Below are 144,179 nucleotides of genomic sequence, written 5' to 3' on the forward strand. Positions count from 1 at the left end.
AGCATCTGTATGCTGGTTGATGCATTGGGATTCATCCTACACAAACGCCTTCAAGGATAAATTTCTGCTTCCATTTTTTGGTTGAACCATGTGTTTTTAGTAATAGGATGAACTTTGAATTAAATGAAAAAAATGGAAGGGGGGATGGAATATGGAACTTTGAGGCAATTAGTGGGGCACATAGGTCCCGAGGTATCTCTGTTAAATGGGCATTAATTGGATACAACCTGTTTCTTCAGATTCATGCAGTTATGCAGGACCCCACCAGATGGCAGCACTCACTAAAAGTGGTATAGCTGCTTTCCATCAAACCCCAGAAGGGGAACATGTATGTGGGCATTATATGTCCTTGGGTTATGAAAGGGCTAAGATTTCATCTACATTCCAACTTTTATTTATTTACTGTTTATTTGTTTTCCATCTTTGAGCAGTTCACCCAAAGTTTAATATGCTGAGATTCCAGAACTCTGCTCCATCATGTCCCCAAAGCTTACATGTAATACCTTCGAATTTAATAAAATGGCCCTCTTGGCTGCAGCGTTAGCACACAGAGGGATTAAGGTGACCAGGCGCACCACTCCAGGTGCTCTGAGCGCCAGTCCCAGCTCCATCAATAGTCCAGCCTTAGACAAGCCCCATCATTTGGTGTCTTGTGAAATAGAATGACCAAAATCTCTAAAGGTTGATTGACATAGAACATTCAGTGGTTCTTTAATTCTGTGCACTTGCAGAAAGGAGAGGAACCTGGCAATGCTTTATATCAAAATATAAATAGCTTTAGACATGTCTAGGTGGTCAGCCAAGGTAGATGAAGCAGATCTCACACTGACACTTGCATGTGCCTGGTGGCCAGCCTCCGCTGCTTTACTGCAAGCTGTTACATTGCCTCCATCCTTAACCCCACATGGGCCTCGGCAACAAATGCTTTCATGTGGGTTCCCCTTCTAAGAATATCTTCGTCGTGTAAACCTGGTAGTTCCATGAACAAGGAATCATCCCCATCCAAATCAAAATAGCAGAACTATTTGCTTTGCCTAAAAGATTCTCACATTTTGACAGGATCATTGCAAAATCTGTAAACAGTACAGATTCTCAGGTTCCATCCCGAGCCCACTGAATCAGCATCTACAAGGCCAGGCCCAGGCATCTGAATTTTTCACAAGCTCTCCCACCTGACAGCCATGAATGGGCAGTGGCGAGGAAACTCAGAAGCACTGGCCTAGTGCTAACAACTTGATAGTCTCAGAAAGTGCAAGACCAGAGGTGGACCCAAGTCGAAAACGTAAAGCTCAGTCATTGATTTTTCATTTTCTTTTGAAAACTGAGCAACTGCAAACAATTAAATAAAATAGCACAGATTGTACACTTCCACAAATTTACCTATATTGCTTCTGGTTTTCAAATCTCACACTTTTTCTCCCACTTTGATCAGAAGGTCTGCTTTCCACGTGGAAAAGAGGACTTGGCTGTGATTAACTGTGTGTCACTGGCCTAGGCTACCAGCATATACCAGGCCAGTAACAGAATGTGAGGGCTACCATTGAACCTTCTGAAGCAAGCAGTGGTGGGAGGGAGCTGGGGTGAGTCGGAAAACCTGCTTGCCCACCTCAGTTCTGCCAAATGTTGACTCAGGATGGAGCGGCTTCTGAGGCCAGCTCTTCCATGGTTTCAAGAGAAGGTGGAGAAGGGGTTTGTATTAACAACTTCAGCAATTTTTAAATGTTGAAAGATAATTAAAATATTTTTAATACACCATGAAAAGCAAACAACAAAAAACAAAATTTATTACCCTAGAGCAGGGGTCGGCAAGTTGTTGGGGTTTTTTCTTTGTTACTCGAAAATTTTCTTCAGATTTTTTATTCAGTGAAAATAGAGACTAATATGTTGTTGCCATTGAGTCAGTTCCATTCCATAGTAACCCTACCTGGGGGACTTCCAGGAACATGGCGACTGAGTAACACATGCCAGAGAGACTTGGCAGAAATCAACCCAGGAGAGTTACTCAGAGGTTAATTCAGCACTGCTGGATCGGAGGAGCATCATAAAGATAAGCAGGCATAGACCCACAAGGTTATGAGGGGCTGGGGGCTGTTGGCATACCACAGTGGAGGACCGCTAGGGTTTGACCTTAGCCTGGTAACTGTCTCAGCTGGAGTTGGCACAATTTGGAGCCAGCTCAGGGCTCTATCTAAACACAGCCACTGCTTGTGCTGCCTGCCTGAGGGCAGGGATTAAACCCTTGCAGCTCCATGGGTAAGCATCAGGACTCAGCTACATTGTTACATTTGTTTCCCTCTTCTCTCTATCCGCCCCCCCCCCACACACACACACAGTCATCTTGGCAGGCTACACAGGGGCTTTTTCTCACTCAACAGTGACAGATTGGTGCTGCCTGCCTCCAGGCAGGGATTAAACCCTTGCAGCTCCACGGATAAGCATCAGGAGTCAGCTACATTGTTACTACTGTTTCCCTCTATTCTCTCTATCCCTCACAGTAGAGGTCCTCAAACTTTTTGAACAATGGGCCAGTTCACTGTCCCTCAGACAAATTGGAGGGTTGGAATAGAGTTTTCAAAAAACTGGGGGTGGTCGATGACCCCAATTAAAGCAACCAGTCCACAGAGAGGACCACATGGCCAGCCCCACTATGAGAAATGACGTCCCTCACTGACCCATGGCCCTGCAGGGGACAGCATTGGAGACAAGGTGTGGGAATTGTGCCCGACCTGATCCCACCACACAGAAGCAGAGCACAGGGGGAGTGCAGCGGAACAGCAAGGGAATGGAGTGGCAAGGTCCCCAAGGAATGCTGAAAGTGGACTTTGGGGCAAGGGTGTGGTGCCCTAACTGACTGGACTTGAAAACACTTAAGGCCAACAAAGAATCCTGGAACTAACTAAAAGCTTTTCTTTCTTGTTGTGTTTTGTTCTTTATCAGTGGTTTTTTGTTGTTTTGTTGTACATTGTTGCTTTGTTTTGCTCTGTCTTGTTTTTGTGCATGTTATCTCCGCAGGTCTATCTAAATAGGATAGGCTGGATGAACTATCTGGAGGAAAAACACGGGAATGACAGTTCCGGGGGGACATGGGATAGCGGGAGGTGGGGGGAAAGGAAGTGGTGTTAACAAACCCAGGGACAAGGAAACAACAAGTGATCCAAATCGGTGGTGAGGTGGGTGTGCCAGGCCTGGTAGGGCATGATCAAGGGTAATGTAACTAAGGTATAGCTGAAATCTAGGTGGGAACTGAGCATGATAGTGGGACAGGAGGAAAGTCAAGGGAAATAGAAGGAGCTAGGAGGCAAAGGGCATTCATAAAGGTCTAAGTAAAGGCAAATATAACTTTTTTTGAGATGGGGAAATAGATCTATGTGCATATATTTATAGGTTTAGTATCAAGGTAGCAAAAGGACATTGGACCTCCACTCAAGTACTCCCTCAATGCAAGAATACTTTCTTCTATTGAATTGGCATTCTATGATGTTCACCATCCCGACACAACCGCTGAGGACAAAGCGGGTAAATAAGCAAATATGGTGAAGAAAGCTGATGGTACCCAGCTATCAAAAGATATAGCATCTGGGGTATTAAAGGTTTGAAGGTAAACAAGTGGTCATCTAGCTCAAAAGCAACAAAGCCCACATGGGAGAATCACACCAGCCTGTGTGATCACGCGGTTCCGAAGGGATCAGTTATCAGGTATCAAAGAACAAAAAATCATATCATTGGGTGCACACCTCCATGATACGATTGCTGAAGACAAATGGGTGCATAAGCAAATGTGGTGAGGAAAGCTGATGGTGCCTGGCTATCAAAATAGACAGTGTCTGGGGTCTTAAAGGCTTGAAGGTAAATAAGTGGTCATCTAGCTCAGAAGCAACAAAGCCCACAGGGAAGAAGCACACCAGCCTGTGCAATCACGAGGTGTTGAAGGAATCAGGTATAAGGCATCATCAGAAAAATAAAATCTTACCATAGTGAATGAAGGGGGAAGTGCAGAGTGGAGACCCAAAGCCCATTTGTGGGCCACTGGAAATCCCCTTGCAGAGGGATCTAGGGGAGATGAGTCAGTCAGGGTGCGGTGTAGCACCGATGAAGAATACAGCTTTTCTCCAGCTCCTAATTGCTTCCTCTTCCCTCTGCCCCCGACTATCATGATCTGAATTCTACCTTGCAAGTCTGCATAGAGCATAGGATGTACACTGATGCAGACAAGAGCTGTAGGCACAAGGAATCCAGGGTGGATGGAGGCACAAAGAATCCAGGGGTATGAGTGGCAATACTGGGAGGGTAGAGGGAGAGTGGGTTGGAAAGAAGGAATCAATTAAAAGGATCTATATGTGACCTCCTCCCTGGGGGACGGACAACAGAAAAGGGGGTGAGGGGAGATGTCAGACAGGGCAAGATATGACAAAATAATTTATAAATTATCAAGGGCTCATGGAGGAGGGGGAAGCAGAGAGGGGGGGGTGAAGAGGACCTGATGCAAAGGGCTTAAGTGGAGAGCAAGTGCTTTGAAAATGATGAGGGCAAAGAATGTACAAATGTGCCTTACAAAATTGATGTATGTATGGATTGTGATGGGAGTTGTATGAGCCCCTAATAAAATGTTAAAAAAAACTATGAAAAATTCCAATGCACACTGCACATATCTTACTTGGAAGTAAAAATATAAACATTGCAAAAACACCTGGCTGGTTGGATAAATGTCCTCATGTGGCCCTTGGGCTGTAGTTTGACGACCCCTACCCCACAGTCTAGGCAGGCTTACTATTTAATTTTTTTCTCCTCTTTGTCTCTTTCCTGTTCTCTGATACTCCACTGCCTACCTCCAGACCACTCTCCTTAGCCTGGGGCATTTATGCTTGCCCCACACCCAGTTATGGAAACTCCACCCTGTGCAGCTAGCTTGAGGCTTGGGAAAGCTTTACTGACCTCCACCGGGGACTACTCAAAACCAACTTCTTACCAGGGAATTCCTGCTTGTGTGACTGGGGGGAACTCCAAATTTTCCTCTGTTGTCCCACATGACTGAGGGAACTTCCTCCTGCCTGTCTTAGTGCCTCACAAGGCCCAAGGTAACTCAGTCAACACTTGTCAACATTCCAAGCTTCTGCAGAAACCTCTGCCCAACCTCCACAACATCAGCGCAGGCAACCCACCAGCCTTCTGGGACACTCCCCTAAGGGGGAAGCCATAGGTGGATAAAGTGGTAGGTTAATTCCATAGTGAAATTAGCTATAGGCAATTGTAAGAAGCATTCCTTGTTAAGGATAAATCACACAGTCAATGATGCTGGGATAAAGGTAAAAAAAATTCTAAGTGAGCATACCAATCTATAAGCATTATGGAAATATCTTACCTAACAGTATTGTTTTATGTCAGGTATTACTTAATACTGTTTCATTAATATTTTAAAACTCCTATAGTCTAGTTTTGTATACCTTTTATTATTCATATTTAAGTATTAATTATATGAATTCATAAGCTCCCTTTTGGTATATCTTTTTTAATACATAACATGGTCATTAGGGCAAAAAAGAAAAAAAGAAGAAGAAGAAGAAGCATTCCTACAGGTCTCCCAGAGAGAGCCAGTGTTCTTCGACTCCCTGGAAAATGGCACCTGGATTCTCTAAAACAATGCAATGCAAACAGCCATCAGCCCAACGACCTCAACAACAACAACAAAAACAGGAGAAACAAAAGGCAATGGCAGAAGATGTCCTGAACATAACGACATGCATAGAAGAAGCAGACATTGAGCTGCCACAGAAAGAGATTTTCAGAATGCTGCTTGGAGTCATACAGGATATGAGGGAAATAATACATTAAAAGGATGAAATAATAGAAAAGATAAAGTTCATACACCACAAGGAAATACAAGAGCTTAGGGAGGAGATAACAAAAACCAGTAGCAGACACAGTAACCTCGAGAATTGATTGGAGAACCGCACCAGTGACTTGGAGGACAGAAAAGGAAACTTTAACAAACACGAACAAAAAACTAATAAGATCATCAGAGAAGCTGAAGAAAACTTAAGAGCTATGTCTGATGCTATGAAGCGGAACAACATTAGAATTGTTGGCTTACCCGAGGAAGACACAACAAAGAAATCATCTGCAACAATTGTGAGAGCATTCTTAGTGGAAATCTTCCCCAGCTTAATCAATAACAATCAGGCAACCATTCAGAAGGCTGAAAGAACACCACCTAGACTGAATCCCAAGAAGAAGTCACCAAGGCACATAATAGTTAAATTATCCAACTTTGAGGAAAAGGAGAAAATCATGAGAACAGCTAGGGAAAAACAAGCAATCACATATAAAGGTTCCCAAATAAGAATATGCTCAGACCTATCAGCAGAAACTATGAAGAAGAGGAGAGAGTGGAGTAACATATTTCAAAATCTGAAGGAAAATAACACAAACCCAAGAATACCCTACCCAGCCAAAGTATTGATCAAGATAGATGAAAAAGTAAGAGTCTTCCCAGACAAGGAAAACCTCAAAGAATATGTTAGAAGAAACCCAGCCCTACAAAAGATCCTTGCCAACCCAGTATGGGCAGAAGAACAACACTCACCAAGCATAAATAAGAAACCACCACATAGAACAACCTTACCCAGAGGGCAACAAAGAGAAAACAGACCCCAAGATAGAATTGGCTTAAGGATAGAAAGAAGTCAAGAACGATACACACACATTTGCACAACACACTAATAGGGAAGGAAGGTAGGAAAACACACCCAACACAAAAGGTATAAGATGACAGTTTGGAGATAATAACCCTGAATATCATTGACCTGAACTCAGGCATTAAAGGACTGAGGCTAGCAGACTGGCTTAGAAAACAATCCATCTTCTGCCTATAGGAGACACATCTCAATGCTACGGACAAAAATAGGCTGAGAATCAAAGGCTGGAGAAAGGCATATGAAGCAAACAGCAATTCAAAAAAAGCAGGGGTTGCAATCCTAATCTCAGATAAAATTGACCTCAAAGTGCAAACCATAAAAAGAGATAAGGAAGGCCACTATATCATGCTGAAGGGAATGGCAGAAAAAGAACCACTAAGCATTGTAAACATATATTCCCCGAATGAGAGACCCACTGACTACATCAATCAAACCCTCCAAAAGATGAAAAAAGAAATCACAGCCATAACAATTATAGTGGGTGACTTCAATACACTACTCTATGAGAAAGATAGATCACAGGGAAAGAAACTCAACATGGAGGCTAGAGATCTAAACACTACAATTTAGACAATTTGGCCTGAGAGATATTTACAGAACTTTTCACCTAAATACCAAAAGAAATCACATTCTTTTCAAGCCCACATAGCACATATTCAAAGACAGACCACATGCTGGTGCATAAGGCAAGTCTACAGAAATTTAAGCACATTGATATCATACAGACCTCTCTCTTTGACCATTGTACCATAAAGCTGGAAATCAAAAAAAGGAAGATGAAGAAAAGAGCAAACAATTGGAGGATGAATAACTCTCTATTGCAAAAGGAGTGCATACTGGCACAGATCAGAGATGAAATTGGGAAATTTCTAGAAACCAATGAGAATGAGCACACGATGTACCAAAACTTATGGGACACAGCAAAGGTAGTTATCAGAGGAAGTTTCATAGCAATACATGCACACCTGAGAAAGGAAGAGAGACTCATGATTGATATGCTGGCACAAAATTTACCAACAATAAGAGCAGAGTCAGCAGGACAATCCTACTAATAGCAAAGGAAAAGAAATAATAAAAATCAAGGCTGAGAGTCAGGAGAGGGAAAACAAGAAAACCATGGGAAAAAATTAATCCTGCTAAAAGTCGGTTGTTTGAAAGGATAAATAGAATCGACAGACCACTGGTAAACCTAACCAAAGAAAGGAGGGAACAAATTTCAATAGCAAGAATGAAGGATGAAAGAGGGAAAAATTACAACAGACCCTAAAGAAATCAAAAGGATAATTACACAGTACTATGAAGGATTGTACGCCAATGAATTCAACAACTTGGAAGACATGCAAAAATTCTTGGGAAAACAATCCCTCTCTAGACTATCCTCGATGAACGCCAAGAATCTCAACACACCCATAGGAAAAGAAGAAATAGACAAGGTTATCAAGGAATTACCAACAAAAAATCCCCTGGACCAGATGGCTTCACAGGAGAATTCTACCAAGCATTTGGGTAGAACTAACACTAATCCTATAGAAACTCTTAAACATAGAAAGAGATGGAAAATTCCCGAACTCCTTCTATGAGGCTAGTGTAACTCTGATACCAAAACCGGCAAGAATCCCACGAGAATAGAGAACTACAGACCAATATCCCTAATGAACATCTATGCAAAAATCCTGAACAAAATATTGGCCAATAGAATACAAAAGTATATAAAATAAATAATTCACCATGACCAAGTGAGATTCATAGTAGGGATGCAGGGATGGTCCAACATACGAAAGACCATTAGGATCATTCACCACACTGACATGAAAAACTATAAGAACCACATGATAATATTAATAGATGCAGAAAAAGCATTTGACAACATCCCACACCAATTCCAGTTTAAGACACTTGAGAAGATGGGAATGGAAGGAAAATTCCTCAAGACAAAAGAAGCTACATATGAAAAACCAACAGCCAACATGGTAGTCAATGGAGAAAAGATAAAAACAATACCACTGAAAAAGAGGACCAGACAAGGATACCCCTTGTCACCACTCTTATTTAATATTGTGCTGGAGGTTTTAGCTAACAGCATAAGGCAAAGAAAAGACATCAAAGGTATTCATCTGGGGAAGGAAGAGGTGAAACTATCGTTATTTGCAGGTGATATGATTGTATATATGGAAAATCCCAAAAGCTCCACAAGGGAAGTACTGGAAGCAATAGAGGAGTTTGGCAGAGTGTCAGGATACAAGATCAACAAAAAAGCCATAGGACTTATATACATTGGATAAGACCATAGAAGAGAAGATTAAAAACGTGGTACCCTTCACAATAGCCAAACACAAATTGAAATATCTAGGGATATACCTGACTAAAAGAACAAAAGATTTATATGGGGAAAACTACAGAACACTATTACAAGAAAGCAAGGGTAATCTAAACAAATGGAAGAATATCCCTTGCTCGTGAATTGGAAAACTCAATATAATAAAGATGTCAGTTCTCCCTAAGGCACTATATAAGTTTAACGCAATCCCAATACAATGACCCTCATCTTTCTTCAAAGAAATGGAAAAACTGATTACCAACTTCATATGGAGAAAGAAGAAGCCCAGAATTAGCAGAGAACTCCTCAAGAAGAAGGACACAGTGGGAGGGCTTGCTTTACCTGACTTTAGCACATAACATACAGTCACAGTTGTCAAAACCACATGGTATTGGTACAATGAGAGATACTAAGACCAATGGAAAAGAACTGAAAACCCAGAAATAAAATCATCAACATACAGACAACTGATCTTTCATAAGGTTCCAAAAAATATCCAATGGGAAGCAGATGCCCTCTTTAACAAGTGGTGCTGGCTGGAAAAAATGGATATCTACCTGTAGAAAAATTAAGCAAGACCCTTATCTCACTCCATGCACAAGAATAAACTCAAGGTGGATCACAGACCTTGAAGTTAAACCCCGAACTATTAGGGCAATCAATGTGGGAATTGGGACCAACTTGAGAACTTTGGCACAGGGAATACACCGGCTATCAGAAATATCAAACACAGAGGAGGCACAAATTGACAAATGGGATATACTGAAGATAAAATTCTTTCATTGAAAGAATTCACCAAGAGAGTAATAAGAGAGTCCACGGACTTGGAAAACATCTTTAACAATGACACTTCAAAAGCCTTATTACTAAAATCTACAATACTCTGGTAGCTTCCAAAAAGAAAAAAGCTAATTGCCCACTGAGGAGGTGGGCAAAGGACCTGAACAGAAGTTTCACAGGGGCAGAAATCTGAATAGCCAACAAACATATGAGAAAATGTTCCTGAATTTTAGCCATAAGAGAAATGCACATTTTAAAAAAAATGAGGTACCATCTAACACCCTCAAAGATAGCCCAATTCAAAAAATCAGAAAGCAACAAGTGTTGGAGGGGCTGTGGGGAGACAGGAACTCTCATCCACTGCCGGTGGACCTGTAAGTATGTACAGCCACTATGGAAATCAATCTGACTATATCTAAAACAGATGGAAATCAAGTTACCATACAACCCAGCCATCCCCCTACTGGGCATATACCCAGAAGAGGCAAGAAACAAACCAAGGCCAGACATCTGTGCTCCAATGTTCATTGAGGCACAGTTCACAACTGCAAGGAGTTGGAAAAACCCAAATTTCCATCAACTGACAAGTGGATTAAAACGCTGTGGTATATACATACAAAGGAGTACTAGGCATTGCTAAAGAGCACTGATGAACGTATGAAGCCCATCGCTGCATGGGAAGAACTGGAGGAAATCATGCTAAGCGAAGTAAGCCAAGCACAAAAGGACAAGTACATGAGTCTGCCGAGGTAAGCTTAAAAAAAATGCAAAAGGGGTATAGGGGGAAAGCTACTGTATACAAGCATTCCTAGGGTGAGGACCAGGTAGTATGGCAGGGACCAGACCAAATCCAGGGATACATATGGTAGTCAACTAAAACGGAGGTTGGGAAAGGAAAAATGAAATAAAAAGAAATGGGTAGCGGGGGCACAGGGCGACCCTACCCAAAGCAGGACAAAACACTTCCCGGTCCTGCACCATCCACACAACAGTTCCTATGTCTGAGCCCATTGCTGCAGCCACCGTGTCCATCCAGCAACTAGAGAACCTTCCTCTCTTTTGCTGTTCCTCTACTTTACAAATATAATGTCCTTCTCCAGGGACCGGTCTCTCCTGACAACATGTCCAAAGTATGTAAGACAATGTCTCACCATCCTTGTCTCTAAGCAGCACTCTGGCCAAACGTCTTCCAAGACAGATCTGTTTGTCTGTCTGGATTCATGGTACTTTAAATATTCTTCAGCACAGATTCTTCTTCAGTTCTCCATGCATGAGGTGACTGAAAAGACCATGGCTTGGATCAGGCATTCCTTAGTTCTCAAAGTAACCTCCCTGCTTTTCAACACGCTAAAGAGGTCTTGTGCAGCAGATTGACCAAATGCAACACATCTTTTGATCTCTTCACTGTTGCTTCCATGAGCGTTGATTGTGGATTCAAAAAGACTAAATCCTTGACAACTTCAACCTTCTCTCCATTTGTCATGAAGTCCAGTTGTGATGATTTTGGTCTTCTTAACCTTTCATTCTGAAGGCTCCAAGCCTTTTTATTTTCTTTTGAAAACTGAATGGCAAATTACTACATGCAAGTGCTTCAATCCCTCCTCACTTCCAGCAAAACAAGGTTGTGTCATCTGCATAATGCAAGTTGTTAATAAGCCTTCCATATAGTCCAGTTTCTTTGATGAGTTATTCAGCAGACAGCTTGAATATGAATGGTGAGAGGACACAACCCTTTCACACACCTCTCCTGATTTTGAGTCATGCAGTTTTCTTGTCCTGTTTGCACAACTGCTTATTGATCAATGAACAAGTTCCACATGAGCACAACGAAGTATCCTAGAATTTCCATTCTTAAGGTTATCCATAGCTTGTTATGATCCACACAGTCGAATGCCTTGCCATAGTCAGTAAAATACAAGTAAACATCTTTAAGGTATTCTCTGCTTTGAGACAGGATCCACCTGATGTCAGCAATGATCTCTCTTTTCCGAATCTGGCCTCAACCTGTAGCAGCTTACTGCTGCAACCTTTGTTGGAATGATCTTCAGCAAAATTTTATTTGCGTGTGATATCAATGATATTTTCTACATGTTGAGCATCCTGTGGGTCACCTTTCTTTGGAAATGGTATACATATGTATCTCTTCTAGTCAAGTGGCCAAGTAGCTGTCTTCCAAATTCCCAGGCATAGAGAAGTAAGTGTGCTCAGTGTTTCATCAGCTTGTTGAAACATTTCCATTCATATTCCATCAAGTCCTGGAGCCTTATTTTTGACTAGGAGCTGTGGTGGTATAGTGGTTATGAGTTGGGCTGCTAACTACAAGTTCAGCAGTTCAAAACCATGAGCCACTCCTCCTGAGAAAGATGAGGATTTTTTTCTTATCCTGTAAAGAGCTACCATCTCAGAAATACACAGGGCAGTTCTACCCTTTCCTGTAGTGTTGCTATGAATCAGAATCGACTTGACGGAGTTTGGTTTTTATTGTTTGGGGCTATTGCTTTCAGTGTAGCTTGGACTTCTTCCTTCAGTACTATTGGTTCTCATATGCTACTACTTGAAATAGTTGACGTTTCTTTTTGGTACAGTGCTCTTTTTGTACAGTTGACTGTATTCTTTCCATTTCACTTTTTCTTTTTTTTTAGGATCATTTTATTGGGAGCTCTTATAGCTTTTATAACAATCCATACATCAATTGTATCAAGCATATTTGTACATATGTTGCCATTGTTATTTTCTAAACATTTACTTTCTATTTGAGCTTTTGCTATCAGCTTTTTCCCTACCTCTCCCCGTTTACCCCTTGAAAAAATTTATAAATTATTATTTTCATATTGTACACCGACTGCTTTCTCCCTCCCCCCTACGCCTCCTCACCTTCCCCCTATGTAACTGGTATTGCTACTCCCATTTCTGTTCCTTAGGGGTTTATCTTACCTGGATTCCATGTGTCGTGAGCTCTTACCTATACCTATGTACATGCTCCAGTCTAGCCCTTCGTGAAAGGCAGGCTTGGGGTCATCATAGTGGGAGGCGAGGAAGCCTCAAGGCACCAGGGGAATATTGTGTGTTTCATTGGTGCCATACTGCACACTTGTTGACTCATCCCTTCCTTGTGACCCTTCTGTGAGGGAATGTCACATTGTCAACAGATGGGTTTGGGGTATCTGCTCTGACCCCCCTTGTTTTCAACAATGTCTTGTTTGTTTGTTTGCTTGTTTTGGGTCTTCTGATGCCTGTTACCTGATCCAGTCGACCCCTCATGATTGCATAGGCTGGTGTGCTTCTTCCATGTGGGCTTGTTGTTTCTCAGTTAATATGGCTGCTTGTTTAACTTCAAGCCTTTAAGACCTCAAACGCTAGATCTTTTGATAGCTGAGCGCCAACAGCTTTCTTCACATGTGTTTCTGCACCCATTTGGTCAATTGTGCCGGGAGTGTGAGCATCACAGAATACCAGGTTGCTAGAACAAAGTGTTCTTGCATTGAAGGAGGACTTGAGCAGAGGCCCAAAGTCCATGCATTACCTCAATGTATTGCCATATAAATATATGTACATAAGCCAATACCTCTATTTTTATGAATATATTTACATATGTACACACCTATGTTTATACCTCTATCCATATCTTTGCTTCCTAGATCTTTCCTGTTTCCTTTTACCTCCCTCCTTTCCCACCATCATGCTCACCCTTCTGCTTAGTAATTCTTCTCAGCTAGATTCCTGTTGCTCCAACACCCACAGGATCTCTATGACCTCCTCATTGGTGATTTTCATTCCCTACTTATTCCCGTCCGTGGCAGTTTGCTTACCACTCCCTTCCTCTACCTCCTCCTCTCCCTACGTCCCTCCAAAACCTTTGGTTCAGTTGCGTTCTCCTCAGGCTTGCTGCCCATGCCTATTTTATATAGGTAGGCAAACCAACAATAGCACAAGCAATACAAAAGAAAACAAAAGGTTGGATAAAAAGAGAAGGAAAAAAAAGTATATAAAAATAATAACAACCAAAAACCCCCCAAAAAAGCATAGATAGTTCCAAGTCTGTCTGCTGACCTTTATGATCATCTCCCCACTGGTCCTGAGGGGGTCCGGAAACTGCGCCTCCTAGCTTGAAGTCTATTTTTGAGGCTCCTCAGGAACTGTGTGGCTTGGCTTTGATCCCATGCAGATCTGTTATGCTCCCTTCTTGGTTTGCCCCACTACTGAGTGTTCAGACAGAAATCACTCCCCAGTGTGTGTCCCTGTTATTGTCCTCTGTCAAGGTATGCTCCAGTGAGGGACATCATGTCAGCCCCACAGTCCTCTCTGCGCCTTAGCAGCTCTGTGCAGGGACATTCTCCTTAGGGCTTGGTGTGCCCATATGGGGTCTAGACCCTCACTCTCTGTTTCCTTCTTGGTTTGCTTCCATGAGGGTGTGGCATGCTGGCCCCTCTTCCCAACCTGTGGGTTTAGTGTTGTCCTTTATACCACATATTTCTAGGGAGGGGTCAGTTTGGCTCTGATTGGGGTCAGCCCTGTAGTCCACTCTGCTCATGTGTTGCTTCATGTGGTTCATTGCCCTCAAGGTTTGGTGCACCATGGTGGGGTCTGCAGGCACACTCCTAATTCTGTGGAGACATAACCAATATTATGCCCCTGGGTGGGTTAGTGCCCTGCTCCCCCAGTGTCATTATCTTCCCCCATCCCATTCCCATTTTCTCCCTCTCCCTTTCCCCTTCTTTGCACTGGAATGACACGTACATCCTTGGGTTTGGCCTGTCCCCCACCATAGTGTGAGATAAGTGGCTTTTCTTCTATATCTACTGTGCTTACTATAATTACCTCAGTGGATTCATGTTGTACTTATCCTTTTGTGAATGGCTAACTTCACTTTAGCATAATTTCCTCCAAACTCTTCCCATGAGATGATGTGCTTCATCAGTGCTTTTTAGTGATGTGTAGTACTCCATTGTGTGTATCTGCCAGAATTTTCTAATCCACTCTTCGTCTATCGATGGAAAGTTATGTTGTCTCCAATTCTTTGCGATTGCAAATTGGACCACAATAAACATTGGAGTGCAGAGACTGGTTGTTGTCTATTTCTTACTTATTCTGGGTATACTCCCAGTAGAGAGATAACTCATAAAGTAGCTCAATTTCCATTTGCTTTAAATATCACCATATCATTTTCCACAGAGGCTGTCCATATCTATAAGACTACCAGCAGTGGAGGACCGTTCCCATCTTGCCACATCCCCTCCAGTTTGTTGCTCTCTGATTTTCTGATTTGGGCTATCCTCAAGGGTGTTCGGTAGTATTTCATGGGTATCTCATGGTTGTTTTAATTTGCATTTCTCTGATGACTAATGATCAGGAGCATTTTCTCATATATTTATTGGCAATTTCGGTCTCCTCCTTCTGTTCAGATCGTTTGCCCACTTCCTCAGAGGGTTATTGATGTCCAACTTTATTGTGTGGTGATCTGAGAAGGACATCTGCATAATCTCTATGTGTTTGAATTTACTCAGGCTCGACTTATGTCCCAGCATGTGGTCTGTCTTCAAAACTGAGCCATGTGGGTCAGCAATTTCTTGAGCTAGAGGAGCCAATCCTGTTCCTCACAATTTAAAAATTATTTGAGAGCCATAAATATATTTTTACAAACAAAGGACATCACCATTATTTGACTAAAAGCCTTTAATTTTTTTTCCAATTTTTACTTCAGAGCCTTGTGTATGTACCAAAAAAGCTGTCTATGGCTCAAGAGCCCCAATTTGCCGCCCACTGGCCTAGACAGACTAGGAAGAAAGACCTGATAAACCTACTTCTAAAAATTAATCAGTATAAACCCTATGGATTGCAACCTCAGTTGTCAGATATAACGCTGGAAGATGAACCCCCTAGACTGGAACATCCTCAAATGGGCAGTGGCCACAACAATGGATTTGTGCATACCGATGATTGTGAAAACGGCATTTTAAAAAATGAAAACCATGAACTCACTGCCATTGAGTCAATTCTGACTCAGCGCAACCCTATCATACTGCCTCTCTGGGTTCCCAAGGCTGTTAACTTTATGGCAGCAACCAGCCTCATTTTTCTCCGGTGAAACAGCTGGTAGTTTCAAACCTCTTACCTTGAGGTTAGCAGCTCAGCAAATAACCCACTACACATCACCAGGGCTCCATGAAGGTAGCATAGGACCAGGCAATGTTTTGTCCCAGCTGCTGTGCATTGGGGTTTACTCAACAGCAATGAATCATGACAGATTTCAACTAAACATGACAAGTTTCTAGTCTGTCCCAGAAGCTCTGGGCTTTGTATCTGAATTCAAGAGGACAGTCAAAATCAGCTCACAGAAATGACATCATCTAGTTGGCCTGCAGTAGTATGCTATCTCCCCCCACAACTAACTCTCCCACTTTAAATCCAAGGGAATTTATACAAGGAGTCCTCTGCTCCATTTGTTGGTGTTCGGTTTTCCATTCTGTAGCTACTTAGAGGGCTTGTGCCCCACTTCCAGGCTCTGAGAATACAGCAGTGAGCCAAACCCACAAAACTCAGTTACCAAGTTGATTCTGGCTTAGTACATTTAAAATATGTAAGAAGCTCATAACTGTAGTGGCAAAAATTAAAAGTACATATGGACAGTGATAGCTCAGAGATTATTTTATCAGATGAAGCTAAAGCCCAGAAAAACAAAGGTTGGTCAAGGACAGCACAGCTAATGAGGGAGCCAAGGCTGGGTGCGTGGGGGCGGTGGGGACCCAAGCCCAGCGTCCCTCCTTGAGTCCAGGCTTTCCTCACTTCCAGGGGGCCAAGGGCTGTGGAGAAAAGCTTGCCAAAGAAAAACTTACATCTAGAATTGGCTTCAAATGGGTTTATGACTTCTAGCTTGTCAAAAGCCAGTCTCTTAACTTACTGTTATTGGTCTTTGCTGCCAAGTCAATCTGGCTCATGGTGACCCCAGGTGTTACCAAGCAGAACTGGCCCAAGGGTTTTCTTGGCTGCAGGTTTAGTAGATCAGCATCTTCCACAGTACTCTGGAGTGGGTTCCAACCTGCCATCTTTAGGTTAGCAGTCCAATGCAGGCACACTGGCCCAGCCAGGGTCCTTTCCCTTAAATATATAAAACAATAGAAAGGCAAGGAGTTGTTTGTACTATTAATAGTAGTAGAAGAAAAATAGATAAGGACCCAAGAGTCAAATTGAGATACAGTTCGGGAAGAGACCATCAGCCTCAGTGAAGCTGACAGCATGCTTAGCAGCAGGATTTACTAACTTCACTAGAAATCTTTTACCTTTACTCGGAGAAAGACGGGGCTTTCTACTCCCACTAAGAGCCAGTCTCAGAAACCCACAGTGACAGTTCTAGCCTGTCCCCTGGGTAGCTACAAGCAGGAACGGATTTGATGGCAGCGAGTTGGGTTTGGCTTTACTCAGACTATGTCCTCATACAAAAACTGAATGTAGAGTCCACAGAAGGAGAGAAAGAACCAGGATCCCTGGTTCTACCCGCGACTTCCAGTATTTCTGTTATCACTAATCAAGTAGTGCCCACAGAATGCAACCCTGTTTTAAAAAGCCACACCATTCATCTTCAAAGGTGGGAGAAAGAGGTGTGCTTTCCCTGAAGAATCACAAAACTGTTTAGAACCTCTGAAGTTGTGAGCAAGTGATCACGCAGTAGACTTTAAATAGTTGATATGATCCCTACGGGTGGGGGTGGGTGTCTGTAAGGTCAGGTTTGCTACCATTGAATGGTAAAAGCAACTTAAAAGGCTAATTCCAAACATGAGATGATGGTGATTTCTATTCTTTTTAAATGATTTTGTTCACAAGTAATAAGCAATGTTGAAAAAAGGAGAAAACATAAATGTTTAAAGTCCTGTGGAGGGGATCACCAGATCTTTCTTCTGAGGTGCCGCTGGCTGGACTTAAACTCCTGGTGCACTGACCAGTACCAAACACTCTCCAGAACCCCCCGGTACTTTTACTGGACTCTCCCCAAGTCCTTAGGAGACTTACTACAACATGTTTTAAAAGCACAACCTATTCCAAAAACTAATAATCAAACTTCAAATTTCCTACCTTTACTTTGAACTAGAGAAACAACTCTATTTTTTAAAAATCATTTTATTGGGAGCTCTTACAGCTATCATAACAATCCAGTTCTATCACATCAAGCAGTATTGTACAATTGTTATCACAAGTTTCAAGACATTTTCTTTCTTCTTGGACTCCTTGATATCAGCGCTCCCTTTTATCCCCTCCCTCCTCCACACCACCCCCCAGGCCCCAGAAAACTTTTTTTTTTTTTTGCCAAATCTTACATGATCCATTCATATACAATTCTGTTGCTCAACCCCATTGAGTGGGGTTACACAGTCATCAATACTATCAGCTCCCTTTTGCCCCCACCCCACCCTTCCCATACCCCCAGGGAACCATTACTCCTGTTACTATTTCTGAAAGGTTATCTATCTTGGATTTCATACACCGAGCAATCTTAAATATATAAACATAACATGATTAATGAGGTAAAACAAATAAAAACCCCAAGAGTAAGGGGAGGAAATATTAAGAACTAGAGGATAGTTATGTGCTATACCTTACCCTGGATTTATCATCCCTTCTGTGTGGCCCTTCTGAGGGACTGTCCAATTATCTTACAGGTGAAGTTTGGGTCTCCAATCCAACCACACCCCTTCAAATTAATTTGGTTTCTTGTTTTTCAACTTGATACTTCTTCCCTTCAATACCTCATGATCACACAGGCTGGTGTGCTTCTTCCATGTGAGTTTTGTTGTTTCCCTGCTAAGCGGCTGCTTGTTTAACTACAAGCCTTTTAAGATCCCAGATGCTGTATCTTTTAATAGTTGGGCACCATCAGCTTTCTTCATATTTGTTTATGCACCCATTTTGTTTTCAGTGATCTTGTTAGGAAGGTGAAACAACTCTATTTTTAAGGACAGAATGGAAGCAAGATATATATAAACTCATATATGTATGTATGTGTGTGTGTGTGTATATATATATATATATATATATATACATACTAACTGCTATCAATTCTGATGCACAGTGACTCACAGCACAATAATGCCCCTGTGGTTTTCAGACTCTTTTAGGGAGTAAAAAGCCTTTTTCTCTAGAGAAGCAGCTGGTGGTTTCAAACTCCTGACCTTGCATATGCCACCAGGGCTCGTGTACTTCAAAATGTAGTTTTATTATGAGCCCTGTTGATATAGGTTAGATGTTGGATGGCAACCACAGGGTTGATGGTTCAAACCCACCAGCTACTCTAGACAAAGAGGAGTCTCTCTGCTCCCATAAAGATCCACAGTCCTGGAAACCTATATAGCACAGCTGTGAGCTGGGACTGACTTCATGGCAGTGGGGTTTTGTGTGTTCTTCTTGACAGATCTTTAGAGTTCTTGTTTCATTACCACAGTCGTAGGGGGAGGGGACAGGGGTGTCCTCCCTGTAAACCTGAAAAGTTGATTTTCTTTCCCCTATTCATAAAACCGGTTTGGTATGCCACAAAGCTCTTGATATAAAATGCCACAAAAATAAGGCGTTTTCTTAAGAGAAAGTCCCCGGCTCCTAATGGGGGACTGCAGGGACCCTTACATTCAACTCTGTTTGAAAATCAGACCTCTAGAAACGCGCTAGGAAAACAGCACGCTTGAGATTGCTAGAACTCACTGCAGACTTGCGAACTGAATGACAAAATCGGCGTGTATGTTGCAAAATAATCTCAGGATTTAAACAGTAATTTTGATGTCAAAGCTCTTATGGTAATAAACTCTTTATTATATCAGCAGAGCCCTAAAGGGGGTTGGCATTTTGCCACTTGATTTGATCAAGCATACTAAAAGGGGAATTGAATCATAATTTTTGTCTCCTCCTGACCCCCCTTCCCATCCCTTGTGCTATCAACTAGGTATTTAAACTTTGATATCCCCCTTCCTAAATCAGAAAATCTTAGAAATTGAGTTAGAAACTGCAAGGGAGAAGGACTGAGAATAGAAATCCAAGTAAGATTAGTATTATACAGTTTTCATCTTGCACTTTGTAAGCAAGGAGTTAGTTTCTTGGGTGGTATGTGATGAACTATTCACCAGTGTGCCTTACGTGCAGAATGAACTATTGCTCCACCAAGAGAGTGTGAGTCATCAGCGTCACCCACTGGCCTGTTATGCTGATGATCCTCCACAGCCCCTTGTGCTTTGATAGGCCAGAGACCAAAGTTCTGGCCAGGGTATGCATGTGGTGTTAACCAGAAATCTTTGTTTTAAAATCACTGAGATTTTTAAGGATTTTGTTACAACAGACCAGAGCTCTCTGGAAGGAGGCAAAGATACAGTGATACTTGTCCAACAAGCTGAAGAGCCAAGAGGTTCTTCTAAGTTGATGGACCTGGGGTCTACTTGCCATCAGGAAGTGTACTATACATAACGTGCTCCAGATGCCAAAGAAAGCCTCTCCTTTTACAGAGCAAATGTTTTCAGAAAGATGAGGGCAGCGACCATACAAATGTGCTTTATACAACTGACGTATGTATGAATTGTGAAAGGAGTTATGTGAGCCCCCAATCTAAAAAAAAAGTGGGGCGTGGGCCCCAATCCCAACTACGTGGACAGTTGCCCCTCCCCCCGGAATTTATTTCAGAGGACAGCACTGAAGCTGCAGCTCAGGGAGAGGGGCATGTTTGAGCAGAGCACACGGGAACAAATGAAAGGGGAGCAAGACAGGGTGGAGCACATCCTGGCCCACCAACAACAGACCTTGAACTAACTACAAGCTTTCCTTTTTTGTTGTAGTTGTGGGGAATTTTTGTTTTCTATTTTTTGTCATTGGCTTTGTTTTGTTTTCTTTTGTTGCTTTGTTTTGCTGTTTTGTTTTTGTGCATGTTATTATCTCTGCAGGTCTGCCTAAATAAGATAGGCTGCATGAACAATCTGGAGGAGAAAACAACGGGATCTACAGTTCTGGGGGGACATGGGAGAGGGGAAGGTGGGGGGAAAGGAAATGGTATTAACAAATCCAGGGACAAGGGAACAAATGATCCAAATGGGTGGTGGAGGGTGTAGGAGGCCTGGTAGAGCGTGATCAAGGGTAATGTAACCAAGAGGAATTACTGAAACCCAAATGAAGACTGAGCATGATAGTGGGACAAGAGGAAAGTCAAAAGAAATATAGAAAAGAGCTAGAAGGCAAAGGGCAATTATAGAAGTCTACAAAAAGGCATGTACATATGTAAATGTATATATGATGGGGAAATAGATCTATGTGTATGTATTTATAGGCTTAGCATTAAGGTAGCAGATTAGACATTAGGCCTCCACTCAAATAGTCCCTCGATGCAAGAATACTTTGTTCTATTAAACTGGCATTCCATAATGCTCACCTTCCCAACACACTTGCTAAAGACAAAGCAGGTGCATAAGAAATGTGAAGAAAGCTGATGGTGCCCAGCTATCAAAAGATATATCATCTAGGGTCTTAAAGACTTGAAGGTAAACAAGAAGCTATCTAGCTCAGAAGCAACAAAGCCCACATGGAAGAAGCACATCAGTCTGTGTGATAGCGAGGTGTCAATAGGATCAAGTATCAGGCATCAAAAATCAAAACAGTCATATCATTCTGAATGAGGAGGAATGGGGAGTAGAGACCCAGACCCCATCTGTAGGCAATTGGACATCCCCTTACAGAAGGTCCCAGGAGATGATGATCCTGTCAGAATGCACTGTAGCAACAATGAAACATACAACTTTCCTCTAGTTACTAAATGCTTCCCCTCTTCCCCAACAACATGATCCCAATTATACCTTACAAATCTGGCTAGACCAGAGGATGTACACTGGTACAGATAGGAACTAGAAACACAGGGAATCAGGACCAGTGGTAAGAGTGGTGATAATGGGAGGGTGGAGGGGGTGTGGGGCATAAAGGGAGAACCGATTACAGGAATCAACATATAACCTCCTCCCTGGGGGACAGACAACAGAAAAGTGGGTGAAGGAGACATTGGACGGTGTAAGATATGACAAAATGATAATTCATAAATTATCAAGGGTTCATGAGTGAGTGGAGAGTAGGGAGGGAAGGGGGAAACGAGCTGATATTTTTTAAGAGTTTTTTTAAAAGAACATTTTATTAGGGGCTCATAAAACTCTTATCACAATCCATACATATACATACATCAATTATATAAAGCACATCCGCGCATTCCCTGCCCCAATCATTCTCAAAGCATTTGCTCTCCACTTAAGCCCTTTGTATCAGGTCCTTTTTTCCCCCCTCCCTCTCCCAAGAGCCCTTGATAATTTATAGATTGTTATTTTGTCATATCTTGCCCTATCCAGAGTCTCCCTTCACCCGCTTCTCTGCCGTCCATCTCCCAGGGAGGAGGTCACATGTGGATCCTTGTAATCAGTTCCCTTTCCAACCCACTCACCCTCCACTCTCCCAGCATCGCCCCTCGCACCCCTGGTCCTGAAGGTATCGTCCATCCTGGATCCCCTGTGCCTCCAGCTCCCATATGCACCAGTGTACAACCTCTGCCCTATCCAGTCCTGCAAGGTAGAATTCGGATCATGGTAGTTGGGGGGAGGAAGCATCCAGGATCTGGGGGAAAGCTGTGTTCTTCATCGGTACTACATCGCACCCTGACTGACCCATCTCCTCTCCTAAACCCCTCTATGAGGGGATCTCCAGTGGTCGACACTTGGGCCTCGGGTCTCCACTCTGCACTTCCCCCTTCATTCACTATGGTGTATGTGTGTGTATGTATATATACATGTATATGTATATATACATGTATATATACATACACACATTTTTTTTGCATGATGCCTTATACCTGGTCCCTTTGGCACCTCGTGATCGCACCGGCTGGTGTGCTTCTTCCATGTGGGCTTTATTGCTTCTGAGCTAGATGGCCGTTTGTTCACAGAGGAGCTGATATTAAGGGCTCAAGTAGAAAGCAAATGTTTTGAGAATGATGATGGCTACAAGTGTGCTTGACACAATGGATGGATGGTGAAGAATTGTTCAAGTCCCCAATAAAATGATCTTAGAAAAACAGAAAGCCTCTCATTACACTAAGCATCTGAGGGTCCTTCCTTTTAAATAAGCTCTCAGAGTTGGAAGGGCAAACAAGCTCTCTAATGTACCGAATGCTAAAATGCTAAAGGACAGCCAAGTCCTGCCTTTCATAAATAATTACGACTTCAGTTCCTCAGACAGCCAAGGAGTTTAATTTGCAAGTGTACCTTTTACACAAAGGGGAAAATCACTACATCAAAGTACCCAACTAGTTGAGTGGAGGCCTGGTGGTGCCTGGCTTACGGGTTGGCTGCTAACTGCACAAGATGAGGTTTTCTACTCCCAGAGGCACAGTCTTCCTTAAGTCTTGAGGCAGTAACTACATCATTGGCTCCTTGGAGGTCTGGCAGGGGAGGCTGGGGGAAACGGGAGCTAATAACAATGAGTACAACAAAGAAGAAAATGTTCTAAAATTGACCGTGGTCATGACTGCACAACGCTTCCTGACTGAATTATTAAACTATATGATGTGAATTATAATCCACTAAAACTGTTGGGGAGGGGGAAGAGCCACAATCTTGGAGACCCATAGGGGCATTTCTCTTCTTCCAGGGTCATTGAGAACAGCCTCAGTATGGTGAGCACTAGTCTTTGGACAATCGATTTATTACCACTAGAGGAAGCCAGTTGCTCTTTTGTCCCTGTTTTTCTGACTGGCAATGATCACTGGAGAGAAGAAATTAATTCTAGTTAAGCCACTTCATTTCTGAACATAAAACTGTGCTGGTGCCAGGCAAGCTGGAACAAATCAGTTGGTAAATTCTGAAATGCACATTCCCAGGAGTCACACAGACTGTGTAGCGGGGTGGGCAGTAGGCTTCAGAAATGTGTGCTAAGCTTTCAAAGTTCTTCTCATCGGGTACCTGGTCAGCGCTTAGGGAGAAACACTAGACTGCCAACTGAGTCCTACTCTGCCCTACAGAGTCGCTAAGAGCCAGGCTCTACCGATGGCAGGGCAGTGTGTTGGGTTGGTTCGCTTTGGCCCGAGGTTGGCTTGATGCGGGGCGAGGTGTGGTGGCACTGGTCCTTATCTGCAGGGCACTTCTGGTCGGGATCCCCAGCTGAGCACAACAGACCGTCCCCACAACTGCACTTCACCAAAACCCTTCACAGTAATCCACACAGGACAAGTCAGTTATCTTCAAATTTAAATTTATTAAGACATTCAACTATGTCTGTCAGTCTACATCCAAATTTACTACTAAAAATAAAATAAAGTCACATCCCACATTAGGAATACCAAGTCTGAAAAACACTTTTTGAGTCAAGCCTATTGTATAAATAAATGACTAGTTTCTTTTCATATCAAAATCCCCATAAAAAATTACGTTCCCCCCTCCCCGATTCTACCTGTAGCCATGATGAATGTAAAAATTTAAATAGGACATATCCTTGTCAAAGAAAAGGTGCAAAGTCTATTAACAGCTTCAAAAGTGGCATTTGCAGAGTGCGATCATACAGGTATGTACTCATTCCCAAAGTGCAAATATCGCCAGAGTTTAACACTGTTTTGATCCAGTTGCAAGAATTAAGCATCACACAGGATTGAAAAGTACACTGGGGCCTCTATCAGTGCCCTAAAGCCCTTCCCACTTCAGTCTGCCTGAGTTTGTGCAGGCTCCAAAGTGTTCACCAGAGCTTTAGTTTACTTCACACAGCCAACACAGTGTAGTCTATTAACAAAAGTCTCATATACATCAGAATATTGAAGGCTCCATCATAGAGTTCAAGAGCCTCAGATTACATGAAGGTACCCGCAAGGCCCAAGCCACCCCACCCCTAAAGCACGTTGGGACTATGAGCGTGCTCCAACCTTTGAATACAATCACCGCCTTTACATCTTTGATTTCATTTCAAGTGCTGTACGAATCTCAAAATCACCTGACCGAGTCCCCAATTCAAGCGAGGGGTGGGGTGGAGAAATGGGCTCCTGTCCCGCCCAGAGTGGAAGGTCTGCTCCACTTCTGCCTGCTGCCTTCTCCCACGCCGTCCTGCTGCTCGCGGCCTGCCTGTCCTGGCCCCCTCTCACACACTCCAATCTCATGGATTCCTTGCACACCGGGGCAGTATCTGAAGTTGTTGAGGATGAATTTCCTTGGCAAACCTCTACAAAACACCAGCATAGAAGAGGAAAATACATTTTGATTAGCACACATCGCAACATTTCTTGCAGGGTCCAGGGGGATGAAGCAGGTGGCCTCCACCGAGCGAGCGTGTTCTGGATCAGATCCTTGGAATGTCAGTCTCCCGCCTGATGGCCTCATGTGTTCCTTACAGCTGAGCACAAATCCCATCTCAAGTTAGCTTCTCCTCCACAACAGGTCAGCATCATTCCTGATTCTTTTCTTCTGGGCTGGCTGCAACAGGAAGGGTTCCGTCTTTTGCCCTGAGCGGACATTCCTCGGGATTCAAAGTCTCTTCCTGGCTATCTGATCTTCTGGCAATGCACTTGTTACTGTCACTAGGCCCCTCGTGGACACCAGCCTCTGTAGGCTGCTCCTGCCCTGGGGGTTCAGTACCTTCACCTTCCTGATGTCCATTTTGCTCGGCGCCGGCGGCAGCAGCACCAGCAACAATGGGTTCGGAGCCTAGGCCTGGGAGCTGGGAGGAGTTCTTCAGGTGGCAGTGGCACAGGGGACAGGTCTCCTGGACATACAGCCATTTCTTGAGACAACCTGCATGGAAGAAATGACTGCAGGGTGTGATCACAGCAGATTTCATGTCCTAGAAAAGAAAAGGAAGAAAGGTAGGTCCTAAATGTCTCTTATGCAGCATTTCTGGTGCTACCCTCCAATGTTCTAGGGCTAGTATTTCTTTCCCACAAAAGGAGACGTGTTAGCACAGCTCTTGAAGTAAAACTCATTTTTGTATTTGCAGTACAATCCTCTTGCCATCAGAGACCCCTTTATCTTATAAGTAATACAGGAACCACTGGCTAAGCCGTTTTTAAAACGTAAAATTCTACGGAGGGGAAGAAACTGTCTTCTTCAATTGGTTCTGTCTTGGTCCAAGGGACACAAGCTACCTGCTTGGAGCAGTTTGATCACTGGATCTTCCCTGGAATGACTGGTGGCAGCATAATGACAGTCCAAGGTTATCTGATGGAGACAGGACGTTCCTACGTAAGCTTCTATACAGCTCAGCAGATGCCTCCATGAGGAGAGTATCTGCCACGAGATCGGCCATGGCAGCCATGCAACACCAGGGCCTTGGCAAGGAAGTGCAATGACAGCAGGAACTGCATACACCTGCTTTTTAGAACAGGTCTGTTTACGGTGCTGTTTCTCAACCTGCACCACAATTACCTGGAGTCCTTGTTAGCAATGCATAATCGGGGCCACTCCAGACCTACCGACGGGACAGACACGTGGGGAAGGGAGTGCCAAAGCTGCAGTTAAAGCAAGCCACGCGTGCAGTTGCTGCACACTCAGCGTGGATCATCACTGCAATCGAGGGCACGCCTTACATTCCTCCCTGCTGGAAAGTTAGTGGTACACACATACACAGTGGTGAATCACCATGAGCTTTGTTTGAAGCTCCCACATAAGAAGTTGTAGCTCTTCCAGAAGTTCCTTGCCAAGAACTGGTGCCACCTGGAAATCACCATTAAGCAGAAAGCCGTGCAAGGACAGCAGCAGCCAGGAAGCCAAGTCATCTGAGCCCGGTGTTCTAAGTGACACCAGCAGGAAGTTGCAGCACCTCAAAAAGTGATGTGACAAAAGCCAGTGCAAACAGAGGGTCCTGGCACCCAGAGACGGACCCTGATATGAAGTCCCACTGGGATGGCACAGGCACGCTTAAGGCCTCAGCCTGCCTCCAGCATCGGAAGCTGGTTGGCTGTAATCTGGTTTTGGAATGGTTTGTTCTGAGTACAACAAGGCTACCTCACCAACATTAAGGAGCTGGAGTTCATGTTAATAACGAAAACAATCAAGAGAATGACTACTTAATTGGCGGGAACTATAAATACAAAATAGAAAAACAGACCCTGGAACACTTGGGGGATGATGGGGGAGTTAGTACCCCCCAAAATGTGTGTTTACTTTTTAAAATGGTAATTCCATGCCGCTACTAGAAGCTTCTACAAGGGGCCAGGCGGCATCGTGGTTACATGTTGGGCTGTTGACTGCAAGGTCAGCAGTTTGCAACCACCAGCTGCTCTGCTTTCTACTCCCATAAAGCGTTAAAGCAGTCTCAGCAACTCACAGGAGCAGTTCTACTCTGTCCTATGTGTGGCCACAAGCTGGCATTGACTCAATGGAAAGGATTATGGTTTGGTTTAGGTATCAGAAGGTTCCGATTAGTCCAATCACACACATATGCATGCACACCCCATGTAAACCGTAAAGGCAGCCTTGGAGGATGAGCGTGTCCTGTGCACTCCCAGCACCGCCTGCAGTTTCAGTCCACCCACCGGCCGGCCTGCACTCTACAGAGTGAGACGGATGGACGCCGCTTGTCACTGTTCATGTCTGTCTACGCTCTCTACACAGACAAAGTGTACATGTTGCTGGTCAACCACCCTCACCAGACCCCCAGGTGAGGGAGTCCAAACTACAGGACTCTTGTTCTGTCTCCAATATGTTTTTTCTGTGCTACCTTTACTACTTAAACTCAAGACAGCCATCGTCAATTTAAGACCGACTCCATGGGCACCACACGGGTTGCCTCTGCCACAGCCCTCCCTTCCAGGACGGAAAGGCTCCTTCCTGCCACAGAAACCCAGCCGCTGTTTCTCTGCCTACCAAGAGTAAATGAGCTCTTCTTCCCCAGCCCAGGACTAGAAGCCACAAGAATCAAAACCTTGGCACACCACTTTTCAGAAGTTGCCGACTCCTGACGGACAGTATGCATTTGGATAGTACACAGGTATGTGAGTACAGTCAGCACTAAGTATGAAATACACCTGACCTGTTTTTCCTTTATTTATGGGTGAGCAGTAATGTTGAAAATAACAATACATTAGAACTTGAAAGACCAAATTAAAAGATTACTTCAGAAACAAAATGGTGATATTGTCTCTGTTCTATAAAACTCAGACCCATTTTTTTTTAAATGTGAAGTTGAGTTTGGTGACCTTAGTGGAAGCAGCCAAGGCCACGCCCACAGCCCACCCACGTGCTTCCTCTGGAGGCCCTACCTGGTAGCAGATGGCACAGATATCGTTGTGTTTCTCAAGCTGCTCCTTTGTAGCAACAGGTAATGATTTGATCTTATTCACAGCATCTCTGCGGAGAAGAAAGCTCTTCCAGCCCAGTTGGGCCCGAAGCCACACATTATAGTAGGAATGGATGAAGATGATCATAGAGCCCATCACTGTCCACTCTCCAAAGATGGTCTCCGAGACGCCATAGGCCACCACACACAGGGCCACCAGGAACTCCAGCAGGCGGTAAGTGCCATTCACATAGTAGATGACATCATCCATGTTCTCCACAGGCTCTTTTCTGAACTCCTCAACCATAAATAAGACATAAATAAAAAGTGTTCCCAGAACCTGGAGAAAGGAGACCATGTATATTATGACTGCAAACCAAGTACGTTTTCTCATAGACTGCCAACAGCCTTGCTAATGCTAAGGCATTACCTTTAATATCTGAATAGAGAACACTGAGCATTAAAATGTGGGTGTTTTAACAATCCAGGTATTAGATGCGAAAAAGCCATGCCTTAGGTCTTAACTTTCCCCAAAGGTGCGCAATTCTCAATAGTCAACAGTTTTCCGTTTCACCTTTTCCCCTATTCATCCGCCAGGTCAGTAAAGCCCATCAACTCTTCCATTTTCCTAATCCCGTGGTCATCATTCTGCCAAACTCCAAAATGTCTTTCCCTCAACAAGAAACACGGAATAGTACGATCTTATTGCCAGTGCTTTTTAAAAAACAAAAACCTTTTCCTAATCTGGTGACAAAGATCCACTTTGACAATAAGTTTCTCATTTTCAGGGAAGTATATTGTCATGTCCACCAGTCTTAGATGCAGGCAGACGCAGATTCTAATTACATATATCTTAAACTATAAGTAACTTGTGAATGGGCATTAATAAAAGCAATGCACGGGAGAACTGGCTCAAACATCTTTTAATGTTTTTCAATGCCAGTTTCATATTTGTATACAGCTCTGCATGTCATTTTGAAAAAAGAGAAACAGAAATGCTTAACTTGGTGGGAAAACAGTGCTGCAGATACATACAGTTTAATAACCTGCCTTCCAACTTAAATGCTCAAATACAGCAACTCTTAGTTCAAATCTTTGGGAAGGAACCCTGAGTCGGCCACCAGCAATCATTGAATTTTAAAACTATCCGTTCCTTTTTCAAGAGGAAAATGAAGAAGAGCAGCACACAGTGGCTCTCTTTCTCCTGGGCTCACCTACCTGAAGAGAGGTAAGGATGCTGCTGGAGATAATGATAAGAAGCCAAAAGTCCATGTGGAAAAACTGGCAAATCATATAAGCCATGTAAGCAGGGAAAACCAGCAAAAATAAACACAGGCTCACAGCACGGAAGTGTTTCCACAAACTCCTGGGGAGGGGGGAGGAGAGAGAGAGAGAGAGAGAGATAATTCCTTTCAAGTGTCTGTCCCCTAGTAGCGCCACAGCGCCGCGCCACGAGCAGCAAACAGTGCTGGGGCCCTGGTGAAATCTCAGCTATCTCCTGAGCACCATCCCCTGGCCACGCACTCACTGCACAGGCTTGGGAGCAGGCCCAAGGCTCTGCATTTCAAAGGGGCTGGCTACCTCTACCCTGTGCTCCACACCCACTCAGTTGCCAAGTAGCACCAATCCTTTCTTTCTTAATAGTTTGTTTGCAAGTCCACTGCCATTCTGGTTGATTCCAAACTACAGCCTGAAAGGTCACAATTTTAACAGCAATGTTCCCAATTTGCCCAGGGAGAGTGTAGCGGAGTAACCCGGGGGCTTTGTCAAGTTATCTGACACTCTCCCTGCACCAGCTCCACACGCAGCTGAGACTCTGCTACGGGGACGCAAGCACATTCATCCTCATATCTGCTGAGATGGGGGGCAGGGGATGGATAAGACCCACTGCACAGTCACATCTACTGAGCACCTGGGTCTATCCTGAATACTGCCAGCCAGATTCATCTGATTCCATAACACTATCAACACCTTCTCTAAATGTCCTAGCCTGGCAGCCAAGGTCCTCCAGATTGGGGCTCCAATCTATCATCCTAAACTTGCAACACCTGTTCCTCACTGGAAGCCAAGCTTATGAATTAACTGTCAGAGCAAAATACACATATGCATGCATCCCACCAGAAATGCCTCTGCCCCACACTCCATTTCTGTAAACCAGCCTAGACAAACGTATTTATATATTTCTCCAAGAACTATCTGCTCTCTTTAGCACCTGTACCAATCAGTCACACATTGAATTAGAGTATTTAATAAATGTCTTACAACCCCCCCTCCCATTTAAGTTCCATGAAAGGAGGGGGGTCTAATTTCATCACGTACCTCACAGTTCCTATTAAGTGCAAAGGATCGTCTGAGATAGGTGCCAAATAAAACCATAACATTTCTACTTGGATTTTTTCTAATCACTTTTATTAGTCCATTAATATGATCCTTCTAGTCACAATTCCGTCAGATGTTATTCTACACTGGGTACACCTGTGGCTACAGTCCCATTATGGAAGGTATCCTCTCCTAATGGGCAGGGACAGGCTGAGATTAAGACCTGACGGTAGTAGAGTACAAACAAGGCTATACCCTTTGTTTCCCTGTCATCTTTTACTCTCCTGTACTAGGAGGGTGTGCCTTATGACATCACCCCATTTTCCTTGGATATATATATATATACTGGTAGCACCGTACACTTCTAACACACATGGCCTCAGCTGGAAAGCCAGACTTCTACTTCCTGACAGAGTCTTGATAGAAGCAAGAGCTGCTTCTACATGACTTTAGGATGTTTCTATCTCTAGACCCTGCATTTGCCTTGCCTTGGTCTAACCTCCAGATTCTGGACAGAATAGCATCCCATCACGACTTGAGACTTTTCCTCAAAGTTCTGTGAGTTTCTGAGGGACGTTGCAGTGAATCACAAGATTCTGGGGGATTAGGGGGATGAAGTAAAGTAGCATCATGGCTACAAAAAAATGAAACTGCTTTAATTAAATATCCTTGATATGTTTCCAAACCATCTCATGGAGACACAGTAGTAGCGTCAAGTCCTCTTTTAGACCTTTCTTATATACAGGTGGAGAACAAAAATCAGTGACACACAAAGCAAAATGCCACACCTTCACCTATAGTTAGTAGCTGAGAGAACAAAGTGAAGCATCACGGGAGATACTAAAACAAGGTGCTGTGGAAACCGTTTCAAACCTTAGCTAGACAAGCATTTCTAGTATTGAGGGTTACAGGACAAGGAGCTGCTCTTCTCTGACATGCACATGACTGACAGGAATCTTTTTTAAGGGGGGCATTATGTAACAGTAGTTGGTGAATTACAGGTCATCATCTGTAAATGAAGTGATTTGCCTTAAAAGTTTAAATATATTTTTCATTAGTTAGTTATGATCCTTTTATCTGAAACATGCATTCATTTACTATCTACACACACCCACCCTGTAACTTCACTATCATGTAGTTGCTTCTGACTCAGTGACCCTATAAGACAAAGCAGAACTGCCCCTGTGGGTTTTCAGACTGTAGCTATTTACGGGAATAGAAAGCCTCCTTTGGTAGTTTTGAACTACTGACTTTGAGGCTGCCAACCCAACGCGTAACCAACTATGCCATTAGGTTGCCTACATACACAGGGATTAGGCATATCAAGCAAGCCAATCTCAGAGCCATGGGGGTGAGGGGCAGGACAGAGAGGATGCGGGCACAGGGGACAGACACCTGACTACCAAGACTGATCGAGCCACAGAACACATCATTTGGGTTCCTACCGAGAGCCTCCTAGATTCAAGAGACAGAGAGAGAGCAAGAGAGCGCGGTAACATCAGAGAATGTGTGAGACCGTGAGAAGTGGCACCAGCAGAACCAAGAGAGCAGTGCAAGGCTGCGCGGTGGGCTTTCCTAGCCCAGAGAACGTGGCAGCTACTGTGGGCATGCCAGTCCACAGCGCTGGAAGGCCAACTCCAGGCCTAAAGCTTAATGATGGGAGAGAGCGCCTGTGTCAGAGGTGCTGGTCGTCCTGACTCAGGGAGTGAGCAAAAGGAGGGTATGGGCAAGTGACTTGCGGGCAGAGTGGGGTGGCCATGGGCACTTATAGGCAGAGGCCAGGCTAAGAGAGGCCTATACGCTTAGGGGAACCAAGAGGAGATGTAAAGAGCCGTACTCTCTGCCTACATGTTTCTTTCCTGATGCGGATTCTGGGTTGCAACCTGCTACGCCCTTAATACACCCCTCCCTTTGGGTATGGTCTGTGAGTTGCGTGGCCAAATCAGATGCAGCAGAGAAGCAGAGTGTGTGGAAGAGGATGGCTGGTGTCAAAACTAGTATGTGCTAGTAAATAACAGCCATCCAGCTCAGAAGCAACAAAGTCCACATGGAAGAAGCACATTAGCCTGTGTGATCATGAGGTGTCGAAGGGATCAGGTATGAGGCATCATCAGAACAAAAAAATCAAATCAATCTGAATGAGGGAGTGTGTGTGGATTGGGGACCCAAGATCCATCTGTATGCAACTGGACATCCCCTTACAGAAAGGTCATAGATAGGAGATGAGCCAGTCAGGGTGCAGTGTAACAACAATGAAACGTATATACAACTTTCCTCTAGTTCTTAAATGCTTCCACCACTACCCCCACTATCATGATCCCAATTCTACCTTACAAATCAGACTAGACCAGAGGAAGTAAACTGATACAGATAGGAACTGGAAACACAGGGAATTTAGGGCAGGTGATCCCTTCAGGACCAGTGCTGAGAGTAGCGATACCGGGAGGGTGAAGTGGAAAGGGGGACCTACATATAATCTTCTCTGGGGGATGGACAACAAAAAAGTGGGTAAAGGGAAATGTCAGATAGTGTAAGATATGATAAAATAATAACTAATCAATTATCAAGGGTTCATAAGGGAGGGGGAGTGGGAAGGGAGGGGGGAAAAGGAGGAGCTGATACCAGGGGCTTGAGTAGAAAGCAAATGTTTTGAAAATGATGATGGCAACAAATGTACAAATGTGCTTGACACAATGGATGGATGTATGGATTGTGATAAGAGTTGTACGAGCCCCCAATAAAATGATGTTTTTTAAAAACTGGTATGCGGCTGGAGAGCAGAGGTATGCTTAATTCCCACCTCAAAAAGGACAGCTCTTACATGCATGTCTGTCCAGAGCACACGGGAGCAAATAAATGGGGAGGAAGAGAAAGTGGAGCACCTCCTGGCCCACCAGACCTGGAGGACGATATCCCTGCTCTGAACAGCCATCGCACAGCAGAGGACCATATGGCTGATCCCACTATGAGACATGATGTCCCTGGAGACTCAGTGTCGGGACTGGCCCAGACTGACCCCACACACCGAGGCAAAACACTAAAGGCATGCAGCAGAGCAGGGAGCTCCTGAGCAAGTACAAAGGACAGACTCTGGAGCCAGAGTAGGGCACCCCATCAGCCCTGACTGAAGGACACGCCTAGAGATAAAAAAAATCAGACCTTGATCTATTTACAGGTTTTTCTTTCTTTTTAAAATTTTTCTTTTTCTTTCAATTAATTTACTCATTTATGGGTCATTGGTTTTCTTTTTTGTTGTCATCGCTGTGTTCTCATTCGTCACCTGTCTTGCTATGCCTTGTTTTTTGGTGCATATTATAATCTTTACAGATCTATCTAGATAAGATAGGCTGGATGAACAGTCTGGAGGAGAAAACAATGGGACCAATGGTTTCAGGGGACGTGTGAAAGGGAGAGACGGGGTAAGGAGGTGGTGTTGACCAACCCAGGGACAGGGGAGCAAAAAGTGATCCAAAATTAGTGGCAAGGAGGGTGTGAGAGGCCTGGTAGGAACTCAGCAAGGGAAATATAACCGAGAGAAATTACTGAAACCGAAATGAAGGCTGAGCATGATAGTGGGACAAGAAAAAAGTAAAAGGAAATAGAGGAAAGAACAAGGCGACAAAATTTCTAAATACAGGCATGTACATATGTAAACATATTTATATAGGATGGTGGGGAAATAGATCTACGTGCATATTTATAGTTTAGTATTAAGGCAGCAGATGGACATTAGACCTCCACTCAAGTACTTACTCAATGCAAGAACAAGTGATTCTATAAAATTTGCATTCTATGATTCACACCTTCCGGACACAATCACTGAAGACCACGAGGTGTAGAAGATGACCAGGTATCAGACAGACACCAAAGAACAAAAAAATCATATCAGTGGGTGCCAACTTTAAAGATACAATCACTGAAAGACAAACATGTGCATAAGCAAATGTGGTGAAGAAAGCTGATGGTGCCCGGCTATCAAAAGATACAGCGTCTGGGGTCTTAAAGGCTTGAAGATAAGCAAGCAGACATCTAGTTCAGAAGCTACAAAGCCCACATGGAAGAAGCTCACCAGCCTGTATGACCACGAGGTGTCAAAGGGATCAGGTATCAGGCATCAAAGAACAAAAAATCTTATCACTGTAAATGAGGGTGAGTGCAGGGTAGAGAGAGACTCAAGGCCCATCAGTAGGCAACTGGACACCCCCTTACTGAAGGGCTGTGGAAAGGAGATGAGCCAGTGAGTGTGGAGGGTAGCAACGATGAAACATGTAACTTTCCTCTAGTTCTTAAATGCTTCCCCCCACCCCCACCCCACTGTCATGATCCCAATACTATCTTACAAATTTGGCTAGACCAGAGGATGTACACTGGTACAGATAGTAACTGGAAACACAGGGAATCCAGGACAGATGATCCCTTCAGGACCAGTGGTAAGAATGGCGATACCAGGAGGGTGAGGGAGGATGGGGTGAAAAGGGAAAACCGATTACAGGGATCAACATATAACCTTCTCCCTGGGGGATGGACAACAGAAAAGTGGGTGGAGGGAGATGTCAGTATAAGATATGACAATAATAATTTATGAAATATGAAGGGTTCATGGGGAGGGGGATTGGGGAGGGAGGGGGAAAATGTGGAGCTGACTTTAAGGGCTCAAGTAGAAGGCAAATGCTTTGAGAATGATGATGGCAACAAATGTACAAATGTGCTTGACACAATGGATGTATGTATGGATTGTGATAGGAATTGTACGAGCCCCCAATAAAATGATTTTTAAAAAAAGGATAGCCCTTAAATAAAATGATCAATTACAAGAAAAAACATTAATTATAGGGAGATAATGAAACTAAGTTTTTGTTCAATTAATAGGTTAAACAGAGTAAAACTTTTAAAATTCTTCATTGTTCACAATCACCCCGAATCATTTAACAGCTGCCTATAGGAAAACTTGCTAGATACAACTAAAGTAAACTAAAATTTCAAAATTCCTTGCTGAAAATGGCAATAAAATCGCAGGTTGGTGTAGAGATTATCTGTGGCTAAAATGATACCAGATTATCTAAAAGACAGGAAAGAAGTACTTGGAGGGGTTAATATGGTGTTCATTTACACACATCACAGATGTTAAGTGACATATACCTGTATTTGCAATCTTAACTTTTTTCCCTTCATTTTATTGGGAGCTCTTACAGCTACAACAATGATTGTATAAAATGCTACCGTTATTTTCAAAACATTTTCTCTCTTCTTGCCCTCCTTGATATCAGCCCCCCTTTATCCCCACCCCCACCCTACCCTCCAGGAACCCCTACTTTTTCTTTGCCCTATCTTACACCACCCAATGTATCCATTCACCTACCATTCTGTCACTCATTCCCCTCAAGTGGGGTTATATAGTCATCGCTGCTATCAGTCGCCCCCCACCTCCCTCCTTAGCAACTATTTCTAGCTAGTGTTTCATGAGCTCTTAATGGTTCCAATTAGAAAAATAATTTTAAGTTCCTATTTTAATCACAATCCTTTGTACATAATGCACTATTACCATTGGTCTTTGCATGGCCCTCTCTTTATGTAGTTATTAACTTAATTAACTATTTAAATTAGTTAATTAACTATTTTAAATAAAGCAGTAAACATTCACGAACCCACTTCACCATTAACAAAGGCTAATGCTAGAAAACCGCCAGCATCAAACCTATGCCAGACCTGTCTATTCCACATCCCTGCCACCTCCACCTGGCCAAACCGCCATCTTAAATTCTGTGTTCTTCTTCTGGTGCTTGCTTCACTTTTGATAGTTTTGTTGAATCTTTCCATATTACAGAGAGTAAACTGTTCACCATATTTGTGAGCTATCCAACTAAGGGTTCAATCATTTATTGGGAGGTGAGGGAAAAGCAATTTAGCAGTCTAAGCAATCACTCAAAGGATAAGATGAGCAAAGTGCTATTTGCATACAGTATATTAGGGCTTATAAGTAATTTAAAGATTATTCATTGTGTATATATATGTATATACATATATATATGGATGGGGGGGGCCTTATGAAAATACATTATTTTGTATAAGGGACTTGAGCATCCGAGGATTTTTGCCTCCATGAGGGAGCTGGAACCAATCCTTTGTGGACACTGAAAGACAACTGTATTTAACCATCTTGTTTTTAACAGGAAAAGATTACTAACATCCTACTTTATAACTTTTCTGAAGTTATTTTTTCTTTACATTACTATGAATCTCCCAGACTGTTGTCTCTGTTACAGTCCACTGTGATGGTTATATTCTATTCACCAATTCTCCTGATGGACTGACACCTGGATTGTTCTCAGGTGTGTGCCAGGGTCGCATCCTCACACCACACTTATTCCATCTGTATGCTGAGCAAATCATCAGAGAAGCTACACTACGTGAACATAATAGATAGCATCAGGATTGGGGGAAGACATTAGCAACCTGCAGTATGCAAATGACACAACCTTACTTGCTGAAAATGAACTTGAAGCACTTGCTGATGAAGATCAAGGATTTCAAAAAAAAAAAATTTCAGTATTTCAAAAAAGATTACAATTCAATGTAAAGAAGACCAAACTCTTCACAACTGGACCAACAGGTAACATGATGGTAAATGGAAGAAAGAGGTAACATGATGGTAAATGGAGGAAGAAAGAAGGGAGTTTGTCAAGGATTTTGTCTTGCTTGGAACTAAAATCAATGCTCACAGAAGTAACAGTTAGGAGATGAGAAGAGGTGTTGCACAGGGTAAACGAGCTGCATAGGACCTCTTTTAAAGTGTTGAAAAGGATGTTACTTTGAGGACTAGGCGAAGCCTGACCCAAGCTGTGGCATTTTCAATCACCTCATTACAGAATCATGAAGACTAAACAAAAATCAACCTGTTTGAATAACAGGGCTGAAAAAGAATACTGAAAATGCCATGGACTAACAAAAGAGCAAATAAATCTTTTTTGGAAGGATAGCCAAAATGCACCTTTGAATTGAGGGTGGCGAGACTTCTTCCCACATACTTGGATGTGATCAGGCCAGATCGGGCCCTGGAAAAGGACATTGTTCTTGGCAGAGGCAATGAAAAACGGAAAGACCCTCGACAAGATGGACTCACTGACACAGTGATTAAAACAATGAACTCAACAGAACAATTGTGAGGATGGCACAAGACGAGACAGTATTTCAGCCTGTTCTAATAGGGTCGCTATCAGTGGGAACCAACTTGATGGCACAAGAGGTTTTGCTGTTGTGGATCGTGCTATGAATTTCTTCTACAAGGCTCTTGGCAATACCTGAGTAAGAATGTCCAAGGAGGAGATAACAGGACACGGTTTCCTATGTGGTGCCACCACCACTGCAATAGTGAGATCCTTTATGGATCCGTACCTCACACTCCTGGGTCTTCCTACTTACTCACTGCCAATCAGGTAGGCATAAAGTAATACCTCACTGTGGTCTTGACTTACTTGTTCCTGATTAGAAGCTGAACTTTCTCTATCCTAATGTTCATTTCTTCTCTTGTTAAATTCTTAATCATGTGTTGTGTCCATTTCTGATTTGAAGTTGCTTATATGTTCTGGATAATGGTTCTTGATTAAAGTGTATGCCATAAATATCTTATTATAAATGCCATTTTCATTTTTACCTGATTTTTAAAATATATTTATTTTAATGGATAAATTTATGAATATTTGTTTCATAGTTTAAGAAGTCTTTTCCTATATTTAAATAACATGTAATTTTAGTACTTAATTTTTGACACCTAAGTCTACAACCTTACAAAGCTAATTCTTTTCGGTTTTTTTTCAGATGGACATTTTTCTCAAGTTTTTTTTAGAATAATTCACACATCTGCCATGCCGCTTCTTACATATACAAAGGTCCATATGTATATGTAGATCTATTGTGGGGCTCTCTAGTAAACTTGTCAACTGTCTATTCATGAGCCAATATTACATGGGCTTCAATAAAAACTCCAGCTGTCGGTGAAATGAAAGCATTATCAATCCTACTCAGTACTGTCCAATTTTGATATAGGGGTTATACTGGCCGCACAGAATGAGCAAATGAGTATTCCTTCTACTTTCTAAAAGTGTTTGTTGAAAATTCAAATAATCTGTGACTTCAAATGCCATCTGAAGTCATGCTCTATTTGGATGAAGTTGTGACCAACTGCTTTAATTTCTTTGATGCTATACAATGATATGAACTTTTAAATTCCTCAAGTTACTTCCACTAACAACGAATGGATGTGGCTGTTAGCAGTTTCTATTACGATGGCAATGGGGACAGGGAAGTAAGAAGAAAATCCTGACAGTTCCTTCCTCGTTTTCCTCAAAATTTCCTGAGGACTGACCCTGAGGGAGGAACCCAGTAGTCACACAAGTTCAGCATCTTGGAAAGAACCAGAATTGCATTTGTACATTCTTAAGGTAGACTGGCATTTCGAAGCAACCGGCTGCTCTGCAGTACAAAGAGGAGGCTTTGGGCTCCCCCAGAGCTTTAGTCTCAGAAACCCACAAAAGGGCTGCTAGGAGTCCACATCGACTTGATGGCTGTGAGTGAATGATGACAGTGGAATTAGCCATTTCTTCTCTCTTTTCCATATTTTCTATAGTGTCACATTACTCTTATAATAAAACTAATACCAAAAAGTATTGCCAGAAACAACAAAATAATAATTGTACTCGGGTCAAAACAGTCCAATTTAAAGGTCTATAAAATAACTATTTAACTGAGTTAATCAATGATTTCAACATTTAAAAATCTTCTATTAAGAAGCCTTAATAAGAGTTGTATGAACCCCTAATAAAATGTTTTTTTTAAAAAAGAAGCCTTAAGAACTTCAAAGACAAATCTCAAGTATAATTACCTATGGTTAGCTGAAGGATCTCCCAGAGCTTTGAGCATATTTAAATAGATTCTTCTAGCCATCCTATCATTTGAGAAAGTTTTATAGAATGCTTGACAATGTAGGAGATAAGAGTACAAAGATGAATCTGATGAACTATAATTAAAATGCTAATTTAGGCTGCTTAAAAAAACAAAACCGCTGCCACAGTTCAGCCCCCTGAACGACTGTGTGCTCTGTGGTGCAGAAACAGGCAATGTATTTAGATGCGTTTCTACAATCAATTATCAGAATGTGGGTGAAACACTGGAAGAAAAAATGATATAGAATTTTAAGTGCTTCCTTGTGCAAACCATGAAAACAGCCCAAAGGATAATTATTTCACTTTTACTCTTTAGTAAGTTTTCCATCACATCAGATGCACATGAACCCAACTATTAATTTCACTGTGGCCCATTGAGTATCAAAATCCCCATTAAGTTGCAACTGCCTAAAAGGTCACTGGATGAAGGTTTGTTTTGTTCCCTTTTTTCCCAGAAACGCTCATCTTGCTAATGGCCTGTCGTTATTTTCCACTCCTTCACTTACATTTGTCTAACCGTTCTCTCCTTGACCTAGTAGGTACTGAATAAAATGAAAACTACACAGAAAGGTCCTGGGAAAACGTCCATTATTTTTTTCTCCCCAATTTCCCAACAACTATCGCTTCTCGGCCTTTTGGCTAAGATCAAGTGTAATTTCCCAACAACTTTTTGAAGTTCCTTTGTATTACTTGCTATGCTTCCTAGATAGATTTTTTTTTCTTCCCCTGGACAGAATTTTATACTCTATGTTCTACATTTTTACTTAAATTTCTCTGGGACCAAAATAAGCTGATTTGTAATTACATGGCCTTTATTGGGATTTTCAGCTGTAGGAATCGAAAGAAACACCGGATTAGAAAAGTCAAGTCAATCATCTCATACAAAGGTAAAAAAAGGGTGGGGGCCTTCTTAAATTAAGCTTATCCCAGTTTTGTCCATCTGTTCTAATTTTAAACATATCCTAAAGCTTTATTTAGATCAGTGGTTCTCAACCTTCCTAATGCAGCGACCCTTAAAATACAGTTCGTTTGTGGTGACTCCCCAAACATAAAATCATTTTCGCTGCTACTTCACAACTGTAATTTTGCTACTGTTATGAATCAGGCGACCCTGTGAATGGGTCGTTTGACCCACCCTGCCCTTCCAAAGGGTCACGACCCACAGGTTGAGAACCAGTTCCTGTAAGCAGTAGTACAAAAGTTTGTTCTCGGGAAGGTCTTACTTGTCTCTAGACGCTCCCAGTGCCAGGACAATAGGGTCAGCAATCTCCAGCATGGACTGCAGGACGGACGCTACCACAATGAAGAGGATAATACTGAGGAGGAAGGCCCGATGAACCACCTGGAGCTCTATCAGCCCCGTCTGCACGGCCAGGATTAAGAGGGTGACCCCTTCCGTCATGCCCCTGAAAAGCAGGATATTGTCAGAGACAGAAAGAGAAGCACATAATCAGAATCGCATTTAATTCTTAAAGAAATAATCCCCAAGTTCACACTGTTACATATTTGTAAATGTACTCAGACTAAAAATTTCAAAAATAGATCAGTGTATTATCATTATTATATACGTTGATTAGATAGTGACTACATGGACAAAACCATAATAGGTATTATTTTAACAAATATTGAGGGAGGAAAAAAGCAACTTGTAAGATAAATAAATGCTTTCCCTGAAGATTTTCTAAATGAGCCGGGCACCTCAGCTACACTTCCCAAAAACCACAACTACTGCCATCGAGTCAAATCTGACTGCTAGCAAACCCGTAGATGGATAGCAGGGACCAGAATGCATTAGAGAAATATCAATTAATTGCAAGGTATGAGGTTCTTTATTTTGATTTTGAGGTGAGCAAAATAAATGTGAAAAAAATGATTATCAAGGAAATTTGAACACCAACTGAACCTTTGTTGTCAAGAAATTATTTTTTCACCGGAAGTGATTATTTTAGTATATGTGCTCCCGAAGTAAGCACTCCCGGAAGTGATTATTATACTATAGTTGTTTCTTAAAGACTTATAAATGAAAATATCTATGGATAAGATCAAATTACATCTAGGATTTATGCCCAATAATACCGTTGCTGTAAAGATAGGAAATGGATACAAGGGTACACAGTATTCATTGTACTATTCTCTCACCATTTCTGGATTAACTTTCCTAATAAAAAAGGCGAGGAAGCGGGGTAGAGGAGGGAGGACAGACTTGAGGCAGAGGAGAGTTAAGCTGAGCATGGGATGGGATGGGATGGAGGGAGAGAGACAAAAGTGAAATCCAGCAGCATTATTCATACCACACACACACACACACACACACACACACAGAAGCAGCATACTATGAATATGTCTTCATTAAAAAAACTGAGACTTATCTTTATGTGTAATCTTAAGTATCACCACCACATAACAAAGAATGCTTTAAAACAAAGGTGGAAAACAAAGATATAACAAGGATATATAATACGTGGAAGTGAAAAAGCAGCATATACATACACGTTTTTCCCTGTAAGAAATTCTAAATAATCAACCATTAGTAACTGTTACCTTTGATAAGTAAAGGGAGGAAGTAGTCACTTTTCTACCTTTTGAGTGGTATGAATTTATATACAGGTATCAGCTGGAAAGGGCAGGGAATCGTGGGTCATAATTATTTACAGTTTTTCTTCTCTGGTATTTAAAAAATAAGTTTTGACAATTTACTAGGTAATCACCATCTATGAAAACTACTCCATAAAAAAGGTATGTACTTTAAGGTTACTTATATAAATGAAGACCTTGAATATCTATGTTAAAATAACAGAAATCATGAGATGGTCTTGAAATAAGGGTTTACCAGTACATGATTTACCAGGTTTCAGCAACAACTAGATTAACCATTTCTTTTCTTTTTTTTTAACCATTTTCATTTCTCACCAAAGCTGCTATTGAAACTTTACTCAGTACTCAAGATATGTCCGAACTCTGGGGTGGTGTGGGAGGGAGAGGAAAGGTCTCTAAATGTGAAATAAGAGCCAAACTCCAGACTGAGGGGTTACGAAAGGAGGAAAAGTACAACTGAAACTCACTTCCATACCTCTGTGGCACATGGACTAGGTTCCAACAAAATGTGTAAGGACTAGAAAAACCTATCAAAGACGCTGGTGGTGCAACAGTTGAACATTTGGTTGCCATCTCAAAGGATGGTGGCTGGAATCCACTATTCGTTTGGAGGGTGAAAAACTCCCATAAACATGATCACCCAAGAATGCCCCTCTACTGTATCTGGGAGCTCCTCAACAGCATCTAACAACAAACTTCCCATGGGAACAGGCAGGAAGCGACAGGTCTCTTAAATCTAGGGAAAGGAAGTGTCGAACAGGTAGATCACAGTCATACAATTAAAATACTTTGTACACGGGAATTTATATATTTCTTCATTTGTTACTCATGTGAAAAACCCTCAAATTCTCATTTCCGCTAAAATCGATCAACCAAAACAGTTCATCACCACTTCTTCACGAACTATAAAATTTCATTCAGATGCAAAAACGTACCTGTTCATGGCAGGATCGTTCATGAACGCCCGATAACCCTGCAAGTAAAACTTGCACAGCGTCAGCACGCCCAGCGCAACAAAAGAAACGGTGAACACCAAGCCGAGGAGAGAGTAAGGGGTGCTGCAGCACTCAGCAATACTGGAAAAGAGGGGCAAGGTGACAGGTGTAAGCCCTCGTCTAAAATAAAGCACTCTGCAACTGCAAGTAGCCTGCATAGTTCAAAGATGACAGTGCATCCGAGAAGACTAGATTTACACAGAAGCCAGGCTCCAAGAGCGTTCCACTTTAAGTGTTTCAAGTAAGAATTCGATTTGCATACATGAGAATTCATCCAGGCAACTCAATGGCTGTAGCTCCATTTGTCTACTGGTTAGTAACTCACTAATAAATTACTTTCTTATTTGTTAAGTGTCTAATTTTACATAGATCAATATCTAAGAAAAAAATATCACTGTCTTGTTGGGTGCCACCAATCATGGTAACTGATAACTACACTCACAAGTCTAACTTCTGAACTGTTTGAAAGTTTTCTCCAAGGAATGTTTTCACAAATTGTCTAGTAACAGAAATATATGACAAACATGGCTAAGACCAGCAGCAGCCCTGATGGCATAGTGCTTTTATAGTGTTCAGCAAGACGCTCGAAACCACCAGCTGCTCCTTGGAAGACAAATGACTGTTTCAGTCTTGGAAATCCACGGGAGCAGTTTTCCACTGTCCTATGGAGTTGCTATACAAATTGGAATGGATTCACGGAGTGAGTTTGGTTTGCAATTTTTAGCTAAAACCACTACTCAAATTTTATTTGTTAGGCAATGTCTGAAATTATTAATAAAGGTCTCTATTCTTGTCTACCTTAGAAAAAACTGTTTACACCAGAGTGTATCATGTTATTGCATTTTCAAGATCACTGTTTATAAAATTTAAATTTCAAAGAAGAATATGGTGCCAGTTTTCAAATGTATATCCTCAAGAAAAGGAAAGGTTTACAAAGTTTTAGCTCTGGTGAACTGAAAAGAGTTTGGGGATTTATAAACCATTTCTCGCTCTTCAGTAAGGTTTTCCTTATTATACTATTTTCTGGCTATAAAATAAACTCATCTTTCTCTTTCAGTTTGGGTACACTTTTTTGGATTACATCCCACATTCTGATTATAACTAAGATGGGCAGCCATTGATTCTCCATTTGAGTGATGCCGCACCAGCCAACCAGGGTCCTCAAAGCTCTCCGCATTCCAGAGTTCAGGCCAGCCCCCTTCTGCAGAGGCAGCTCTTCCCCGTCTTCTGTTGAGTGCCTTCTGACCTCAGAGGCTCATCTTCTGGCACCGTATCAGACAATGCTCTGCTACTACTCACACAAGGTTCTCGGGGGCAATATTTAAAATAAAAAATAAACCGATTCTTCTTCCTAGTCTATCTTCATCTGCAAACTTCCCTGAAATTGTTCGCCGTGGGTGGCCGTGCTAGTATTTCAAATATGCAGGATTTCCAACTTCACCAACTCACAGGAGTGATGGTTTCATCAAGGGGATAAACTAACTTAACCTGGACCACAAAGGCATCAAAGACAGAGAATAGCACCTACGTTCATAACAAAAGAACCAAAAAGGGAGCTTCTCAATTCATTTTAAACATTTCAACGTTTTCAATTTTGGAAAAAAGCCAAGTGTTGGCTATTTATAAACAGGGAATGAGAAAACTTATTTTGGTAAGGCACCTAAACCTAATTTAAAAATTCTACCTTACTTCCTTACTTTGTATATCTGGAAGTCCAAATTCAATCACAGGTTACTTATTTGTGAAATCTATTACACACTGCTATCCCTCACATGACTAAGAGTAAGGAGTTGTGTTTTGCAATGTTAATTAAATCTGATTAAAAATACCAATGTTCTAGTCCCACACTATGGCTATTAGCCTAACCAATCACAGGAGTCTGTATTATTCTTTTGTCTAGTTATTTTTGATCAGTTAAAAGTCTCACACACCCCCATGTTATTTACATAAAAATACACATAGAAAAACGTAGTCAGTGAAGAATTGGCTGTGAAAATGTGTTTAGCTTTGTGATACCATGTCACTGAATGTTTACGAAAGCTATATATGAATTAAAATGGTAACCTCAAAAAATACAGAATCTGGCTCAGTGCACCAAATGCAGTCTACTTATTTGTCAAAATAGGTAGCACCCATGCCATTTTCCTGTATGTACACAGTGCTCCTTCAGTGTGTATAAAACACTTGTGTTGACATTTAACTTTTGCAATAGCCTAAATTTTAATAAATAATATCCTTCTTACGGACAGTATTTTTTTTTCCTTAAACTTCATGTTCGCTACACCACCTGGTGTATAGCCTCCATTAACTGTATGTGATAGCTGAGAGACAATGTTCTAAAACTAGAACCCATGGTCTTCCACAGTAACCACTCTCGTTCACCCACAGGAAGACGTATTTTTACCACTGCCTTTTAAGGTGACAATAAAGGAACCAAAGCACACACTAAGCATGAAAACAATGTTAGTCTAGGAGTCTTACAAAATGCCACCAAGGGAAAGAGTCAAAATAAATCAATAAATAAAATTTAACAAGGAAAGGAGTCAAATGACTTCAGATTTAAAGAAACAGAAACAACCCAAACTTTGAAAAGTAAATCTTGGAAATCTCTCAAATGAAATCGTAAAGTACTATGATATACCCGCCTCACAACTATAAAAGTCCAAATCTGAGAAAATCAGAAATAGTTCAAGTAAGAGATTATATAAAAATCACAGGGTTTGAATCTGCCTCTCTTAGCAATATACCTGGGCAAGATACCTGGTCTGGTACATAAAATTTCCTCAACTGTAAAATGCGAATGATAACAATGGTACTTATATCTTTCATGTTTGCACAAAGATTACATGTGAGGTAAAGTACTTAATAACACGTCTGGTTCATATTAAACACTCAATAAATGATAGTTATTTTTAACGATGTCTTTTTATCAAAGTTAAAATGAAAACTGAAGCACTCTTTTTTAAAATTTGCTATTATCTTTCACCAAGTCATTTATTGGTGCTCACTGGTCCACAGTGCAACCACCATTAATGACATTTTCACCCATAATAACCTGCCACATGCTCAAAGCCCATTCGTTGGCCACTGCAGATCCCCTTGCAGAGGAGTCTAGGGGAGGAGATGAGTCAGTCAGGGTGCCATGTAGCACTGATGAAAAATACAGCTTTCCTCTAGTTCCTAAATGCTTCCTCCGCCCCGCCCCTGCCCCCGCCCACTATCATGATCCGAATTCTACACTGCAAGTCTGGCTAGACCAGAGGATGTACACTGGTACAGATAGGAACTGGAAACAGGGAATCCAGGCGGATGATCCCTTCAGGACCAGGGGTGTGAGTGGCAATACTGGGGGTAGAGGGAGAGTGGGTTGGAAAGGGGGAACTGATTACAAGAATGTACATGTGACCTCCTCCCTGGGGGACAGGCAACAGAAAAGTGGGTGAAGGGAGACGTCGGACAGGGCAAGATATGACAAAGTAATAATTTATAAATTATCAAGGGCTCATGAGGGAGAGGGAAGCCGGGAGGGAGGGGGAAAAAAGAGGACCTGATGCCAGGGGCTTAAGTGGGGAGCAAATGCTTTGAAAATGAGAGCAATGAATGTACAAGGGTGCTTTACACAATTGTTGTTTGTATGGAGTTTTATAAGAGTTGTATGAGCCCCTAATAAAACGTTTAAAAAACAAAAACCTACCACACGCACAGCACACATCGGGCTTAGATACCATGTGAAGGGGTTTCACGGTTTGAAAAAATCCCCTAATATTTGTGTAAAAACTCGGTGTGTTAACACCTCCCTTCCTTGCTAGACCTGAATCAGCTCCTGCTTTAATTCAATAGGAAGTAATGCATTGTGACTACTGGGACGATTTCCTGGATCAAAGTGTGGTCTCCCTAGTTACTTCCCGCGCGTTTTGTCCTTACCTTGTGAGGAAAAGGAAAAGGAGCCTCTCGCGTGACGCCGGTTGGTCTCGAGTACTGAAGTAGGAGTAAATCTGCAGAGCAAATAGGACCAGCCAGAACACCATAAACAGAACAGGAACTACCAGTTGATTCCACAGGGACATTCCTAAGGCTAGCAGGCCATACACCTCCACTACCTGAATCAAAAAAACAGATTAGATGGGTGTGCACAGGTAAACACATCTCATCACTTCAATAAACACATTTACACAGATGAGCTGAATCTAAAGAACGAAAGAGAAAACTTTAGTTGTACTTTTTTCATATTCTTGCAGCCAAATTCTTTTTAAAGACTTACTAGTAAAGAGGACACATTTTATCAACACCTGACACATACTTTTCTGGAAGGAGAAGTATAATGCCTGTTAGGCATTGGAAGGACACAGTTAGAGTCCAACCAACGAGGTTAGCAGAGCCCCCGGCGGGGCAACTGTCGCTCTGTGAACTGAAATGGTGGGAGGGGTCCAGGAGAATAGGGATCGATCTCCCACAGCCAGGCTCTGAAAACCCGGTGAGGCACAGTTCTACTCTGACAGGCAGGTAGGAAAGTTGTCCAGCGCCAATAGACTCGGTGTAGCACAGGCATCGTCATCTGAATGAATGAACACGCTGTTGTCTGGTACCGTGGAGCGGGACTGAGCGCACAGCAGCTGCTCCAGACTTTACGGGGCTAGGACGCTATGGGAGCAGATCCCAGCGGTCTTTCTCCCTTACAGTAGCTGAATGGGCTCACACCACCGAACTTCTCCGCTTCGTGTGAAGCTCTTAGAACCAATGGGAACCAGGGCTCCTCGGAATGAGAGTAATCACCAGAAAAACCAGGCCAATCTCAAAGGCTGTCTCGGGAGATTTAGTAACCACAAGTCTATTCAGAGTGATCGGGCTGACTTGAAGGATGCAAGGCTTCTTTGAGTAAGAAAAAGTAAATACAAAATGAAAAACTTTTCAATGTTTATGCAGGGATGTCATAGGACAGTCAGTGGAAGAGTTAAAGACTTAAGCACTATAGAAGTAGCACTGGTGGTGCAGGTGGGCTAGGCTGCTAACCTAAAGGTCAGCAGTTCAAACTGACCAGCCGCTTCCAAGAAAAAAGATGAGGCTTTCTGTTCCCATATGTACAGCCTTAGAAAGCCACAGATGCCATTCTACCGTGTCCTCCGGGCAGCTATGAGTCAGAATCAACTGGGTAACCACGGGCTGTTGCTTGCAATCAGGTTTTTGCTCAAGTCCCTTCAAGATTTCCAGTCTCGGTGGGGGAAACCCCTGTACAACCATATTACTGTATTAGTGCTTCCCCGACAGCACCAGAACAGGATGAGATCCTGTCTTTATTAAATACAATAGCAAACCCCCCCCCCAAAAAAAAACCACAAAAATAAATACAATAGCAGTACTCGACATAATCAGATTTCAGTGAGAAATGTCGAGACAGTTTCGAGCATCGGAGCTCAAAACAAAACATTGGAACCTAACCAATGCATTGTGAACAAAAGCAGTTTGTGTTTCGGTCACTCAATGCTAGTTGGCAATGCTAGTACGCATTGTTTAAACCTTTTGTGGCTGTACTCCAAGTGTTTTGCTATAATTTTCTTCGTTTTTGTGGCTTTTTGTACTGTTTTTAAATAAAAAACATGGGTCCGAGGAAAGTGCTTTTTGAAAACAATTATTATAAGGAACTGGTTAACCGTGTTACCAATATTGCTGATGATAATTTAGTAAACCCTTTTAGAAAACAGTTAAGGAAATGCCAACAGCAGACCACATTAGAAAGAATTGTTTTGCCCCCCAGAGAAAGCCAGCCAGGTCCTCGTGAGAAAAGGCATGACTCTCCATCCCTCCTCTCCACATCGTGTCCAAAGATCTAGATCCTCATCAATCTCAAGGTATGGGCCATACTATAGTTATTAAAAACTTTTTAAATATTGTGTTTCTTATTTATATTATTTAACTCTGAACTTAAGTACTTTGAAATTTCTGTGTAATGTTTTGTATCAAAAGGCAAGGTTAGGGTAAAAACTTGGTGGTGGAGAACGGATTAATCCATTTTCAGTTATTTCTTATGGGAAAAATTGATTCGGAACTTGACTGCATCACATCTCAAAGCTCCTTCTCGAATGGATTAGCGTCAAGATCTGGGGCTCTACTGTATGAGGGGCTACCAAGAACTGGTAAGAATAATTTGCAAATGTACAACTCCTAAACCGGATTTAGTTAAGTCAGTACCAAATAATAGAGATCTTTTTAAGTACTATGCGCCAACAGACAGACTTGCAGATATTCTAGGTTTAAAATGTTTTCATCTATAAAGTAAAACGTTGTCCTACAAACATCTTAGTCATAATTAACTTGTTCCCTCCAACAGGGCCATCTGAGTTTCTTAAACTTTAATACCAGACACAAGGTCAAGAAGTAGAAGAGAATCCCCATTTCAATATTAAGATATGTTTTATATACTCAGACTTAGTCATGGGATGAATCAAAGAGACATAACTGTCTCTCAAATGTTTACTGTGTGTATCCGAGAGTAACCTACAACAATTGTTGAATAAAATTTTCTCAAGTAATGAATGAACCGCTAGCTGCAAAGTCAGCAGTTCAAAACCACCAGCTGCTCTGAGGGATAAACATGAGGCTTTCACCTTCCGCAATGAGTTACAATCCTGGAAACAGAGGTAGTTCTGCTGGTCCTATTGGGTGGCTGTGACTCAGACTTTACCTGATGGCAATGCGATGAGTCCACACTGAAACACGTGTGGTGCTAGCATGAAATTCATCACATGACAGCCCAGAGCTATCTGACTTTCCAGTGTTTTCAAATCAGGCAAACACGGGAAACTGGATTTAGAGGTCTGAAAGATCGGGATTTGACATCTAGGTATTTAATTCTGTATTACAGTGAAACCTCTGAGATCCAGAACTCCATGGGACTGCTCAGCTTTTCCAGGATTTTGTCTTTGTCAGGGTATAGTCCCCTCATGTACCACACACCTATCACCTGCCTGGTACTGGCCTCCATATGCTATTTGTGCTACTTATACGTCCCAGCAAGCCTGTGATGAAGGTGAACTTTTCTAGTGACGTACAGTGGTCACCCCAAGGACACACAGCTAGCGAGTGGCAGTATAAGATGCACCCAGATAGTCTACCTCCAACCCCTTCGAATTACTGCCTCTCAAAAGGATTTCACTAGAGAATCACAGATGAAAATCTCATTTAAAAGTAACTGCTACTTTCCAATTATACAGGATGCTACGACTATGGTTGTGAAAGGAAAATGAACTAACCCTTTATTGTACAAGAGATTTATGTGGTTGCCAATCTTACCTGAACCAATTCTCTATATGCAGACTTTGCCAGGTTATAAGGTACTAAAAGATTTGACCCAAGAAAATATAGAACTTCCAATCCAGTAAAGATCATGGCAAATTTGTTGATGATGACAATGGTCTCCAGAGGAACGAGGCAGAGCCGAGCCAGCAGAGGGAGCATGTGAGCAGAAAAGAGCCAGATCTGCTTCGTCTTCATGACACAGGAGCACAGAGTACACACCACCAGCTGACCTAGGGAGAGGAGAACACTTGAGTTTGGTGTCACATTTAGTTTCACAAAACAACAAACAAAGGCCACTGTCTACAGGGAGGCTGGCTGCACTATCAGTGTAGGAGCTGCTTATGAAGAAACCTAACTTCAAGGAGCACTTGAAAAATAGTTTAAAATCAAGCTATCTAACCAGAATAATGCACGTTCATTGGGTTTAATCGCAATTCTCTGGGGTTAATTTAAAAGCATGATCTCCATTGGTCTTCCTTGCACATATAAAATGGAGATATTTGTAAACAACATTAAATACAGTATTATAGTAATTCCATTACTACTGCTTATACACTGCATACCCAAGGTATTCTATAGTTAATAGTTCTGTAAAAGCAAGAGTAGTTACTGATCAAAAATCCTACTACAAGATTTGTTCTTGAATTCTTCCATCTTAGTTGTTTTTTATGACACCATGAAGAAGCGACCCTGCCCCCGCCCCACGTGAATGACTGAACCAAGAAAGTTAAAATATGGAAAGTATAAATAACAAATTTTTCTCACAGAAGCTTAAACATAGTTATCATTTAAGAAGTTATGGGGGAAAAAGCCTATCTCCTCACTCAAAAGCCCCGATGTCAGTAGCTCTGTCTATGAAATGAATGAAGTACCACATGTAAAGGGCCGGCCCTGTCGCTGAACCTACAAGCTCAGAACATTCGCTATGCATAGTCATTCGCTATGACTCCCATCCATGTAATACACACAAATAGGTCTCACACCCCAAGAATCTTCATGTGTACTTTTTAAAAATCATTTTATTAGGGGTTCAGACAACTCTTTTATCACAATCCATACATACATCAATTGTGTAAAGCAATTTGTACATTCATTGCCCTCATCATTCTCAAAACATTTGCTCTCCACTTTTCATGTGTACTTTCTTGCAATCAGCTTTATTTACTGGTATACGGTATATATTTCCATTTCATTATACAGATATATAAAGGGAGGGGTTCAAAATGTTCATGGAAAAAATTCCATTATCTTTTAAGTTCACTTTTCGATGAATTTTTGAAGCACCCTTATATCTACATATATATACACTTATTTTAAACAGTTGTATGCCATTTTACACCGAGTATATGTTGTAACGTAATGCTAACCTATGGCTGCTCCCAAGTGCCTCATAATCAGTCCGTGCTTTGTATGACCGAGCTGATACATTGAGGCCTGTTCTTAAACAGACTACCTATGATTTTCTTAGGTTATTCCTAAACATGGAGTTGCTGAGTCAGTTGACACATACAGTCACATGACAAACAGGCCCTGGTAGTGTTGCTGGGCAAGCACTGAGCTGCAAACCACACAGTGCAGGGTTCTGAATCAATGCCTACAACCACAGCAAACCCTGCCAGGGTCTTGGCTTCAACCTAAGCCTTGCAATACTTTCTGACCCCCTAAGTCGCAAAGGTGACTTTGCAAGGCCAGGAAGGGAAGTAGCCCCAAGAAATGTCCCTGGTAATCCTGGAAGGCAGGGAGGAGATTCTGTAGGGAAGGACAGACAGCAGGAAGATACAGACAGTAAGGATAGGCAAGATATGTAGTAAAATAGGAATAAAAAGACATGTAAATAGAAGAAGGCAATCTCCTCTGTCCTCCCCAATTCTGGCCTGGTGGATCAACAAATGACACCACCTGACTACCTTGTTACATAGCTTTTAATAAAAATCTCTATAGAAGTTACTGTTTATAGAAAAGCGGGTGAAAGGAGACATCGGACACTGTAAGATATAAAAAAATAATAATTTATGAATTATCAAGGGTTCATGCGCGGGAGGGAACGTGAGGGAGGAAGGGGAAAAAAACGAGGAGCTGATACCAAGGGCTCAAGTAGAAAGAAAATGTTTTGAGAGTGCTGATGGCAACAAATGGATAAATGTGTTTGACACAATGCATATATGTATGGATCATGATGAGTTGGACGAGCCCCCAATAAAATGATTATTAAAAAAAGAATTTACTCTTTATGTTTATCTCATTTATTAAAATATCCAAACCATTACCAACTGTCTATATAAAGTGCTGTACTGCTCTTTGGATTCAATCAGATATAGCTTTGATGGCCTGTCAATTGTTTCCCTCCTCTTTTCTTTCTCTTCCTCACATATGCTGGGGAAAAAAAAATCTTGCTTGTCCTCACTATTCTAACTTTGTGATGATTACTAGAGCAGTTCAAATTCACCTGCCACTCCCTTGGAGAAAGATGAGGCTGTCTGTTCCCATAAAGATGAATAACCTTAGAAACATTACATAGTGTTGCTAAGTGCCGGAATCAACTTTGTGGCAGTGGGTCGGTCATGACAAAATTAAGAATTTGATTAAGAATTATCGAGGCAAATTTTTGAACATCTTACCAATCAGATGCAAAGCAAAACAAAAATGTGGGGTATTTTATGGGGTAGTATCATTATTACTGCTAGAACTGGAAAAAAAACAACTCACAGCAACCCTGAATATGTTAATATACCAACTTAAAAATATTTATTGCATCTTCCCGAAACATTCCCATTAGCCTTTACATAACTGACATTCAAATAATGTGAAATACATTTATAAAGATGTAAAAGAGCTAAATCCACAGTGGTAAGTAAGAGGACAGGCCACCAGGTGAGGTAGGCCACTCTGTCCCCCACACTGGGGCTGGCAGAAGGGAAACACAGGCAACTCCTAACTGCACCTGAAGGGACTTTCTCCGCTCAGGGAACACAATTGCCCAGCTTACGGCCACAGTTCTACACACTGTCACCTACTGCCTCTACAAGGGAAACTAATCAATACAAAATACGAAAAGACCTTCCAATACTCGTGACAAGTGCCAACCCCACACTCCAAACCAGACAGATCTACTCGACTGCACCCTGTGGAACACCCCCGCTGGCAAGCCCTAGCGAGCATCCAGTCAACAACTTAGTAACTCACTTGCAGATAAAGGATTGGCCAAGGAAACCTCATCTGATCTAACTTGTGGCTTAGTCAGTCAGATGGGCTGAGCCACCAATTATTACATATTTTCAATACGCCAAGGTGATTTTCATGTACAGCACACAAAGCTTGAAAACCACTGCTAGGGGTCAAGGGTTAAACCTCTCTGACCACCTCCCAGGGATGTGAATGGCTTTGCTCTCATGCAAAGGATAGTGATTTTGTTGTATTCTGGTTTTGATGTTTTTCTGTGCATGAAATTCGGGATTGGTAGAGCTACAGAGATGTCAAGGAAGTCTGGAGGCAGTGTGGAACTGGTGGCGATGGGGCCAAGAGGAAAGTAAACGTTCTAAAGGTGATTGTGCAGCTCTTATCAATGTGGCTGAATGACTGAAGTTCAGTAGTTCAGTCACTACTGAATTGCATAATATGCGACGGAAAAAGAAAAACAAACACTGCTGGACTGACTGCTCCATCAAGAAAAACAGACCAAAGAACACAGCAACTCAGAAAAAAAAAAAAAGATAGGGAAAGAAAGAGCCTCAAAACTTTTAATATCATCAAAGATAAATGTGTATATATGAAATACAAAAGGAGACCAATAAAAGCAGTATTCGGAGAAAAATAAGCTCTTAAAAATTCCAAATATGTAGCAGAAATTTTAAAATACAAGAAGAAAAAGAGAGACAAGTAGAGTTGGGGGTGGAACTCCCCAGAAGGAGCGAAAGACACAGGCGAGCTACAAGGGGCTGGCCTTGAGGGAATGGTAACTGAGGGCAGCAAGAGGCTGGGCAGCATTTTCTTCAAAAAACTGTAATGTCACACAGGGAAGCCACAGCGGATGATCCCTTCAGGACCAGTGGTGAGAATGGCAATACCGGGAGGGTGAAGGGAGAGTGGGTTGGAAAGGGGAAACCAATTACAAGGATCTACATATAACCTCCTCCCTGGGGGACAGACAACAGAAAAGTGGGTGAAGGGAGAGGTTAGACAGCGCAAGATAAGACAAAATAATAATTTATAAATTATCAAGGGTTCCTAAGAGAGGGGGTAGCGGGGAGGGAGGGGAAAATGAGGAGCTGATGCCAGGGGCTTAAGTGGAGAGCAAATGTTTTGAGAATGATGAGGGCAATGAATGTACAAATGTATTTGACACGATTGATGTCTGTATGGATTGTGATAAGAGTTGTATGAGCCCCTAATAAAATGATTTTTTTAATTGCAGTATCACTTTACTTTCTAAAGTACACGCACATCTTTGATAAAAATTCAATCAGAATGTGTAAACAGTTTAGTGCAGCAGTTCTCAACCTGTGGGTCATGACCCCTTTGGGGGGGGAGGGTCAAATGACCCTTTCACAGGGTTGCCCAATTCATAACAGTAGCCAAATTAGTCATGAAGTAGCAATGAAAATAACTTGATGATTTGGGGGGGAGAGGTCACCCCAACATGAGGAACTGTATGAAAGGGTCCCGGCATTAGGAAGTTTGAGAACCACTGCTTTGGAGAAATTACTTGAAGGAAATGCTCAAACTGAGGCATGATTAGGTATTTTCTTTCTGGTACAACTGAGATGCACTATTCTTACAGCTGTGCTATGTAAGTGTCCTTGTTCTGCATGATGTACACTGCCTCCAAGCACTGAAAATCCCCTTCGTCTTCTTCCACAGGAGAGCATTATTCATGGAACACATTCCCTTTAAGAGACCACTCCACTCATCCTGTTCTGTGAAAGAAGGAGCCGTAAGGTTATGTGGGAACCTCCCCCGGGGCTCCAAGAGAATAAAACGTTGCTTATTTTTTTATGATCTTATTCCACTGGACAATTTTGAACAAATGGAAATTACAATATACTCTTGATTTCAGAATTCTACTGATAGAGCCAACAACAAAGTTCGAAGTCCTGAGAAATTAAGGCATAGTCAAATTCCTTCGTTTTCACTGAGTTCATTAGTGACATAAAAAAGGAAGTTATTTTGTTATAGAAAGTTATTTTGAAATCAAAGCTAAGGGGAAAAATAAAACATGTTATGAAGAGTGTTCATTTTCAACTAAATGACCTTCGGTTGAGTAAGTACTAGGCCCATGCTACTATGGTCACCAAGAAACAAAATTTATACATCAGATTTATCTTAAATTACATCTGTCACACAAGCAAAAGCTATTACTTTGCAAGCTGTGAAACCTAGTAAATATTTTCATAAATGAATATACCGTATATACTCGAGTATAAACCGACTTGAATATCAGCCGAGGTACTTAATTTTACAAAAACTGCATGAAAAATGTGCTGAAAAACCTCGCTTATACACAGATATACATGGTAATCATTATTCAATATATCAATTCATAGGATATATTCAAAAGGCTACTTTATTTTACGGTAATCATTACTCAATATACCAACTCATAGAATATATTCAAAAAGCTACTTTATTTTTGCTGTATCCCAAATCCCATCATATCTTTTGAAAACCATTCTGCAGAGATTAGTTCTCTTGCCTCAGGTATGAAATCCAAGGCAATTTCTCAAACCAAAACCAAACTCACTGTCATTGAGTCAGTTCCGACACCTCTTGGTTTTAATCTAGTAATAATCAAAACTCTTCAACCAATTTAAATTAAGGCTTTTCCCTTGAGTAACGGGAGAAGAGGCCAATTCTGACCTCCTGTGGCTACAGGGGGGAGGAGAATCATCTGTCTCCACACCAGTCCAAGGCCTAATGCCACAAGATCAGGCATGCCTGCCTGCACCTCCAGCGTTCTTTACCCTATTCTGACATCAAACATTCACAGACATTCCACTTTTCTGCTGGGTTCATTGCAATTTGTTGCAATGGCCACACAGAAGTCAGACAAAATACACAATGGGAAATTACTAAGCAAGTTAGCAAACCACCACAAGTCAGAATCAGTAAAAGTTACTGGTCCATTATTGTGCCTCTTGTCAGCCAACAGCCAAGTCTCTCGCTGGATTATCCCTTGGTCTCCGCCTTGTCCCATGGGCCAGGAAGCCCACCCACTACTGTCTCTCAGTCTCCGTGCTGCCCCTCTCCAGTCTCAGTCTTCTTGCCTGATCTCTGGTGGCGTGGTCACTGCAACCTCTGCCACTTCAGGTAGGACATAGCACAGGCCCCACTGGAGGCCCTCTGGCCTTGATTGGCGTGGGAAATCTCTCTGCATCTGAGTGGCTCATTCTTAAACACAGAGGAATGGCAACCGAACCAACCCATTCCTTCTCATAGTGTCTCCCATTCTATTTGCAGAATCCCACCCAATCATATGGCGGGAGTTAAAAGAACCGTATCATGAAATTCCACTTTGTTATTCAGAGGCAGTTAGGTTAAAATTTGCATCCTATCATTTGATCACGCTTACGATCCATTTGAACTTGTTCTAGCTTTTAATATTTCTTTTTGACTGAGGTTTTTATCTGTTTTGTTACCGTTGCTAGTTTTTGCCTTTTTAAAATGTTTTTCTGTATAATAAAATGAAGGACAGGTAAATATCTGGAGAGAATAACTGGATTAACGGTTCTTTGGGGGCATGGCAGGGGAAGTTGAGGGAGATGGAGAGCTAATAATGAGTACAAGAATGAGGAAAATGTTCTAAAACTGACTGTGGGGATGATTATACAATTCTTCTTGATGTGACTAAACTACTGAAATTGTTTGATGTGTGAATTATATGCCAATGAAACTATTAAGAAGCAAAAAAAATAAATTCCACTTCAGCACACCCTTTCTCTGCCTCAGACCTGCTATGGGTGCTAGGTGGGAAGCCTGCAGTTGGGAAAGGAGGGAAAGATGTGGAGGTAGGCTTCTCCGCACAACTCTACCTCTGCTGCCCTGACTCATCAAGGATGGAGACACAAGGGAAGAAAAGTGAGGAAGGAGCTACGTAGCTGAGTTCTTACTTAACCTGCACAGGTGATGATCCTGCATGGCTCTTTGCTGGACCTGGAGTGCCTTTCACCTCAGAAGCCCTCTAGAGGGTCGAAATGAGTTGGAAGACATTTAGTAGCAGTGAGATTTGTGGTGTGGGTCCTCGCTCCCTTTTATGGGTTCTCCTGAGATTGTTCCCATCAGCTAGATGGCTCACCTAATGGTTGTCATTTATCTTTCTCTGATTATTTTCTGGTTCTTTTCTTAGCTCCTAGGAATGGGGAAATTCAATCTCTGTTTGGGTTTTCTCATCCCTCTAAGGGGCCCCATTGGACAGGATCTAAAAAAACAGAGATTCTAGTGCCCTTCACCTAGACGAGAGGGCTGTCACATCCTTTGCTTCCGCAGACCAGAAGACATCGGAAGATCCTATACGTCATTCTTTTGACATTCAAAATGGCAGCCAGCACATGGCTCTTTACTTGGATCAGATGAGAATTATACCATGAGTCTCTTAACTGTGATTGCGATCCTATACTCAAATGAGTTTTCCTACTTCTCAGAAGTAGGAAAGAAGTAATCCTGCTACCAACAAGAGAGAAGAGCCAAGGATAGAGTACATCTTTTGGACCCCGAGATCCCAGCATGAGCTTCCTTGATTCAGGACACGAGGAGTGGGAGAGGTACAAGAGGCGTGAAATCAGGAGCCAGAACTGAGCTAGGGTACTTCCCAGCCCAAAGAGCAATTCAAGCTGACTACTTGGGACAGGAGGCTGGCTTGTGGAGTGGGGTGCTCCAGGTAATTAAGTGGGGAAGATGGGCTTTGCTGACCTATGGCTCTGTAGCTGAGTGCCTATGAGCTGAGGTTTATGCCGTGCAGTGCATGCTCTTTGGGCACTGAGTGGCAGCCCTAAGAGAACGTTGAAACATTGCCTAAGTAAGGCAGAGGTTAGGTCAAAAGGCTGAGGGCCAGAGAGCGGTCTACCTGTAGACATGGCAGAGAAGAAACTATCCTGGCTAAACAACTATATCCTGAGATCAGTAGCTTGTCAACTTCCATAATAAACCCTATAACCGTGAACCTATGCAGCCTTTGCAATGCATTATCAAACCCGGCAGAAAAGCCAGGTGTAGGGAAAGTTAAGTCCCATGAAAGAAGCGGGTGGTGTCAGAATTGGTAGAATGTGGTGTCCATTACCATTTCTTTTTTTAAAAAGAGCATATCCCAAATACTATCATGTAGACGTTTATTCTATATAAAACATTATTAATAAAACACTTCACCTTTTAGGTGCTAAGTTTTCAAATTCAGGAGTGTGTTTTACATTTAGCCCACATCTAAATTTGGACTAGCCCTACTTCAAGTGCCCAACAGCCACACAGACATCCTCCCTCCAGTGAGAAAACAACAGACATCAAGGGGGAAGGGAGACAGCAGTTGGTGTAAGATAAGAAAATAATAATTTATAATTTATCAAGGGGTCATGAGGGTGGGGAAGGGAGGAACTGATACAAAGGGCTCATTAGAAAGTAAATGTCTAGAAAAGAATGATGGCAACATACGTACAAATATATTTGACACAACTGACGTTTGGATTGTTATGAGTTGTAAGAGCCCCCAATAAAATGATCTTTTAATTTTAAAAAAATGAATGAAAGGGGAAGAAGGAAGTGGTCACTAAGGGACTATGTATCTGGGTTGATGCTAGTTTTTGCCCCCTGGGTTGTAACTCATTGAGTAAGCTAATGTGTGCAGATGAGAACTGCCCCACAGGGTCAGGATCCATTACAGCAGCAGTTCTCAACCTGTGGGTCAAGACCCCTTGGCGGGTCGACTGAACCTTTCACAGGGTGGCTTAAGACCATCGGAAAACACTTATTTCCCGTGGTCTTAAGAACACAGACGTCGTTCCCCTATCAGTCTCCAGGCGGGTCTGCCCACATGCAGATACGCCCACATACGAGTACCCGGCGTGAAGACTGTTGTTACCCATGCGACACCATGTTTCAAGACAAAATTTCATTTATCTGTCATTAGGAATAAATATTTCACAAGATATAATTACATATTGTTTTTGCGATTAATCACTATGCTTTAATTATGTTCAATTTGTGACAATGAAAACATATCCTGCATATAAGATATTTACATTATGATTCACAACAGTAGCAAAATTAGTTATGAAGGAGCAACAAAAATATTTTTATGGTTGGGGGTCACTCACCCCAACATGAGGAACTGTATGAAAGGGTCGCAGCCTGAGGAAGGTGGAGAACCGCTGGACTAGAGGGTATTGAGTTTGGTGTTTTATAGCCTAAAGTGACCCTTTATAAGGAGATCACTAGGCTTGCTTTCCTATACAGCAATACAAGCAAACCAGAACACAAATTCACTGAGTTTAAACTGTCAGCCTTTTGGTCAAGTGCTTTATTTGTATCACTCAGTGGCTCCTACGGGGTATATATAATATAATTATAAATACATAAAATAAGATACAATGCACGGGGTGGGGAGACTAAGAAAATATAACATTTAACAATGGCTGTATTTGGAAAGACTCACCACAAATAACTAATTTTTAGTTTTTTTGTTAGGTAAACACCACTTCCTATACTTACAACTAATTTATAACACTTACCTATTAAGGCTGTTGTAAATCGATTCATGGAGAGAGGTTCTAAATACATTGGTCCTTCATAGGCAGACTCCAATTCACTTCTAACATAGTCCCTAAATAAAGGATAAGAACATATTTGGTACCTTCCAAGTAATATGACAGATGGAAGCAACTAAAGCACCGTATTCTTATAGAAGAGTGTTGTTAACACTCATTTTCTTTGATTGACACCCAGAAAGAATGCAGGCATAAGGAATTACACCCGGATAGCATTTTCCTTCCTCTGTAAACTGGAAAGAGACACAGTGTGGTACAAGTGAGTTTACAATATGCAGAGAAGACAGCCAAAATTCCATCTCGTGGGATTTTCTTATCACCACGAGTTCATTAAGTATTTTATGCCCAATAAAAACCAGTTAAGACACCAACTTCAACACTTCTCATTAACTTACGGAAATAACGGCTAATATCACATTAAATTTACTCTTGTTTCTTCTTCATCCTGACTTCTGCCCTATGTTCCTCAGCTTTGTTACCAATTAAACTTCATTAGTTACTAGTAAAACCAGAAATTAATTTTAAAAATATCTCATAGATGGGAAATCTTTAAAAAAAAATTGCCATTTTCAGTCTTTTAGTGACCTTGCAGGTCTGGAACTGACCTCCGCTTTGTTAGAATAATCAACCCTTTAAAATCAAAAGGGTAGCAGTTACCCTTGTGAACAAAGCACAGAGTGTTAAGCAAGGAGGAGGAATAAAAACAGGAAACAAGGAGGAAGTGGGATAGGGAGTGTTCAAGGAGGGGGCAGAAGGAACAACCATGGATGAAATGAAACATAAGGTCTATAAACTGTTGCATGTAAAAAAAAACTGTTGCATGTAAAACTGATGATCTGCTCTGTAACGTTCGCCAAGTTCAAAACACACTGTTAGGAACCCTACAGAGGGTGTGCTAAGGAGACTGCAAATTTACTTTGAAACATGTTTTAGCTCAAGTATTCCTTTTTAAATGTAATTAATTTTAGATGTGATTTCTCAGACATAATGTTAAGTAGATATATTCAATGAGATTTGAAGTCTAAGTAATCAGAAAGCCTTTGCATTCTGATAAAATATAACTTTTTGGGCACTGATAAAGAGCATAAAAATGGACTATTATTGAGCTTGGCATTGGAAGGTTGTTCTCTTAAACTTTTTGACATTAGAGGAAAATTTGCATAAAAATATTCTTCCCTTTTCTTTAAATGTTAAAAGCCTAATTCATTTAAGACAGTCTAACACCATATTCAGGCATTTCTGAATAAATTCACATGGCACTATCTACTTCACCCATGAAATTATTCCCTATTAGGCCATCAAATATCACTTCTTGGGCATAGCCTAACCAAACAAGAAATGTCCTGTACATAACCATCCTGCTAAGGCACTGCCAAAGTAGAAATTAAAAGCTAACGGATTTTTAGAAAGAAACACCACTTTAAGGATACCTATAAAAGAGCACACAGGGTTGCTATGGGCCAAAGTGAATCCGATGACTGTGTTTTCATGAAAGTCCATTATCTAGAACAAGTGCATGATACCACACCTAACGGGGGCCCTGGCACCATCAGGGGGCTGCAAAAACAGTTACCTATACTTTATCCTGGATTATGGGCTACAGTACAAATGTTTTTAATTACTGGGGGGTGGGGGAGTCTGAGTGTTTTGTTTCTGTTTCTTTTTCCTGAAGTTTGTGAACACATGTGCCACAAAGGATATAGCATCAAACACAATGAAAATAAAATTCAACAAATGGGAGAGAAAATTTTGAAGACATATATACTTATAACTAGAACGCATTACACATTTCCACAATAAAAAGAAAAACAACTCTAAAAACAGGCAAAGGATCTAAAAAGACATTCCTCCAAAAGATTAAAAATGGTCAATGAGCACACAATTAGAAGTAGGAATCCATTAGGCACCAGAGAAATGTCAATCAATACCACACAAAAATACCACTACACAACCACTAAGATGGCCATAATCCTAAAGGCAGGTGAGGTGTACTGGTGCCCATACATAGAAATTGGAAGTCCCACACACTTGTGATGAAATGTGAAACAGTAGCAATGCTGACGAATGTAAAATAAAGTAGTACAGGCAGGTGAGAAAACAAAATGGCAGTTCCTCAGAAGGTTACACAAATTTACCATCTGAGCTAAAAAAAGTCTCTTCCCAAGTAGATACCCATGAAAAATAAAAGCATATGTCTACACACAAACACCTTGCAATAAAGATTCACAGCAGGATAATTCATCATAGTTAAAGAAAGAAAGAATCCAAATTCCATCAGCGGAAGAATGGATAAACAAAATGTGATCTAAACACACAATGAAATATTCAGTCATAAAAATACATGCTACCATATGGATGAACCTTGAAAACATGCTGAATGAACAAGGTCAGGAACAAAAGACCATACCTGTATAATTCCATTTATATGAAATGTCCAATATAGACAAATTGATAGAGATAGAAAATAGACTGGGGCTGCTTAGGAATGGGGGGGGGGAGAGCTAGTGAAAAATGGTACTGATTGCTGTATAGGATTTTGGGGGGAAGGGTGGGGTGTAAACATCCTAAAATCAAATACAGTTATGACAGCACAATTCCAAGTATACTAAAGCCAACTCATTATTGAACATTATGTGAATTATAGCTTAATGACACTGTTATTTTTAAGGTACTTGCTTATAAAGCTGCCATAAGTATGAACCACTGTGGTTTGATTTTTTTAAAAAGGGGGAAAGTTTCAACCATATTTTATCAATATGACATGTTAGCAACTCAGTATTTATCAAATGTGACATGTTATAAATAAGTGCAGGATAGTAATATTTTTGCTAACCTTTTGCAAATTATACTAAGGAAAGAAATACTGACATATATCATAATCTTGAAATCCGCTGATTTGAATTCAAAACCAACTCCCTAATATGACCACTGCTTTTATAATCTCAAAGAAGTTACCTGCCAAGGACGCTTGAAGACTACCTTGCCAGGAAAATGCTCACATCACTGTTGCATAGACAACAAAAATAAGAGCTAAGAATGTGAGTTAACACTAATTCACCAAACACTTCCTATGTATTAGAAGCTGTCCTTCAAATTTTGCAAATACCTCAAATTAATGAAGATTCAAAATAGCCCTACTGGAGGTCACCATCATTTTATATATTATGAAATTGTTAACATATGAAGTTACAGAGCAAGTAATTGAAAAGAAAACTTTAAGTCTGCCAAACACAGGGTGACATTCTTACCTGGAGATTTGATGTCCAGCATAGAGGAGCAGGGCAGTCAAAAAATATAGGTAAAGCTGAACCAGGTGCTGCCTGGGCAAGGTTAGTAGCACCACACTTAAGATATAACCTGTAGCAGAAATTGAGAGAGACAGGAAATTAAAAACTGATTCTAATTTAGTTCCCCAATTAATTACACTCCAACGAAGAGTCTGTAGTACATTAAATCAATTTATGGCACGGTGTTCTGGGTCCAAAAGCAAATTTTAGCATGTTAATATCACTATCAATTTGTTTAAAGAGTTCTTCTGCTTCACAGTTGAATATCCTGCATGAGAGTGTGCTTAACTTCTTTCATCGTGTACCTCCCTTGATCTCAATTGATTTGGTTGTTAAAACAAGTCCTGCCTTCTCTGATTCTAGACTGAGCCCACTTGTCCCTAAGGCTGCCCTTCCATTTGACTTAAAATTTTATTTTTCCAAGTACTAAAGCTTCTCATCTCCTGTTATCTTCAATCATTCTGCATCTATTGTCTGTCCTCAGGTCTTCCAAAGGATGTGCAGGGCACTGCCCCACTAAAATAAGCATCACTATCCCGATTCCTCTCTTAACTAGTAAACTACTTCTTTCACTTAACTACCAAATGTGTCAAACTTTCTACACCCAATGAATGACTCTATTTTCTAACCATGTACTTCCCCCCTTTACCCTCCATGACCTAGTTTTATCCCTTACACTTGGAAAGTAAAAAATGTACCACATGAGCCAATTATCTTCAAAATGTTCTTATTCTTTGGCTTCTGTAACACGGATTTCCTTCTCCCCTTCCACGTTCTTTTACTTGTCCCAGTGAATAGAGCGTTTAATTCAACCCATTTTGCTGCTTCAAATAGATCCTTTGGAATGTATGTTGCCACTAAATATACATAGCCAAAACATATGCTTTTCTTATTCTGTTGTTGGCACCTGTCTCATGAAGCCCAAGATATATTCCACGTAAACACTCATATTCAACAAGCATAAACTGAACAAACTGAATTCCTTTCCTCTGTCCTAAGTAAGCTAGTTCACACTCCTTTCACTTTCCATTCATTCTGACTCAAAACTGAAGTCTCTTTATCTTTAAACTTTACCACCAAGTCCTGCTGAGTCTTATTCAGTATGTCTTTCAAGCTACCCTTTCCGGTCCCTCTACCCCATCCTAATCTGCTCTGTAGGTCATAGGAAACCAAATACTAGCCTTCTTTACTTCATTACCAAGGCTAATATTTCCAACCTAATTACTTTCATCTTCAACACTCTTTCTCTAAGGTCTTCAAAGGTTTCAAACTTCTCAGTCTGATATTCTATGCTTTGCACAACTGGCCCTAACCTACCTACTTCGTATGTAATTAAGTGGTCTTTCTGGACACCGATACATTAAATACCCTTCCGATACAGAATCAATCATCATGAAAACTAAGGACTGGTATAAATAGGTAGAATTCAGAATTTCCTACACATTCTAACTTCAAAAGAAAACAGACACCAGAAACAAGTATTTGTATTTGCTTTTCATGGTTAAAAATAATTCCCCCAATGTATTTATTTATTTTAAAAAATCATTGTATTAGGGGTTCATACAACTGTTATAACAATCCATAAATATATCAATTGTGTAAAGACATTTGTATATATGTTGCACTCATCATTCTCAAAACACCTGGCTTTCTACTTGAGCCCTTGGTATCAGCTCATTTTCCCTTCCTCCCCGCTCCCTCCTCCCCCATGAACCCTTCATCATTTATAAATTACTCTTATTTTGTCATATCTTACACCATCCAACATCTCCCCTTACCCACTTCTCTGCTGGCCCATTCCCCGGGGAGGAGGCTATATGTAGATCTTATAATCTGTTCCCCCTTTCTCCCTCACCCTCCCGGTATCGCCACTCTCACTAGTCCTGACGGGGTTCATCTGTCCTGGATTCCTTGTATTTCCAGTTCCTATCTGTGCCAGTGTACATGCTCCGGTCCAGCCGATTATGTAAGGTAGAATTGGGATGATAGTGGCGGGGAGGAAGCATTCAAGAACCAGAGGAAAATTTTATATTTATCATTGCTACGATGCACCCTTGCTGTCTCGTCTACTCCCTGCAGCCCTACTGCAAGGGTATATCCAATTTCCCACAGATGGGCCCTGGGTCCCCACTCCCCACCATTCACAATACTGTGATTTTTTTTTTTTGTCTTTGATGCCTCTTCAACGCCTTGTCATCTCACAGGCTGGTGTGCTTCTTCCATATGGGCTTTGTTCTTTCTTAGTTAGATGGTCTCATTTATGTTCCAGCCTATAGGGCCCCAGATTCTGTATCTTTTGACAACTGGGCACCGTCAGCTTTCTTCACCGCATTTGCTTATGCTTATGCACCGCTTTGTCTTCAGTAGTGTCGGGATAGGCTAGTGTGCTTCTTCCATGTGGGCTTTTGTCGTTTCTTAGCTAGATGGCCGCCAGTTTATCTTCAAGACTTTAAGACCCTAGATGCTATATTTTTTGATAGCCGGGCACCATCAGCTTTCTTCACCACTTTTGCTTATGCACCCACTTTGTCTCAGCAACTGAGTCGGGACAGGCTGGTGTGCTTCTTTCATGTGGGTTTTGATGTTTCTCAGCTAGATGGCTGCTTGTTTATCTTCAGGCCTTTAAGACTTCAAATGCTGTATCTTTTGGTAGCCAGACATCATCGGCTTTCTTCACCACATTTGCTTGTGCACCCACTGTCTTCAGCGATCATCCCTGGAAGGTGAGCATCTCAGACTGCTGAATTGTTAGAATAAACTGTTCTTGTGTTGAGGGAGTATAGTTTAATACTTGAGTACTAAACCTATAAATAGGTGTATATAGATCTATTTCCTCCTCCTCGTATACAAATATATTTACACCTATATATGCCTGTATTTAAATCTCTATGACTACCATTTGCCTCCTAGTTCTTTCCTCTAATTCTTTGTACTATCCTCTTGTCCCACTATCATGTTCAGCCTTCATTTGGGTTTTAGGAATACCTCTCGGTTACACTGCCCTTGATCCAGCCATGCCAGACCTCTTACACCCTCGTTGCCACTGATTTGGGATCACTTGTTGTTCCCTTGTCCCTAGGTTTGTTAACACCCACTTCCTTTCCCCCCCTTCCCCTATTCCCATGTCCCCCAGAACTGTCATCCCATTGTTCTCTCTTCTGGCTTGTTTATCCTGCCTATCCTTTCCTAGTAGACATAGTATGTACCAACACAAGACTGACTACAACAAAGCAATATCAGAAAGTAAAACAATAGGTACAACAACACACACACACAAAAAACGTATAAATAGTTCAGGGTCTATTTGTTGTCCTTCACCAGGTGCTTTCCATTCCCTGGCCCATCTATCCCTGGGAACTTCATTGTCCTGCTTCCCCCGCTGCTCTGCTGCTTGCCCCCAGAGGCAGGCTTCAGTTCAGTACAGTGAGCTCATGGCAGGCACAATGCCCACCGTGTATCTCTAGTGTTGCCCCCAATGGCGACAATGCCCACCATGTGTCTCCAGCGTTGCCCCCAATGGTGCTATGGGTCAATGAGGAACACTGTGTCCCGTGGTGAGGGCGGCCCTGTGGTTGTCTCTATGCATTGCTGTTCTGGGCAGGAACATTGTCCTCAGGGCTTGGTGAGCCAGGGTGTGTTTCACTCTTCCCCCCCACCCCCACCCCTTTTCCTCCTCATTGGCTCCTGTGTGCTCTGATCAGACCAGTCCCTCTTCTTGAGCTGCAGCTTCAGTGCTGTCCTCTGAAGTAAATTCTTTGAGGTGGGGGGGGGGGCTGTCCACTTAGTTGGTAATGAGGCTGTCCCCAATTTATTTTATTAACCTTAATCTCACAGCAACTTTAAGCAAAAAAACTCAAACTTACTGCTGTTTTGTCAACTTCAATAGGGACCCTTTATGACAAAGTAGAATTTCTCCACAGGGTTTCCAAATTATAGTCTTTATGGTACCAGACTTGCCACCAATGTTCTCATTATCAGCCAAGTATTTTAACCTCTGTACCACAAGTGATCCTCCAATTATCTTTTCAAAGTCAGAACTATGCCAAACCCACTGATATCAAGTTGATTTTGACTCATCGCCAATGTATACAGGGTTTCAAGACTGGATCTTTACAAGAGCAGCCTCAGCTTTACTCTCAGAGCACCTGGTGGGCTAAAACCTCCAACGTTGTCGTGAGCAGCACACCACTTAACCTACAATGCCATCACAGCTCCTTCAAGAGACTTTAGAGGTCTTCAAAAAGATTTCTAAGTGCTTGCAGTTGAAGGGTTTTCTTCTAATCATCCTATTGAACAAAAGTTCTTAAATTCTGTCTTTTAATGAAACTCATGTGAATCATAATAAATTAAAGATAATAGAGAAGAGTGGGGATTTCAGAACATTTCACTGTGGTCACATAGAACCTATTCTTAGAACAAGAAAACAAATGAATAATACATGATTTAAAATCTGGAAAGCGGTGTGTTAGATTATATCCATTCACTATACTTATTTAAGCTGGACACAAACAAATAATCCAAGAAGTTGAGCTCTATGAAAAAGAATGTGGCATCAGACGAATGTGCTTACGAGATGACACAAACTTGCTGCGATGATGAAAGACTATACCCACCCTTCAAGTATGGGTTATAACTCAACATAAAGGAAACAAATATCCTAATAAGGAGACCAATAAACAACAAAAAGATTAATGCAGAAAAATTTAAGTTATCAAAAGATTTTATTTGCATCCACAATTAATACCTGTTGGAAACAGCAATCAATAAGTCAAGCAGTGTATTACATTGGGCAATGCAATTAGTGCAAAAGACCTTTTAAAAAATGTTTATAAACAAAGATGTCATCTGGAGGACCAAGGTGTGTCTGCATTTTCAATCACCTATCTATATAATGAGCTTGCTGGGCAATAAAAAATGATGACCAATGAAGAATTCATGTTTGATGTTGGTGAAGAATATTAAATATACCAGAGGCTGCCAGAAGTACAAACAAAGCTATCTTAAAATAAGTACCGCCAGAAATGCTCCTTAAAAGTAAGGACGACAAGAATGTGTCTCACATCCTTTGGACATGTTTTCAGGAGGGACTAATCCCTGGAGCGGCTTCACACTCATTAAAGCAGAAAGGATCAATGGGAAAAAAGACAGACACTCAATGGAATGAACACTGGCACTGTGGGAACAACAATGGGCCAGGAACAATTGTGTAGACGGCTCAGAACCAGACAGTATTTCATTCTATTTTATAGAGTCAATTGGCACCAGCCTGATGGCATCAATCACCACCAACATTTCTTTGGGCTCTATATTAACTTTGCACAAAGAACTGGGTCTTTGTCCTTGGCTCCACCCATTATATGAATTGTTACCTGCCCCCTAAAAAAATAAGTGTCAATTTCAATGGGCCATGATTCTCAATGTTTGGCTATTACATAATTAAATAATTTGATTATGCAACAATGTTTAATTATTTAATCAAATAAACGCTCCATATTGATGCAATCATTCCCATGCTGTGATCTGATGTGTGATCAGACAATCACTTGTGAAGGGGATAAGGGTGGGATGCATCACCCTATTCAGCCTGATCTAATGGGAAACACACATAGAGAACTCCAAGGAATGCTGAGTCATACTTAGAGGAGGGAGAGAGAGAAAGAGAGAGAGAGAGACCTACCTTCCTTACAGCTTGAACTCTGAATTTGGACTTCGAACCTCCTGAATTGTGAAAATAGAATTGTGTTTGTTACAGCCACCTACTTCTGCTATTTCCGTTACAGCAGCACCAGAAAGCGAAGACAGTTACCAAGAAATATACACGAACATCTTGAAAGTTCTTCAGTAATTGAAGAGCCTTGATGAGAGGTCCCCATAGCACAATAGATGGTTTGCACTAACAAGGTGGGAGCTGATGAGCCCAGAAAGACTATAAACTAATCAGGTGGGAAAGGGGAGCGTGATTCAATTAGCCATTATACATGTAAGTTCCATGGCTTCCTTGTTGGTAACAGATATTGATACAAATGGGGAGGGTAGCATATCCCTTTTGCCGGGACAAAGAAACTGGAGAACCCTCTCAGACTTCACCCTGTGTTTCTTTGTATTCTTTTTCCTAAAATAAACTCTAATCACAAGTAGCACACTTTCCATCAATTCTGCAAGCTGTTCTAATGAGTCAGTAAACCTAAAACAGTATTAGGAGTCAGCAAGTAGAAGTGATTAAGGCTGGGCACCTGTGAGCGTATCGCTGGTACCAAGGGAATTCCCAAACAAGCATGTGACACTGAGTTCTGAGGCAGATGCGCAGTGTAGAGCCTATCTCCTTTCGTGTATGATGTCTGACCTGGCTCTGGGAGGTTAGGGTCAGAAGACACATTGCACAAAGCAGCTGATAGCAGACCACAAATGCCAGAAGTGAGATTTGTTATTTTCCACACAATTTTCCCCAACAATTCTGTGGTCTTTCCCTCTTATTGACCATCTCTGATATGATTATTTGTCAAATGATTTAACCTTAATTTCATTAATTCCTTCACTTACCTGTGAAGATGGTGAAAAACACTGGCCGTTTCACTTTTTATAATTGAGGCTGCTACTGACTCAACAGCAACTAACAAGTTTTAATTATATAGTCAGTTTTAATTATAGTCAGTCAACAAACATTAGTGTGAAAGATAAGCCATGTGGAAGATATAAACAAGTGAAGAAATCAGTTTCTTGAAAAGATTAACATGGATAAAATAAGCATGATACAATACTGGTCAATCATCCTTAGAAGGGCATGGTTATAAAGATCAGTGGGTGGGTTTCACCAAGGCCTCAGTGGGTAACTGACTTTTTACTGTAGCAAGAACAAAGGAGAAACAAACATTCCAGGGAAAGAAATAAGCCAAAAAAAAAAAAAAACCCATAAAAGCATATAAGGGAATTTTCAAGAGCCTGTAAATTTTGTAGTCTAGACTACAATTTGGTATAAATAGAAAGTGTATTGTGAGACGATGTTGATCAATCTAGTGACTAAACTTCAACAGAAAGCCTTGTTCACAGTACATGAGTTTTCACTTTACCTCTGGAGTACTATTCTCCATTCTTTAAACACATTAAAACCCAGTGACACTGACCAAAAAGGAAAGACCCAGTGCCAATGAAGCCATTTTGACTCTGAGACCCAATATAGGGTTTCCAAAACTGTAAACCTTAATTTATAAAAGCAGTCTCATCTTTCTCCCTAAGTAGTTGATGGGCTTGAACCAATGACCTTTTGCTTATTAACCCAGTGCCACCATGGCTCCTTACTACAGCTTTGGAGAGGTGAAAAGAAAACACCAGCAACGATTTTAAAAACCCAGAAAAGCAAAAGCCCTAGAGTTTACCCAAACAGCTATTTTCATATTTTAGTGGAAAAACAATTTTGATCTCAACTATATTGTACAAGACTGTTTTTTAAAAGAACATTTTATTGGAGGCTCATATCACAATCCATACATACATCAATTGCGTAAAGCACATTTGTACATCTGTAGCCTTTATCAGTCTCAAAACATTTGCTCTGCACTTAAGGCCCTGACATCAGCTCCTCATTTCCCCCCTCCCTCTCGACTCCCCACTCCCTCATGAACCCTTGATAATTTATAAATTATTATTAGTTTGTCATTTTACACTGTCTGACATCTTCCTTTACCCACTTTTCTGTTGTCCGTCCCCCAGGGAGGAGGTTCTATGTAGATCCTTGTAATCTGTTCCCCCTTTGTACCCCACCCTTGCTCATATAACTCATCACAATCCAGACATCCATCCATTGTGTCAAGCACATTTGTACATTTGTTGTCATCATCATTCTCAAAACATTTTCTTCCTACTTGAGCCCTTGGTATCAGCTCCTCATTTTTCCCCTCCCTCCCTTCACCCACTTTTCTGTTGTCCATCCCCCAGGGTAGAGGTTATATGCAGATCATTGGTGAAAGGGAGAACAATAGGGCTTTCTACTCCTGAAAACTGTTACAGTCTCAGAAACTCAAAGGGGCAGTTCTACCCAACCCTACAAGGCCATTATGAGTTGATGCCAACTGCCATCAATGGGTTTTCTTTGAGATGTTAAAACATAACGGAAAAGACCAGATTAGATTTCAGTAGGGAATATGAAACTTGGTCTTGAACAATGGAAATTATGATGAAATAAAGAGCTGAACAGGAATATTTTAAGGGTAGCTTGAGAAGACAAAGTAAAACATTATACTGAACTAGACAAGAACTTGGGAGCTAGAAAACAAACTGCAAGAACATGCTCAGCATATCTGAAGCTCCAAGAACTGAAGACAGAAATTCAAGCCTCAAGTTGGAATGTTGAAGGATCCTCTGGGCAAAACGGTGAATGGCAGTTATCATCAAATGAAGATTTTAAAAAAAACACAGGATGTTCAGTAAGTTCAAGAAAGTATATGATCAAGAACTAATAGTACTGAAGGAAGCCGTCCAAGCTGTACCGAAGGCATTAGTGAAAGGAAAAAAACCCCTCGAATAATTGATGAATAGCAAATTGAGATGTTTCAACAAAATGAAGTAGCACCAAAAACACTCGATGCCAAGAAATGTGGAAAATGCTGCCTAGCCAACCGATTGGAAGAAATCTTGTTTGTGCTCATTCCAAAGAAAGTGATCTAACAGAATGCTTAAGGTATCAAACAATGACTGAAATCACATACATGTAAGATTTTCTGAAGATTATTCAATAACAGTTGTGTTACAACAAAGAGCGACCAGAATGACGTAAAAAAAAAAGCGCACCCAGAACTTCAAGCCAGACTCAGAAGAGAATGTGGCATGAGGGATGTCACTGATGAAGGATCTTAGCTGAAAGCAGAGAATACCAGAAAGATGTTTACCTGTGTTTCACTGACTATGGAAAGGCACGTGGCTGTGTGCACCATAACAAACTAAGGATAACATTATGTATGAAGAACGGGTATTCCAAAACACTAACTGTGCTTGTCCACAACCTGTATATAGACCAAAAGACATCCAAACACAACAAGGAATACTGCCTGGCTTACAATCTGGTAGAAAAATGTGCATCTGGATTGTATCCTGTCATGATACTATTTTTCCCACCATACTTATAATCCGCATGACGACGAAATAATCCAAGAGGCTGAAGTATGTGAAGAACGTGGCATGCAGATTAGAGGAGGGACTAGAAGAACTTGCTCATGAATACCAACGACTACACAGCTACAGCCTTTAATATGCATTTATCTCAATGTAACGAAAAACCAAAATCCTCAAAACTGGACCAATAGACAACATGACAAGTGGAGAAAATGTTAAAGTTGCCAAGGATTTCATTTTACTTGGATCCACAATCAATACTCCTGGAAGTAGCAGTCAAGAAATCAAAGCTGTATTAAAATGGTCTCAGTGGTGACCCAGTGGTGACCTACATGAGGTCCAGGAAATGAAGATGGCTCCAATGCTGCTAGCTTGCTTGAGATTGCTGATTGCCTGTTACAAGGCCTCTTTAAAGTGCTGAAGAACAGAGAGATCACTAGGAGGACTAAGGTATGCTGGATCCAAGCCAGGGTATTTCCAATTACCTCATCCGCACATACAGGGAAGACAATGAATAAGGAAGACTGGAGAAGAATGAGCACATTAGATTTATGATGTTGGTGAAGCACTGCCTTCCAGAACAAACAAATCTGTCTTGGAAGAATGCTCCTTAGAATCAGGGCGAAAAAACATCTCATATCTTTTTTTTTTTTTTCATATCTTTAAATATGTTAGAGACCAGTCCCTGGTAGAAGGTCAGTGAAAAAGAGGAAGTTAGAACCAACAGCAGGTAACAACAATGCTAAACACAAATCGTATGGATAAACTACAATGTATGTATGAAAAATACAAGAAAAATACAAACTCACACTGACACCAATGCAAAGATGTATCACACAATTGCCAGTTGTTTCATACAAGTGTCAAACCCACTGCCATCAAGTTGATTCTGACTCACAGTAACCCTATACAAGGTTTCCAAGTGCGAAAATCTTCACAGGCGTAGACAGTCTAATCTTTATCCCTTGGAGGAGGAGCTGGTGGGTTTGAACCACCAACCTTAGGGATAGCAACCCAACACCTCACCCACAGCACAACCAGAGCTCCTTCCTCACACTATGGGCTTAACCAAATAACACCCAACAATCTAAATTGGTAACAATGGAGCTATTCTAATCAAAAACCACAGACACTGTTTTAGAGTCCATTCTGACTCAGAGCCATCTGACAGGGTAAACTGCTTCTTAGGATTTCTGAGACTAACTCTATGAGAGCAGACAGTCTCATCTTTCTGCAGTGGAGTGGTATGTGGATCAGCAACCTGTGGGTTTCTGAGGCTGTAAATCTTTCCAGGAGCTGAAAGTCTCACCTTTCTCTAGCAGATCAGCTGGTAAGTGTGAATAGCTGACCTTGTAGAGAGCAAACATATAACCCACTATGGCTTGAGGGCTCCTTACGGACTGTACAGTAACTTTTATTTCTGGCACCTTTTTAAGATAACATACTGGAATTCCCTGCTATTCAGATCCTAATAAAGGTGAAGTGATACTTGGAGACAATTCCAAGTTCATATAATTTGTACTGTTCAAATTTATGAGGTAATATCCCAAAAAACACTAGGCGGGGCGGGGCTTAAGAAATGTGCATTTTTCACACTAAGGGAGCATCAATTGAGTAACTCCCTCTGAGTTAGTGCACCCAGTGGCATCACCTGGGAAGATTCTCTCTGGTCACAGTGAATTTTTTTTTCTCTTAAAACCCGTTTTGCTGGATACTCGTTTTTTGTGACGGCCTATTTAAGAGAACCGTGTGTGGCTGTGAAATTCTGTTTCCTGTTTGGGGGGGGGTGGGGGGGGGGGGGTGGGGATGGGGGTAAAAATGTTGCAGAAACTGCTGTGATGTTGAACACAGATTACAAGGACAGCACTATGGTAAAAATTCAAATGTACAAATGGTTTTCGTGTGTTTCACAAAAAAGGTGAAATGTCATTGCATAATAAACCCTGTTCTGGATGTCCATCACCTTCCCAAAGGATGACCTGTAATGCATTTGGAGTTCATTCTACCAGGTCAAACTGTTAATCAAGCTTTCTATTTAGAGGTTCTGAAAAAATAGTATAACAGTGTGCAACAAAAGGCGTGATTTGTTGCAGACGGGGACTGGTTTTGCCACAACAATGCACCTGATCACACAGCCATCTTAGTATGTCAGTTTTTTGGAAAAAAGTATGCCTCTCTTTCCCCATGCACCTTCCTCACCAGACCTCACTCCGTGCAACTTCTTTTTGTTCCCACAAAAGAAGCGGGACATGAAAGGACTGCAATTTGATAATGTAAAAAAGGTAAAGAAAAAGCAACGGAGGTGCTGCCAGCCATCCAAACAGATGAGTTTGAAAAATGTTTCCAAGAATGGAATCACAGATTTGACAAATGTATTAAGTATAATGGAAAGTGCTTTGAAGATGATATGGGATTTTTGGAAAAACATTTAAATAATTTTGAAAAAGTTCTGGTTTTGGAGGGTGCCCCTGGTATCTTTGGACTCAAGGATACCTTTTAAGTATAACTTGACCTAAATATTTAGTACAATACCAACTATTTTTTTCTTAATATCAACTATTTTTTAATCATTTTATTGGGGGTTCATACAACTTTTATCACAAGCCATACATATACCAATTGTGTAAAGCACATTTGTACACTCGTTACCCTCATCATTCTCAAAACATTTGCTATTTACTTAAACTCCTGGCATTAGCTCCTCAACAGCTATTTTTAAATAAAGCCAGTGTGCACTTCTTCTGTTGAAGGCTAACACTACATTCAAAAGTCTTGATTTTTTTTTTATGTCGAGAAGGGTAGAGAGTAATAAATATATGGCCTAAGTTCCACATCTCAATGCCTAAAGCTGATAGTGGAAAACTGTTAAAATTTTTGAGTCAGCAGAACAAGTTACCCAGAAACAAACCTAATATTTGAGGTACCAAAGTGTGTGCTAGCCAATGTGATAAGTTCTGGTCTGTAGAGTCATGGAGAAAAATTGAGAGCCTAGATGATAGCAGAGCTGGCTGAGTCAACGAAAAGATGTATTTAGAAGGTCTCAGTGGTGATCTATATGAGAAAAAGGAAATGAAGATGGATCCGATGCTTCTAGCTTGGGTAACTAAGAGGCTACCTTTTTTTTCTTTTTTAATCAAGTAAGACAGGAAACAGGAAGAAAAAAAGGCTTGCGGTAAGGCCGAAGTAAGAGTTCAGTGACTGTTATAAAAGGTGAAGTCTACAGATTATTCAAGGGGAGATATATAACAAGCAATCAAAAATCCACCCAGTATCAGGCACTAGCTAAATCCCCTTTCTTACTTTAGAGAGTAAACAATCCTCCGTTACAAATAACCTCCCCATCTACCTTTAGGGACTCGGAATCTAACTGGGAATACAGACAAGCACATAAACCTACAGAAGAGCACACATGAAAGATGCTCTTTCTTGGAGTGGCCATGGGATCACAGAAGGGGAAACCAATGGGAAACTGAAAGAAAAAAAAAAAGTAAAGCTACAGATCTGCGGCCAAAACGATATGAAATCCTCCCAAGTAACAAAAGAAACTGAAAACTCATAAAAGGTATAAAGAAAAGTCAGTAAAAGAATCTGACGCCAGTGACAACCTCCTCGGAGCAGCCAATGCACAGAGAGGACCTTAGGGCCGGGTCCCACCACAAGACACAAAGCTCCCTCACTGACCCATAGCATTAAGGGGGACAGCACTGGAGATACTGTGCGGAAAGTGTCCCTGGTTTGCCCCATGCACAGCGGGGTGAAAACGCAAAGGGAGTGCCAACAGGGAAGCAAGAGGAGCAAATAACCAAGTCCCAGAGAAATCCTGAAAGCACACTGTTTTGGCACCTCATCAGACCCGTGTGGAAAACACTCATAAGGGTCAACAGACAGACCTGCTACTATCTATCCTTTTTGTTTTGTTTTTCTTTCACCCTATGTCTATCTATTTAAGATAAGCAGGACAAATGATCTAGAGAAAACAACAGGACCGGTGGTGCTGGGGGGTTTATGGGAGAGGATGGAGCAGGAAGCCAACAAACTTCAGGGACAGGTAACAATAGGAAATCTAAAAATGATGGTGAGTAGGGGGTATAATGCCTGGTGGGAGTTGATCAAGTGCAATGTATCCAAGAGGAATTACTGAGAGCTGACTGGAGGGTGAGCACAATAGTGGGACAGGAGAAAGGTGAAAGGAAATAGAGGAAAAGTAGGAAGTAGGAAGCAAACTATAGGATGTAGCTATAGGCATGCATATACGTAAATATATTAATTTACAATGAAAGGGATAAGGGAGGGGGCGGGGAGGGAGGGGAAAAATGAGGAGCTGATACCAAGGGCTCAAGTAGAAAGAAAATGTTTTGAGGATGATGATGGAAACAAATATACAAATGTGCTTGACACATAATGTGTGGATTGTGGTAAGAGTTGTACGAGCCCCCAATAAAATGATTTTTTAAAGGGGGGGAATAGAAGCCAATGTACATATATTTATCTGTTAAGTATTAAGCTAGCAGATGGACTTTTGGCCTCTACTCAAGGCCATCCTAAACACAAGAACACTTTGTTCTGATAACCTGGTGCTCTTGGATCCTCACCTTCCCAACAGGAGCACTGAAGACAAAGCAGGTGCATAAGCAAATGTGCTGAAGCAAGTGGTTGGTGCCAGCTAACAAAAGATACAGCCTCTGGGTCTTAAAGGCTTGAAGTTAAACAAGCATCCATCTAGCAGAAAAGCAAATAAGCCCACATAGAAGAAGCACACCAGCCTGTGTGATCATAAGGTGTCAACGGGATCAGTTTTATCAAAAGATCCAAAACAAACAATTATATCAAAGTGAAAGAGGAGAGTTGAGAGTGAAGACCCAAAGCCCATCTGTAGACAATTGGACATTCCCCACAGAAGGGTTACAAGGAAGGGACACTTCAACCAGGGTGCAATATAGCACCAAAGAAACACACATCATTCCTCTAATTCCTGAATGCTTCCTCCCCCCCCCCCCACCCCACTACCATGACCAGTTCTGCCTTACAAATCTGGCTAGACCAGAATACACACCTTGGTACAGATAAGAGCTCTTGACACATGGAATTTAAGACAGATAAAACCCTCAGGAACAGTAGTAGGAGTATCCATATCATGAGGGTAGGGGGATGGAAGGATGAGGTGGAGGGGTGGGGATAAAGAGGGAACCCATCACAAGGTTGGATATATAGCCCAACCCCCCAGGAGGACGAATAACAGAAATGTGGGTGAAGGGAGACGATGGACAGTAAGACACGAAATAACAACAATATATAATTGATCAAGGATTCATGAGTGTGGGAGGGTGGGGAAGGGTAAAAAGAGGAGCTGATACTAAGGGCTCAAATAGAAAGCAATTGTTTTGGAAATGTTGATGGCAAGTTTGCTTAAAATAACTGAATCACGGACTGTCAAAAGATTTTTAAGAGACCCCAATAAAATTATTAAATAAATTTTAAAAAGGGAAAAAATGGATCTTGAGCTTTACATTTAAAATCATTGGTGATTTCAGTTGGTACAATTTTCAATAAAAATGACTCATAATTACCTCTTGCCTAAAACCCTAATTGGTCTTCTTACCTCCATATAGTGTGGTGGTGGTAGTTGCTGTCAAGTTGATTACCAACTCAACAGCAAGCCCACGTGTGCAGGGTAAAGCAGCTCCATAAGAGTTCTTAAGAATGTGCCCCTTTCTGAAGCAGATGCCAGATCTGTTCTCTAAGGGGCTTCTCTCATTGCCATCCAATCAGTTCTGACTCATGGCGACCACACAGGATAGGGTAGAATTGGTCCTGGGAATTTCTGAGACTGTACTTCTTTACAGAGTAGAAAGCCTCATCTTTCGCCCATGGAAGTAGTGCTTTCAAACTGCCAACCTTGTAGTTAGCAGCCCAATGTGTAATAACTACATCACTGTGGGTGACGCTGCTGGTATCTGAATTATCAATGGTGCAGTTCGCAGCATCAAAATAAGAAAAACTGACAGGTAGGTAACTCAAATGCAAACTCACTGCCATCAAGTGGATTCTGACCCATAGGGATTCTACAGGGCAAGGCAGAACTAAATGTTTACAGGAGCATCTTTCTCCCACAATATGGATGGTTTTGAACTGCTGACCTTGTAATTAGTAACCCAATTCATATAAGCAGTGGATTACAAATGTATATATACCGCTAAACTTCACAATTTACCCCAGAGCTGTATTTGCATGTGTTGAAATTACGGCTCTGCAAGGTTACTTACTCAGTTAATGCATGAGTTAACAACAGACAAAAATTATCTCACTGTCCACCAATAGGGCAATTAGTTCAACAGATTAGGTAAATTATAGGTATCATGCAACTACGAACATAAAGAGGGTAAAAAGAATCAGACTTTAACATTACAACAGGGTCTTAAGATTTGGCAGAAGCGAAAAGTTCAGATGCCAGTATTGGGGAGGGAGGGTCCATGAGGGCAGGGAGTAGAAAGCTTTTATCTCATGAATATCTAAAGAGTAGTTATAGCTCCACAAAGCATTAAATTAAAATAAAACCAAGATTCAAATTAATTTGTTATCACCTGCATATATAAAAAGAAAATATTACGAGACTTCAAAAAAATTCATGATAAAGTGTAATTTTTAAAAATGGAATTTTTTTCCAATGAACTTTCTAGAGGCCTCTATTATTTATCATTGCTTACATATAAAGATATGAACAAGAATAGTAGTTACTTGTGCGGGCTAAGAATGAGAACTAGGAGGGAGTATTTTTCACGGCATACCTTTTCACACTCTGAATATAAATATATTACCTATTTTAAAAATGAAAATTTCTAAAAATATGTAGTTCTACTCTACCATAGAATGTAAGTAAGTGCATTTTAAAAGGCTCGGTTGAGTTTCAAAAGTTATAAACCAGAGTATGATTTTCAACTGTGCTATAACCCATTCAATTCCAAAAATTAATGTTTCTGGTTATTAGGCAATTGTTATCGTAATATTTCAATCTATTCAGAAATAATATATGATAAGCACATTTTTAAAACTATAATATGAACTACTTTGCTGATTAAGCTAAAAAATCTAAGCCAAGTACCCAATTGTTCTCCTACAACGGACTGGAATTATTTTCCATAATTGGCTAATATACAAAGCCTTTAATAAAGGGTTGGAAATTAGAGCACTTTACAGAATAAAGGAAGCTGCTCACTGTAGACTTTCCCAAGGCAGTGCCACCCAACAGAGTTCAGTGCGTACTGAATCCAGTTGCTCAGCCTTTCCAGTTCCTTGCTTCCCAAAAGCATTTACCTGGTACTCTCAGAGCTGGAAGGAGGCGTGGAACAAAGTTTTGGAACCTAGAAAGTCCTTCCCTGGACAAAAATAAATCTCATAAAAACAGGACAAACCTTTAGGACTTTATTACTGAAGGGAAGTCCTAGTAGTCACACTGTTATCATTGTAATACACTATTCAAACCACAGCTCAAGTTGTGCAATACCATTATGTTTGGTTGACTAGAGAAACAAATCCAGGGAGACTCATACTTGTGCATGAGACAGAGCTTTATATTCAAGAGCAATTGAATAGAGAAAACACCTCAGCCAGTCCAGATCAAGGCCTTAAGTCCGATATTAGCCCATGTGTCCAATACCAATCTGTAAAGTCCTCTTCAGACTTAGGAAACATGTGCAATGACGCCAAATGCAGGAAGATCACAGGCCAGAGGGTGGGAAGTCTTGTGGATCCAGTGATGTAACCATCTCAGTGCTAGTAGGGGTCTTCACGTGGCTTCTCTGAATTCTCTTCATGTGTCTTCTCCACAGGGATGTCTCCAAGGGAATGAGCACATGTCCCACCTCTAGCAAGCTACTTCTCTCCTTAGCAAATTTCTGTTAGACCTCTAAATGAGGTCTTCAAAGTACTGCCTGATTAACACGCTAGGCTCCACCCCTTCACTCTTGGATTGACATGCTAAACTCTACCCCTTTACTCTTAACTCTTAATCCTCTCAAATTGACAAACGATTATATAACCATCATTAACTAAATATGCACCATTACTATCTTTGCATATAAACTACAATGGTGGCTCAGAATTCTCGCCTTTCATGAGGGAGACCTGGGTTTAATTACCAGCCAATGTACCTCAAACTTAGCAGCTATCACATGGAAGTCAGTGGCACCCTGTGTATTGCTATGATGCTGAGCAGGTTTCCAGAGCTTCTAGAGCAGGGTAGGGGAGCATTTTTCGGTCCAGGGCCATCTGGCTATTTATAACATCATTCTCAGGCCACACTGGTCAGACATTTAATTAACTCTCCCCCGTGTGCTAGCTGGAGCTGTTTCTCTGTGGTAGGGTGGGATGTTAGCCGGTGCTAGTTTTGTGGACCTTGTGCATCCCTCGGGCTGCACTTTTCCCAGCCGTTTTAGAGGAAGGCAGCCCAGCAATCTACCTCCCAAAACCAACCAAAGAAAACCTAGTAGTCATGAATGCATGGCTAGCAATAACAAGTCTCACTGCCACAATACACTTGGGAACACTTACATTCTAAATGAACTTTACGTTTCCCGTCGATATCTCGACATTAAACTCTTTAGCATCTCATCATTACTTTTATCCCAACCTCAAAGCATTTTAATTGTAATCCCAAGGGTGTTTTCTCTAAGAAAGAAAATATTATAGTACCATTTCCCACCTTTCATTTAACTGAAATTAACGTTTTACATTCAATTGATCTAGTGTGTCTTGGGTGCCACCAAATTACAGTGACCCTATTTGACAGAAGAATTGCCCCAGGTTTCTTAGGCTTGAGAGTCAATCACCAGCTGGTGTGTTCAAACTATCTACCTTTTGCTTAGCAGTGGACCTGCTTAACCTATTGTACCACCAGGCTCCTTTGTTTGTCTTGCCCCAAAACCCCACTACCATTAAGTCAATTCTGAAGAGAAATGCTGTTTAGGGTTTACAAAACTAAGTACTTAAGAGGTCAAATAGTCTCATCTTTCTGCCTTGGATCAGGTGGTAGATTTGAACCACTGACCTTTTGATTAGCAGCCCAATGCATACCCCACCACACCATCAGGGGTCCTGAAGTTTGTCTTAGGGAACAATAAAGAATACTAACTTTTCTAAAGCAAAATCCAAAAGAATTAAAAACAGAATGCCCTACATGCATGAGAAGTATTTCTCATTATTTACATTTTATCCTCTTAAAATCTGAAATGTTTTCTTCTGCTTTCCAAGTTTATTCAGTAAAATAAATACAACGCTGCCTGCTTCTCTCTAGATCTAACAATTCAGAGCAATGATAAGGCAAGGCTCTAAAGAGGATTCACCATTGACATTTGAATGTGACAGAGCTTCATTTTGCTCAAACTCTCAATGCACAAATCAATCAAATTGCTCATGATAAAGCTAGAAAATGCAGACACTTACCTACATAGTGCATATTAAGAGCCAAATACTTATACTGGAAAAGAGGGTTGTTGCTGAGGCTACTTCTTTGGATCTGCTGGAAAAAGGAGCTGACGTCCCATCTGTACAGGACATCCAGGAGCATGATGCTGGGCACCCTCAGGGCCACATTTAACACTGCCTCCAGTTTCTCCTTTGCAGCCATGTTTACCCGCCTTGGAGTAGACCTAGAACGTGGTAGACAAAAATCGATGAAAAGAAGTCAACATAAGTAGCTGTTAGATATCCGATGATTGTCAAAGGCTGAACACTATCTGTGCAAGAATGTACAGAACTTGGTAACCACATCTACTTCCTTTAGGTATAAATACAATAAGCTTGGTACAGTGTTTCTCATGTTTCACACTTTGGGCACTGCCAAATTTTATGATTCTGGGTAAATTTTCAGCTACAAAACTTGTTTTAGAAAGGCTCATTAACTACAAATCTAGGCATGAGCAACAAAGCACCAAAGCACGCACACAACTTGCCCAAATTAAGCTGGAGAGTTCACTGCTGTGAACATATCTGAGATTTCCACAGTCTTTGAAAAGGAAGGCATATTTTAAAATATTTGCTATGTTAAAAAAAACCCAAATTATTCAAAAAAAAATTGACAAGTACACATCTAGTCTGCTGAACTTCAAGCCGGTCCTTTTACTCCTTCACCTACTATCAAGTGTGAAGTGCTGCATTTACAATCAACAGAATTCACGGTAAAGATACACAAAGCGAATGTTCCTTGCAACATGGTTAACTTGAATAATTATACTTTTTGTCTGAAATCTCTACAAACTGATTGAACGTACAACAATATTCAAATTGTTCCTTTAGTACAGATAGGTGGGTACACAGACTAAGTCAGGACTGTAAGCATCTCTCCAGCTTGTCTTTGCTTAGATGTTGATAGGGAGGAAAGGGGGAAATGAAGGTCAGCCGCCATCATGTTTTCTTGGACAAATTGATTATTTAAAAGGACAATTCAGGACAAACACTGTTTTATAAGACACAGCTGGAAATTAATGCAAGGAATTTTTAAAAAGGGAATAGGGCAAGTAAAGTGGATAAATGACTATTTTAAGAGCAAAGAAAATTCTGAATTGTTGGCGCTGACAACATCCTTTTAAGAATTTTGCTGAGAAGGCTAAACATATTTTCTAACTTTGGCAGTAATTTCAGACATTACAGGACAAATGAAAACATTCATTTCTGAAGAAAATTATAGTGAGATTGCTATGCTATGGTTAAATATTTATCACTATTTCCATTTTACTGATTTTCATAGCTTCTATGCTCACATAAAGGCAGTTCAACTTGGCTCACCATTAGTAGGCTTTAAATGATCATTAATCAATTACTTCCATGACAGATGTTAGTGTGTGTGTGTATATATATATGTATATATATAAATACATGCACATAAATATAACCTTACAAATAATGTAAAATCAGTTTCTAGGAATAGTGTCATTCTGGTTATTTCAAACTAGTAGAATTGTTGTCATTTTCTATGTAAGGGACTAAGAAACAAATAACTTTGTCTTAAGGAGGAAAAGGCACAGGGAAAATGCGCTAATCGATACTTACTACACATACAGCATTTATGAACCTCAAGTAAATTTCTCAAAAGGCATGATAGTATAAAATAAAATCCTGGAAAGGGACAATTTATTAATTTCTTTCTATGCTTTTGTGTTTATCAACTTTTCTAGAATGTTTTTATTATAATCACGGGGGGGGGGGGTTCCTTAAAAATAAATTGTTGAGGAAACCTGTAATGGGTCTAAGGATATAGAGAGGAATAACACCTTGATCTGATGGCGAAACTTGGTACCTCTACAAACTTAGCTTATCTCAAAATATAAGCGTGATTTTTCTACTGAACCATGAGCTGTTTGTATATGTGCTGCCGAAGTGAGCACAAACCATGAGCTATTTGTGAAAATTACCATGTACTGCGATAGTAACAGCACTGACAAGATTTGTAGATATTTCATCTACTGTTATCAAAAATAAAGTAGCTACTAGTATTTTTCACATTCTAGAATCCAATCTAAATCACTACTTTTTTTTTTTTACAAATAGCACAAAGTGTTGTTGCCAAAGTAATACTACTTTTAGTCCTTATGCATTTTCATCTGACTTGTAGAACCTGCCTTTTTTAAGTTTGGCGTTTTCAATTTTTAAATTTTTTAAAACATACTAATTTTAATCATTTATTATACACCTCAAGGGGGTGAGAAGTGTTAATAAAGAGATAAGCAATCCTGTAACCATTAGCAAAATGGTAAATATTCTCTCTTAATTATACCATCACTCTTTCACAAATATAAGGATTAAAAATATTTTTTTAAAACTTGGGTCTCTATAGCTGTCAGTACAGAAGACTATCCAGGAAAAAGACTGAACCCCGAGCCCTTGGTAGTAAACTCAGACTCAATGTCTAAGGATCTGGCAGAGAATGAAATATACTCAGTAATAAACCCATCGCTCACTGAGTGTTTCACTCGCTCCTGCACGTGCTCATTACTTAACAGTCATAGACAAGCAAATTTAACCCAAGGAAAATCAAGCTATAAAGGGAAAAACTAAAAACCCACACTTGTTTTTTTTCCAGACCTTGCTCATTTTTCCCTGCTAAGTAGTGGCATGTGATTTGGTGTTGACTCTCAAAAAAGTGAGAACGATGAGGCTTTCTACTCCTTTAAAGAGTTAGTCTTGGAAACCTACTGGGACTGTTCCACTCTGGCCTATAGAGTCACCGTGAGTCAGAACTGACTCAATCAATGGCAGTGAGTATGTGTGTGAACAAATGATCACAAAATGGAACACTACTCTCTAGGCCCACACATTAAACCCAAAACTAAACAAAAAAATTGCAATATGGACCTTATCAGCAGACACCTGAAACTGCTCATACCTCTGACCTAGTCATTGGATTATAAGCATGAACACACACAAAGCCTTATGGCCTGAGGTAGAGATTTCACCTATTTGGCTCAATCAAAATTGATCGTTTTCCTGGTTTGTTTTTAACAGAGCTAATGAGCTTTTTCCAAACTAACATCTCACTCACTGCCATTTAGTTCATGTCAACTTATAGTGACTCTACAGGACAGGAACGAACTGCCCCTGTGAGTTTTAGAGACCAACTCTGTGGCATTGAGTATAAAGTCCCGTCTTTCTCCCTAAGAGCTGCTGATGATTTTGAACTGCTGACCTTGTAGTTAGTGTTAAACAAACATCAGGAACTCAAAAATCTCTTAAAACCCAAATACCAAGTCATCCTAGACAAAAACAGGAGAGCCAAAGGCAAAGGCAATGTAAAAACCTGGCACACCCAAAAGGCAAATATCCAAACTACTTCTTGCCTTGTCCAAGTTTTCCACTTTTTACCTCTTCCGCAGAACTTAACATTTCCTTTTAAGCCGTGTAACAGAACAGTGATACTAGTGTTCCAGCAATGCCCCTGCAAATGATCTTAATTCAAATGTAATTCAAACTTAAAGATACTTTACACAGTACAACAGCTTTTTAAAAAACCTCAAAAAGTGAAAGAAGGGCTCGATAATGGCTAACTAAAGAGGACCCCCACCTTTTCAGTTGTCACCCTCCCAATGGAAAAGCTATAACCAACACTTACATTCACAGCAATCCCATATAGATACAATGTTGCACAGTACACTCTTATTTGGCAAATAGTTAACACACAGAACCAAAAACAAACAAAAACCACCCCACACTCACTGATTTCAAGTTGACTTTGATGTATAGAGCCGCCTGGAGGAGGGAGTGGTGCCTCATATTTCACATATTCAAAAAAATACAGTATTTTGACTTTTAATACAAAATCAAATCATCCTGAAAATATTTTAAAATTGCTTTTCTTTTTTTAAGCCACAGTTGGTTTCTGTTGAATAAATAAGTTATACTAAATGGAAACAAAGGTCATCTTACCAAATAAACTGTACTGACATCTATTCTAGATAAAGTCCCCTTTTAAAAGGCAAAGCCAAAAAAAAATGTCACATGTCACGAGTAAATATTGTTCAGTCAATTACTAATTTAAGGTTGAAGTTTCCACCCCCTTCCCTCTATCCAAGGGTTAAGAAAAATCTGCCTTCATCCAACATTAATCTTTGTCCCAGCCGGTTTTTAAAAAAAAGCAACATCAGCTTAATCAGATGTAAAAGACGGATCTGGTTATTCTGCTATCGCTTAGGTCCTAACACGTCGGACACTAAGTCCTGAAAACGTAAATGGGCAACACTAGAACCTGAAGTCACTAAGCAAACTCAGCTTTAGGCTGAAGACAGAGAAAACACCTCTTACATAAGCATAGACACATGTTTTAAATATAGCAGGTCCTCCCAGCACTTCGAGCTAAAACTTTGTGGGTACTTGATTTCCACATGAACTACCGGCAATTCAAAGGTTTTTCATCATCTCCAAAAGGGCAGCGGTACCCCCGTGTCCACTCTCTCAGCACTGGTGCCATGCTTCAACTTCAAGAGTCAGAAGGGTGGGGGGGACACACAGGGCGCTACCTCTGCCATTGGACGCTTGGCCCGGGTCACGACTGCAGCACCGACAGCTCATCCTTTTGGGCATGATTCAAGATTCAACAGAACTGCACACTCCGTGTTTTAAAAAATTTTTTAAAAAGGCACACGGTCTTCTTTCCTTTCAGGCGAGTTTCCTGTTTACTGCAGACGGTGATGCAAAGCTATCCATTCATCTCTGGTATGCTTTCTCACTGCAAACCCCCTTCCTCTCTCCCCGCACCTCCACCCCCCACGCCTGCTGAGCTCAGGCGCGTTTGAACTGTAGTAACCCCAACCTAGCTCGCTGCCAAGCAGGCAGCGCAGCAAAGGCAGCGGAGTCGCAGCAGCCGCCGCCGCGGGCCTGGGGATTACGCTCAGCAGAAACTCTGCCAAGCCGAGAGGCGGGGGGATCCCCTTCCGCCCGGCCAAAGGGGCTGGCCCGCGAGACCCCAAGCTCAAAGACAGCCGAGGGAAGGGGCGGGGGAAGTTCTTCAGCGCCCCACTCCCTTGCCCCCCCTCCCCCCCCCGCGCCAGAACCGAAAGGGAACTCATTCCCGAAGGGAGGGAGGGCAGGGGCCCCGGGAGCTTTTAGGTGCGAAGGGAAGACGTGGAAGGGGAGGGCAAAGAGATGGCAAGCGGGAGAGAAAGCCTGGGGACCGAGAGGGAGGGATGGGGCACTAATTACTGTAAGGAGAGGTACGGACCAACGGGTCCCCACTGGAAAAACGGCCGGGCAGGGCGCCCGGTAGCACCCCCCAAACCATCTCAACAAGCACAGCAGGCAAAAGCAGTGGTAGGGGACGTGGGGACCAAAGAAGGGGAAGGCCAGGAGGCAGAGGGAGGGACGCTTGGAGACAAAGTGGACAAAGACGCGAAAAGAGGTAAAAGTTGCCCAGGGAAACTGGAGAAGGGAGCTGGGAGAGGGGGGGGATTAGAGGGGAGCCCGGAGAAAGGGTGCTGGGGAGAGCCCCGAAGTAAGGGCACCAGAGGAATGTGAGGGGGGGCAAGGGATGTCCAGGCCCCGGAGCGGGCGGAGGGTGGGCGGGAGGCCGCGGCCCGGAGGGAAGACCGAGTGCGGGCGAGCGGGTCGGCAGCTCCCGCGGGCGCTGGCCGCTGCGAGCAGGGGAACAGGGGTGCCGAGGCGGGCAAGGGCGCGGAGGAGGGGAGCCGGGAGCGGGCGCCGGGATGGGGGAGGGGCGGGAGGGATGCAGGATGCGGAAGGCGGACGGACCGGCGGGGAGCACGGGGATGGGAAGGGGCGGCGGGCGGTCACCTCGGGCTGCGGCCTCCCTCCGAGCGGGGCGTCCGCGCCGGCCGGCCGGCGGGCTGCGCGGCTCCCCGGCGCTCTCGCTCGCCCGCCCTCCGGCTTTCCTCGGGCGGCGGGGGCCGGGACGGACGGCTCACAGCGGCGGCTCCTCCGCGCCGGGCCTGGGTTGCTGCGTCTCGGGTGGCGGCGGCGGCAGCGGCGGCGGCAGCGGCCCGACCCGTGCGGTCACCATCGTCCGCGGCGGCGCGGGCGCTCGCGGGCGGAGCCCCTCAGCAGCCGGCGGCGGCGGCGGCCATAATAGCCTTCAGCGCTCGCTCCTCCCGCCCCCGGCGCTCTGCGGCTGCCGCGGCCGGGCTCTCGCGCTTTGCGCTTGCGCGCGGCGCCCAAGCCCGCGTGCCCCGCCCCCGCCCCTCCCGCGCGCGCGCGCGCGCCCGCCCGAGCTCACTCACAATCGCGCCCGCGGGTCGTTCCCGCACCGTCACCAGTACCTGGGCGGGAGACACGCGCCCGGTCGGGCCACGCAGCGGGGCTCCCACGGCGAAGGAGACGCGAGCCGCCGCGGCACGTGCACGCGCACTGTGACACGCGCCATTCTGACACGTGCTTTCACACACTCCCCAAACACCGCCGCCGCTGGCGCTCTCACCTGCTGGGAACTCACCTGCGGGAGGGCCAAGTCGGGGGCTCTGAGGGAAAGAGACTTCCGGGGCTTTCGAAGTAGAAATGTTTCCAGAATTGTTCCGGGATCCCACTGGACTGTGAGTTCCGTGAGCCGTGCCTGTGTGGTGGAGGCTCAGCCAGTGCCGAGCACAGCGCCGATAGCTCCGTAAATCTGTTGAAGAAGTGAATGAATCCATGAACGAAGAAATTGGAATTGCCTACGGAACACCTTAAACAACAAAACTCCAAATTCACTGCTATTGAGTCCTTTCCAACTTCTAAGGTCTCTAGAGGTCAAAGTAGAACTGCCCCTGTGGGTTCCGGAGACTTTTCACAAAGACAAAGTGCACAGCCTCATCTTTCTTCTGCATGAGGGCTGGTGTTTTAAAACTGCTGACCTTTCCGTGAGCAGCACAGAGTGTAAGAATTCTGACCAACAGAAACGGGATTGAAGGGAGACGCCGGACAGGGCAAGATATGACAAAATAATGATTTATAAATTATCAAGGGCTCACGAGGGAGAAGGGAGGGGGAAAAAGAGGACTTGATGCAAAGGGCTTAAGTGGAGAGCAAATGCTTTGAAAATGATGAGGGCAAAGAATGTACACATGTGCTTTATACAATTGATGTATGTATGGATTGTGATAAGAGTTATATGAGCCCCTAATAAAATGTTTAAAAAGAAAACATCCAAAAAAAGAATTCTGACCTATTCTGGCTTAAGAATTTTACCGTAGTATGAGGTTCGATAAATGAGTTAAAGTTGGAACCCTATCACCCCTTGTGTTTGTCTTCCTTGTTAAGTGTCACCAAATCGGCTCAGACCCATAGCGACAGTATGCACAGCAGAAGGAAACACTGCTCCCTTGTGCGGTGTCCTACTTTTGCTAAGCTTGAGCCCTTTTTTACAGCCACCATGTCAATCACTCTCCTTGAGGGCTCCCTCTCTCAGGGCCCCTCCACCTTGTGCTGCCTCTACAGTTACAGTCTCAGAAACCCACAGCAAGGACTCCATGGTGGGGAGTTTGTTTAGCTGCTCTATCAAGCATGATGTCCTTGCCCGTGAAAAGTATCGAAAACTTATCTGTTCCATCAAAGTCTCTGTCACTGATTTACATGCCTATCCTAATTTAAATGCCACACCTTTTAGGGCAAGAACCATTCCCAAAGTGCATGCCCTGAAGCTTGTTTTCTGCACATGTGTGGGCACAAGCCTGTGCTCAGTTAAAAATGAATTAAGGAACACTTTGTTCTAACAGTTGGCAGTCTGAGATGCTCACCTTTAGGGATGATTGCTGAAGGTAACAGATGCACAAGCAAATGTGGTAAAGAAAGCTGATGGTGCCCAGCTATCAAAAGATATAGCATCTGGGGTCTTTAAGGGCTGAAGATAAACAAACGGCCATCTAGCTGACAAACAACAAAACCCACATGGAAGAAGCACACCAGCCTGTGAGATCACAAGGTGTCAGGCATCAAAGACAAAAAAAAGAAATCATAGCATTGTGAATGAGGGGGAGTGCAGAGAGGGGACTCAGGGCCCATCTGTGGGCAATGGGACAACCCCTTGCAGAAAGATCCTGGGGAAGAGACCAGCCAGTCAGGGTGCAGTGTAGCAACAGGGAAACATACAATTTTCCTCTAGTTCTTGAATGTTTCCTCCCCCACTATCATGATCCCAATTCTACCTTACAAATCTGGCTGGACCGGAGGATGTACACTGGTACAGATAGAAACTGGAAACACAGGGAATCCAGGACAGATGAACCCCTCAGGACTAGTGGTGAGAGTGGTGATACTGGGAAGGTGGAGGGAAGTTGAGGAAGAAAGGGGGAACAGATTACAAGGATCTACAAATAACCTCCCCTCTGGAGGACGGACAGCAGAGAAGTGGGTGAAGGGAGATGTTGAACAAAATAATAATTTATAAATTATCAAGGGTTCATGGGGGAGCAGGGAGGGGGCAGGGATGAGCTGATAATAAGAGCTGAAGTAGAAAAATGTTTTGAGAATGATGAGGCAAACAAATATATAAAAGTGCTTGACACAATGCATGTATGGATTGTGATAAGAGTTGTACAAGCCCCAATAAAATGATTTAATTATTTAAAAAATTTTAAAAGGAATTAAGGCTTTCTATCCTATTGTAAAATATACAATTCTACTCTGCCATATAGGCTCGCTAAAGGTTGGTATGGATTCTGTGGCAGTAAGTTTGATTTGGCATCTTAGGCTGTTGCCGGTTTTTTTCTCCTACCCTGTCTCACCTTGACCTTCAAACCCTGCCCTTTCTCCCCATTGCAATAAAAAAAATCCAACATTGTTCCTTGTTTTCACTCTTTTTTTAGATAGTTGCTGAGTGGCCATCACTACTACAACGTGATTCTATTCTTTGATTTCGGGAGTGTCTAAGGAATTTCGGAGGAGCCCTGGTGACACAGTGGTGACCAGTTGGGAAGTGATCAGCAAAGTGCACAGTGCAGTTCAAAACTACCAGCCATCAACAGAAGACAGGGCTTTTCACTCTCGTATGGAGTTTCAGTCGTGTACACACAGAGGAAGTTCTACCTTGTCTTCTAGGGTTGCTATGCGTCCACCTCTGCTGCATAGCAGTGAGTTTGGTTTGATTATCAAGGAACCTTAGTGGCGTTGTTGGTTAGTCATTAGACTGCACTCTACTCTGCCCTATTGGATCACTGTGATTGGGCATGGACTCAGTTGCAGTATGTTTGATTTGATTTTGAGTACAGAGAGTTTCTGCTCAACTACTAGACTAAAGTTTTGCTGTTCAACCACATCCAGTGGCACTACAGAAGAAACGCCTGGCAATTTACTTCCATGACAGAGTCCAGCAAGAAAGTCCCCGAGAGCAATTCTGTTCCATCACAGATGGGTCTACCATTCAACAATGGCTATTTCCCTGCATAGAGGAGTCTCTGGATGAAGCGCATGGTTAACATCCTTGATTGGGAATCAAAATAATGAAGATTAGCATCCAAGGGAGGTACCTCAAAAGAAACGTCTGGCAATCTACTTCTGGAAAAACAGCCATTAAAAACCCTAGGGAGCACAATTGTACTCTAACACCCAGGAGTGCCCATGAGTCAGAATCGACTGAGGGGCAAAAAAGGCCTATGCCCAATACTGGGTGACATTGCTGTTATTATAAGTTGCCCACTTTTCTGTTGACTTATTTCAGATCCTAAGTTCATCCGAAACACTGCCTCATCCTGCCCCATCCTTACATTGCGATATTTTAGCCCATTTGTTGTAGCCACTGTACCTAGTCCATCTAATTAATGGTCTGCCTCTTTTTCATGAAACCTGTACTTTGACAAGTATGATGTCTCCTGGGACATAAAGTATATAAGATGAAGTCTTGCCATCTTCACTCCTAAGGAGCATTCTGACAGTACTTCTTCCAAGACAGATTTGTTCATGCTTCTGATAGTCTATGGTATATTCAATATTCTTCATCAACACCATACTTTAAGGACAGCCTTCTTCAGTCTTCCTTACCCACTGTCCAGTTTTGACTGCTTATGAGGTGATTGAAAATACTTTGGCTTGTGTCATGCACACCTTCATCTTCAAACTCCTATCTTTGCTTTTGAAGACTTTAAAGAGGCCTTTTGCAGCAGATTTATCCAATGCAATATGTTGTTTGATTTCTTGACTGCTTCTTTTCATGGGCAGTGCTTATGACTCTAAACTAAATGAAATTCTTGATGATTTCAATATTTTATCCATTTTCTGATGATGTTAATTATTAGCCCAATTATAGGGACTTTTTAATTGTGACATAATACATACTGAAGTCTTTGTTCTTAATCAATAAGAGCTTTAAGTCCTCTTAACTTTCAGCAAGCAATGTTGTATCACCCTCATAGTGCAGGTTCTTAATGAGCCAACCTCGAATCCTGATGTCACATTCTTCATATAGTACAATTTATCTGATCACTGCTCTGAATAAATATGGTGAAATGCTATACCCACCTTTCTCATACCCACCTTTCATGATTTTAAATGACCCCGTCATGTTCCCTTGTTCTGTTTGAACAAGTGACTGTTGATCAATGTGGAAGTTATGAAGAACAGAATTAAGTGTTCTGGAATCCCCCTGATTCACAATGTTCTCCATAATTTTTTATGATCCACACAGTGGATAGTCAATAAAACACTGGCAAACATCTTTCTAGTGTTCTCTGCTCTCGGCCAAAATTCATCCGAACCATAGTTTCCTCTGAATCAAGCTCCATTTTCTAGAAGTTCCTTACTGATGTGCTGAAGTAGTGCGTAAAATACTGCAAGTATACTAGAAAATCATTCAGAAATTGTGAAGCCTACACTTTCTTCATGTTCAAGGGAAATAAATGTACAGTTATGTAGTTTCCTGTGTTTGGGTCAGTCTCAAAATTTGAATTTTTTCCCTCTGCACTTTTACCACACCCCAATTCTCAGTAACATCTGTATCTTGCTAAAATTATCAGAGCAAGCTCTGCCTTTAGAAACATAAGCAAATGTGGCGAAGAAAGCTGATGGTGCCCGGCTATCAAAAGAGATAGTGTCTGGGGTCTTAAAGGCTTGAAGGTAAACAAGTGGCCATCTAGCTGAGAAGCAACAAAGCCCACATGGAAGAAGCACACCAGCCTGTGCGATAACGAGGTGTCGAAAAGGGATCAGGTATAAGGCATCATCAGGAAAAAAAAAAGCTTACCGTAGTGAATGAAGGGGGAAGTGCAGACTGGAAACCCAAAGCCCATTTGCTGGCCGCTGGAGATCCCCTTGCAGAGGGGTCTAGGGGAAGAGATGAGTCAGTCAGGGTGCGATGTAGCAACGATGAAGAATACAGCTTTCCTCCAGTTCCTAAATACTTCCTCTCCCCCAACTATCATGATCCAAATTCTACCTTGCAAGTCTGGATAGAGCAGAGCATGTACACTGGAGCAGATAGGAGGTAGAGGCACAGGGAATCCAGGGTGGATGATACTTTCAGGACCAGGGGTGTGAGGGGCGATACTGGGAGCATAGGGGGTGAGTGGGTTGGAAAGAAGGAATCATTACAAGGATCTATATGTGACCTCCTCCCTGGGAGATGGACAACAGAAAAGGAGGTGAAGGGAGATGCCGGACAAGGCAAGATATGACAAAATAATAATTTATAAATTATCAAGGGCTCATGAGGTAGGGGCGAGCAGGGAGGGAGGGGAAAAAAGAGGACTTGATGCAAAGGGCTTAAGTGGAGGGCAAATGCTTTGAAAATGATTAGGGCAAAGAATGTACAGATGTGCATTATACAATTGATGTATGCATGGATTGTGATAAGAGTTGTATGAGTCCCTAATAAAATGTTAAAAAAAAAAAAAGAAAGAAAACATAATCTCTGGAAGTATCAGTCAACCAGATTCAGAGTAAGCTCCCTTCTGCTATCTAGTTTGATATCTCTGTAGAAATCAAAGAAGTTGTTTAAAAAGTGGTTGGCAACAAGGAGGACATAGAGATCCTGGGGGCGTTGGAACAACAGCAATCTAGCTGAGAGGAATTACTACGAGGCAGAAGAAGGGGGAGCATGATGGTGGGACAGGAGGAAGGTAACAGGAAGGAAAGGAAGGATCTAGGAAGCCAAGCTATGGATAGAGGTATGAGCATAGGTGTGAACATATGTAAATACATGAATTCATAGAAATAGAGGTATTTTATGTATAAGTACATATATTTATATGGCAATTCACTGAGGTAGTGGACGCACTTCGGGTGTGGTGAATAAACCCGTCTGTAGACAATGTGACATCCCCTCACAGAAGGGTCACAAGGAAGGGATGAGTCAACTAGGGTGCAGTAAAGCACCAATGAAACACACTATTTCTCTGGTTCCTTGAGGTTTCCTCACCCCCACTATCATGACCCTAGTACTGTCTGTCTTCCACTGTGGGCTAGTCCAGAGCATATGAACCAGTACAGATAAGAGCCCGCAACACATGGAATCCAGGAACAGGAATGGGAGTAAAGGGGGGGGGGGTTAGGGGGATCTGATCTCAATGATGGACACATAACCACACACACACCCTCCAGCGGAATGAACAACAGAAACAGTGGAGGAAGGGAGACAGCAGTTGGTGTATGATGTGAAAATAATAATTCATAATTTACCAAGGAGTCAAGGTGGTGGTGGTGGGTGGGGGAGAGGAGCTGATACCAAGGGCTCAATAGAAAGAAAATGTCTAGAAAAGAATAATAGCAACATATGTACAAATATGCTTGATGAAATTGATGTATGGATTGTTTTAAGAGCTATAAAAGCCCCCCAATAAAATCTTTTAATAACAAAAATATTTTTAAAGTGCTTGAATTGTGTTCCTACTCCATGAAGACCTTTCTTCTGGGTGCCTTATACTACTCAAGATTAAACAAGAAGCCCGTCACATCCCTTGGGGGCGTTTTTAGGAATCTCTATTAGTCCAGTCAGAAATTACAGAGACCACGTGACTCATGGACTAAAATGCTGCACAAGATAGCAAGACCTATCTCTGTAGTGTCTTCCTGTTTTATCACCTTTACAACTGACTCAGTCCAAAAACATAGAAGGCCACAAGCGATTACAAAGAAGCCACAATCTACATAGCACTAAATTTTTATTGGATTTATGTATTCTTCTAAGGTGACTTGCAGAATCCTGGGGAAAAAATCTTACTTTAGTGTTCCTGGATGTGTAAGTGTTACGGTGGAAGAATTGTCTACCTCAGCTCTAACCTTTCTTTGTTTAAAAGAAGAAACAAAAAAAAAAAGACTTCAAAGCCCTCTAACATTCCCATAAGTACTCTGGGCTTGTAAAAGCTGGGAAAACTCTTCTGTCTACTTCAGCTTTGAATTTTATAGCCATGGCCTGTAAATGCTTAAGTTCAAACAAGTAAAGAAAATTACTCTGGTAATGAAAGGGTTACTGCTATTACTTGTTGTGAATCCTGTTGGAAGGAAGTGCCAAATAGCCAGAAGCAGGTAACCAAATCAAAGGAACAAGAAAAGCAAAGGAAAAGCAGGTGGGGCTGTCACAGGGAAAGCTAGTCCACAAGAGGGAGCAATCACAATTAAAAGTCCCTTCTAGAGCAGAGGTTCTCCACCTTCCTAAGGCTGCTACCCTTTTGGTACAGTTCCTCATGTTGTGGTGACCCCAACCATAAAATTATTTTGTTGCTGCTTCATACCTGTAATTTTGCTACTGTTATTAATTGGGCGACCCCTGTGAAAGGGTTGTTCGTCCCCCAAAGGGGCCCCGACCCCCAGGTTCAGAATGGCTGATCTAGAAACACCCAAATTCACCTGGAAACCCAAATCAGGAAAAGCAAACTGAAAATGCTTTCAGAAGCACCTGGAACAAGCTTAAGGAAATACCAGAACGCTACAGCTTAGTCATAAAAGGAATTAGTCTAATGTGCTTCAAGGAAGACATGAAGTGTTTCTAGTGGCAAAATGATAGCCCTTGCCGGAGTCTAAAGGTTGTCTTCTAGTGCACTAAATGCATCCAACTGGAGGGGCAAGTCAACGCAAACTTTCCAAGTGCAATTGTTTCTGTTTCAGCTGGCCCAATAGTCAAGTCTTGGGATAAAACTGATTCTGACTAATAAATAAAGTTAGAGAGAGAGAGAGGCTCAGTGCCTTTAAAACCCTCCAGATTCCTTAGTTCTCAGATCAAATATTGGTCGGAGTGGCTAAATAAAAGAGGAAAAGTAAAACTGAAATGATCTTGGATTCCCTAGTGACATAGAAATTCATTTCAAACATATGAAAAAAGAAAAGTAATAGTCCTTTGTAGCAAATCCTTTACCAGATCATTGATGGCCTTCAGTTCGTTATGCACCATCTTCTAAGTGCAGAGACTGGATTTCATCTCACAGATTTCACGGAATGGGACGAAACCATTCTAAGAACTTGGAGAGGCAACATCTGGAGTAGAAGGAAAAGGAGACATTCCTGCATTTGCTCATTCGCTAGTCAGGTTGTTTGAATAGTTATCATTTTAGTGAATGAAAGGGGAAGTGCAGAGTGGAGACCCAAACCCCATTTGTTAGCCACTGGAGATCCCCTCACAGAAGGGTCTAGAGAAGGAGATGAGTCAGTCAGGGTGCAATGTAGCAACAATGAAGAATACAGCTTTCCTCCAGTTCCTAAATGCTTCCTCTTCCCCCCACCCATCCCCCTCAACTACCATGATCCAAATTCTACCTTGCAAGCCTGGATAGAGCAGAGGATGTACACTGGTGCAGATAGGAGCTGGAGGCACAGGGAATCCAGAGCGGATGATACCTTCAGGACCAGGAGTGTGAGGGGCGATTCTGGGAGGATAGAGGGTGAGTGGGTTGGAAAGAGGGTCGATTACAAGGATCTATATGTGACCTCCTCCCTGGGGGACAGACAGCAGAAAAGGGGGTGAAGGGAGACATCGGACAGGGCAAGATATGACAAAATAATAATTTATAAATTATCAAGGACTCATGAGGGAGTGGGGAGCGGGGTGGGAGGGGAAAGAAGAGGACTTGATGCAAAGGGCTTAAGTGGAGAGCAAATGCTTCGAAAATGATTACGGCAAAGAATGCACAGATGTGCTTTAAACAATTGATGTATGTATGGATTGTGATAAGAGTTGTATGAGTTCCTAATAAAATGTTTTAAAAGAGAAAAAAAGTTGATGTATGGATTGTTATAAGAGCTATAAAAGTCCCCAATAAAATGATTTAAAATAGTTATAATTTTCTGAATAGATCATTTAATTTTGAACTGCAGAGTGTAAATGATACGTACAAACTCAACCAACTTGACTTACCTCTGGTTTGATGTGAAAGTACATTCTACAGGAAAATTAAATTTTTGTTAGGCAGCATGGTATGGTAGAGGGAGATTCACAAACACAAAACATTTATTGAGATAATACTTCACATACTATACAATCCCACTATTTTAAAGTATATGCTTCAGTGGTTGTTTTTCTATCATTTTATTGGGGGCTCATACAACTCTTAATCACAATCCATACATACATCTATTGTATAAAGCACATTTATACATTTGTTACCCTCATTATTCTCAAAACATTTGCTCTCCACCTAAGCCCCTGGCATCAGCTTTTCATTTTCCCCCTCCCTCCCCACTCCTCCTCTCTCAAGAACCCTTGATAATTTAGAAATTATTATTTTGTCATATCTTACATTGTCCGACGTCTCCCTTCACCCACTTTTCTGTTGTCTGTCCCCCAGGGAGGAGGTTATATGTAGATTCCTATAATCAATTGCCACTTTCTACCCCACCCTCCTTCCACTGTCCCAATATCACCACTCTCACCATTGGTCCTGAAGGGATTATCCATCCTGGATTCCCTGTACTTTCAGTTCCTATCTGGTGTCAGTGTAGATCCTCTGGTCTAGCCAGATTTGTAAGGTAGAATTGGGATCATAATAGTGGTGGTGGTGGTGAACATTTAGGAACTAGAGGAAAGTTGTATGTTTCATCATTGCTAAACTGCATCCTGACTGGCTTATCTCCTCCCCATGACACTTCCTTAAGGAGATGTCCAGTTGCCTGCATATGGGCTTTGGGTCCCCACTCTGCACCCCTCCTCATTCACAATGATATGATTTTTTGTTCTTTGATGCCTGATATCTCATCCCTTCGACACCTCAGGATCACACAAGCTGGTGTGCTTCTTCCATGTGGGCTTTGTTGCTTCTGAGCTAGATGACCACTCATTTACCTTCAAGTCTTTAAGACCCTAGATGCTATATCTTTTGATAGCTGAGCTCCATCAGCTTTCTTCACCACATTTGCTTATGCACCCACTTGGTCTTCAGCAATTGTGTCAGGAAGGTGAGCATCATGGAATGCTAGTTTAATAGAACAAAGTATTCTTGCATTGAGGGAGTACTTGAGTGGAGACCCAATGTCCATCTGCTACCTTAATACTAAATCTATAAATATATGCACATAAATATATTGTCCCACCATCATATATATTTACATGTACATGCCTTTATTTAAACCTCTATAGATGCTCGTTGCCTCCTTGCTCTTTCCTCTAATTCCTTTTACTTTCCTCTTGTCCCACTATCATGCTCAGTCTTCATTTGTGTTACAGTAATTCCTCTCGGTTACGTTACCCTTGATCACGCCCTACCAGGCCTCCTGAACCCTCCTCACCACTTATTTGGATCACTCCTTGTTCCCTTGTCCCTGGGTTTGTTAACACCACTCCCTTTCCCCGCACCTCCCCCTCTCCCGCTTAGTGGTTTTGAGTACATCCAGGCTGTGGGATTCTCATTACAATCAGTTTTAGAACGTTTTCATCAGCATTCCTCAGAAATAACCCACACCCATGAGCAGTTACGTCTCCTTTCCCTACCAGATGGAAGCAAGTTTTCCTGTCCTTACAGTTTTGTTTATTGTGGACATTTTGCATTTATGGGACTATTCTGTATGTGGTCCTTTGTAATGAGCATCTTTCACTTTAACAAATGTTTTCAAAGTTTGTCCATATACTGGAGCTTCATTTTGTTGGTGACCAAATAATATTTCATTGTATGGATACAGCACACTTTGTTTATCCATCCATCCATTGATAGTTTCTACCTTTTGGCTTTTATGAATACCACGGTTCTGAATATTTATGGGCAAGTTGTTGTGTAGGCTTTTCTATTTCTATTTGTCTTGCATAGGTCCTTAGGAGTACAACTGCTAGATCATACGGTAACTCTATGTTTCAGTTTTAGAGAAATTGCCAGATTGTTCTCCAAAACCATGGTCCCATTTCACGTTCTCACCCACGGTGTCAAAAGGAAAGGGAGATTCACAAAGTGGTTCCGATGCCCCTACTTCTTAGCTGCGGGACCTATGGAAGTGTAAGTAACTTACCCTCCTCTAGCCATCCATAAAACAAGGCTAATGATAGTCTCCACTTTATTGGGGTGTTATAAAAAGTAATGAAAGGATGCATGCTAATATTTCTGGTACATAGTAAGCCCTCCATAGATGTTATTAGTTCCCCTCCTCCTGTCTTTGACATTTAATTGACCACATTTATTCTCTAATAAAGTTAGAGAGAGAAACTTTTAACTCCCTTTTAATAATGTGAGATATATACAGAGAATTGGTGCTCAATGTACATTTTCCATTGATAATTGGAAAAGTAATAGAACTTACACAGTTTTATACCAAAATAAAATGTTCTTCAACTTAAAATGAGTATCGGAGAGGTAAGCATGGACACGAGTTTTATTAATTTGCTTTGCATTTTTTAGATGCCCTCCCACCTTTCCAACTCTTTATTTTCTCCCCTTTTTTGTTTTGAAGATTTTCAAATATACAGAAGTCTTGAAAGAATATTGCAATGATCACTCATACATCCACCATTCAGATGAAGTTGATTTGCATATTTCTTTATCTCTGTATGCTTTTCCTAAACTATGAGAGTAAATTGCAGACTTCACAATACCACAGCCCTAAATGCTCTCACCTACCTCTTCTAAATAAAAAGACCGTTCTTCAGCATTATGTCATTTCCACACCTAAGAAAATCAATTATATTTCTCTAAAATGTCTACTGTCTTACCAAATATTCAAATGTTTCCATTTTTCCTTGAAATATCTTTAGCAAATCGCTGTTTTTTGAACCAAGATCCAATCATGTTTGGTTGTTATGTCTTTGGCTTTTTTTATTTTTGGAACTCTAGCATGGTTGTGTGTGTGTGTTTGTGCGTGTTCTTGTCGTTTTCTCATTTAAGCTTAGTTGACATACCTCTGTCCTAGCCAGCCACTTTCTTTGTTTTGATTCCAAAGAAAGCTGAGATGGGCAGTAGAGCAAATGATGTGCTACTTTCTAACATCTAAATAAATAATATAGATGTTCATTATCATAAACCTTTGTCAATTGCCTCTCCAATATTTATTCTTCTCCTTTTCTTCTTCTTGGTACCACCCTACGGAGCCTCTGGGAGATGCATACAGTTAAGTGAGTCACTACCACCTGAAAGATTGGCGATTCAAGTTCACCCAGAGGTGTCGGGAGAAAGGCTGGGGATTTTACTTCCAAAAGATCCCAGCCATTAAAATCCCTATAGGATAATACCGCTATAGGTGCAGCTAGAGTATAGCAGGAGCATTCACCTATTGCTGTGGGTAGAGTGAATTAGTACATACACCTTGGGAGTAATTGGAGTTATATAGAAAGTTAGGGACATTGAGGTTTCTCAGCAGTAGAATGTCTCACCTGGCATGTGGGAGACCAGGATTCTATTCCCGGCCAATGTACCTCATGCACAGCCACCATCCATCTGTCAGTGGAGGCTCGAGTGTTGCTATGATGCCGAACAGGTTTCAGTTTGGCTTCTAGACTAAAACTAAGAAGAACGGCCTTCTGAGCGCTATATCCGAAAACCAGCCAATGGAAACCCTGTAACTCACAATGGCCCCATCCAAAACTGATCATCGGATGGTTCAGACCAGGGTCACATTTCCTTCCTTTGTACATAGTGTTGCCATTGGTTGAGGCTTGCTATCTGTTTGACAGCTAACAAGAAGGTTGAAGACATACAGACAATTCCTTTTCAGAGAAATGTGTACCTGTGTGCATTGATAACACCAACTCGCAATAGCCCTAAGCTCAAATTTTGGTATTTATGAACCCAAATGAGTCTGTATGTTCACACATAATGAAAATGAATTCACTGCAAGTTCCTGCTAGAACGTGGTTGAATCTGACAATGTAGAGTAGAAAACCTGTCACAACAGACGACATCCCACATGAGTCTATAAATACAAAGTGGAACAGGCATTCAAATTTAGGTGGTCAAATCTAAAAAGTGTGTGTGTGTGTGTGTGTGTAGTACCTACAATAAAGTCAGGGAAACAAGTCTCTGGGGTTAGTACGATGGCTTTGAATGGATGAAATCTTGTGGAGGGTTTTGGGGGTACTGGCAGGATTGTATTTCTGAATAGTGGTTGAATGGGAGTGTTTTATAATAGTTTGATAAGCTGTGTAATTGTTTTATTTGCTTTTCATTTTAAAATTCTATTTCATTTTGCTTTTAGTGAACATTTTGGTAAACATTTATAAAGCACTTTAAGTTCCTACTCAACAGCTTCTAAAGAAATTGTACAGTAACATTAGTTAACTCTTCACAATGCATCAGTATTCTCAATATTTCTATGCTGGCGATTCTGTTTACAGAAATTTAGTTTCCTTACCTCCTTATAGTCTCATTTTAGTTTTAAAGTAATTGTTGACAATTGGTTTCATCTGGATGACTTCGTATGTATTCGGCTTGGTTTTCTACAGAAACAAACCAGTGATACTCGTGTGTATAAGGATGAACTTTATATCTAGAAAGAAATTTACATCAAGGAAGTAGCTCAGGCCAGTCCAACTCAAGTCCTTGGGTCAGATGCTAGCTGGAGGCCCCTCCAGATCCTCACACTTGCCAGTTGAAGAAGCAGGAAAGTAGGGAACCTGGGAGATCACAAGTCAGTGGATGTAGTTATGCAGATGCAAGGTTGGCAGGAACATGGCAGGGTCCCAGCAGCTCCCAGTGTCATGAGGCCACAGGAGCCACTGGCCCCAGAAACTAGAAGCAGAATATCCAAGCAAGCAGGAAAAAGAAGGGCGAGTGAGATAGGCCAGTCCTCCACAGAGATTGTTATTAATAGCACCCTCCCCCCCCCCCACACACACACAAGGAGTCATCATCAGACTGTATCCTGATTAAGAGACTGGACTCAGCATATACCTTCCCACAGGTATAACCCAGTTGACACAAACCTAACTATCACAGGTACTCACACATGATAGTCTTTATTTTGTGGGCTAATATGTTATTTAGGTAAAAGGTGACATCAGGTGCTACTTTCAGTTCAAAGTCTGAGAACCTCAGGGCAGAAGTCTCGGGAGTCCTCCAGTCTCAATCATTCCAGTAAGTCTGAAGGTTCAGGAACGTGAGTTTCTGACTTACATTTCTCTCCCATTTTATCAAAACTCATTTGTTGTGTGGTGGGAGGGGCACGGATGTTCTAAAATTAACGTAATGATTGTACAATTCTCCTCGACATAATTGAATGAGTGAACAATTGAAATGTATAATATGTAAATTATGTGCCAATAAAACTGATTAAAAAAAAAGGATTTATTTATTATTGCCTTGACCTACAAAGTCAATAATAGTGCCATGTAATTCTGTAGCGATAGGGCACCATCTAGCTCTTCTGATCTCAGAGTAGCTTGCATTTTGGTAGAGGCTATGGTTTCTATAGACTTTTGATCCTGTAGACTAGTTCATCTTGAAGTCTGGTTTCTTTTCTCTTTTCTTTTTTTCAAGCTTTTAAAACCTCAGATACTGCCCACCAAATCAAGATGCAAAACATAAACTTTATGAACTATGTCAACTAAGTCCACATGGAAGGCACACCAGCCTGTTTGATCCAAGGATTGTAAACAATGAAACCTATATCTGAGTGAAGGAATGGTATTAAAGCTTAAATTCTTAAAACCTAGTTTGCAGAAGGCTATGGAAAACAGTGGAAGCCAAAAATATATTCTTAGGGTCCCCACATATGGATTAAGTCTTCAACGAATTCCTTCTAACCATAGTTGAAGAATGACTAGCCTTGTTCTCAGGCAGAGAGCTTTGCAAAGTTGATTATGGCAGGGGCAGGTAGGTTGAAATATAATAGTCTACCATTTGATTTCCCCTTTGATCCACTTTTAGGTTGTTTCGGTTTTTAATATTTTCTCCTTTCTCATTGACTAAGGTTTTTCTATATTTTGTCTAGTGATTGTTGTTGTTGTTAGTTGTTTCTTTTCTTTGCTTTATATGGTGTGGTAGTTACATAATCTTGACTTGAGAGGATTAAGAGTGAAGGGGTGGGGTCTAGTCTGTCAATCATATCATAGCCAATGAGGCCTCTGCCGCGGCATGACTTTCTCCTGAGAATGCTGACAAATATGTTTTTTCCTCCTTGGAGGTGAGAGAGACTCTTGGCTCATTCTTTGGGAGATATTGCAGTTGACAAGACACATGGCACTACACTCGTACCCAGAGCTAGAGAAGCTACAGGACCTACTCTGATGTAACCAGACCTCTGAAGCTGGAGAAGCCACTAGAGGCCCCTGTCAGCACTGAGATGCTCACCACGCCACTGCATCCAAAGACTTTCTACCCACTGACCTGTGGTCATCCTGCATTCAGCATCATTGCATGTGTTTTGTGAGTCTGACGAGGACTTTATGGATTGGTGTTAGAGTAAACTAGCCTCTAACAATTTGAGGGTGGGGTCTGTAGGTGCAATTGTATTGTTATAATCTATAAGGATCATAGTAAAGTCATAGAAAATAGGAAAGATAGGAGAGAAGATAAAATAAAGGAATCAAACACATGTCATGGCAGTATGCTTACCTCCGGGGCAGCCATGATCTCAGATGCCAGGTCTGGACAGAGAGCAGGAGGAAGAGGAGACTCTCTTTTTTTCTGACCAAGGACTATATATACTCAGGGGTGTGCAAACCCCCCTGACTATAAGGAACCACAATGCATCACAGGAAGGAGCTGTACCATAGGCATATGCATGACAGGATGGGGATGAGCTGGGGGTATACACACAATAGGAAGGGAATGGATTAGGAGTACAGATCCTAGATTCAAGATGGCAGTCTAACCTTGGCCATCATTGAGTTGGCTTGACCTGTGCTCAGCTCTTCTTTCGGAAAGCAATCCACTATCTTTATCAGCAAGATGTAAGCCCCACCTGTGGTGGGACAGACAATCGCCTGATTGCTCTGGATGGCTGATGCTCTCAGGGAAAAAACTTCTAAGCAAATGGCCTCCCACCATGCGCTAGCAAGCAGCATCTTAGGTTTGGCATGTATTTGGGGAAGACAACCTGGGGAAAAACCTTTTTGGTATCCCACAGCTTGGTATCAGAAATATGGGCGAATATCGGACTTATAGGCTTAGACTGGACTTGGTTGAGATGCTTTTTTAACGTACAATTATCCTTTATATAAAACTTTCTTATACACATATGAGTTTCTATGGTTTTGTTTCTCTAGTCTACACGGACTAACACATATGATTGTATTTTGTATGGTTTTCTATATATGAAATCCAAGATAGATAGATCAGCAGGGACAGTAACTGGACAGGGGCATGGGAGTGGAGGATGGGGGAATGGGAAGCTAACAACAAAGAGTTTGAGAAGAAAATGTTCTGAAATTAACTGTAGTGATGATTGCACAAATATGCTTTTTAAAAAATCATTTTATTGGGTGCTCGTACAATTCTTATCACAATCCATCCATCCATCCATTGTGCCAAGTACATTTGTACTTTGGTTGCCATCATCATTCTCAAAAGGTTTGCCTTCTACTTGGGCCCTTAATATCAGCTCCTCTTTTCCTCCTCCCTCCCCCACATCCCCCTCCCTCATGAACCCTTCATAATTCATTTATTATTTTGTCTTATCTTACACTGTCTGACGTCTCCCCTTGCCCACTTCTCTGTTGTCCAGCCCCTAGGGAAGAGGTTGTACGTAGATTCTTGTAATCGGTTCCCTCTTTCCAGCCCACATTCCCTCCACCCTCCCAGTATCACCACTCTCGCCACTGGTCCTGAAGGGATCATCTGTCCTGGACTTCCTGTGTTTCCAGTTACTATCTGTACCAGTGTACATCCTCTGGTCTTGCCAGATTTGTTAGGTAGAATTGAAATCATGATAGTGGAGGGAGGAAGCATTTAAGAACTAGAGGAAAATTGTATGTTTCATCGTTGCTACCCTGTACCCTGACTGGCTCATCTCCTAGCCACAACCTTTCAGTAAGGGGTGTACAGTTGCCTACTGATGGGCTTTGAGTCTCCACTCTGAATTCACCCTCATTTACAATGATATGATTTTTGCACAAATATTCTTTTTTAAATAGTTATTAGGGGCTCATATAACTCTTATCATAATCCATACATACATCAATTGTGTAAAGCACATCTGTACATTCACTGCCCTCATAATTCTCAAAACATTAGTTCTCCACTTAAGCCCCTGGCATATGATTGAAAAATTAAATTGTATGGTATGTGAACTATCTGCCAAAAATATTTTTTTAAAAAGAATCAATGCCAGAGTAGTCCCAAGGAATTGGAGAATAAATATTTCTCTAATGTCCAACTTTTCCAAGATGCTATTTTGCTCCATTTCTCTCCTCTGTTCCCTTAAATATATTCCCTCACATCCCCTGGTGTGGCAGTTATGTAATCTCCTGTTAACTTGCAGAGGGTGGAGTCCTGCCTGTCAATCAGAGTGCAGCTTGACCTCATTTGGAGGCTCCACAGAGATAAAGATCTCACTGGAGACCAGAAACACACACATACTCTGCATTGTCTTCCTGCTCACAAGTCACGTGGAGCTATGCCCTGGAGCTGGAGGATCCAGGTGGTGACCCCTGCCAGCCCCAAGATGCTTCCACTGCCCCAAGGCTTCCCACCCAATGGCCTGTCATCTTCCTGCTTTTTGGAATTATTGCATGTTTTGCATGAGTTTGAAGAGGAATTTATAGATTGGTATTGGGTATATGGGCTAATATCAGACTTACGAACTTGATCTGGACTGGGCTGGATGCTTTCTCAATATACAATTGCCCCTTTATATAAAGCTCTTTCTTATACACATGTGAGTATATATGAATTTGTTTGGCTTCAGCCAACCCAGAATAACACACTTGGTTGTCAGATATTTTTGTTCATTTTCGAAACCAGTTATTAGGGGTGAACATGTAAGGTCTCTCTCTCCGGGACTAGATTTCAGCCTCGGTCCTTGGCTCCACGCGAGAAAGATTTCATGCCGAAGCTGGGCTCGTGATCCAAGTGAATTTAATGAAAGTTCAAAGAAGCATCAGGTTTTACGCGGCACCCATAGGATTCCTTTGACCATGCGGCCTGGCATAGACTGCTCCGGGACACGCAAGGATCTCTCCCCTCCCAAGAAGACGACCAGACAGCACTAGCAAGCCAAGCAAGCCCCTCTCCTCTCGGTTCCTGCCTTCTTAAAGGTTCCGGGGGAGGCGTGGTGAATGACCCCAGGTCTATCCCATTGGCTGAATTGCAATAACGTGGCCCATGTTGGCTGCTCCAGGTGTAACGCCCATCTCCACCCACTGGCGGGAAAATCCAGCTTTGTCCTTTGCTGGCTCTCCTGGGCATGCGTAAATAGACTTCCCAATTCCCTAGGTTAAGCTACCTAACAAACACAGATAGCATATCCATAGTTCGATCATATCAAGCAGTATTGTACAGTTGCTAACCCAATCCTTTTAGCAGCATTCGTTTCCTTCTTGAACTCCTGGATATCAGCCTCCCTTTACCCCTTCTCTCCCTGTACCCCCCATCAATCCTGGGTTTCATATACCGAAAAACAGAAGAATATATAATAAAAACTCAAGAGGGCTACCCACAATGACAAAATACATCAGCGATAAACCCCAATATGAAGAAAGAAAGAAGAAAAAACACAGAAAAAGTTGAAAACCTGGTCAGGCTCACATGTGCATCAGAGGAGTGATCAAGTGACAAGGTTTCGCGCTTTCAAGTCAGGTGTATCCTTTAGATCTTGTATTGGCGTCTCTCTCCAATGCTCTTTGTCTGGTAACCAATTTCTTCCCATTCTCTATTATGGATAGAAGGAAATCAATGGAGGTTTATTTCCTATGCAGATCTCACAAATGCATCTTGGGCTTCCTTGTGTCATCCATAGCCTTCTGTAAACCCGCATCTCACAATTTAGGGTCTGTTACTACTCCCTCCTCTGACTTTGGATTCTATGATTTACAATCCTTGGGTCTCAGGTGTTGGTGTGCTTCTTCCATGTGGAATTCCATGTAGACATCTCAGTTAGATGGTAAAGTCAGGTCTTAAACAACCCCCTTTTCCCCTTTGTCTCTCTGCCATGGAGTCAATTCTGACTCATAGTGACCCTGTAGAACGGTAGAACTGCCTTGTAAATGTCTGAGACTGTACTTCTTCACAAGAGTAGAAAGCCTGTCTTTATCCAGAGGAGTGGCTGGTCATTTAGAACAGATGATTTTTGGGTTAGCAGCGCAATGCATAACACCATTAAATTATTAACTGGTATTAACAATGGGTTAGTACCACCAGGGCCCCTTCAGTGTAGAAAAGAGTGCCCTCCAAAATGAGATTAAGTGCACAGATGTATAAAATCCAGAATTATACCCCCCAGAAAAATTTACTTCAGAGGACAGCACTGAAGCTACTGCTCAGGGAGAAGGACATGTCTGATCAGAGCACATGGGAGCAAATGAAGGGTAAGGAAGAGAGAGTGGAGAACATACTGGCCCACCAAGCCTTGAGGACGAAAGTCCAGCTCAGAACAGCCAATGCACAGAGAGGACCATATGGCCGGCCCGACTATGAGACACAACATCCCTCACGGACCCAGAGTCCTACATGGGACAACACAGGAGACACAGTGTGGGAATTGCAACCGATCTGACCCCACCACACTGGGGCAAAACACTAAGGGTGTGCAACAGAGCAGCAAGGGGAGCAGACCAAAGAAGTACCTAGAGACTTCCAAAAATAGACTTTGGGGCCAGGACTGGCACCCCATCAGACTCTACTGGAAAACACTCCTAAAGATCAACAAACAGACCCTGAACTATTTACAGGCTTTTTTTGGCCATTGGTTGTTTGTAGTTGTTTTTGTTTTGTTTTATTTTGTTGCTTTGTTTTGCTCTCTTGTTTTGTGCATATTATTATCTCTGCAAATCTATCTAGATAAGATAGGTGGGATAAACAATCTGGAGGAGAAAACAACAGGACCGATGGTCTGGGAAGGACAGGGGAGAGGATTAGGTGGGGGAAAAGAACTGGTGTTAACAAACCCAGGGACAAGGGAACAATATTTGATCCAAAATTGGTTGCAAGGAGGTTGTAAGAGACCTGCTAGGGCTTGATCAAGGGCAATGTAACCAACAGGTCTTACTGACACCCAAATGAAGGCTGAGCATGATAGTGGGACAAGAGGAAAGTCAAAGTAAATAGAGGAAAGAACTAGGAGACAAAGATCATTTAGGAGGTCTAAATACAGGCATGTGCATATATATTTATATATGATGATGGGGAAATAGAATGATGTGCATATATTTCTAGGTTTAGTATTAAGGTAGCAGACGGACATTGGGTCTCCACTATTAAAAGGGCATTCCATGATGGTCACTTTCCCAACTCAATCATTGAAGACAACGCAGGTACATAAGCAAATGTGAAGAAAGCTGATGGTGCCCGACTATCAATAGATATAGCATCTGGGGTGTTAAAGACTTGAAGGTAAACAAGTGGCCATCTGGCTGAGAAGCAACAATGCCTACATGGAAGAAGCACACCAGCCTAAACCTAAACTGGCTTAACCAAAATAGATAATTTATAGGCTAATACAATTGAAGAGTAGGTGGTGGGTGTGTTGGCTTCAGATGAACGTGGATCAGAACTGCTACACTGTAACCAGAGCCTGGTTTCTTTGTATGTCTTGGTCTCTCTTCAATCCGCTACATTTTTAGCTTGATTCTCCCCTTTCAGTTTCAAGGTATCCATCAATAATCTCTGGGAGTATAAAGTCCCTTTTCTGGATATAGGGAGGGAAAAAAAGTTTGCCCTCCCCCTCATTCAATTAAAAGCCCTAGTTGATTTGACTTGGGTTGTAGGTCTTTCCATGGTCTCCAGGAAATAGGATAAACTGGAGTTCAGTTCTACATGGAGGCACATGGCACATCCCCAAGAGTTCCAATTGCCTTGACTGCAACGAGTTAACTACCATATATACTCATGTATAAGCCGAGTTTTTCAGCACAAAAAATGTGCTGAAAAATGGGTTCAGCTTATATACGGGTCAGTGGCATGAATGGATGTCATCTGGTCAAGCCTGACAAACAAGAGGAGGAAATCTCATGAAGCCTGACATAGAGTTAATAGCAAAGTGGGTTCGAGATGCATGGGAAGACATTCCAGAAGAGAGGGTGTGACGTGCCTTCCAGAAATGTAGTATTAGTAATGCTATGGATGGCAGTGAAGACTGCGCTTTGTATGGAAATGACAGCAGTGATGGTGATGATGGCGATCTCAGTGAGAACAGCGTCTATGATGACCTCACACCAGCTGAAGCTCTGCATTGGGTTCCGGATGATGAGGAGGAATCCAGTTTTGAAGGATTTTAACTCTACATTTTAGCTTGGTTGCTGATTGAGCTCAGGGAATATAGTACTCTTAAGGTATTGTTGATACCTTATTGATTTTGTTGAACCTATTTTGCACTTACTGTGTTAGTTTACTAATGTTAAATGACTTGTCCTTTTATTTATGTTTTTATTTAAAATAAGTATTTAAATACATTACCCCACTGATGTCTCAATTTTTAGTAATTTTATTTTCATTTGTCTTAATTATTGAAACTCACCAATAGCTTCTGCATTTTCCACCCTAGGCTTCTACTTGAGTCAATCAGTTTTTCTGGTTTCCCAAGTAAGAATTAGGTGCCTCGACTTATATTCGAGTGCCATGAGTCAATGTGGATTCATAGCAACCTTCTGGGGTTACCAAGACTATTAATTGTTTACTGGAGTAGAAAGTCCAGTCTTTCTCCTGAGGAGCTGCTGGTGGTTTCAAACTGCCAAACATGTGGATTGTAGCCCAAACCATAACGACTACACCACCAGGGCTCCTACATCGGGTTTAATATCACCCTAAAATTTCTCTCCAGGTGACTTAGATAGCATAGGCTCATCTCCCTTGTCTTGTTCCCCCACCCCCAAACTCCACAGTGCCATTCTGTAACCAGTCAAGTATACATAGAAAAACAGATCTGTAGGAGAAAAAAAATGATTAGGGCAAAGACTGTACAGATGTGCTTTATTCAATTGATGTATGTATATGTATGAACTGCGATAAGAGTTGTATGAGCCCCTAATAAATTGTTAAAAAAGAAAAAGAAAAGCAGATCTGTTTGTGAACTCTGTTCCCTTCCTTCCACCACTTTGGGTGCCAGTACAAAATGGTTTCATCTACTCTCCATACATAGCAAGTCTTGGCATCTGCTAGAACAAGGCCTCCCACTTTGATCTTCTTAGTTTGGTTTTTGTTCAAAAGGATCATGACCCTTTGCATTTCCCTATCAATTTGGAATCAGCTTGTCACTTCCCAAAAATCTATTTTCTACATAGTGATCTTGCTTATCTTTTATCATAATCATTCCAAGGTATGTTATGTTTCTTATGTTATTGTAAATCATAGTTTAAAATTTATTTTATGTTGGTCTCTGAAGCTACAGTAGTAACTCCCAAGATTCCTGCCCCCAAGAACTTCCTGTCTCTTGAGATAGGGGACACATACATGGCTTTAATATAAAGTGGTACAAAGAAGACACTCAGTGACAGTAGCTGCAACAATGAGCCTGAACATACCAACTGTGAGGAAGACATAGTATTTTCTTCTGTTGTACATGGGGTTATTATGAATCAAAGCCAACAGGAGGGCACCTGACATCTAAATGGGCTAGTTATGATTGAGGTGGGCAAAAGTTACCATGGGTATGCAAATGAGGATTAGCTCATTCTGCGGAGGTATTGGATGGGAAGAGAAGGGTGGGGGCATTCTGAGTGCTGAAAATTAAAAATAAGACATCTATTAAATCCAAAGTAAAACAAAGGATGGAGAAAGAGGAAAGATATTTCAGAATGTTAGTATAAGATGCATCCTGCCTTGCTATCAACTGAAGTATTAAACTAATAGATTCAGACATTAGCTTGAGTGTAAAGCAAATACTCCCCTGGTGTGGAGGCACAAAGCAGACTTTATAAAAGACATGTGGGCAAACTAATTCCAGCACTCTGGGCTCCATTTGTGAAACCAAAATTCTCATAGAGTAAAACCGTGATTAAGAAAAGGGTTCTTAAGGGGAAGCTGCTAGTACTGTTCCCCAACAGTGGAGTGAGGGATGCCATCTGCTGCCGACTCAGTCTGTTGTTCATTATCATAGAGTAAATTCTGACTCACGGTGCATGACATCTTCCATGTGACCATCGTCGTCAGTTCCAACTCATAGCGACCCTGCATACAACAGAGCCAACCCCTGTCTGGTCCGGCACCATCCTCACAACTGTCACAGTTGAGTCCATGGTTGCAGCCACTGTGTCAATCCATCTTTGTCTTCCTATTTTTTTTTGCTGACCTTCTACTTGACAAAGCATATTGTTCTTTTTCAGGGACGAATTTCTCCTGATAACATACCCAAAGTGTGTGAGACAAAGGCTCGTCAACTTCACTTCTAGGGAGCATTCTGGCTGTATTTTTTCCAAGACTGGTTTGTTTGTTCTTCTGGCAGTCCATCGTACTGTCAATAGTCTGGGTTCAAATGTATGCATTCTCCTGTGGTCTTCTGAATTCATTATGCAGCTTTCACGTGCCCACGAGGCAACTGAAAATATCGTGGTTTGGGTCAGGCTCACTTGGACTGCTTCAATCTCTTCTCTGTGTATCATGATGTTGTCTATTGGTCCAGTTGTGAGGGTTCTGGTTTTCTTTACATTGAAGTGTAATTGATATTGACGGCTGCAGTCACTGAGATTCATTACCAAGTGCTTAGAGTCATCTTGGTTTTCAACATGCAAAGTTATGTCATTTGCATATGTAAGGTTGTCAAGAAGCCTTCCTCCAACCCTGATGCTGTGTTTGCCTTCATATAGTCTAGTTTCTCTAAGTATTTTCTCAGCATAAAGAGTGAAAATTACAGCGAAAGCATACAACCCAGATGCACATCTTTCCTGATTGATTTGAAGCCATGCAGTATTCCCTAGTTCTGCCCATACAACGCCCTCTTGGTCCATGTACAGGGTGCACGTGAGCACAATGAAGTATTCTGGAACTCTCATTCATCTCAGTGTTATCCATAGTTTGTTATAATTCCACACAGTCCAATGCCTTTGTGACCATTACGGTGGTTGAAATGTGTTCTCTCCCAAGAACTGGTACCTGACATCTAACTGCGAAAGCAAAAGCAGCCTGTGGATGGAGAATTGAAGCGGCTGTCTTGTGTTGGGTCATCACGGCAAGTCTCCTAAGGTACAAGAAGACTACATAGAAGAACAGGGGGGGGCCAGCCATAGGAAACTGGAGGTTAAACCTGATTGCCAGGGTCAAATGTCTTCACCTAGAATGGAAATGCATCTCCCAGGTCATAGATGCCAGAATTAAGAATCTTCAAGAAACTCATGGACCCATCAGCTTTCTACCAAAATTGTTTAGTTATAACAAGCCAGCTAGTTTTCACCAAGGAGCCCTGCTGGCATAGTGGTCATGTATTGAGCTGCAATCCTCAAAGTCCACAGTTCTAAACCACCAGCCACTCTTCAGGAGAAAGAGGAGGCTTTCTACTCCCATCAACAGTCTCAGAAACTCCCAGAGGGAAGTTCTACCTTGTCCTTTAGGGTCACTGTGAGTTGGCATTGACTCTGTGACAGAGAGTTTGGTTTTTGAAATTCTCACCAATTGAGATAGTTAAAACTGAGCTTAGTAGCAATTGGGTGCTGTTTGTTCAGCTTCTACAAAATAGCTACTAGCCAGTGTGGAAGTAACCTCTCCACTCTGCAGGTCAGAGCCCCCATCTAAGTTACTGCATGGAGCAGTTTCCTGGAGAGACGAGGAACGAGAAGCATCGTGAGCTCTCTTCCATCAATTGTATCACCTTCCGCCGCACGTCACACAGCGAGACCTGTGAAAGGTGGAACCTCGGTAAACTTCTCAGAAAAAGTAAATCCAAATATTTTCTGTTAGTGTAGTAAGTCTGTACCCTTTCAAAAACCCCAACTTGTGAGACCCCTCCCCCCAAATAAGGCAGACCTGTCGAGTTCTAGGTCTCACCTCTCAGAAGATATTTTGTAATAAACTGCCACTTAAAAAACATACACCAGTGTTAGAGTAACCAGCCTCTAACAATCGTGGGGGTCTGCGGGCACAACTATGCGGTTATAATATATAAAGATTATAGTAAAGTCATAGAGAATGGGAGAGGTAGGAGAGAAGATAAAATAAAGGAGTCGGACACGTTTCATGGTAGCATGCTCTCCTCAGCCGCTTGGTGGTCCACATGGAGGTATGAGATGAGAGGAGGGGAGAGTTCGCGTTTATTTCTAACCAAGGCTTATATAGCCTTAGGGAGCGTGTAAACCCCCCTGATTACAGGCGACCACATACAGAACAGGAGTTGGTTATACCATAGACAATACAAGCAATGGGAGGGGGACGATCTAGGAGTGTACAGGCAATAGGAAGGGGAGGGATTAGGGGTCCACAAGTGACGAGATGGGCGGATCCTAGACTCAAAATAGCAGCCTAACCTTGGTCTTCCTTGAGTGGGCTCCACCTGTCTCTGGGCAATACGTCAGGAAGGCAATCCACTATCCTTATCACAAGGGATTGGGCCCTACTTAAGGTGGGACAGAGTATACAGTCTGATTCTTCTAGATGGCTCATAACCCTCAGGGAGAATAACCTCTAAGCAGCTGGCATTGACCTCCAGTGTACAGTCATTTACTATGTGTAGCAAGCAGCATCTTAGGTTTGGCATATATTTGAGGGAGACAACCTGGGGAAAAAACCCTTTTACACCCCACACACCAGGAGAAAAAAAATTAAGGTTAGCCACCTGTAATATCCAAAGAATTTGAAGTCAAGTCAGTCAAACCTGATCCAGTCAATTAAACCTGATCCAGCCATTAAGAAGTACTAGTCTCAAAGTGCCCTGACTCAAGTGTCAGACCTACGTGGGTCTAAAGCAGCTGCTGCCATGTAGGGAGGAAGTGAGCGGGCAGAGAGGAAAGAAGTCCACACAGGCCTTCATAAGTAGGGAAAACTTTTACTTTCTGGGTGAAGATGGGGGCATTTAATTCCTATCTTGTCCGGATCCATTCTAATTACCAAATCCAGACTATTAATTAAGATACCCTGAGAGCTGCCTATAAATGGTGGGAGTCTGGGAGGGGCAAGTCCCTTTCTGAGACAGGTAACAAAAGCTGTATTCAGAAAGCTAAATCTGAGTCTAGAATGCAAAACTCCACTGATCTCTCTTTGGTAACCTATAGATTATAATTATTTTAATTATATGTCCCATCAATTTAAACCACTATATAAACAGAAAAGAGCCCTGTTGGGATAGCATTGGACTGCTAACCAAAAAGTCTTAGGTTCAAATCCACCAGCCACGGTGAAGGAGAAAGATGAGGCTGTCTGTTCCCATAGGACGACAGAGGGTTGCTATGAGTCCAAATCGACTTACTGGCAGTGGGATATAAACAGAAAGGAAGATAAACCATCAGGGATAATCTGAATGCACAGCAAGGTTCTATAAAATGAGAAGCAATGTTGGGTCATAAACTTCAGAGTTAACTCAAAAACCTCATGGCCAAGAAGTCAATTCTGACCCATAGCAACCCTATAGGACAGAGTAGAACTGCCCCCACTAGGTTCCCAGGCTGCAATCTGTATGGAAACAATCACATCTTTCTCCAGGGACTGGCTGGGGGATTCAAACTGCTGACTTTTCGATTAGCAGCTGAGTGCTTAACCATTGCACTACCAGGGTCCTTCAGAATCCAGAGTAGGATGTGAGAAACTGCAGCTTTTAGTCCAGGAAATGCGCTTTCACTCACTCATGGCCACCCAGTGGGCTCTGGCTCAGTCAGAGAAGAGTGAGGAGTTACTCTGTGTTTGAGTCCTGGCTCTGCCATGCCCTAGTTCTTTGATCATGGGCAGGTTAATCAACTTTTTTGTTCTTTGTTTCCCATGTACTAGCACCTACATCCGTGGGAGAACGATGTATTCTCTACTCCTGTAAAGAGTACAGCCTCAGAAGCCCACGGGATTGGTTTTACCCTGTCCTTGAAGGGTCTCTGCGTTGGAATGGACTCAGTGACAGCGAGAGAACCTATTTCATAGAGATTTGTGCAGATGACATGAGTTGCTATATGGAAAGTGCTTAGAACAATGCCTGACAACACAAGGAAGCTGCATTATGATCATTGTTATCATTATTGTCAAGTAGACTTTAGTGAAGATTTGGAACGAACCAGTTAGCCGAGCAAGGGAACTATAGCTTACTAATATAAGTATCATAAATTGAACTATAAACTTTTCTGTTTTTGAAATTCCATCTTAGCTGCCGGGTTTGTTAATTTGCTCCTAGTGTCTAAGTGGATTTAAAAAAATCATTTTATTAGGGGCTCATACAACTCCTATAACAATCCATACATACATCAATTGTGTACAGCACATTTGTACATTCACTGCCCTTATCATTCTCAAACCATTTGCTTTCCAACAAAGCCCTTGGCATCAGGTCCACATTTTTTCCCCTGCCTCCCCAATCCCCCATCCCTCATGAACCCTTGATAATTTATAAATTATTATTTTGTAATATCTTGCTCTGTCCCATGTCTCCCTTCCCCCACTTTTCTGCTGTATGTTCCTCAGGGAGAAGTTCACATGTAGATCCTTGAAATCAGTTCCCCCTTTCCAACTCACCCTCCTTATCCCCTCACAGGATTGTCACTCACACCACAGGTCCTGAGGGGATCATCCACCCTGGATCCCCTGTGTTTCCAGTTCCGATCTGTACCAGTGTACATCCTCTGGTCTAGTCAGACTTGCAAGGTAGGATTCGGATCATGACAGTGGTGGTGGTTGGGGGAGTAAGCATTTAGGAACTAGAGGAAAGTTGTATTTTCATCGTTCCTACATTGCACCCTGACTGTCTCCTCTCCTCCACAACCCTTCTGTAAGGGGATGTCCAGTGGCCTACAAATGGGCCTTAGGTCTCCACTCTGCACTTCTCTGCTCATTTCCTATTGTAAGATTTTTTGTTCGGATGAAGCCTGATACCTGATCCCTTGACACCTTGCAATTGCACAGTGTACTTCTTCCATGTGGGGTTTGTTGCTTCTGAGATAGATGACCCCTTGTTTACTTTCAAGCCTTTAAGACCCCAGACGCTATATTTTTTGATAGCTGGCACTATCAGCTTTCTTCGCCACATTTGCTTATGCACCCATTTGTCTACAGTGGTCGTATCAGGGAGGTGAGCACACAATGATATGATTTTTTTGTTCTTTGATGCCTGATAACTGATCCCTTCAGCACCTGGTGGTCACACAGGCTGGTGTGTTTCTTCCATGTGGGCTTTATTGCTTCTGAGTTGGATGACCGCTTGTTTACCTACAAGCCTTTAAGACCCCACACTCTGTATCTTTTGATAGCTGGACACCATCAGTTTTCTTCAACACATTTAGTTATTCAACCTCTTTGTCTTCAACGGTTGTGTCGGGAAGGTGAGCATCATAGAGAGCCAATTGAGGGAGTACTTGACTGGAGGCCCAATGTCCTTTTGCTACCTTAATACTAACCCTACATATATATGCACATAGACCTATTTCCCCATCCTCGTGTATAAATATATTTGCATGTGTACATGTCTTTATCTAGACCTCTATAAATGTCCTCTGCCTTCCAGCTCTCTCCTCTATTTCCTTTTACTTCCCTCCTGTCCCTCTATCATGCTCAGTCCCCACCAGTGTTTCAGCAATTCCTCTTAGTTACATTACCCTTGATCATGTCCAACCAGGCATCCCATACCCTCCTCACCACCAATTTGGATCGCATCTTGTTCCCTTGTCCCTGGGTTTATTAACACCACTACCTTTCCCCCAATCTCCCCGTCTTGCATGTCCGAATGGAACTATCAGTCCTGCTGTTTTCTCCTCCAATTATTCATCCAGCCTATCTTATTTAGACAGACCTGCGGATATAATAACATCCACAAAAACAAGACAGAGCACAACCAAGCAACAATATACAACAAACAACAACAAACCAATGACAAAAACAAAACAAAGCACAACAAGAAAGAAAAGTTCAAGGATCGTTTGTTGGCCTTTAGGAGTGTTTTCCAGTCCAGTGTTTTGGGGCACCATGCCCTGACCCCAAAGTACATCTTCAAGATTCTCTGGGGACCTCGCTGCTCCATTCCCTTGCTGTTCTGTTGCACCCTCTTAATGTTTTGCCTCAGTGTGGCGGAATCTGATCAGGTGAAATTCACTCACTGTCTCTCCGGTGTTATCCCCTGTAGGGCTATGGGTCAGTGAGGGATGTCATGTCTCATTGTGGGGCCAGCCATGTGGTCCTCTCTGTTGACTGGCTGCTCTAATTGGGAACATCAACCTCTTGGCCTAGTGGGTCATGATGTGCTCCACTCTCTCCTCCTCCCCTATCATCTGCTCCCGTGTGCTCTGATCACATATGGTTCTCTTCCAGAGCTGTAGATTCAATGCCGTCCTTTGAAATAGTTTCTTCTGAGGGGAGAGGCAGGTGTCCACTTATTAGTTGGTGTTGGAGCCGGCCCCCCAGACCTCTCCACTGGTTCCCTACTCCACACCAGCATGCTGCATTCACAACTTGGAACTCGGGTGGAAGTCTGGTCCCTCTTTCCCTGTGGAGACACAAACAATACCCTCCCCTTGGGTGGGTTAGTGCCCTGTGACCCCACTACCCTTTTCATTTTTATTTTTTTTCCTTTCCCCACCTCCTTTTTAGTTGTCTACCATGTGCATCCCTGTATTTGGTCTGGTCCTTGCCATATTACTTGGTCCTAACTCCAGGAATGTTTGTATACTCTAGCCTTTTCCCTATGCCCCTTTGCCTTTTTTTTTTTAAGCTTACCTCAGCAGCCTTTCAAGTTTTTCTATATTTAAGTCAATGCTATCTTGAGGTCTGTTTTCTCTTTTTTGCCCTCTGAGGTTGTTTTCTGTGGTGGTCTCTTATTTATGCTTGGTGAGTGTTGTTCTTCTGCCCATACTGGGTCAGCAAGGATCTTTTGTAGGGCTGGGTTTCTTCTAACGTATTATTTGAGTTTTTCCTTGTCTGGGAAGACTCTTACTTCTCCATCTATCTTGATCGAAAATTTGGCTGGGTAGAGTATTCTTGGGTTTACATTGTTTTCCTTCAGGTTTTGGAATATGTTACTCCACTCTCTCCTCTTCTTCATAGTTTCTGCTGATAGGTCTGAGCATATTCTTATTTGGGAACCTTTATATGTGATTGCTTGTTTTTCCCTAGCTGTTCTCATAATTTTCTCCTTTTCCTCAAAGTTGGATAATTTAACTATTATGTGCCTTGGTGCTTCTTCTTGGGATTCAGTCTAGGTGGTGTTCTTTCAGCCTTCTGAATGGTTGCCTGGTTTTCATTCATTTAGCTGGGGAAACTTTCCTCCAAGAACTCTCTCACAATTGTTTCAATGACTTCTTTGTTGCATCTTCCTGTGGTAAGCCAATAATTCTAATGCTGTTCCGCTTCACAGCATCAGAGATAGTTCTTAAGGTTTCTTCATCTTCTCTGATGATCTTATTAGATTTTTGTTCATGTTTGTTGACTTCTGCTTGGCTGTCCTCCAAGTCACTGATGTGGTTCTCTGATTCCTCCAGTAGCTTCTCGAGGTCCATGTGTCTGCTGCTGGTTTTTGTTATCTCCTCCCTAAGCTCTTGTATTTCTCTTTGATTTATGGCTTTTACCTCTTCTATCATTTTATCCTTTTTCTGTATTGTTTCCCTCATATCCTGTATGACTCCAAGTGCCATTCTGAAAATTTCTTTCTGTGGCAGCTCAATGTCTGCTTCTTTTATGCATATCATTATGTTCAGGACACCTTTTTCCATTGCCTTTTGTTTCTCCTGTTTTTTTTTCATTGAGGTCATTGGGGCTGATGGCTGTTTGCATTGTGTTGTTTTACAGGAGCCAGGTGCCATTTTCCAGGGAGATGAAGAGCACTGGCTATCTCTGGGAGACTTGTAGGAATGCTTCTTCGAACTGCCTATAGCTTATTTCACTATGAAATTAACCTTCCACTTTATCCTCCTGTGGCTTCCCTCTCAGTGGAGTGACCCAGAAGGCTGGTGGGTTGCCTGCTTTGGTGTTGCAGAGGTTGAGAAGAGGTAGCTGCTTTGTGCCTCCAGGCACACAGGCAGGAATTCCGCAGTAAGAAGTTGAGTAGAATATCCCCTAGTGGGGGTCAGCAGGGCTTTTCCCAGCCTCACTAGGTCCACAGGGTGGAACTCACCTAGTTGGGTGTGGCACAGGCCTAAATGCCCTAGGCTAAGGCGAGTGATCTGGAGGTTAACAGGAGAGTGTGAGAGACCAAGAAAGAGACAAAGGAGAAAAAGAAGTTAAAAAGCAAGCCCACTGAGCCTGTGTCGGGCAGGGGAGAGGGGTGGGGGCTGGGGTGATATAGTAAAGAGATGGAAACAAAGCAATAATGTAGCTGAGTGGAGATCCCTGCCAGTGGAGCTACAAGGGTTTAATACCTGCTCAGAGGCAGCAGCAGTTCCTGCTCTGAGGCGGCAGCGGCAAGCTGTGGCTGTGTTGAGACCAAGTCGCTCTACAGGTTCCACATGGTCCCAGCTTGGCAGAGACAGTGGTGGGGCCAAGGTCAAGCCCCAGATTGCCTCCACTGAGGTAAACCAAAAGTTCTCAGCCCCTCAAAACCTTGAGGGTCTGTGCCTACTTATCTTTATGATGCTTCTGCATTCCAGCATTGTTGAATTTCCCTTTAAGCAACTCTCCTTGGCTGAATTCTGTGGAGTCCCTCTGGTATGTGTTACTCTGTCGCCATCTTGCCAGAAGTCCAATTTTTATCATTCTTATGTTATCATGCTTGAAGCTTTACCAAAGATACTAAAGATGCCAGTCAACATTTAGTAAGCATATATTCAAGCTGTTGGATGCTCAGTGCAATACAAATAATCAGAACATACAATCCGTGCAGATACTAAGTGTGATGTAGATGAAATAGAATCCTGAGGCCCTGCCTTCAAACCTTCTGTGACCCAGGTGACAGATTACTTTTGCTGCTGCCTTTTAAAGTTGGTTTTTTAGTTGCAGATTTTGTACCTGCTTAATTGTAACTCTTCCTTGATGTGAACCTCTGTTTCCTCTTTTTTTGAATCCTTCACTGCCTCTTTGTGCCGTTTAGGCTTCAGAATACAGCCCTTGAGTACATTTGATTGAATGAACATGAAGCAACTGGGAAACAAATGTATAGGACTAAAAATTGATGAGAGGGTGCCAATAGAAAGAAGTCAGAAGCATTAGTCACAAATGACTCCCGGGCTCACATATTTCTTCTCCATTCCATTTATGCCCTCACCTTTGGGGACTCAAGAACTACACAGGAAACCCAAAGTTTCTCGTATGTGGTTTCTTCCTCCATTCCAGCCCCTCCCATCATTACCTCAAAAACCGTCCTCACCTCAACTTCTAAAACCTCAATTTCAATATCATTCTTTCTCATGACACCCACGATCATTCAGCTTCCCCTTTTTGGGGGTGCCTACACGAAAGTGCTTCTTCCTACCATCAAGTTTTCAGTCTACTGACCAACCAACTCTTTCATATCCAGACCCCTCCCCCATGTGGCATTGTGTCTCTTTTTCACCTCCTGTAGACTCTGCTATTATTTAAAATCTTGCATATAAGCAGTTTCCCCAACTCTTATTCATGGACTGTGCACCGTAACCTGAGCAGCTGACATGCTGGATAAATAACACCGCCAGCCACAAATCTCAAAGCTCAACCCTCGGCAGTACTGCACAAAATTTCTGCTCTGCTTTCCTCTCAAATCTTTAGTCCCCACCCTTGGCCCCAAGTCAAGCTCAGCTAATGATTTTGCCTCATTCTTCATTGAGAACAGTAGGCTAAACAACAACAACAATAAACAACAGTAGGTCATCAAAGATGCCATTCCTCATCTTCCCACTGATGTACTCCCATCCCAGGTCAGCTCTTCCACTGGAGTTCTGAACCCCATTCTCCTACTTTTTCAAGGTTATAGGACCTACAAAAATTCCCTTTCTTCCCTACATCATCAATTTTCCTCTCTACTAGATAATTTACATTAGCTTACATGCATGTTCTAGAATGGCAGTGTTTTTTCCACCTCCCTCCCTTGATTACATATGCTACAATCATTACCCTGATTTCATTCTTCTTCACTGAAAAATGATTCTGAAAAGTTGTTTATTACCACGGTCTTAAGTTTATGCTCCTCCATTTACCCCTTGATTCTCTCCAATCAGAATTTTCCCTAAACTTCCCTCTGAGATGGTTCTGAGACCGCCTCCTTCCCTGATGCAATGGTTCTCTGCCAGTCCACATCTTCTTAGCAACATGCCCAAGGACCCATCATCTTCCCCTTTGTAAAACACTTCATTTTCTTGGCTTCCGTGTTAGTTTTGTAGCTTCACTGTAACTAATTACCACAAATGAGATGGCTTAAAACAATACAAACATATTCTCCCCTAGTTCTGGAAACTAGAACGCCAAATTCAGAGTGTCCAACGGGCCATGGTCCCTTGGAAATCTCCATGGAAGGATACTTTCTTGCCTCTTCTTCATGGTGATGGCTACCAGCATCCTTAGTACCCCTTGGCTTGCGGTTGTATCGCTTCCATCTCTTCATCCACCTAACTGTCTCCCCTGTGGGTAGCCTTCTTCTGAGAACATGGTTCTTGGAGCTAGGGTCTACCTGCAGTGCTGTGGGGTAAGCACTGAGCTACTCATTGTGGACTGAGGGTTTCAAAACTGCCAGCCACTCCACAGGAACCAGATGAGACTGTCTGCTCCCATAAAGATTTACTGTCTCAGAAACAATATAGATAGTTTTGATGAGTTGGAATGGACCTGATGTCAATAGGCTGACAATTCACTGACTTCATCTGAATGGAACTGATTACATCTGCAAAGATTCTATTTCAAATGGGAGCCCACGCTGACATTCTAGCTGGACATGGGGGACACTATGTAACCCAGCGTTGCCTCCGTGGTTGCACCCCGAGGTTTCTTTATGCCTCACTGACTGTTCCTTCCCACTCTCCTTTGATGGCTAATTTGCTTTCTCCATCTTCGTTCCACATGTTGGAGTGATACCACTTGGCTGAGGGCCCTCTTGCCTTCTCTAACCAGACCCTTTCATCAGGAAGTTTCACAGAATCCCACAGTTTAAATGTCCATTGATGACTCCCAAATTTATGCCTTTAGCCTCAACATTATTGCACAAGCACAGTGACCTGTCACCTGTACCCACACTCTAGATTCCTATTAATATGCCCAATTAGAACATATTGGTCACTTGCTATGTACGTTCCTTTTATTTTGTCTATGATTTTACTTTTATAGACAGCAGGCAGGTGAACTTTTGGAAACATGTGTCAGAGCATGTCCCACTCGAGTTTCAAAGCCTCCCAAAGTTTCCATGGATCAGAATCAAAGGGACCCATTGGTCCCTTGTGGTACAACAGGTCAAATGTTGGGCTGCTAACAGTAAAGTCAGCAGTTTGAACTCACCATCTGCTCCTCAGGAGGAAGAGGAGGCTGTCTGTTCCCTTCAAGATTTACAGTCTCAGAAATCCCATGGAGCAACCTACAGGGTTTCTATGAGTCAGAATGAACTCCACGACAGTGGGTTTGGTTCCTTGGTGCTGCAGGGCTCTGCCTGATCTGGCACTGCTCGGCTCTGTGCCCTCACCTTCTACCAATCTCCTCCTGGCTCCCTCGGCTCTCACCTTGCTTTCCTAAGACCACCACAAGCTTGTATCTCCATCAGCTCCTTCCTCTTCCTGCAAGAGATGCTCTCCAAATACTCCACGCCTAGCCCTCCTGCCATCATGCAGTTATTAACAGCCTTCCTCAGAGAATCCTTTCTTGAACCCCATATCAGGGTCTCCCTTTCAGTCACGCTGCATTTTTTGTGTTTTATTAGCACTTATGGTGGTTTAAAGACACATTATTTATGTATTTAAGCAACATCCTCATCTGCCGTGTTTATATTTATATTCCCAGTGCCTAGAATAATGGTAATTGCTCAGTATATATTTCATTCCTTAACAGCATGGAAGGGATAGACAAGTGATGTCCCTCTTAAAAATTTTTTTTTTCATTGTGATGTCCATTTTTAAATAGTTTTTTTTTAAAATATCAGTTTTAAGGTATATTCTGAATAAAGGAAAGTTGGCTAATGATTAGACAGGAGAAAAGAGCATTTTGGCAAAGGAAACAAAACCCAAAGGAATGGCTCACTTTTGAATTAGTGGCAGAGGATGCTAACTGCCTTAGTGTAGCTGCTTCAGAAAGTGGGTCAGTAGAGGAGCAGATTAGCATATCGGCTCAGGGCCTCCTCCCCACTTTGTTACAGGAGAGGAATGTCACGCTAGGGAGTTAACTTAATCTATACTTCAGTCACCAAATATCTGTTGAAGTTCTAGGTGTTAGACAAGTTCTGTGTACTTTCTATACAGTGAGGAACAAGAGAAACATAATCTCTACCTCCATTGTGCTTCAGTCTAGTGGAAGACTGGTATTATATATTAATGATCATGAACATTAAAACAAATTGTCCAAAAAAATCCCAAATTGTCCGAAGTATGTCCTGCATTATTATTTTGGAAACATTAATCAACATGTCTATGTGCCCTCAGTATATCTGTTTCCCTTTGTCCCTTACTCATTCAATCAGCTCAGTATTCTCCATGTAATGACTCAGAACACAGAAGATGCTGCAGTATCCAATAAGTAACTACCAGAAATCTTGTCCTGGCTCTTCAGTTTCAGAATCCCAACGTCTGGATTGGCAAAGGCAAATTTGGGAAATTCTTGATGAGTCAGAGGAAGGCTGCTTGGCCCAGATCCTGGCAATATTTCCACAGAGCCATAGAGAAGGGGCTCAGAGAGAAGTGAAGAGAGCTTCGCAGTTGGTGGCTCTCTGTGAAAGGGGGCACTGTCTTATCTCCTTCCCAGGCCCTGCTCTAGCAGACAACAAAAGCCCACCATTGACTTGGAATGAGCAAGAGTGGAGGAGATAGTGAGTGCTCTTCCATTCAGGTTCTGCCCAGCAAGCTGACAAACCTCTGAGTAGAAATGGCTTTACAGCAGTCTCTATTTGCCTGGCTTTTGAAGCCTTAAAGTTACCCATGCTTCTCCATGGTTCAGGAGAACAAGAGATCTTGGGTGTCCCTGGGTGGTATTCTAAAGACTCGGGGATCAGACAAAGCCCGTAGAGTCTTCCATAGCTTAGCACAGTGCAGTGCCAGCAGAATGTCTTTTCACAGGCCCGAAGACTACTTAAATCTTTTGACACCTTTTTAAAAAAGTCATTTTACTGGGGGCCCTTGCAGCTCTTATCACAATCCATCCATCCATCCATCCATCCATCCATCCATCCATCCATCCATCCATTGTGTCAAGCACCTTTGTACATATGTTGCCATCATTTTCAAAACATTTTCTTTCTACTTGAGCCCTAGGTATCAGCTCATTCCACCACCCCCCCTCCACCAAGTACTTAAATCGTACCTTAGTACAAGAATGGTTTGTTCTAATAATGTGGCACTGTATGATATTCACCTTCCTGACATGATCGCTGAAGACAAAATGGGTACGTAAGCAAATGTGGTGAAGAAAGCTGATGGTACCCAGCCATTAAAAGATATAGCATCTGGGGTCTTAAAGGCTTGTAGTTAAACAAGCAGCCATCTAGCAGGGAAGCAACAAAGCCCACATGGAAGAAGCACACCAGCATGTGTGATCATGAGGTGTTGACAACAAGAGGTATCAGAAGTTAAAAAAAAAAAGCAACCAAAAAGATGTGAAGGGGTGTGGATGTGGTGGAGGTCCCCAAACCACCTGTAAGATAATTGGACAGTCCCGCACAGAAGGGCCACATGGAAGGGATGAAAAATCCAGGTGTGGTATGGTACTGATGGACCACATAACTGTCCTATAGTTTTCTAATATTTACTGTCCTTACTATTATAACTTGTATTTGTTTGATCTCATCAGCATGTTAGATTAGTGTATGTTCATCTGTATATTTAAGATCATTCAGTACATGAAAGTCTAGAATGAGTAACAGCAGTAATGATCCCCTGAGGATACAGAAAGAGAGAGGGGTGGAGGAAAGGAGGGATTGGGGAGCTGATAGCATTGATAATTATAAACCTACTTGATGGGATCAAACAACAGAATAGTATGTGAATGGATAGATAAGGATATGTAAGATATGGCAAAACAACAGCAACAACAAAACTATTATAGAAAATGCCCAAAGAATAAGGGTTCCTGGTGGGTATGGCAGAGAAGAGAGGGGACCAAGGGGAGCTGGTATTTTTTCTTCAGTGATTTAAATAAAGTTCGTTATTTTTACAAAAAGTGAGTTTTATGTATGTGGGTTTTTGTTTCTTTGCAATGCCACAGCTATAGGAGTATATTTATATAAAGAGGTAAGACATCTTCTCCTTTGCCATGCATCTTTTTACTTTCTGCACAAGGGTAACATTGTTTTGTTAACCAATGATACAAAACAAGGTTGGTACATTCTGCAGAGCCAGGTAGCAATTTAGGCTCTGTGGACCACATGGGTCTTGTTACATAATCTTTATTCTTTTAACAACCTTTAAAAAATGTACATTGTTTCTATTGTACAACAAGCTAGGCCAAATCTGACCCGGGAGCAACAGTCAGCCAACCTCTGGTGTAAAATGTTTACTTTCTGTCTCAGCACTGAAATTGCCTTCTTCAAGCTTCCACTTGACCATCTGCTGCCTGGAAGTCAAAGGGAGAAAGGCCTTAGTTACAACAAATGTGGCTGGTGACAACGCAGGAGCAGGGAGCTCCTGCTTGCTTTGACTCTTGCACGGTTTTCCAGCACTCATTTGATAAATCTGTTGAGCATCAGCACACATTTCAGGGGGTTGTTTCTCCATTTTCTCTAAATAAGCACTTTTCAGAAGTCCTATCCTCATAATTTTTAGGACAAATAAAAGATCTCTTAGGATTCAAGAAGAAACATAATTTAAAAAAACAAATCCTCACTAATGATAGTCTTGCTTCAGGAAGAACACATTCTTATTTTCCCCCCACATTCTTCTTAAAGCCACATCCTTGAGGAGGAAATGTAGCTAACCATCTATTTAGAAAAAGACTCCTTTTCCACAGGGGGCTGGAATTAAGGAGTTCAAGACGAAAGAAAATGTTTTGCAACTGATTGGGGTAGCCACTGTGTACTACTGCTTGATGAGATTGGACGGTGGAATGTTAAGCTATCTGTAAGAGCTCTCAATCAAAAGCTATCTGTAAGAGCTCTCAATCAAAAGCTATCTGTAAGAGCTCTCAATCAAAAGCTATCTGTAAGAGCTCTCAATCAAAAGATTAAAATAAGGGAGCGTCTGAAAGGAGTAGTGGGAGAGCACTGGACTTGGAGTCGCCCACCGATGGACGTGGGGAGGAGGCAGCAGAAGCCCCTGCAGGCTGTTACTGAGAAACTGTAAGGACTTCTCAGCAGACAGTAGCTTGGAAGGATGACAATAAATCAGTGCACCCACCCTTCCCCAGTGAGGTCCCTATAAATTAAATCAACCCCCAAGAGAAAATTGAAGCATGGGTATTGACTCTAATATTAATTCCAATTCCTGGTCAAATGAGGGTGCAAATAAATTAAGATGAATTATATATAAACCCAATGCTGTCAAGTCAATTCTACCTCATCATGACCCTGTAGGACAGAGTAGAACTGTTTCATAGTGTTTCCAAGACTGTAAATCTTTACAGAAGCATAGACTACTTCATCTTGTCCCCACAAGGTGCATTTGAACTGCTGACCTTTCAGTTAGCAGTCCAATGCTTAACCCATGCACTCAGATCCCTGGGTCTTTCTCCTGCGGATCCGCTGCCTGGCTTCGAACCACAGCCTCCTACTTCGTAGTTGAGTGCTTTACCTTAGCGCTTTCTGCTGCACACAATGACAAGCGATTGGTAGAATCCAATTGGATGCCATTTAAGCATCTCTAAGATAAGTAGAGTAAACAGCTTAATTTTGAGTAGCCTAAACCCTTAGGAAACTAAGTGAATTTATCCTAGAAGTCAAGTGAATTTGGGTGAGAGATTCTAGATGCAAATTTAACTCGAATTGGGTATATTTCTGGTTATGTCAAGTCTGTGTCAAGGGAAAACAAAATTCTGAGTTCTGGTTAAATCATGGGTTTATTTGTATTCCCAGTCCCTTTCTCCCCAAAATATATCCCCAATTGTCGATATGGCTTAAGTGTCTGCTGCATTTGTCCACTATAATCAGGAAGATTTAGAATTGAGAATACAGAAAAATGGGAGTAAATGATGATAATTCATTGATTTGATCCTAATATAGTCACATAGCTGTGGTCAGCACAGGAATAATAGTGGTGTTTGCCATTTATAATACTTACACTATTTAAGAGTTCAGCATATTAGCAAGTCAAACAGAATTGCCCGAAAATTTTCATTTATACTCTATTTAAAATTCACATTTCTATTTGAAGAATAAAATTTAGCATATTAGCAAATCAAACAGAATTGCCTTGAGATTTTAATTTAGAAATAATTTGAATAAACAGGTGTCCATCCGAATAACCTGGAACTCTGATGGTGGACTTGACTGCTAACCAGAAGGTTGATGGTTTGAACCCACCCACTGCTTTGCAGGACAACAATTTTCAGTCTGTTTCTGTAATCTCTGTGCCTTCTGTCCTATAGGGTTGTGATGTGTCAGAATTGATGGAAATAAGTCTGGTTTAGTTGGATTTGCTTAGTAACTAATATTAAACTTGTGATTTTAAAAATCACTTTATCGGGGGCTCATACAACTCATTACAATCCACACATCCATCTATTTTGTCAAGCACATTTGTACATTTGTTGCCATCATCATTTTCAAAACATTTTCTTTCTACTTGAGCACTTGGTATCAGTTCCTCATTTTTTCCCCTCCCTCTTCCACCCTTCCTCCCACAAGAACCCTTGATAATTTATAAGTTATGATTTTTTTTGTCTTACACTGACTGATGTCTCCCTTCCACTTTTTTGTTGTCTGTCCCCCTGGGAGGACATTAGAGATAGATCATTGTGATAAGTTCCCCCTTTCTCCTCCCACCTTCCCCTTACCTTCCTGGTATGGCTACTCTCAATATTGGTTCTGAGGGGTTTATCTGTCCTTGATTCCCTGTGTTTCCACCTCTTATCTGTACCCATGTACCTGCTCTGATATAGCCTGATTTGTAAGGTATAATCGGGGTCATGATAGTGGGGTGGGGGAGGTAGCATTAAAGTAAGCTTGTGATTTTAAGTTCAATGAATAAGAAACATTTACCTGGGGCTGGAGAGAGAACTGGGTCACATCACACAGACCCTTGGAGGTCATGTTAGAGATAAGAATTATATTATAATGAAACATTACAGCCTAAGTGTAATGAAAAACAATAAAGGATTTTAAGTAGAGGTCAAGGAAGCTGAGTATCATTGACTGCACACACAGTGCACTACACAATTTTAGGGGACATCACTGGCAAAGTCCCTGGTGTCATAAAGCCTTGCTGCCTTACAAGTGACACAGCCTAATTAAGATTTTTAAAAGATCATGCTTTGTGGAAGTGTTGCATGAGGATAAGAGTGAAAACAGACACCACCACCACCACCACCACCACCCACCACCACCCACCACTACCACCACCACCACCAAAAAAAAAAAAAATATATATATATATATATATATATATATATAATCAGTGACTAATGCAATCCCCAACCAAGTGGGTAATATTTGTGGTGATAGAGAAAAGTGGATTGACTGCTATTTATAAATACTTATCAGTAAAATCTTAAGTAGATTCCTGAGCTGGTAGTGCAGTATATTACACATTGGGCTGCTAACTGCAGGGTTGGCAGTTCAAAGCCACCAGCTACTCCAAGGGAGAAAGATGAGGTATCCTTCTTCTGTAAAGATTTATACTCTTGGAAACTCCTAAGAAGCAATTCTACTCTGTCTTAGAGGGTCATTATGACTCAGAATCAGCTTGGTGATTATGAGTTTGGTTTGGGAAAAATTAATCTTCCAGCCAATGGTAGATTGGAGTCAACATGCACCAATTTATACACTCAAAACCTAAACCAAACTCACTCCCACTGAGGCAATTGTGACTCCTTGAAACCATATTGGACTGGGTGGAACTGCCCCTTTGGATTTCTGTGGCTGAAAAACCTTATGAGAACATAAAGCCTCATCTTGCTCCCAGGAGCAACTAGTAAGTTCAAACTGCTGACCTTGCATTTATCCGCTGTGAGTGTTAGATTTTCTTCTACTTGGTTGGGCCAGGATTATCAGTAGTTTGGCAGTTGAAGCCTTCCCATTATATAACTTACCATAATGTACACAACTCCACAATGGGATCTGCTCTGATCAGTAAAGCAGTTATAAGAGTATTAGGGAGGAGTATCGCCTCCTGGCTCAGTTCAAAAACCTGTAATTAAAAAGACGTTTCCTCGGGGCGTATGGCCTACTTCTATTTAAGCCCACTCTGTCAGAAAACTTCTCTCCTTTTCTAGTTGACCAGTCTCATTAATCTCCAGTTCTTTGGACTTGAGCCAGCGGTCCACCATATTGTCTGCTGATTCTGGGAGCTATCAGTGGCTTGCCATATTGCCTACTGATTCATCTGCTTCTGCCTCCACCAGTCTATGGTATTCCCATTAGCTGGCTCATGAGCCCAGCAGCTCCATCAGTTAGGAAAAGCCTCCACTTTAACATCTGACCTACGGACTTGAACCAAATATGACTTACTCACTTCTGTAACAGTGTGAGTTAATTTCTTTCTGTACCTCTCTCTCACTGGTTTTCTCTCTAGAGAACCTAGCCTACTGCAACAGTCTGATATATAACCCACTATATGCATCTTCTCATATCCTCTTCCAGTGGCATCAAGTAGATGGTTTGAAATCTGTTTCTGTGTAAGTATTTACACCATGGAAGCTGGCAAGCATCACAAAACGGCCTTAGTTCTCCAGAGAACGGGTTGTGAAACATTTATTGACATACTACTACTATTACCACCTTTAAAAAATATGTTAGCACTATTTAATATTTTTTACAGAATCACTGCATAAGAAATTGTATGAAGCATTATGGCATCCATCCATAAGGTTGCTGTAGATAAAACAAAAAGAAAGGGGTGGCTATGAAAGACTGTCAAGAAAGAATCTGTAAGACTTGATAAATCCAAAACCAAACACATTGCCATTAAGTTGATTCCAACTCTCCCAGTAGAACTGTCCCTGTATGTTTCTGAATCTGTAACTCTTTATGAGGTTTGAAAGTCCCCCCCCCCAGTATAGTAGCTGGTGATTTAGAAATGCTGACCTTTCATTAGCAGCCTAATGCATAACCACTATAACACCAGGGCTCTGTGCAAGGCTTGATAGTGGCTGAGAAATGATGGTAACAGAAATTGAAGCAGATTGGTAAACAACAGCCATCTAGCTCAGAAGCAACAAAGGCCACATGGAAGAAGCACACCAGCCTGCGTGATTATGAGGCACTGAAGGGATCAGTTATCAGGTATCAAAGAACAAAAAATCATATCATTGTGTGCTCACCTCCCTGATATGATCGATGAAGACAAAGTGGGTGAATATGCAAATGTGGTGAAGAAAGCTGATAGTGTCCGACTATCAAAAGATATAGTGTTTGGGGTCTTAAAGGCTTGAAGGTAAATAAGCGGCCATCTAGCTGAGAAGCAACAAAGCCCACATGGAAGAAGCACATCAGTCTGTGTGATCACAAGGTGTTGAAGGGATCAGGTATCAGGCATAATCAGAACAAAAAACCCTATCATTGTGAAAGAGTGGGAGTGCAGAGTGGAGACCCAAAGCCCATCTGTAGGCAATTGGACATCACCTTACGGAAGGCTCACATGGAGGAGACGAGCCAGTCAGGGTGTGATGTGGCACTGATGAAACATATAACTTTCCTCTAGTTCCTAAATGCTTCCCCTCACCCCCACCCCACTATCATGACTCAAATTCTACCTTACAAATCTGGCTAGACCAGAGGATGTACACTGATACAGATAGGAACTGGAAACACAGGGAATCCAGGGCAGATGATCCCTTCAGGACCAGTGGTGTTAGTGGTGATACTGGGAGGGTGGGTTGGAAAGGGGGAACCGATTACAAGGATCTACATATAACCTCCTCCCTAGGGGATGGAAAACAGGAGAGTGGGTGAAGGGAGATGTTGGACAGGGCAAGATATGACAAAATAATAATTTATAAATTATCAAGGGTTCGTGAGGGAGTGGGGAGGGGGGAACAGGGAGGGAGGGAAAAAAATGAGGACCTGATACCAGGGGGTTAAGTGGAGAGCAAATGTTTTGAGAATGATGAGGGCAATGAATGTACAGATGTGCTTTACATATTTGGTGTATGTATGGATTGTGATAAGAGTTGTATGAGTCCCTAATAAAATGATTAATAAATAAAAAGAAATTGAAGCCGATTATATTTTCTCCCATGGAGTAAGGAATCATTGCCAGAGTACACTCTTTGATGAGGATTACAGAGAGAACATTTCACAATTTGATTCCCTGTCACGTGTATTTTAAATGTGCCTGCTTCAGTTGTCAATGATTTCAAGTTTCTTTTTTCTTTTTATAAATTCCACCATACTGATGGAATTAAATGAATGAAATAATAATTGAATCGCAAACTCTCAATCACTAAGCACAACTTGTTGAAACAAAAGCACTGCAGAGGTCTGGAGGAGAATGTCTGCTAAAGTTTTCAAAAATACCATCTCCCATTGTGAATGTTGCAGAATTGAGGCAGCATGAGTAGAGAAAGGCCTGTCTTCAGTAGGTCTATAGAACAATTGTATAAGTGTTTCTAAGGAATACTTGGAAAGGAAGTGGGAGACATATCAAGGGTATGTGCCAAATATATTTTTTCCCATGAAAATAAAATGTTTTGTAGAATTTCAAGCTCATGTTCTAAGAATATGAAACCTTTATCATCGACTTAAACCTCTAGTATTTTATAAGCACTACATTCCCTACCTGGTTATGATCAATATAAAAAATATAAAATTAAGACATAAAGATTGCATTTTTTTTTATTATTCCAGCAAACGTGTCAAAGTGTCACCAGTACAGCTCTAGGCCTTTGGAGATTTGGAAGTGAAGAAACAGGAAGATCTTGGCTTTGTGCAAAGTAGCCAGGCAAGATAAAGTCATGGGCAGAAAAGCTATAAATTAATTAGCAATTTGGACAAAGTGGCTAATGCAGGAATTCTATATTTAGAAGGTACTGTGGAGGCCATCTCATAGGGGCCCTATAGGACACAGAACTGCCCTGTGGGTTTCCAAGAATGCATCCTTTCATGGTAGTTGAAAGCCTTCTCTTTCTCCTGTGGAGAAGCTGATCGTCTCAAACTGCTGACCTTGTGCCCAACACACAACTCACTAGCCACAAGGGGTCAAAATTAGCTCCATGACAGTGAGTTTCGTATTTGGAAACTGGAAGCCAAGATGGCATGGTCAATTAGGCATTAGGTTGGTAACTGAAAGTTTGGTGGTTCGAATCCAGCCATTTCCTTTTGGGTGACAGTGGAGCGGTCTGCTTCTATAGAGTCTTACAGCTCTAGAAGTGCTATAGGGTCACTATCTGTTCAGTGACTTGACAGTACTGTGTTTGGAACATGTTTTTTCGTATGGAAGTCTAAAGAAGTCTGAGTGATGGAAATACTTTTTTCCACTGCTAAAAGAAAGGTTGGTGGTGAATGTCCATTTAGAAAATTCTTCACCTAGACAAGTCAGCCACTGACAATGGTATGGAGCATGGCTGCTCTCTGACCCTCAGGCAGTCTCCAGGAGTTGGCCTTGTCTTCACAGCATCTGGTTTTATGAAATCCCAAAGAGGGGGACATGACTCTGCCTTGGGTGAGTAGAAGCAGGTTTCTGGAGAAGGCAAATCATAATATGAATCTGAAAAAAAAGTAAGGACAAACAAGATGAAATGTATGAACAATGGGGGGGGGGCAAATTCAAGGCAGGAGGGAGAAGGTAAGGAGAGATACAGGAATGAGAAACAGCACAGCAATTCAGCTTTAGGCCCTTATCTCAAAGGCAAAAAACTAAAACCACAATCACTGTCATCGAATAGACGCCAACTCATAGCAACCCCGTAGGACAAAGTAGAACTGCCCTGTGCATTTGCGAGACTGTCAATCTTTATGGGAGTAGAAAGCCCTGTCTTTCCACCTCACAGCAGCTGGAGATTTACAAACCGCAGACCTTGCCCAACTGGTAACCACGCCACCACCAGGGCTTCTACCTCAGGGGCAGATGGAGCTAATGGAGAATGCTGGAGGCAGAACCAGGAGTCACATTGTAGAAGGACATAAATCTTCAGTGCTGCACACAGGAGAACAATGGGAGGGGGTCTACCCTGGGGGAAGGCAAAAGGGGTTTCAAATACTTGAGTGTTTGAAAAAAGTGATAAAATCCCTATATCAGGGGTCCTCAAACTTTTTTTTAACAGGGGGCCAGTTCACTGTCCCTCAGACTGTTGGAGGGCTGGACTATAGCTAAAAAAGCCCCAAAAAACTATGAACAAATTCCTATGCACGCTGCATTTTTTTAAGGGTGGAGACAGACCCAGTTATGGACACGGCAGCCTGCTGGGTCTCCTTGCTTTATTAGTTTCCAGCCGATCAGTTCAGAAAGTTGGAGAGGGTGGGGCGGGAGAGGGTGAGGCCACCACCAGGAGCTCTGGACTTACTCTCCTGGGGCAGGCTTGGCAGGTACAGACTGTGGGACAAGACCTCCCAGGCCCCACCGGGGACTGGTAGGAAGACCATGGATCAGTGGCTGCTCTCCCACACAGATGGAGACCTGGGACTCAGGGGCTGTGCCATGGGCCTGCATGTCCCAGCAGGTCACAGACCCTCAGTGCCCTGGTGAGCCTGGAAGGATCTGACCAGAGCGATTCATGCAGTGACCGGGCTGGAGCCACCCACTGGGACATGGCCTTGTAGTGGTTGCATCTGCTCACACAACTTAGGGGTCAGCACGGGCCCTGGTGAGGGCTGGAGCCCCTTTGGGAATTGGGGCTCAGAGGGGTGAGACCAGACAGGCAGGGAGGGGTTGCCAGGCTGAGGAGAAAAGCCAAGGGTGTTAAGTCTTTCAAGACACAGACACCCTAAGACCAGAGTCCCAGCCTCGAGCCTTGGAGGCCAAGATGAACCAGCCCTCAGCCCCATCCTGGCACAGGGTGGTCAGGAAACAACCCCTCTTCCCATCCAGCCCTCCCTGCCTGAAGGTCAGGTCCCTGACTGAAGGTCAGCCTGTGGCTGCTTGGGGTTGGGCTGCCCGCTTATTTCCCCATGGAAGCAGATGTGTTACCTTTGGGGATGAACTTCAGGGAGCTGCTGACTGTTCAGAAGCGGGCCTGCCCCCGCTTGGGGCCATCTTTGAGGAAAGGAACTCGAGGCCAAGCCCGTGGCCGCATTTACCGCAGGACACCATAAAGGCATCAGGCGTCATCGTGGACGGTCTCCCTGACGGCTGGCCACGGCGACGAGTGCTCGTACCGTACGTGGAGCGGCTGGAGAGCAGCTCGCAGCCGCACTTGGCACACACGGAGACAGCGGGTTCACAGTGATTCTGGAAAACCTTGGCCCCGGAGAAGCTTCAGAAAGACGTAGTGCCCCCAGGTTCCAGTTCCGCTCTCCCACTTCGACAGCTCCGAGTGCACCGACCCCACCGCACATATCTTATTTTGAAGTAAGAAAACAACGCGCAAAAACACCTGGCGGGCCGCATAAATGTCCTCGGGGAGCCGCATGTGGCCCGTGTGCCGTAGGTTGAAGACCCCTGCCCTATATGGTCAATCATTCTACATGTCGTTGGTCCACCCATCTTCATGTGCCTCTGTAGGTTTTTGTTGAAGATCTGGGGCCAGGAAGTGATAAGGGCAGTTGATTCTTTAAGGGCAGATTCTTGAGCTCTGCAGATAACAGATGCCTGCTCTAGTACCAAAGCAAGAACTAGCTTTCCTTACATCCCCATACCTGACTGAGTACCACCAGTGAACATTCTCAGGGAAGTAAGCACTTTTCCTTAATAACTGTAGCAACTTATAATTATTGCCAACCAACTCTAAGAGAGAGCAAATCCAGGAGAGAAATAGATTCTCAGATCTGTAGAGCCTGGGACAAGTTGCGTTTGTATTTGCCTGTGGGAGGTCAAAAGGAGCTATAGCGACAATGAATATATGATTGTGGGCTTGAGGTGTAGACTGGGGAGTCATCAGCGTAGACCAACCCCAAACCCACTGCTACTGAGTCAATCTTATAGTGACCCTCTAAGATAGACTAGAACTGTAGTTTATGCTTTCCAAGACTAAATCTTCAGGGAAGCAGCCAAACTGACCCTCAGAGTAGCTTGTGGTTAGCAGCCAGATGATTAAGACACTGTCTAACGAAGCCTCCTCATTACCAAAGAAGTTCTTGCTAAATTTGGGGAGTGGCAGAGATAGCTTAGAAAAACAAAGGGCCAAGGATGGAATGCTTCGAAGTGGAGTATTTCAAAGATGGAATGCTTTGAAGTGGAATATTTCGTGAGTAGAATGTGGATGCAAGGAGTTAAGACAGGACAATGAAGTAATGTTCTGAGGTCTACGAAGGATCTACAGAGCACAAGATGGCGGCAAGATTGTAAAGCAAGTGATCATAAATTAAAAAAATTGGTGGTCATGAATAAAAATATGGAAACATTCAACGCTTTAAAGAGTAACCCAAGTATTTGGAACAAGATGAACTGATGACTGACATTACAAGAGAGATTCAGTCCTTACAGAATTGGAGGTCATGCAAATGAATAAAAAATGCTAAGTGCCCTTGAGAAAGAGCCAGACCCTAGAAAAATGTAGGAAGATATAATCCTGTCTGACAGCTAAATGGACTTTAGAGGATCCCACTTCCCTCAATTTCCATTTTGATCCCTGGAAATAATAACATCCAAGAATGTAACCTAGCCCAAGTGCAGTGGGAAGTGAAGTGTACATGACTCAGTGTGGTGTGGGAGCTCTTGCCTCAAGAACCACCCAGATACAGCGAGAAGACTCATATACCAGAAGAAACTGGGTCAGAAGAACAAAGACAAGATGGGATGATGAGGATCTTGCAATATGTCATTATTTGTCCTGTGAGCTCAGGCTCAGATATGCTTTACTCTTAGGATGTATGTCTTCATGTTATCTAAGTCTCTGACCAATCTTGTTTTGTTTTGAGTTGTTATACAATGGGCTGTTATTCATGACCTTAGGCATGACAGAACTGAATGTCGGCCAGTCCTATGCCATATTTATGACCACTGGCATGTCTGAGTTCAACATTGTGGCTGTGGTGTCAGTGCATCTCATTGAAGGCTTTACTTGCTTTCACTACTTTACCAAACATCCTATCTTTTTCTAGTGACATCACCAAAGGAAGATAGACTAAATATCCTCTACGTGAGAGTGAATGCTCATAGCCTGCTGACGGGACTGCAGAATTGTACAGCCACAATGGAACACAGTCTGGCATTTAAACAATGCAGACACAGATAGTTCAGGTCCTGAAGTCTCTCTATTTGGGATATACCTGAAATCAACCAAGAACAAAACACAACACCCACCCACCCATGTTTACCGCAGAAATGTCCACAATAGCAAAAAGCTGGACGCTATCAACACCACCATCTGTGGAGGAATGGATAAACAAACGTGGGATAGGAGAAACTTACTGAGTGTGAGGCAACATAGAGGAGTTCAATAGATGATGAATTAAGTTTTCCACATAGTAGAGTGGAGGCATTTATGGAACATACAAATGGAAATGTCTGTTCAGCTATATATCTGGGTCTGAAGATGAGGACAGTCTCAAATTTGTGAGTCACCACCACTTAAATGAAAGTTTAAAGTCATAGAACAGATGAAATCACTCCCTTAGATCACTTAGTAGTTTAAGATATAAAGAGGGCTAAGGAACAGAATTCTAGGAATCCAGAGACCTAAAGCATACTTTGAAAGTGATAACACAAACTCTGACTGCAGGGAAAAGTTTCAAGGGTGAGAGGCCATCAACTAAGACTTGGGGAAAGAGTAAGACTTTAAGGGATGCAAGGAAGCATCACACACCGAGGGGATGATATGAACAAAGAGTCAGAATGAGAATGGGCAGAACATAATATAAAATGTCTCTCTAAATGCCATTTGCCTTCTAGTTCTTTCCTCTGTTTCCTTTTATTTTCTTCTTGTCCCACTATCATGCTCAGCCTCCATTTGGGTTTCAGTAACTCAAACATGTACATATGTAAATATACTTATATATGATGATGGGGAAATAGATCTATGTGCATATACTCATAGATTTAGTATTAAGGTAGCAGATGGACACTGGGCCTCCACTCAAGTACTCTTAATGCAAGAACTCATTGTTCTATTAAACTGGCATTCCATGATGTTCACTTTCCCAACATGGCCTCTGAAGACAAAGCAGTACACAAGCAAAGGTGGTGAAGTAAGCTGATGGTGCTCGGCTATCGAAAGATATAGCATCTGGGGTCTTAAAGATTGAAGATAAACATCTAGCTGAGAAGTAACAAAGCCCACATGAAAGATGCACACCAGCCTGTGTAATCATGAGGTATCAATGGGATCAGGTATCAGGCATCAAAGGACAAAAAAAACCATATAATTGTGAATGAGGGGGAGTGTGAAGTGGGGACCCAAAGTCAATCTCTAGGACACTGGACATCCCCTTTCAGAAGGGTTGCAGGGAGGAGACAAGCCAGTCAGGGTGCAGTGTAGCAACAGTGAAACATACAACTTTCCTCTAGTTCTTAAATACTTCCTCCCCCACAGTATCATGATCCCAATTCTACCTTACAAATCCTGCTAGACCAGAGGGTGTCACTGGTGCAGAAAGAACTGGAAAAACAGGGAGTCTAGGACAGATGAATCCCTCAGGACCAGTGACGAGAGTGGTGATACCGGGAGGGTGGAAGAAAGGTGGGATAGAACAGGGGAACCGATTACAGGAATCTACATATAACCCCTCCCTGGGGGACAGACAACAGAAAAGTGGATGAAGGGAGACGTTGGACAGTGTAAAACATAGCATAATAATAATAATTTATAAATCATCACACGCTCATGAGGGAGGATGTGGGAGAGGGGAAGAGAGGGTGTGGGAGAGAAAGAAGAGCTGATATCAAGGGCTCAAGTAGAAAGCAAATGTTTTGAAAATGATGATGGAAACAAATCTATCAATATGCTTGACACAATGTATAGATGTATGGATTGTGATAAGAGTTGTACGAACACCCAATAAAGTGGGGTTTAAAAAAAATGTCTCCTAATTGATGGACTGGAGGCAAGAGGACAAGAAGGCAAGGAGTGGTGGGAGATAAGAAAGGTCAGATATGAGGCATGTCTTGTGCCTGTCATTTGCTTTCAGAACCATTTCCTTCCCTGCTCTCCTTGGTATCCCAAGGTGCTGACCCCAGTGACCTGCATTTCCCAGGCTATCTTGCCCGCTGACTGCTGGTTAGGTTTTTTAAGTAGAAGAGCAGCTACTTGAATGGCAGAGGAGGGATCAGGCAGTCTGTCACAGTGCCCGCGTCTTCTCCATGGTTCAGCACCGTCTGGACAGCCCCATTACGGCTCCAGCTCAGCCATGGCACCTCTGGCTGCACGGCCTCTCCAGAGGCCTCCACGTGGCACTTCATCGTTTTCACCTTTGGCAAAACTTTTGTAATGATTCATCCTATTGAATTCCTCCTGTTGAATCCTTTGGCATAGGATTTCCTTTCCTGGTTGACTGGATGCTTTGAATCGTTTAAAATATAAGCAAATTTGAAAGTAAGTGATCATAATAAAAATATGGAACAGTTAACCCTTTATACAGGATTAAGAGAGAAATCTGAGTGTTCACCCTGATGAACTGATGGCTGGCATTACAAAAGAGCTTTAGTCTTTAGAAATACGCCAGGACACCTTCAATTTCAACTTAAGACAACCTAGACAACCTTGAAAATACATCAGATAAAGGAAGGATAATTTAAGGTGGTGAATAAACATGGTTTGGAAAAAAATAACTATTTCCAGGCAAGTGTAGAGCTGTTTTCACAGAAGCTGAAGATGAAAGAGTGAGTGAAGTTGATAACCAGAGACAACTTGCAGAAGATGAGAGAAGGGGCTACTATTGGAGGAGATAACATGGATGATGGGTCCCTGGAATAGAACACCCAAACGTGTCAGACAACTGAAACTGCAAAGACAGTTAGTTAAATGGGATTTTGCAGACACTGGATTCAAATGGCTAAGGTAAGTAAATATGGCTCTAAGAACTCTAAAAGAAAAGAGCAATCAAACATGCACTGGATTATCTGAAGAAGTTACAATAACAAATATACTTACAGATCATGTTTAAAGTCTGAAAATGCGTACGGTTTATCTTCAGAAAGTTTGATTTGTGTGATTGCAGGCTTCAGCAGATTTTTGAAGTCATTACTGCACCCAGGAAATAAAATGAATTATTATTTAAAAATTTTTAAAAATGTTTTATTAGTGGCTCATACAACTCTTATCACGGTCCATACATACATCATTTGTGTAAAGCACATTTGTTACCCTCATCATACTCAAAATATTTGTTCTCCACCTAAGCTCCTGGCAACAGCTCCTCATTTCCCCCCACTCCCTCCCCACTCCCCCATCCCTCATTAACCCTTGATAATTTATAAATTATTATTTTGTCATATCTTGTCTTGTCCTACGTCTCCCTTCAACCACTTGTCTTTTGTCCGTCCCCCAGGGAGGAGGTTATATGTAGGACCTTGTAATCAGTGCCCCCTTTCCAACACACCCTCCCAGTTTCACCACTCACACCACTGGTCCTGAAGGGATCATCTGCCCTGGATTCCTTGTTTCCAGTTTCTATCTGTACCAGTGTAAATCCTCTGATCTAGCCAGATTTGTAAGGTAGAATTGGGATCATGATATTAGGGGGCAAGGAAGCATTTAGGAACTAGAAGAAAGTTGTATGTTTCATCATTGCTACATCATACCCTGACTGGCTCGTCTCCTCCCTGAGACCCTTCTATAAGGGGATGTCCAGTGGCCTACAGATGGGTTTTGGGTCTCCACTCTGCACTCCCCCACTCATTTACAATGATATGATGTTTTGTTCTGATGATGCCTGATCCCTAATCCCTTCAAAAACTTGTGATCACAAGGGTGGTGTGCTTCTTCCATGTGGGTTTTGTTGCTTCTGAGCTAGATGGCCACTTGTTTACCTTCAAGCCTTTATAAGATCCCAGATGCTATATCTTTTCATAGCTGGGCACTATCAACTTTCTTTGCCACGTTTGCTTATGCACCCTTTTGTCTTCAGTGATAGTATCATGGAGGTGAGCACACAATGATATGATTTTTTTGGTTGTTCTTTGATGCCTGATAACCGATCCCTTCAGCACCTTGTGATCATACAGGTTGATGTATTTCTCCCATGTGGGCTTTGTTGCTTCTGAGCTAGATGGCTGCTTGTTTACCTTCAGGCCTTTAAGACCCCAGACACTATATCTTTGATAGCCGGGCATGATCAGCTTTCTTCACCACATTTGCTTATTCACCCGCTTTGTCGTCAGTGGTTGTGTCGGGAAGGTGAGCATCATGGAATGCCAATTTAATAGAACAAAGTATTCTTGCAATGAGGGAGTACTTGAGTGGAGGAGACCCAATGTCCATTTGCTACCTTAATACTAAACCTATAAATATATGCACATAGACCTATTTCCCCATCCTCATATGTAAATATATTTACATAGGCACATGTCTTTATTTAGACCTCTATAAATGCCCTTTGCCTCCGTGCTCTTTCCTCTATTTCCTTTTACTTTCCTCTTGTCCTACTCTCATGCTCAGTCTTCATTTGGGTTTCAGTAATTCTTCTTGGTTACATTACCCTTGATCAGGCCCTAGCAGGCCTCCTACATCCTCCTCACCACCGATTTGGATCACTTGTTGTCCCCTTGTCCCTGGGTTTGTTAACACCACTACCCTTTCCCCCACTGCCCCCCTCCCATGCCCACCTCTGGAACTGCCGGTCCCGTTGTTTTCTCCTCCAGATTGTTCATCCAGCCTATCTTGTTTAGACAGACCTGAGGAGATAATAACATGCACAAAAACAAGACAGAGCAAAACCAAGCAACAATATACAAGAGAACAACAACAACAAACTGATGACAAAAAAAACAACAAAGCAAAATACAACAAGAACGAAAAGCCTGTAGTTAGATCAAGGACTGTTTGTTGGCCTTTAGGAGTGTTTTCCAGTCCAGTCTGTTGGGCACCACACCCTGGCCCCAAAGTCCACCTTCAACATTCCCTGGGGACTTTGCTGCTCTGTTCCCTTGCTGTTCTGTTGCACTCCCTTAGTGTTTTGCCTCAGTGTGGCAGGATCAGATCGAGTGCAATTCCCACACTGTGTCTTTGGTGTTGTCGCCTGTAGGGCTATGGGTCAGTGAGGGACGTCATGTCTCATAGTGGGGCCGGCCATGTGATCCTCTCTGTGGACGGGCTGCTCTAACTGGGAACATTGTCCTCAAGGCCTGGTGGGTCAGGGTGTGCTCCACTCTCTCCTCCTCCCCTTTCATCTGTTCTCGTGTGCTTCCATCAGCTATGTCCCTCTCCTGGAACTGCAGGTTCAGTGCCGTCCTTTGAAATAAATTCTTCTGGGGGAAGGGGCAGGTGTCCATGTAGTAGCTTGGATTAGGGTCTCTCCCCCACCTCTGCCTCCCCCAGACCTCTCCACTGATTCCCTACTCCATGCCGGCATGCTGCATTCACATCTTGGAGCATCAGGTTGAAGTCTGGTCCCTCTTTCCCTGTGGAGATATAAACAATACCCTCCCCTTGGGTGGATTAGTGCCCTGTGCCCCCACTATCCATTTCTTTTTTATTATTTTTTTCCCTTCCCCACCTCCTTTTTAGTTGCTACCATATATATCCCTCAGTTTGGTCTGGTCCTTGCCATACTATCTGGTCCTCACCCCAGGAATGTTTGTATAAAGTAGCTTTTTCCCTATGTCTCTTTGCATTAAATGAATTATTATGCGATATTTTTAATGCCATCTAGTATAGAGAGAAGGAGGATTGTCTTTCCAAAGCAGATGAAATGATCATTCTTTGATGAAGCCAATGAATGTAGACATGTGCTTTACACAATTGATGTATGTAAGGATTGTGATAAGAGTTGTATGAGCCCCTAATAAAATGATTTAAAAAAAAGAAGAGATCATTCTTGCACATAAGGAGCTGAACATCTACACAATACAGGTCAACATTATTTTAGAAAGATTGCAAGGAACTGCTGAGTCTTATTGCTTACCATGAGAAAAAAGCTAACAACATTTGGTTGAGAGCTCTATTGACTGAGGAGAACCTTGATAATTTTATGACAATAAATCTGTCATACAAATATCAACTTAGGAAAGATTTTAATGTTAATTTCCCAAAGCTTATCTTAACAGCCCTGACATTCGAAAAGGGAAATTTGGCAGAGGGCCAGTTGGTATGGGAATCTTCAGCTACACAAGGAAGGAGTATCTTTTATTGGTATGGCTCAGGGATCCAGGATTGTGGACCTGATATGGACTAGACTCTCCAGTCAGGTAACTCCATCCTAATACAGAAATTTCTCCACCCCCAAACAAAGCTTGGCTGGCTGTTCCTCATGTTGCCAAAAGCTCAAAACTTTCTTTTGATAGCACTGGAAGACACACATCTTCATTAATAGAGCCCAATAGGAGGGACATCACGGGGAATTTTGGTCATTTGATAATGCTCGAGGCAAGCCTCCACATAAACAGGAGGTAGCTGGCCTAGGCTCTATTCCTCTACAGCATCCTCCCCTCAGAAAGCTACACCACAGATGGATCCCAGGGACAGAGATGTCACACTGCAGAACAACTAGGTTTCCTGATATGTCCTTGTCCCTGGAAAGCCAGCAAGAAACCACCTCTCACTAAGAATTATTTTCACAAAGCATATGTTTTACTGGCAACAAGAAACAAGAACTGGATTTTCCTTTTGTCTGTAACTGGAAATGTGAGGCACCTTCTGAGTTGACCTGGCCTTAGAGTGAACCTACTTCCGAAGACCCACAATCACTTGAAGATCCATTTCTGCTTTGTTCTAAAGAAAGTTTGATGTTTTCTCTTAGCTTCACCGCTGTTTAAGTGATCATCCCCTGCCTCAGCTGGAGGCTAGGGAAAATGATCATTCTTTTTTTTTTTTTTAACTTTTAAATAATTTTAGTTATTTGTATACAAACTAATAGTAAAAACTAGTATTTCAAACTAGGTTAAAATAATTTTATCTGTTAGAACAGATTTATACACAATTAAAAAATTTATAAAGCAGTTGCCAATTCTTGTCCAGTTTCATAACCATTGTTACATAGTTGAAAATTTTGTTGTGAAATAGGGCCTACAAAATATTTCTTTTAGAAAGCATAAAAGAAACCCATCAAAATTATTTTAGGCAAAATAATGTTTACAACAAATATTTGCATTCAAGAGAGGGGGCTCACAAACATCCTTCTTCTATACGCCACTGGGGGAAAATTATTATTAAAATGAATGAGGACATAGTCTGTATACTTTTCAGATTCATCTATCATTTACTACTTGAAGAATCTGTGCCATTACAAGGGATCCACACCACATTGTGTACTCAAAATAAGTGGTGACCACACTGACATAGAGCAGAGTCACCTTGGTGTAGGGCATCTTAAAGAAACCCTACTACGCTGAAAGCTTCTAATATGGTGCATATGTCTTCTTAAGGGAGACCTTCTCAAAAAAAAAAGGGGAGACATTCTCTTCCCACAAGATGCTAATTCATTCATCGTAGAATT

General features: G+C 42.1%; 1 protein-coding gene and 1 pseudogene across 1 annotated transcript; both read right to left on the bottom strand.

Annotated features, from left to right (window-relative positions):
• Positions 1 to 24,041: 24,041 nt before the first annotated feature.
• RNF145 (ring finger protein 145) lies at positions 24,042 to 87,911 on the bottom strand. The gene is made up of 11 exons (XM_075541908.1): positions 87,588 to 87,911; positions 81,753 to 81,958; positions 63,171 to 63,279; positions 59,887 to 59,978; positions 50,171 to 50,406; positions 46,808 to 46,983; positions 42,824 to 42,964; positions 40,517 to 40,699; positions 29,254 to 29,401; positions 28,019 to 28,375; positions 24,042 to 25,602 (listed from the first exon to the last, which is right to left on the bottom strand). Exons 2-11 carry the CDS (start codon positions 81,934 to 81,936, stop codon positions 25,207 to 25,209), a joined length of 2,022 nt encoding a protein of 673 aa, XP_075398023.1. The 5' UTR covers positions 81,937 to 81,958; positions 87,588 to 87,911; the 3' UTR covers positions 24,042 to 25,206.
• A 46,679-nt stretch (positions 87,912 to 134,590) lies between these two features.
• On the bottom strand, positions 134,591 to 138,987 carry LOC142440187 (methionine-R-sulfoxide reductase B1 pseudogene; annotated as a pseudogene).
• Between the last annotated feature and the right edge of the window lie 5,192 nt (positions 138,988 to 144,179).

The sequence above is a fragment of the Tenrec ecaudatus genome, chromosome 2 (assembly GCF_050624435.1).
Source record: "Tenrec ecaudatus isolate mTenEca1 chromosome 2, mTenEca1.hap1, whole genome shotgun sequence".
In the NCBI taxonomy this organism is placed as follows: Eukaryota; Metazoa; Chordata; class Mammalia; order Afrosoricida; family Tenrecidae; genus Tenrec; species Tenrec ecaudatus.

What these genes read in the sequence shown, in the direction of transcription:
- RNF145 (XM_075541908.1), bottom strand. Translation starts at nt 81,936, where the DNA reads ATGGCTGCAAAGGAGAAACTGGAGGCAGTGTTAAATGTGGCCCTGAGG. An exon ending in CTTTTCCTTTTCCTCACAAG is followed by an intron (nt 42,965 to 46,807) that starts GTAAGGACAAAA and finishes CCTCTTTTCCAG; the next exon opens with TATTGCTGAGTGCTGCAGCA. An exon ending in CTGGGAGCGTCTAGAGACAA is followed by an intron (nt 29,402 to 40,516) that starts GTAAGACCTTCC and finishes CCCCCTCCCCAG; the next exon opens with GAGTTTGTGGAAACACTTCC.